General features: G+C 39.4%; 3 protein-coding genes, 1 long non-coding RNA gene and 1 pseudogene across 5 annotated transcripts; 3 read left to right on the top strand and 2 right to left on the bottom strand.

The window, feature by feature from the left end:
• Positions 1-22,050: 22,050 nt before the first annotated feature.
• On the bottom strand, positions 22,051-31,272 carry CNGC4 (cyclic nucleotide-gated cation channel 4). The gene is made up of 7 exons (XM_082884289.1): positions 30,654-31,272; positions 29,205-29,420; positions 27,689-28,002; positions 26,690-26,798; positions 24,050-24,286; positions 22,908-22,994; positions 22,051-22,661 (listed from the first exon to the last, which is right to left on the bottom strand). The coding sequence occupies exons 1-7, from the start codon at positions 31,182-31,184 to the stop codon at positions 22,146-22,148; spliced, it is 2,010 nt and encodes a 669-aa protein (XP_082740415.1). The 5' UTR covers positions 31,185-31,272; the 3' UTR covers positions 22,051-22,145.
• Positions 31,273-62,130: 30,858 nt separating this feature from the next.
• On the top strand, positions 62,131-66,919 carry LOC114317758 (uncharacterized). Its single transcript, XR_014338803.1, has 4 exons — positions 62,131-62,413; positions 62,666-62,786; positions 63,739-63,870; positions 63,987-66,919. It is a non-coding gene; the product is annotated as an uncharacterized LOC114317758 (long non-coding RNA).
• Positions 66,920-85,154: 18,235 nt separating this feature from the next.
• On the top strand, positions 85,155-106,775 carry LOC145798330 (uncharacterized). Its single transcript, XM_082885851.1, has 4 exons — positions 85,155-85,355; positions 105,770-105,805; positions 105,934-106,095; positions 106,188-106,775. The coding sequence occupies exons 1-4, from the start codon at positions 85,155-85,157 to the stop codon at positions 106,695-106,697; spliced, it is 909 nt and encodes a 302-aa protein (XP_082741977.1). The 3' UTR covers positions 106,698-106,775.
• A 24,744-nt stretch (positions 106,776-131,519) lies between these two features.
• On the top strand, positions 131,520-134,808 carry LOC145798329 (chlorophyll a-b binding protein 13, chloroplastic-like; annotated as a pseudogene). The gene is made up of 6 exons (XR_014339229.1): positions 131,520-131,528; positions 131,672-131,741; positions 131,869-131,885; positions 132,150-132,176; positions 132,741-132,906; positions 133,261-134,808. The product of XR_014339229.1 is annotated as a chlorophyll a-b binding protein 13, chloroplastic-like (transcript).
• Positions 134,331-139,931, bottom strand: LOC145789111 (uncharacterized). Its single transcript, XM_082884288.1, has 5 exons — positions 139,596-139,931; positions 138,946-139,075; positions 137,807-137,920; positions 137,616-137,725; positions 134,331-134,558 (listed from the first exon to the last, which is right to left on the bottom strand). The coding sequence occupies exons 1-5, from the start codon at positions 139,926-139,928 to the stop codon at positions 134,331-134,333; spliced, it is 915 nt and encodes a 304-aa protein (XP_082740414.1). The 5' UTR covers positions 139,929-139,931.
• Positions 139,932-144,179: the final 4,248 nt, after the last annotated feature.

Genomic DNA, 144,179 nt, shown 5'->3' with positions numbered 1-144,179 from the left:
TTGTTTCAGTGGTTTGGAATCACTTGGTATGTTATTTCAGACCTCATGATGTGCTTATATGCTTGCATTTTCCATCCCTTTCATGCTTTGAAGAGTTGATGGCTTATGCTCCATGTTTAGGCCCTTGTTGATGCATATTTGTGTGTGAGTTTTCATGCCTTTGTTGCATCATTTTGGCCACTAATTTTGGCATGCTTGAGAGCTGCTCATATTAGTTTAAGTTCATCCTTTATATGTCGTCACATGTTTACCTTGCATGCTTGAATGACCATGTTGCATCTTGTATGCATGACTAGGTTGCATTGCATTTGGAATACTTGTTACCTCAACATGCTCATGTTGCATTAGTCTTGCTTGCATGTTTGCATCCCATCCCTCTTGATCAAACATGATGGAGGTTGGGGCCCCTTTGTATCTTTTGTGTGTATTTCATTTTACATTGAAATTGCATACTTGGCCTTTTGGGCCACCATGCATCGAAATGCGCAATTGATGGCCCAAGGGTCGAGGGCCATGCTCCCTTGAGTCCATAACATGATTGGGAGAGTGGACATGCACACATTTGCTTGAAATGCATTGCCATGCTATGATTTGCCCTCTGCTGCTGTCAAAAATAGATTCTGCTAGAAGATTTGGCCGACCGGCCATCTGTAGTGCCGACTGGCCATCCATAAGTGGCTGATGGATTAATTTATGGTCGATGACCATTCCCCATAGCCGGTGACTATTCCTCACGGCCGGTGGTGCTCCACAGCACTTAGAGAAGCAACCCTAGGACTTGTGCAGTCTTCAGAGAAGCAGAACAGTCAAAGCAGAGGCAGCTTGTGCATGGCAGTGACTTCCGAGCGGAATCGAGCACGCATCGCATTGGACCCTCTTCCCGAGGCTGTTTATTGCTTAAATTAGATTAATTAATTTTCTTAATTAATTAGGTGGTCTGTAATATTTAATTAGCTTGTTAGTTAGTTAAATTGTATTATTCTTTCGGTCCCTCCGAGTGAGGGCTAACTTGTAATAAGTGTGGGTGCGTGTGTGCATGTCTTCCAATCCCCCACTTCTTTCTCCCTTTTACTTACCTACTTTTGATGGTTAGTATTAGGGCATATTTAAATTAGCATACCTTATGCTATGCATGCGTGCATCCATACATTTGTTCTACATGCACCGGGCTCGGTACATCATACTAACTGCACTTGTATTTCAATTCCAAGTTGAATACCTGTTAGTTGCAGCATTTCACATGCCATCATTAGGATAGCCGAGCCTATTGTAGTTGCATCTTGCATGTGTTGCATTAGCCATCTCAACATGAACTAGGATCATGCACATGATTACTAACTAGCTTCTGTTCTGGCTTGGAGTATTCGGTAAGCATTTATGCTTTAGCATACCGCATACGTGTGAGTGTTGCCATAATAGCATAATTACCATGAGGCTAGCTGCTTATGTGATATAACTGCTTGAATGCCTGTGGATGGAGGTTGAATTAACTAAATTGGGATAACGCATTAAAACTGTGAGTTTCAAGCCCACTTGAGGGTGGCGAAATCTATACTTTTAGCCTACTTGCGAGTAGCAAACCATTTTCAAAACAAGCATGAAATGTTTTGTTCCAATTTAGGCGATTTGGTCTATACTTGTTTGTTGTGCGCATAACATAGTAATTCTAGGCTAATAACCGGAATAAGAACACATAACGTTTTCAAAAACAGATATCACGGTTAGTAAAGGCCGATCTTCGGATCGGGCGAGAGGGGGTGCTCGTAGCTGACCTTCTCCAATCGTACCCAACCTCCCGAGCCAAGGTAACTTTGGTGATGACGGACATGTGGCCTTTGGCACCGAGTCAGGGTTTCCTAAATTCCCCCATAAAAAATATTTAGGTGGCGACTCTGTATCTAGCAAAGCAGTCCATGTTTGGCACTTCTTTTCTAAAAATCTGTTTTCGCAAAACGATTTGCCGGATTTGGACTCTTTGGTTCAAGATTAAAAACCGTGACACAAATCGAGTACGAACTGTGGGGTGAGGCCCTCACGCGGGGCGCGTCCACACCAAGGTTCCCTGACATTGTAATATTGAGCATGATTGAGCATAAGGGGCTCCTTACGGTAGTAAAACTGCACATTTGGGATCCAAAATGGTAACTTCAACTGAAAAGCATGGCTATGATGTCCACAGTTGTAGACACCCCATTTTTGACCGTCCTCAAGACTTGGACGTCACCGTTTGAACACTAGGTGATCATCCATGTTCGTGTTCGTCTTGAGTTCTTAGAGGTTTCGGTTGCACGCCTTGCCTCAAGACCTCTCGACTTGTTTGTTTTGTGCTTGGTTGTACACCAAACACTTGTGTTTTTGCTTCTAAGGAAAGGAAATGGCTTGTTGGCCATCCCCACACCTCACCGGCCTTGGCTTGAGGCCACCGGCCCTCTTTTCTTGCTACCGACCAAATATTTTGGTCGGTCAGCATTGTTTTTGGTCGGCCAGCCATTTTTGTTGGTCAATCGACCGTATTTTCCAGCCGACCCCTTTCCATCTCCATTTGGCAGATATTTTATGCCAGCTGTCACAGCTGGCATCCACTTTACACCCCCTCCATACACATGTATGGAGGGATTTGCCTCTTGTTTAGCTTCTCTTGGAAGCTTCAGGATTTGAACCTCTATAAAGAGGGAGCTTCTCCTCCCTCCTCCAGGTTCAGAGAATTAGGGTTAGAAGTTTTATATCTATCTATCTATCTCTATATCTCCCTCTCTTTTGATTTGTGTGTGTATCTTGCGCTCAAAAGGTGTTTTTGTTCTTAGTTTTGCACTAAGACACCTAGTGTTACACTATACCTTGGAACTGAGGTCCCTTGAGGCTGATTTTGGGGTTCTTGGTTTGATTTGAACTCAAAAACTTGCTGGGGTGGTGTTCTTGAAGAGGTTCTTCAAGGGTAAGAAACTTACCTCTTTATTCCCCATTTTTGCATAAGCTTTTGACCTATCTTGCTTATTGTTTTAGGCTTAGCTATAAACTAATAAAAGTTCTGATTTTGTGTGTTTTAGAACTTTGTTTAAGGTCACTTTGAGGTTTGGGGTTGTCTCCCCCCTCCAAGGCCTTGTTAGGCCTTGTTGTGGGCCATCCATTTTGGCCGTTGTTTTGGTCTTTGCATGACCTCTCTACCACAGAAATCCAAAGGATTTTCAGTGGTGGAGAGGTGATTTTGAGGTCCCAAATGGGAGAGGGTCATCCCCTCTCCATGTTGTCTTTGATGCTTGCATAAATGGCTTGTGTTGTAACATGTTTGCCTAGCTTGTTTTAGCTCTATTTCAGTATGTAGTAGGTGTTATTTTGCCATAATATAACACTGTTTTAAGTTGGTTTAGACATGCCATGTATGCTCCATACACTTGTCTTGTAATCCCATGTTTTGGCCTAACATCCATCTTATTGTAACATGTCTTTCTAGCATGATTTTGGCTTAGCTTCAAGAAGTTTTTATCCATGTTTTGGTATGCTTGAGGTCTGATTTTGGTTGTCTTGGTCATCCATAACTTGCTTTGTATAGATACCATGCAATCTAGCTTGTAGGCTTTGAGTTTTGAACCCCCTAGCATGCATTACTTGGCTCATTTTAGTGATTTGGAGTCACTTACCATGTCATTTCAGTCCATATGGCATGCTCACTTACTTACATTTGATGCTCCTTTGATGCCTTAAAGAGTTGTTATTTTATGCTCCATATTTGGACCATCGTGTATGTCATCATGTGTAGGCCATTTAGATGCCATCTAAGTGGGTTTTGGGGCTTATTCTGGCATGATATGATTCTGTTTTGCATTGAATAATCCATGCCATGTTTGGTTGTGATAGGTGTAGAGCAATGCTCCCTTTTATAGCTTTGAATACCCTTTGTTTTGGGCCTGTTTCTTAGCATGTTTTGGCCTTGTTCCATGCATGCTCTAACCTTGTTTTGGTCTACCTTGGGACTGTTTTAAGTCCTCTTGGCCCTTTGGGGCTTGGTTGATATGGTCATGGCTTGAACCCCTCGGCTAGCCTCAAGTTTTGGGACTCCCTTGCATGCTCTACTTGGGTAGTTTGATTGGTTTGGCACCACTCTTCATATGATTTCAGAGCTTAGCATGCTTGTTATTTGTCCATATTAGTCTCTTTTAAATGTGTTTAAGAGTTGCCTCTTTTATGCCTTAGATGATAGGCCTTTGTGCATGCATGTTTGCATATCTATTCCATGTTTTTGTTGCATCATATTGGCCACTGATTTTGGCATGCTTGAAAGCTACCCATGTTAGTGTAAGTCTATCTCACCATGTTGTTGCATGCTTGTTTCATTTTGCATGTTGTTGCATGCTATACATGTCCACATGTTTAGGTTGTATGCCTATTGCATATTACATGTTAACATGCTCATGTTGCATTAGATTTGTTGCGCACTTAAGTTATTTTCCTGCTTGCTTGCTTGCCTAGGTTGCATTGCATTGTGTGTGCATCCCTTGCCTCTTGATCAATCATGATAGAGGTTGGGGCCCTTTATGTGTTTTGTGCATTTCATTTGATATTGAGTTGCACACTTGGCACCTTGGGCCATCATGCATTGAAATGCGTAATTGGTGGCCCGAGGGTCGAGAACCATACTCCTTTGAGTCTCAAACATGATGAGGAGGGTGGTGGTGCAAACATTGCTTTGAAATGCATTGCCATGTCTTGTCTGTCCTCTGTTGCAGCAAACCAGTATTCTGCAAGAAGGAATGGCCGGTCGGCAACTTTCAGTGCTAGCCGACTATCAATACCCAGCCGGTGATACAATTTTTGGTCGATGACCATAATTCCATGGCCGGTGGTGCTCCCTCTTGGTCGGTGGCCTCCCACAACTCTCAGGGAGTATTTCAGAAGCAATTTGGAAACTTGTGCAGTCTTCAGAAGAGGAAAACAGTGCAAACAGAGGCAGCATGAGCATGGCGATGGATTTTAGGGCGGAGCCGAGCATGTGTGCATTTATCGCTCTTCCCGAGGCTGCTTCAACGCTTTATTAGCTTAGTTAATTTGCTTAACTAGTTAAGTGGTCTATATTAATTAATTAGCTAGAGTAGTTAATTATTTATTTGGTTTGTACTATTCTTTCGGTCCCTCAAAAGGGCGCAACTGTGTAATAAGCGTGCGTGTGTGTGATGCATGTCTCCCAACCTCCACTTCTTTCTCCCTTTCACTTAACCGCTTACAATGGTTAGTTCTAGGGCACGTTTCAATTAGCATCCTTATGCTATGCATGTTTGCATCATTCATCTGTATTGCATGCACTGGGCTCAACGCATCATACTAACTACATTGTATTTAAATTCCAACTTGAATACACGTATCGAATTGTCGCATCTCACATGCCACTTTAGATTAGCCGAGCCTATTCTAGTTGCATTTTGCCTGCGATGCATTAGCCATTTTTAACACAGACTTGGATCATACATTTGATTACTAACATGTTCATTGTTTTGGCTCGGAGTACAGTGTAAGTATTTGTGCTTTAGCATCTTGCATGTATGTGAGTGTTGACACGACAGCATGCTTACCATGAGGCTATTTGTTTATGTGATATAACTGTCTGAATGCCTGTGGGTGAAGGTTGGGTTGCTTGACTTGGAATAATTCGTTGAAACACGTGTTTTAGCCTACTTGCGAGTAGCAAATTTCAAACCATTTTCCAAAACAAGACGGATATGCGATGCTTTGTTCTAAATTAGGCAATCTAGTCTATACTTGCGTGTTGTGCACATCATATAGTAAATTCTAGCTAATTAACTGGAATAAGAGCACACAATGTTTTCAAAACTCGATATCATGGTTAGTAGAGGCCGATCTTTGATCGGGCGAGCGGGGGTGCTCATGAAATGACCTTCCCCATTCGTACCCAAGTTTCCGAGCTGAGGCAACTTTGGTGATGACGGACATGTGGCCTTAGGCACGAGTCAGGGTTTCCTAAATTCCCCCAAAACAAAATATTTAGGTGGCGACTTTGTATCTGGCAAAGCAGTCCATGTTTGGCACTTTTTTCTAAAATCAGTTTTTCAAAACGATTTGTCGGATTTGGACTCTTCGGTGATTCATCGGTCTTGTATTGCACACTCCGCGAGATTAGATACAGGACCGTGACATTGAGTCCGAATTGTAGTAAGCCCAAATGAACAAAACGGGATTCCCTCCGGGGACGTTCGGGGACATCTACAACAGTCCACACCCATACCACTGTCCAAGGGAAACATATACATTAGAGAGGCAATCTTGCACCAATGAAGTTCATTGTTATGCGAGTCAAGAACCAAAGGTTGCAATGAAGTTGTAAGTGCACTCTGGTGTAGATTCTTAACAGTTGCTGAAATTTGAGACACAGCATTGTAGACACCGCATTTTTGACCGTCCTCAAGACTTGGACGTCACCGCTTGAACACTCGGTAATCATCCATGTTTGTGTTCGTCTTGAGTTCCCGGAGGTCTCGGCTACGCACCTTGCCTCAGGACCTCTCGACTCGACTGTTTTGAGTCTGGTTTTGCACCAAACACTTGTGCTTTGCCTTGGAGGGGCAGGGAATGGCTTGTGGGCCATCCCCACACATCACCGGCCAGGGCTTGAGGCCACCGGCTGTGTTTTGCTTCCACCGGCCAAATGTTTGGCCGGCCGGCACTATAGATGGCCGGCCGGCTATCTTTTTTGGTCAATTGTATTTTTGGCCGGCCGATTACTGTGCATCTGCTTTTGCAGATATTTTTGTGCAGCTGGCATACACTTTCACCCCCTCCATACACGTGTATGGAGGGATTGCCCTCTTGTTAGCTTCCTTTGGAAGCTTTACAAGACCATTTTGTCTACAAAAGAGAGGCTCTTCTCTCTTGTTGAGGGGTTAGACAAAATTAGACAAGTTAGGCATTATTTTTCAGAGCTTTGAGTTCTAGGGTTAGGGTTTGTATATATTCTATCTCTATATCTCTCTTTCTTGGTGTATTTGTGTGTGTTTTAGGCCTTAGCATTGCACACAAACACCTACTACTACACCTTTCTCTTGGAACTGAGGTTCTAGAGGGTTGTTTTTGAAGTTTTGAAGCTGGTTCGGACCTAAGGAGACTGCTGGTCCACCATTTGTGAAGAGGGTCTACAAGGATAAGACTTTTATCCCTTTTTACCCCTTTTTTGCAAAGCTTTTTAGCCTATCTTGAAACTGTTTTTGAGCTTTGTGTATAACATAAAAAAGTTCTATTTTTAGGCCCTCTAAATAGTTGTTTAAGGTTGCTTTAGGCTTTGGGGTTTTTTGACCCCTCTTAAGCCTTGTAAGGCTCCATTTTGTGCCATTTTGGGTGAGCTCCGAGACCTTGGTGTTTGGCCCTCCTCACCACTGAAATCTTGAGGGATTTCAGAGGTGAGGATGGTGCCTTGAGGTCCCAAGAAGGAGCGGGCCACCCCCTCTCCTTGTTGTCCTTGAAAATGATCATTTTTTGCCTCTTGAGGGAGCACCTAGCTTAGGCTCATGTTGACCATGCCTTGGCAGTTTTTTATGCTTATTATGCCATGATATAGCATTGTTTTAAGTTGGTACACACCATGCTTCCTTAGCATACATGCCTTGTAATGCCCTTTTGTTGTCTTAACATGCCTTAGGTTGTAAACCATTGTTCTAGCATGCTTTAGGCTTGGCTTTGTGAAGCTTTCATGTTTATTTTTCCATGTTTAAGGTCTATCCTTAGTTTTTTGGGTTGACTTTAGCATGCATTGCATAGCCCCTTTGCATTTTAGCTTGTAGGCTTCAAGTATGTGAGTGCATAGCATGCATTACTGGCTTTGATTTAGTGAGTTGGGACTATTTTCCATGTCATTTCAGTCCACTTAGCATGCTTGTATACTTGCATTTCATGGCTCTTTGATGTTTCAAGAGTTTGTGTTTCATGCTCCTTGAAAGTGCATTTGTGCATGCTTCCATGTGTAAGTCATTTAGATGTCATCTAAGTGATGTTAGGGGTTCATTTTGACATGCTGAAACCCTGATTTTAGTTGCTTAAATCATGCCATGTTTGGTCTTGATAAGTGTAGTCCAATGCCTCTTTGGTGAGCCTTAGCGTTGGGCTTGGTTGCATGATATGCTTGCTTTGTTTAGTTGGTTTGGCACCTCCTATAGCATGATTTTCAGAGATTCATTTGCATGTTAATTGTCCATGCTATGCCTCTTTTAAAGTGCGCTTAAAAGTTGCCTTTATGTGCTTAAATGTTGGTCCATGTTGTCATGTATGCTTGCATGTGCATTTGGCCTCATTTCCTTGGTTGATGGCCACTGTTTTAGGCTTCCTTAAGGGCTGCCCAAACGAGCTTAAGTCCATCCTTTGCTTGTTTGCATGCTTACCTTGCATGTTTGCTTGCATACTTGTATAAATGCATTGTATGCCCATGTTGCATGCTAGTTCACATGCCTAGGTTGCACTCCATCTAGCATGCATGCCTTGTTCCTTGATTTAGTGATGGGAGTTGGGCCTTTGTTTGTTGGTTTGCATTGCATTTGAAATCAACATGCATAACTTGGTCTCTTGGGCCATCATGCATTGAAATGCGCGATTGATGGTCCGAGAACCAAGGACCATGTCCCTTTGAGTCATAAACATGATAAGGGATATGGTTGGTGCATACATTGCTTGAATTGCATTGCCATGCAAAGCTCTGTCCTCTGCTGCTGTCAAACGAATTCTGCAGGAACTTTTTGCCGATCGACTGCACAGAGTGCCGACCGGCAATCCATCGGTGGCCGATGGATTCATTTTTGGCCGATCGACACCAAATCACAGCCGGTGATGATTCCCTCCAGCCGGTGGCATTCCCCAACATCCAGTGAGCACATCCTGAGACTTTGGCAGCCTTCAGAGGAGCAGAGCAGGGAAAACAGAGGCAGCTTGTGCATGGCAGTGGACTTCCGAGCAAGACCCGAGCACGCGTGCATTGGACCCTCTTCCTGAGGCCCCCTTTTATTGCTTTTCTTAGCTTAGTTAATTTGTTAATTAATTAGATGATTTGTAATAATTAATTAGCTTGCGAGTTAGTTAATTTATATTATTCTTTCGGTCCCTCCGAGCGAGGGCGAATTTGTAATAAGTGTGGGTGCGTGTGTGTGCATGTCTTCCAATCCCCCACTTATTTCTCCCTTTTACTTACCTGCTTTTGATGGTTAGTATTAGGTCATGTTTAATTTAGCATACCTTATGCTATGCATGCATGCATCATTCACCAGTATTGCATGCACCGAGCTTGGCGCATCATGCTAACTGCATCGTATTTCAAATCTGACTTGAATACATGCTACTTGCCGCACTTTACATGCCATTTTAGGATTAGCCAAGCCTATCCTAATTGCATTCTGTATGCGTTGCATTAGCCATTCTAACATGAACTAGGATCACGCATGTTTGCTAACTAGTTTATTGTTTTGGCACGGAGTACATTGTAAGTATTTATGCTTTAGCATACCGCATGCGTGTGAGTGTTGCCATAACAGCATGATTACCATGAGGCTAGCTGCTTATGTGATATAACTGCTTGAATGCCTGTGGATGGAGGTTGAATTGCCTAAATTGGAATAATGCATTAAAACTGTGAGTTTTAAGCCCACTAGATAGTGGCAAAACCATCTTTTCTAAAGCCCACTGGAGGGTGGCAAAACCTGCATTTTAGCCTACTTGAGAGTAGCAAACCATCTTCAAAACGAACATGCAATGTTTTGTTCCAATTTAGGCGATTTGGTCTATACTTGTTTGCTGTGCGCATAACATAGTAATTCTAGGCTAATAATCGGAATAAGAACACATAACGTTTTCAAAAACGGATATCACGGTTAGTAGAGGCCGATCTTCGGATCGAGCGAGAGGGGGTGCTCATAGCTGACCTTCCCCAATCGTACCCTAGCTCCCGAGCCGAAGCAACTTTGGTGATGACGGACACGTGGCCTTTGGCACCGAGTCAGGGTTTCCTAAATTCCCCCTTAAAAATTATTTATCTGGCAAAGCAGTCCATGTTTGGCACTTCTTTTCTAAAATCTGTTTTCTCAAACGATTTGCCGAATTTGGACTCTTTGGTTCAGATTAAGAACCGTGACACAAATTGAGTCCGAACTGTAGCACGAAGGCCTCACGTGGGCGCGTCTACAAGCATATTATGCAGTCGATTCTATCAAGAACTGAAGCGAGTTTGTCATTATCTCTTCAATCATAAAACCTGGTATTGGCTTCAAAGTTTCTGCCTCTTGTAGTAATAATTTTAATTTTCCAGATGGACATGTTGCTAAGTCAAGAAGCACCTCTTTCATTATTGAGAGTTTCAAGCAAACCAGTTGTGCTTCATCACCAAGCTTTTGTAATTCTACCCTTTCGAACTCCAAATCAGATCTATCTGTGATTACTAAAATTTTCAAGTTATAAGTGATTGAATGAACCTCTGGAATGCATTAAATAAGCAACATGACCATCATTGGTGATAGCCTATGAAGTTAACAAATCCAGCCATATTAAAACAACATGACATTCCAAAGAATTTTACTGAATATCATTCTATTTTTATTTTATTTTTTTGGAAACATTCTAGACTAAGATAAGTGAAAGTTAACAATAATCTATGCTATATTTAAAACAACAAGGAAGAGTAGCTTTCATATTTGTCTATGTTTGTTTCAATGTGTTCTTTGTCTGCCCTTGCTATGTTGGGCTCGTACGAAAGAGATATTTGGTGATTAAATGAATTATATTCTTACTGAGAGAGAGAGAGAGAGAGAGAGAGAGAGAGAGAGAGGGGGAGCAAGTCTACTGTTGAATTCAAAAAAAATATTTGGTTCTTATTCACTCTTGAAAAATCTAACCCAAGAAGAAGATCTGGAAACCGCACCCTAGAAACAGACTGAATCATAGCTTTATAGCAAACAGAACCACGATCTCCGCTCGAGCACAGGAATGGCTGGTTGAGTAGCCTGACTAAAATGCGTGTTTCAGAACAAGGATCTACGCACGAGCGCAGAAAAGGCCGCTCGAGCGTAAAAATACAACTCCCAGTACATCACAAACTCCTCTGCTCTGCATAGGCACAATTCGGGTTGGATTCACATCTAAAAATTCATAGCCTCCCTGAAATAAAAGAACGAATAAAATGACAACTGAAAGGAGTTTTGTCAAATAAGATTTCCAATAACAAAAACCTAACAAATATGATGTACAAGGAACATGATAAACATACAGATACATTTCACTCTTTCCTTATATATGTATTTTAATGTTCTACAATTATTTTTTATTTTTTATAATGCAATTATTACGTAAATAATATCTTGATATTTATGTTATGAGATATGACTTTTTAATTTTAATTAGTGTTAATTTTTTTAATTACCTTTGAATAAATAATTCTCATATTAATTGAAATAAAATAAAGGATAAATTACGCTTTTCATTCTAAAAGTTTTATTTGAATTTTATTTTGATCTCTCATCTTCTAATTGTAACAACTAAATCATCATACTTCAACCCATTTTTTTAAGTGATCATGACTCATGACGTCACTTATCGTTACAAATTTGAATGGAAAAAGTACTCATGGGGGCTATGTGAGTTCATTTTAGGAATATTAAAGGAAAAAATTGACATGAAGAATTGCACTTCACCCTCAAACTTTAGTCAAATTCTACTTTGGCCTTTTAAGTTTTAATTTTTACTCAAATTTTAAACGATGGGCCAATAGGAGATCCACAATAAAAAAATGGGTTGAAATTTAAGCACTTAATTGTTATAATTAGAAGATAAGAGATCAAAGTAAAATTTAAATAAAATTCAAAAGTGAAAGATAAATTAATAAAATCTAAATTTTAAAAATGTCTCAACGATATTGTGTCTTTCATATTTTTTTTTTGAAAATTATGGTGAGAACGGGCCTATTGTGCTACTTAGCATCTTTTGAAAAGACAAAAAAACAAAAACAAAAAAAAAAAAACAAAAAACTAATTTATTAGCTTATTAACTTATTTATATTACATCACCACTCTTCTTTTTACACGTTTTTTTCATAATAAGTCAATAAATTTTTAAAAAGTCATTTATCAAAATAGGCCTTAATTAATACGTTAAAATTGCTTTTCTCTACTATTACATCAACAAATATAATTTTAACTTTCCCCTACTTCTATTACATCAACAATATAAATTATTAACCCAACGTCAAAATATAAACTGGCATATATGTATAATGGTTTAACCACTCACACACACACACACACACACACTCTCTCTCTCTCTCTCTCTCTCTCTCTCTCTCTCTCTCTCTCTCTCTCTCTCTCTCTCTCTCTCTCTCTCTCTCTCTCTCTCTCTCTCTCTCCATATTGAAAAACTTTTCCTTTTTCTCCCTTAAATTGTTTCTCTATTTAATTACCCTCCATTTATCATTAATTATTTATTTACTTATATTTTAGGGTAAACTACCTATAAGTTCTAATAGTTAGACTTAATTCCCATCAAATCCTATCGAAAATAAGTCTTGGTAAAATTGTCGCTAAAAATAATTTTTTGTGACAATTTTTTATATACATCGCTAAAAATTGACAATTAGTGACTTTTTTTGTCATGATTTTTATAAATTGTTGCTAAAACTTACAATTAGTAACTTTTTTTATGACAAATATTTCTCATAGGACCTATTAAACAATAAGTTCACTTATTAGGACCTACATGTAAGTATCCCTATATTTTATTACCTTCCAACAATGTATGTATTTTATCTAAAAAGTTCTCTCTTTATTTTAATATTTGTTAGAGAAAATAAAATTAATTAAACACAATATAGGTATGGGTGAATTTTGAAAATTTCAAAATAAACCTCATGTGAATTACCTTAGTCTTCGAATTCGTTAATAACATATAATTAACACGTAAAATCTTATTCCATCAGTGTAGAAAAATGAATTGAAAAAATTTCATTAAAAATAGTTACATTTAGCTATGAGAGAGAGAGACAAGTGGAAGTAGACAACGGCTTATTTTGGGAAGTGGGTTAAAAGTTACTTCCTAGCTTTTAACCCACTTCCCTCTCTCACAAAAAAATTGAAAAAAATCAAAAAAACATATTTTAAACATCTTCTCAAAACACCCAACGAGTTAGTAGTGGTGGTATCCGATAAAGTACATTTCGGAGACAAGGGCGGTTGATGCTAGTAGAGAGACATAAAAGGGACGATGGGCCTGCAGGGATTGATATTAGTGTAGACCGCCCGAACTTCACTCTGCACGCGAGGGCGTAAATCGTAGTTCTAGTTACTACAGTTCGGACTCCTGTCACGGTTCTGAATCTAATCTCACAAAGTGCAGTGTAAGACTGATAAATCACCAAAGAATTCAAATCCGGCAAATCATTTTGGAAAATCGATTTTAATTAAAAAGGGCCAAACATGGACTGCTTTGCCAAATTTCAGAGTCGCCACCTAAATATTTTGTTTTGAGAAATTTAGCAAACCCTGACTCGTACCTAAGGCCACGTGTCCGTCATCACCAAAGTTGCATCGGCTCGAGAACTTAGGTACAAGAGGGGAAGGTCCTGAAATGAGCACCCCCGCTTGCCCGATCAAAGATCGGCCTCTACTAACATGATATGTTGTTTTTGAAAACACGTGTTCCTATTCCGGTTTATTAACTAGCTTTACTATGTGATGCGCACAGCATACAAGTATAGACTAGATTGCCTGAATTGGAACAAAACAATTCGATGTTTGTTTTTGAAAATAGTTTGAAGTTACTACTCGCAAGTAGGCTAAGTCGCGGATTTGCCACCCTCAAGTGGGCTTAGAACATGATTTTGCCACTCCACAGAGTGGGCTTAAAATGCACAAATAGCTAACTAGCCAATCAAAGCAGTTAAAAGGAACCTCGGGACGAGAAGTGCATGCATGCTCGATCGCCTCGTTTGGAAATCCATTACTATGCCCCAACTTGCCTCTGTTTGCATTTGATCTCAAAACACTGCACAAGCTTCCAGATAGCTTCTACTCCAACATGGAAACCTCCAGGAGGGCTGCTGACCACTTAATGGTGTTATAGACCACCTGTAAACCACCTAAACATGTTGCAGACTTGAAAAAGTGGTCAGCCAGCTACTTTTTCTGGTCTGCCGACCAGAAATTTTTGCCAAGCTCCAGTTTGCTGCAACAGAGAACAAGAAGGGGCACGGCAATGTATTTGCAAGATATGTGTGCAAAACCACCCTCCCTATCATTTCTTAAGCTCAAGAGAGTGTAGTTCTCGACTCTCGGGCCACCAACCGAGCATCTCAATGCACGATGGCCGAGAAGCCAAGTTTGCACATTTCAATGTCAATGAATGCACAAACAACACATAAGGGCCTTAACCTCTATCATGCATGATCAAGAAGGTCGGCGACTGAGAAATGAGGCATGTTTCATCACTTCAAGTATGAAACGTCTCTCGTTTCTCGTGTTTGGATTAACACCCCATCCAAACACAATGCAATGCAACATGATAAATTTATCAATGCTAATGGCATGCAAACAACATGCAATGTAACAACAGGCAAACAACATGCTATTCTACCAATGCTAGGATGGCATGCACAAAATTCTATCATGTAAACAATGCATGCATGGCAAGCTTAGAAGCTAAGGCATCAAAGCTAGTAAAGGGCACCTCACAAGGGGCATGCAAAACAATGCTCAATGGACTTAAACCGAATATGGACAGACCTAAATCATGCCAAAACAGTGGTCAAAATACTCCGAAATGCTAGCATTAAAAGCAAGAAAATGCATGCTCATGCATTGGCCCATCAACTAAGCATAAGAGCACAACTCTCAAACATGATCAAAAAGTGACAAACATGGAAGTGTGACAACACTATATGCACTAAAATATCATGTGAAATGATGTCATGGCAAGCAAACATCTCAAGTATGTCATACTATGGTGCTCAAAACTCAAGGCTAGCAAGGTCAATTGCACTACAGCTATGCAATACATGAACCACATGGCCAAGACAACTCAAAACAGTCCTAGAGTATGTCAAATCAAGGCTAAAACATGCACAGAGTGTAGCCAAAACAAGATAGCATAAAGGGCATGAAGCATGGAGTATGCAAGGCCAATAAGGAGGATTACACTACACCTACCAAAACCAAGCATGAGATGACTTCACCAACAAAAATCAGAGTTGTATTATGGAAAAATAGGACCAAATGCACACTGAAATGGTGGCCCAAAAAGCTAGGCAAGATGGCATACATATTGGCTTATACTTAAGGCATAAAGCACCAACCCTCCAAAGCATTGAAAGAATGACACATGTGAGTGTATAACAATGAAACATGCTCTGAAATCATGTAGCAAATGATGCTAAATCATGTGAATAGCCCAAGCAATGCATGCTAGTGGACTCAAAACACAAAGCTAGTAAGCAAAATTGCACTATGGCTATACAAAGCAAGGCATGCATGACCAAAACAACTTAAAACAGAGCTTAAGCATGGAAAATCATGAGTAAAATCTTGCTGGAGTAGAGCCAAAATCATGCTAGAATGATGGTCCAAAGCATGATGCATGTCAGGCTAGATTGCAAGATTACACTACAAGTGTAAAATGCATGCATGAGGTAACCAAACCAAGCCAAAACAGAGGTATGCCATGCTAAAATAAGGCCTACGACATGCTAAGATAGAGCCAAAACAAGCTTAACAAGCATTCTACTTTGATGAGCCAACAAGGCAAGCAACCAAGACACAAGGAGAGGGGATGACCCCCTCCTATTTGAGACCTCAAAACAAACTTTCCACCCCTAAAATTCCTCTGAGTTTCAATGGTGAGAAGGCCAAAAAGAGGTGGTCCCAATAGCTTAAAATGATAGCACAAAACAAAGCCAAACAAGGCACAAGAGGGGGTAGACCACCCCCAACACCAAAGAAGCCTAAACAAACATTTCAAACACTTGAAAATGAAGATTTTTGTAGTTGAAAGTTAAGCCTAAAACATCATGCAAATAGGGCCAAAGACTTAATCAAAAACAAAGCTTTAAGGGGCTAGAAACTCACCATTGAAGAACAACTTCAAAGCAACAACTCCAAAAGCTTTTCTGAGCTAAAACCAATCCAAAAACACCAAAAGCAGCTTCAAGGTGCCTCAGCTCCAAAGCAAAGGTATTTGAGTAGGGGTTTGTGCGCAAAAATGTGAAGAAACTACACTTTTAAGCACAAATATGGAACAAAAGAGAAATATAGAGATAGAGATATATCTATAGCTCTAAGCAAAATTTCTGAACCTGAGACAAGAGGGAGAAGGTTCCCTTTTATAGAAAATCAAGCTCCGAGCTTGTTTGACAAGCTAGAGGCTCCAAGCAATCCCTCCATATTGGCACAGCTGGCATGGAAAATATCTGCAGAAAGTGCAGGAAAGCTGCCGACCAGTTGAAGTGGTCGGCTAGCTACTTGCACTGGTCGGCCAACCAGAAAAAGTGGTTTACAGGAAAAGAAAGTGGTTGGCAAGGGGGAGGAGTGGTCTGCACAAAGAAAAGAAGGTTATGGCATGGCTATCGACCACTTTAGGTGGTCCCAAGACCGCCAAGACCAGCTGGCCGACCAGAAAACTGGCTGACAAGAAGGAAAAGTGGTCTTCAGGGAGAGAAATTGGTCTACACCCCTTATTCCACCCTCCAAGCAAGAAAAACAAGGTTTGGTTCAAAACCAAACCAAAAAGGAAGCAAGACAAAAGTCCGCGGGACAAGGCGCGTAGCCGGAAACCCTGAAAACTAGTCTACGGGCATAAAAAGTGGTCTACGAGAGGGAAAGGTGGTCTACGACCACAAAAAGTGGTCTACAAACCTCTATTTCCTTCTAGACCAAGGCAACAAGGTATGGTCCAAAAACCAAGCCAAGAGGAAAACGTTAAGAGGTCCCGAGACAAGGCGCTCAGCCGAAGGCTCTGGAAACCGGAAACTAGCCTACAAGAGGAAAAAGTAGTCTACGACCACAAAAAGTGGTCTACAGACCTCTCTCTCTCTCTCTCTCCAAGCAAGGGAAACAAGGCATAGTCTACAAACCAAGCCAAAACACAAAGAGTTCAGAGGCCCGGAGGCAAGGCACTCAGCTGAAAACTCTAGAAACTCAAAACGAGCACAAACATACGCAATCATTGAGCGCTCAATCAATGACGTCTGAGTCTTAAGGTCAGTCAAAAATGGGGTGTCTACAATTAGCATCAGAGATCAAATCTCCAAAAAGCCCGTCTGTTGGAGAATCCAACGACGAAAACCAATCGAAGAACTTCGACATTAAATCTTCTTCTTCACCTAACATCTTCAGTGGTTAAACACAAACCAGCATAGAGAGAGTCGACAACAAACAAAAAACACCCATTAATTCCAAAACTTAACTTTGCTATTAAAACTTTCTCACTGTTAACTTCAAATTTTGGTTTTCCTTTCCTCCTCTCTTATAATTCGACGACTGATTAAACCCCAATTGTAGGGCCACACTTATGTGAAATATTTAGTAAAAAATTTCATAACATTTTTGAGATCTCTAATATTACTTAATTGAAAAACAAGAAAAAAAAGATATTATGTGATGTTGTCACTGCATCCATGGACCTTGATTTCGAAGTAGTTGGTTATCAGTCAAATTTAATCAAACCCATAGCAAGAGACTCACCATCGAAGTACTAATGAAGCTCAGCCATATGCCACAGAAGAGCCTAACGTTGAACGGAGTATAGTGCGATGTCTCAAAGAGAGCCAGCTAAAAAATCAGTTATTTTTCGCACCTCCTATGATTCAAATCTAGGTCATCCCTGTGGACAGAACTGCATTCTCTACTAGACTACCACCCTCGGTGGTGTATTGAAAAATGTTTGATAGCACTAATTGGATACTCCCAATTCACCTCTAATGATATAAAATAGATTATGTAAAGGGATGGACCCACACTCCTCTTCCTTTCTCTCTCTATTTGTCTCTATTTTGCCCCTCCAACTTGACATTCATCAACATTTTTTGTTAGTATTTTAAAAATGTTTTGATAAATGTCAAGTAATAAATAGTATAAAATATACCAAATACTCACTCTGGTTTTGCTCAACAAACATGAGTGCAAAAGAAGTAAAAGGATTTTTTTTTATTAAGTAAATTACACTTTTCATTTAGTGTGACCTAAATTTTATTTTGGTTATTATTTTAATTTAAATAATTTGATACATACACTTTAAATTTAATTTTAATTTGATTCTTTCATCAAAATTTTCTTAAATTTTTTTTTTTCTATGTGTACAACTTAAGAGATTAACAAGTGTTCCAAAAAAAAAAAATTTAACCTACAACTTGAATTAAATAACTAAATTAAAATTGGAATTAAAATATAGGGGCCAAATTATTCAATTTGAAACAATAAAAATCAAAGTTAAATTTATATCAAACAACAATAATTAAAATATAATTTACCCTTATTTTTTCATCAAATTTGTGTAAACAATTGGTGGAAAACTTAATGTAAAATGTACCAATCCAATTTCTACTTTAATTATATATTTTTCATCAAATATTTTTAAAAAATTTAAGTTTATCTTAAAGAAAAACCATTTTAATCATTCATTTCCAATTTTTACTCATTTTAAAATTTTATCAAATTTAAGTAATAGTAGTTATAAATAATTAATTTTGAATTGGGAGCTTTTTTGATAAATCCACTTTCTAAGAGTTTTATTCCATCCAACCCATATTCTTTTTGGCTATTCCATTAGGTCCTATTTGAGATAAGAAGACCAAAATACCCTTTTCATCTACTTATGTTCTATTTAGTTCACATTATTTTCTTATGTTTCAATAAGTCCTATGGGTGACATAATTACCAAAATATCCTAATGTGAATGTTCATCTCGTCAATGTATAGGGGCCCGGTCCATGTCGATCCTCGTGGGTGCCCGAAAAAATTCGAGTTGGGCCGGCGTGAGCCCGGCCCGTTGACAATGTGAATATTCACATTGACATGTTAACATTCACATTAATAGGAGTGTAAAATTGGCCCGCGTCCCGTGGCAGCGCAAAACCCGCCCGCAGCCCATGGGCGGGCCTGGTACGGCTTGTTGACAATGTGAATATTCACATTGACATGTTAACATTCACATTGATAAGAGTACAAAATTCGCCCGTGGCCCATGAGCGACCAAATGCCCGCCCGCAGCCCGGCCCGCTGACAATGTGAATATTCACATTGACATGTTAACATTCACATTGATAGGAGTATAAAATTAGCTCGCGCCTCGTGGCTGCCCGAAATCCACCCACGACCCGTGGGCTGCCCGGGGCGGGCCTGGCCCGGCCTGTTGACAATGTGAATATTCACATTGACATGTTAACATTCACATTGATAAGAGTACAAAATTGGCAAGCGGCCCAAGACGGGCCCAGCCCGGCTCGTTGACAATGTGAATATTCACATTGACATGTTAACATTCACATTGATAAGTGTGTAAAATTGGCCCGCAGCTCGTGGGCGGCCCGAAGCCCGACCGCAGCCCGAGGCGAGCTTGGCCCGACCCGTGACAATGTGAATATTCACATTGACATATTAACATTAACATTGATAGGAGTGAAAAATTTGCCCGCTGGCCGAAGTTTGCCCGCGGCCCGGGGTAGGCCAGGCCCGGCCCGGCCCGTTGACAATGTGAATATTCACATTGACATGTTAACATGCACATTGATAGGAATGTAGAATTGGCTCGTGGCCCATGGGCTGCCCGAAGCCCGCCCACGGCCCAGGGCAGGCTCATTTGGGTCTGGGCCCGAGCATGTCTAAGACCCTAGGCTAGGGCCTAGGCCATCACTTTGAAGCCTGGCTCGGCCCATCAGCCCACTTAAGGCCCATTCAAGGCTCGGTCCAAGGCCCAGCTCGCTCGAGGCGCGATGTCTTTTTTTGTGGAAAATAATAAAATTTTGGTAGAAAAAATTAAAAAAAAATTTAAAAAATGACCAGGCTCGCCCAAGCCCGACCTAAGGTCGAGGCTAGGCCCAAGCCCACTGGCCCGACCCGAGGCTCGATCCATCAGCCCGTCTAAAGCCCGAATACCCTTGTGCCAGGGCTAGGGCCTGGGCCTAATTTTTTGGCCCATGGGCCGAGCCGAGCCGAGCCGAGCCGGATTTTTTCGAACACCCATGAGGCTCGATATGGGCCGGCTCAGGCCTCTACGCATTGATGATATGAACATTCACATTGACGATGTGAACATTCACATTATGCGTATTTTGGTAATTATGTCTTCCATAGGACTTATTGAAACATAAGAAAATAATGTGGACTAAATAGAATATAAGTAGATGAAAATAGTATTTTGGTCTGCTTACCTCAAATAAGACTTAATGGAATAGTCAAAAAGAACGTAGGCTGCCCGAAGCCCACTCGTGGCTCTAGAAAGGCTCGTTTGGGCCCGGGCTCGAGCCTAGTCCGAGACCCAAGGCTAGGGCCTGGGCCATCACTTTGAAGCTCGCCCCGGCCCATCAGCTCGATTAAGGCCCATTCAAGGCTCGGTCCGAGGCCTGGCCCACGCCGAGGCCTAGTGTCTTTTTTTGTGAAAAATAATAAAATTTTGGTAGAAAAAATTAAAAAGAATTAAAACAAAAAAGGCCAGGCCCACCCAAGCCTGAGGCTAGGCCTAGGCCCATCGACCCGACCCGAGGCTCAACCCACCGGCTCGAGCCCGGACCCAAACGAGCTTGCCCCGGCCCATAGGCAGGCTTCAAGCAGCCCACGGGCCGCGGGCCAATTCTACATTCCTCTCAATGTGCATGTTAACATGTCAACGTGAATATTCACATTGTCAACGGACCGGGCTGGACCTACCTCGGGCAGCGGGCAAATTTTACACTCCTATCAATGTTAATGTTAACATGTCAATGTAAATATTCACAATGTCACGGGTAGGGCTACGGTCGAGCTTCGGACCGCCCACGGGCTGCGGGCCAATTTTACACTCTTATAAATGTGAATGTTAACATGTCAATGTGAATATTCACATTGTCAACGGGTCGGGTTGGGCCCGCCCTAGGCCACTGGTCAATTTTATACTCTTAACAATGTGAATGTTAACATGTCAATGTGAATATTCACATTGTTAACAAGCTGGGCCGAGCCCGCCCCAGACCGCCCACGGGCCGTGGACAGGTTTCGGGCAGCCATGGGACGCGGGCTAATTTTACACTCCTATCAATGTGAATGTTAACATGTCAATGTGAACATTCACATTGTCAACGGGCCGGGCCAGGCTCACCCCAGCCGCGAGGGGGGGCTTTTGGCCGTCCATGGGCCGCGGGCCAATTTTATACTCTTATCAATGTGAATGTTAACATGTCAATGTGAATATTCACATTGTCAACGGGCCGGACCGAGCTCGCCCCGGGCCGCCCATGGGCCGCCGGCGGGTTTCGCGCTGCCACGGGACGCGGACCAATTTTACACTCCTATTAATGTGAATGTTAATATATCAATACGAATATTCACATTGTCAACGGGCCGGGCCCGTCCCGGCTCGCGGGCGGGTTTCGGGCCGCCCACGAGCCAATTTTACATTCCTACCGATTAATGTGAATGTTAATATATCAATATGAATATTCACATTGTCAACGGGCCGGGCCCGTCCCGGCTCGCGGGCGGGTTTCGGGCCGCCCACGAGCCAATTTTACATTCCTACCGATGTGAATTTTAAAATATGAATATTCACATCATAAAATTGCTAACCGTTCAAAAAATATTTATAAAGGTATCAAAATTAAATATAAGGGCATAAGTATCCAAGAAAATTGTGTAAATCAAGAAAAAAGGATTTTATGGAATAAAACTATACATACATGGGACTAAATGGGTTAAAAAATTCTTTCATAAATTTCTTGGATTAAAGCACTTCTAAATAGGATTTATCAATAAAAATTCCTTTTGAATTTTACGTGTCGCAAGGTTAGGAAATAAAATGGACTCCAAAATTTTGTTCAATGCAGGAATGGACAGGAAAAGAAAAATATAGAACATAATAAATTGCCTTTTTTGCTTGCAAGTGTAGTTTCGAAGACAGGGAGTTCCATAATTCACACACACACAGCTTTTAGCATAAATATTTCAGAAATCAAAATCATCTTGGTTTGGCTTGGGTGAAGTCAACAAAGCAGTATAAAGCCTAAGCCTGTCCTCCCCTAATGAAGAACACCTCGACAATGGTCTTCTGGGCCTAATAAACGATAAAGAAGTGAGTGTCAATCGATGTTTATACCTCCTCCATGCCAACTGAATTGCCACTGCTGCCCAAGTTCTCCATCCAGGCGAATAGTATCTCGCGCTCCTCTTCACTTTCTCGTTCACGAATGTGTATCGAAAATGTTGGGTCACATATTTCACGTCTTCGGCTTCTAATCCGAATGCCTCTGTGGTTTCGAAAGTGAGCAGTGTCGATGAAGACGGTGGAAGTCGTTCGACAAAGGGTCTTCGGAGACACCATGACAAAAGCTCGTCGCCGCTGAAGTTTCCAGGGCCTAACATGCAGCAGCTTTTCACACCGTCTCGGAGTACTTGGCTGCTTTGGAGATGACCCCTTACTACAAATAGCATTCTTTGAACTGGGTCACCTTCTCTGGTTATCTGCATTAAAAATGTCTATTATGAACACAAGTGTCCTAGTCAGGAATTCTCGAATGCACAGAATTTTGAAACACGTGAATTTCGATAGGGACCAAGAAAATGTTAGGACAGAGGTTTCCGTGCTTACAGAGTGCCCGCTATTCAAATTTCTTTAACAAATTTTCATAATTTTTGTACTAAAATAGCACTACTCTTTAATAAATTTGTAAAGAAATTGAAACTTAAAATTCAACAATTGAAACTTACTGTTTCCCCCTTTGTGAATATGAGGGACTTCACGCGGTCACAGATATTCTCTAAGACGAGATTATCCATATGTTGAAACAGAGGTACCTGAAAATAGAGTTGGAAGGTACTTACTAAAACTCACACATTTATGTCCACCAATGTTCCCAAATCTTTTATTCATCCATCTGAAAACTCTGAAGTTGTGTTTTGTTGGAAAATTTGAAAATAGAAAGGGAAAAAGTGTATGAAATTATATGAAATATAAATATATTTTATTCATATTTCACTTAAATTTTCTCTTTCTCTTTCCAAATTTCTTAACAAATTCCCCAATCAAATACAGCGTTACAATTATTGAATTATGTGAGAATTTAAAAAAATTAAAATCTCAAGATATAATTCAATAATTGTGAGTATTTGGAGATAAGAGAAGTGAAGAATTTAAAAACAGAGAATCTTGTGATCTAATTTCAAATCTTCTTGTTTTTGAGATGCCTATCGTCAAATATTATAAATTATGGTTAGGGAATTGGAGATTTTTCATAATCAATATTTTTGCTCTCTTATACTTAGCTTTCGTTTGGGAAGTGGGTTGACATTTTGACTTTTTGATTCTTTTAGTTTTTTTTGTGAGAGAATAGTATAATGATTATGGATTGAATATGATGTTTTGTTTTTTTGTGGCTAAAATAACTTATTTTGCCATCGTTTGGCAAGTTGGTTTATGGGTTTTTTTTGACTATTTTAGCCACAAAAGACAAAATAGGTTATTTTAACCATAACAAACAAAACATCGCATCCAAACCATAATCATTACACTCTTCTCTCACAAAAAAGTCAAAAAAGCCAAAAAGTCCTTCCCAAACCAAACTTTTTAGCCCAGGCTAAAATAACAAAAAAAGTCAAAAAGTCAAAAAGTCAACTCACTTTCCAAACGAAACTATCTTTTGTGGCTAAAATAGCTAAAAAAAAACCCCAAATCCATCTTCCCTATTTTGTTTTACTTTCAATCATATAATGTGTAATCGAGCAGCTTAAAATGCAAGCTATCTTTATATATATGATCCTACGTCATAAATTATTTATTCCAAAAATATATATGTATATTTTGTAAATTTGTGTTTTTTTTTTTTTTTTTTTTTTTTTTTTTTTTGTGTTACCTGTCTAACCAAGTCTAAGCAGAGATGGTATTTGATGTCCCTCCTCAGGCCTTCAGGGAGGTTGCGGATCATCTCGCATTCATCCACACCGCGCATTGCAGCCCAACGCTGCCTTTCGTAATTACGGACTCTCTGCTTGAAAAGAGGAGGCAAGCGTCTCCTCCTCATCCACCACTCTATATTCCTCATCTTCAATTGCATTGCCTGTTTCTTTGATGTTGTTGCATGCAAAAACACCTGTATATATGTATAATGTATATTGTATTTCCATATTCACATTTGAGGGGTTGTTTGACACGGTTTATTTTATGTATGAAAAAATCTAGGAATATAGGAAATAATCATAAAATCAGACATAATCTTCTCACATAATGTGTGTTCTATACCAATGTGAAATGATTGTATCTGAATCGATGATTGATTTTTGTATTCACAAAATATTGCTACACATACATAATTTCTATACAAAGGAGAGGATAAATTAGATTTTTTGTCACTACAGTTTGACTCTAATTTAATTTTGGTTCCTATTGATAAGACATTTTTTAATTCATTCATCTTATTTTGGTTCCTATTAATATAACATTTTTTAATTCATTCATTTTAAGCTAAAACATTTATTATTATGACTAATTATAAAAATATATATATATATTAGTCTCATTATTCTAAATAAAAAAAATATTTGTGAATTATTTTTTTCATTCACAAAACACAGGGGCCTCCAAATGCCATACAAAACAAAAATATGGGCCTCGAGGTCCATTCACTATGCTTGGTTTCACTTTTCAAAAAATACTTTTTGAAAAATTTACTTTTCTTATTTTTCGTGTTTTTTTGTTTTTATTGATTTTTTTTTAATATTTTAAGTAATTTTTAAAATTTTTAGACATACCTAACTTAGATGTATCTAAAAAGTAAAAAAATTGTGAAGAAAACCTTTTAAAAATTCACTAAATACCCAAAATATAAAAAAAAAAAAATACGAGAATTTAGTATATTTTTTGTACTTTTATGTATTTATTAATTTTTTAAAATATTTTTTCACAAATTTTTTACTTTTTAAATACATTTAAGTAAGGTGCATCTAAAAAGTCAAAAAAAAATGTTTAAAATTTAAAAATATTCACTAAAAACAAAAAAATACGAAAATCAAAAAGCTTAATTTTCAAAAAATTTAATTCAAAAAATCCAAATCAAAGACATTAATTATTATGTGATGATGCAGTGTACAAGAAGAGGACCAAAACATGAACCTCTCTTGGACTATTATTGTCCGGTGCCATTATTATCTGAACACGCTGTACAAGAGGACTTTTTTTTGTTTTTTATTTTGTACTAAAAATATGACAGTAGCTGAAATAGTGGTCCATTTACATAGTGGCTTAACTTCCATAAGGATACTAAAAATAAAAATAAAAATTTGTCAACACAAACTTTTGAAACAGTAATAGACAAGAGTAAATATTCCAAGGACAAGTCTTTAATGTGTTCAAAGTTGCACACAATATAATTATATCTCCACCAAGTCAATGGGATCTCAATCACTTATAATGTAAAAGACATGTTGAATGGTAAAAAATGATATCCACGTAATAAGGTGTGAATCATGTGCACCGTTTTGGAATGTACATTCATTTTATGTTTCATATCACGCACAATTATTTGGGATTGACATCATAGAATTTTCCAATTAGTCTTGATTCCAATCATTATTTACAAAAATGGAGTGGCTGCTGTGCGGGACACAACAGTCACTACTGTACAGTCATATGAACTCAAAATTGTGCAGTCATATGAACTCATTTTGAGACTCGTTTTTATGATCTAAATCGTTCATATTTTAGTATATATCAATTATAATATATCTGTCAAAAATTAAGTTAATCAGATATCATTAACCCTTTTATCTACTCACATTTATATTCATTTTTATACTTTAAATTACAATTATCATTTATTTTTCTAGATACAAATACAATTTGATAAAATGGTTAACGATGCCCAATTAACTTCATTTTTTACACCTATATTATACTCAATGTACTGCAAAATATGAACAATTTGAATTATTGAAAAATTTCTTGAAATGAGCCCAAATAGCTGTACAACAGTGGCGGATAGAGTTATGATAATGTCCCAACTATATCATTGCTCTTGACTTCCCATGGCCTTTGAATTATCTTCAGAGAAGTCATTTTTAGGTACAATATTCTCTACTTTTGTGAGCATAAGTAAAATATATTCTGTGGTTGGTTAAAACAGTATAATCTTCAATTTTAAATGAGGTCGGTCACATTTTAAATTGGATAAATTACTCTTTTAAAATATGTAGTTTGACTCCTTTCTTTATTTTTAAATTCGCTGTATAGTTATTAATTTTTATTTTTAACTTAAAAGGATGGCACTGAATTAAAATTAGACTTAAAATATAGAAATTAAATTATTCAATTTAAAATAATAAAAACCAAAATAAAATTTAAATCAAATTACATAAGTTAAATGTATAATTTACTTTTTAACAGGATACATCAGGCAATTTCAATGAATGACAAAAGTGTGTTTGTGAAAAAAACAGTTTTCAAAGGTGATGGAAACTATGATTATTCAAAAGAGAGAATTAAAAAGTGAAGATTATACCTTGATGTTTCCAATCAACATGGTGACCAAAAGGAGCCCAGTCGTGAGAACTATAATAATGAAGACAACTTCTAACCAATCCGTTGTGCTCTCCAAGTTGCCAAAAGTACTGTTTCATATATCAATTTCTATCAGATTTACGTTAGGTTTGTATTATAAATTTTTTTTAAAAATAGTGATAATTTTTATTTATATTTAACTCATCTTCTTCTTTTTTTCTTTGCCTAAATTTATAATCTAAACACAATTCTATAGATCATACAAAATATAAATTTTCAATAATTTTATAAAAAAAAAAATCCCTAAAAATTTAAAAATAAATATCAGATAAATGAGAATAGATAAAATTAATTAAAAATTAGTGGAATGCAATTGAGATATATCTGGCATCCACTTAATATTATTAATTTATAATTGTTTTTTTATACTTCCACCAATACGATATTCCCCTAAAATAGTATATAGTAAAAGCATTTTTCAAACAAAGTTAGAATAGGCAAATGCATAAGCAACCGAATTGTCTCCCATCTACTACATGGGGTGCAGCTTCGACATATCTAGTTTGGGTTCACTATAAGTTCTACTTTAATGATCTATTTAGTTTATTTTGTAAATCTTTATATCTAAATCATTCACTAAAAATTAAATTAATTTAAATTATGTAATTATAATTATTAAATTAATTTAATTTTTTCATTAATAAGCTACCCTCTTAGAATCTAGCAGGGGGGGGGGAATCAAATTATTGGAGTGAGAAGCCTAGTAGGCTTGGCATTGATTATTATTGAATTTCGTGTAAAAAGAAGTGTTTCAAAGTTTTGAAAATCAAAGAAAATGACATCTCAAGAAAAAGAAAATCAATGAAAATGTTTCAATTTTCTTTTTTGAAACCAACGAAAAGTATTTTAAAAGTTAAAAAAAAGTATATTACATTATTCACGTGTTAGCAAGGTCCAAAAAACAATATATAGCATTACCCAAAGAAAAATATATATATACCTTAGAGTCATGAGGCCCCAAAAGATAGGAAAGAGAATCTTCTCCAAACGGCTTTCATTGGCAACAAGTTGAACAGTCCATTTATAAGCTCCAAAATCAAAATTATCTTCATTGTCTAGGCATGCAATTCTGGCTTGCTTGTTATCCCCCCAAACCAGTCTTGCTCTATCTCTCACCAAGCTTGTTGTTCCATAATAAATGGGCTCTTCACAAGCCAATATTCTCAGTCCACACCCCTTTGTTTCTCTACATTGCTCTCTCAAACACTTTGCTGCCCTCTGGATTCCTAACAAGTACCAACATGCTCCCACTGCCTGCACATTGTACACAAGGTTTAAAGTTTATCGTCAAATAGTCTGTTTGGCTGTGTTTTTTATTTTTTCATTTTATTTTTTAAAACAAACGATAAAAAATTTTAAAATACTCATCGATTCAAAAACAACTTCCTCACTTTCTCTTAAAACAATTTTCCTTGTGAAGACTCCGGATCATCTGTGACTAAATTATAAAGTTAATTCTAAAGTATTATTTATATGAGAAAATTACAATTTACCACCTTAACTAAATATATATATACATCTTTCTGCCCTATTTCATAGTAAATAAAATGTTAACAGAAGGTGAAAGTTGAGATTGAAACAAATTAATGAGCAAAATGTAGCAATTTTTCAATTGAAGAGATAAAGTTGGTAGAGTTTTGGACAATGGGACAGGGAATGGGGAGGGATTTCACCCCATTTTCAACACGTTAATCACAGTTAAAAGAGATGTTGTCGTTTTCACCCATAGGCAAATTTTTACTCCACTTCTTATCAATGTATTATTCCTTTTGTGGACGATGTAAGTGAAAAAGATCACAAGCATGTTAATATTGATTTGAAACAAAGTTTTAACTTTCAACTTTAAATAACAAGACAAACTCAAAAGGGATTTTTGATATATATATTCTCTCTCTTGTATAAAAAAGTATGCGATTATTAGGATTTTGTATTTACCAAAACATGAGCACACGTTTATATTTTATTTTTGGAGATTTGGAAAGAGAGTTGGATTAAAATAATTTACTAAAAAAAAATCTAAAATAGTTAATAAGATTAAATGTCACGTCTAATTCATAATCATTTCATTTTTTATCTTACAACTATCAAATCAACTACAAAATGACAACTAATTTCCCAAACATAACTATTTTAGACCAGGAAAATGTCTCGTATCTCAAATTTTGTGGCTCAAAAGCGGCTCAAATGGCTAAAACGACGTCGTTTTGGCCATTTTTATCTTGTTCTGTATTCAAAATGATGTCGTTTTGATCATTTGAGCCACTTTTGAGCCACAAAATTTGAGCTACGTAGCATTGTCGTTTAGACAAATTAAAATAATTAAAAAATTAAATAACTAACTAAAAAAACCAACTTCCTAAACAAGACCTTTAAACCCGGAAGTCTAGTTAAATCAAAATAATGCATAATCTTTAAAGAAGCGGAAAAAAAAGAGAGACGGACATAAGTAAGCTTACATGCGATGCGACAAAATATGCAATCATGTTGAGGGCGATCCCCCACCAAACAGTGCCGAATATGTAACCAGACAAGTTTTGCATGCGACGCAAGAGGCAAACCGAGTGGTAAATTTTGGGGAGATATTGGAAGAGAAACATGATTAAGAATATCGTCATCACAACAGTTGTTGATCCCCTTTCCAACAAGGCCGGAATAGCTACCCATAGTACTACCTGCATTGTGTTCATATTGCTTTAGCATTATTCATTATCAAGTAAATCACGTTATCACATGACATATGTGGAGACAAGAATAAAATTTCATATAACCCTACCCAAAAACAAAAAGAAGTGGTTTTTAATGTTCGGACAAAGAAATTATCTTTTGAAACATATCCCGAGGTTTTGATTATTGTTCTAGATATTTTGCATGATAAAAAAAATTAATAAAAATGAAACTTAGACAGGGGTTGATATTGTTGCTGTTTTTTTTTTTTTTTTTTTTTTTTTTTTTGAAACATAGGCAAAAATATGAACCAGTCTACTATCTTAAAATGAAAAAGAATTTATACCACAATCGGTAGCAAGAACCTCCTAACCTGTGTGTAAAATTTATTAAGTAAATGTTTTTAAATTGTGTTGTTTTCAAAATTTTGCCCAAATAATTAGTCAAGAAATTTTTTTGGGGTGTAATTTGAAAAATAAAAATAGTAACCAAAAAAGAAATATAATGCCAAATAGACCATTATTCTTTCTTGTAATCATTTAATTGCACCAGACAGCCATTGGGAAAAGATTATCGACGTGAGAAAGAAAGTACAAACTCTCTTACTATTACAACTCGCATTACAGAACCAAGAGTGCTAGTGTCACTACTTTGTGAAAACTACAATGTATAGGTTATCTATTTTCAGTATACAAACCAAAGACGTCCATCAATTTTTTCTTTCTTTCTTTCACAAGAGAGGATACATTCTTTTCTTTGGAGCTCCTTCCAAACCAATTCAATCCAAAAAACAAAAATAATAGATTAAATTTACCCATTATACCCCTTCTAAGGTTGAAGAAAAGACACAGTTTCATCACATGCTCACAGTGCAACGTATGCATATGCATACAATAACTGCAGTGCTGACTGCATTTGTCATCTCCTCAAACACTAGTGTACAAACCTCAAAGCAACTTCACTCAATCTGCGGAAATGTATCGAAACTTTGAACTTTCAACAGTGATATATCAATTGGTACTATCTAATATATATGGTATCACCGATATGAAAATTTTGAACTGATAATGATGATGATATCGTTGATCATGAACTTGATGTATAATTGCAATCATTAATGACTGATATTAAAATTCTCACCAAAAATATTAGGAATACAGAAATTAAATACAGAATGAATCACAAACGCTCACATCATTCTGTGTTTAATTTCTGTGTTAGTAGCAGTGCTTAATTCTGACCTGCGGAATAGGGAGGATGACAAAGAGATCAAAAATGAAACCCTTTTTTGCCTTCAAATATCTAAGAGCCACCGTCCGAGCGCTCCCATTGTGTACTCGGCTTCCTTCTCCACCACCACTGCCCACCTCGTAGGACCGCTTGGTCATCTTGAGCTGCAGCCACATGTTCCACACGTGCAAGGCGTCCGTCATGCACCGGAGAACGGTGACAGTGACGGCAAACCAGCCGTCAACAAAGAGGCACATGCACGTGTCGCTTATTGAGAGGGCGTAGAAGAAGAGAGGGTCCACGAAGAGCCCCGTGGCGCATACGAGGAGGAACACCCGATTCCATTCTCGGATCCAGGTGGCTCTCGGGTCCAAAACTCTACCAAGAGACCATCTTGTTCCGAGCCGAGGACCGCACCTGCCGGACATGGTTTTGCACTCTTGGGAATTCTCTTCCTCTCCATCTTCTACTACTTCATCTTCTTCTTCGTCGTCATCGCTGCTGTGATGGAAAGCTTGGGAAATTTCTTGCTCAGTTGCCATGGATACTCTTTGTGTATGATGATGTGTGTGGGAGAGAGAGAAGTTGGTACGAGAGGGGTTTGGGTTATTGTGAGGTAAAGGAATATTAAGCACGGATTTTTAGGGGATGAATTGGAACTGTCTTGAAAAAAACAAAAGGATACGCAATAATTTTTTTTTTTTTTTTTGAAACACATAAGGACACACAATAATTGTAGAGGTGGAACTAGGGTGGTATAACAGATAAATTGTCCGATTTTACCTGATTGCCCCTGCTGTTCAGATTTTGGAGAGGAGGGGTTATTTCGTCCGTGAGATTTAGGTCTCGTTTGGGAACAGACTAATTTAGTAATTTTTTTAGTATTTAGTTAAAATATGAGTTAAAAAAATTACTATGTTTAGAATGATTTTTTAACTTTTTACGAAAAGATGTACAAAAAGTAGAGAGAAAATAGAATCTTTGACTTTTTTGTATGGATTGTTGGCTTTTTGATTTTTTTTAATAAATTTTTAACTTTTTGGTTAGAAAAGTCACTTGCAAAACGAGGCCTTAGTGGTTGAGAGGGAGATTTATGATCTGGAATTGGGCCGAGGTAACGGCCGAGCAGATTGAGAGCCCAATGCTGCATGGGGCCGATATGACCGACGATCCGCCCGGGGATGGGCTGCCGGAACTTGGGCCAGGCAGAAGATGGGCCAAGTATGTGCCGCCCCAGACCGTATAGAAGCTGCTCGGCAAGGTGGTGCTCGGTTGGACCGAGCATTGCCTGATCAGGCAGTGGTGGAGCCAGTCAAGCTGAACGACCGGCGTCCAGAAAGGCGTGGTCAGCCGAGGTAATCGTTTGATAGGCAGGAAGGCCGACCACAGGATGTGCCCCGGGCTAGGCTTTGCCAAGATGCCGCCTAGCCCGGTCCTCGTTGGGCTTAGCCAGTAAAGTGCTTGGGTATGAAGCACAGCACGGCCGTGGATAGAAAAGCTCGGCTGCCGAGCTCCAACTGAGAAGGCAGGCAGTTGAGATTAGGTGATGTTCAGCAAGGTTTATGCTGACAGATGGGATAGCAGAGCCACGTGTCAGGAGATGACTGGGAGTGGATATGGGGCACAGAGGGTATATAAGCATGTCTGCGCCCCCCATACGCGGGACGAACACTCTTGTAAGGAATTCTTACACTCAAACACTCCTCTCTCTCTCTCTCTCTCTCTATCCTAAGGTGTATGCTGACTTGATCGTCGAAGGGTTTTTCCGGCCACACACCGCCGGGTAGCTCACCGTTATTTGCTCGCAGGTGATCGGACATAAACGGAGCTTGGAAGAAAGGAGTACGGGCTTGCCGGAATATTTGCTCCCCGTACAGTGGTGTTTTGAAAAGTTGGTAAAAAGTTAATTTTTTGACTTTTTGATTTTTTTGATGGCTTTTTTAACAAGAGAAAAGTTTGGGATCATGAAATTTTTTTCATGAAAATCATCATGAAAGATTTATGATCCTTGGATTACCTAAATTTGTGTGTGGTGTTTTATTCTAAGTGTAATCCAAGGGTCACAAAACTTTCATGATTATTTTCGTAAAAGGTTTTTTATGATACCTAACGTTGCTGTTTTAACAAAAAGCTAGGTTGTTTTAGGTAAAAAAAACTAACTTTTTTGACTAAAAAAAGTTAAAAAGCCAAAAAATTAGCTTTTTTGGTGGGTTTCCAAAAGAGCCAAAGATTCCAATCATTTATTTTATTGAATATTTTATATATTTATTCATACAAAAAATTAACTCAATATATTAATGGTAACTTATTTAACTTATCCCCTTTTTCATCAAAAAAATTTGTATTTTTAAAAATAAACCATATATTTTTTGATTAAAAACTCGATGATCGAATAAGTTACAGTTATCAGATCGATCTAATTTTTTTGTGTGTATAAAATACATGAAATGTTCGACAAAATAAACGATTCGAATTATCGAAACGGGATTCGTGGTGAGCCCTAAGAATCCAAACAAAGCACTTTAATTCAAAATCTGAACTTGTCCTTTTGTAATTATTAATACTTACCATCATTTTATATTTGGATGAATTTCATTTTTATTTTCTAAGTTATTATTATTTTTTGTCATTTCATATCAAAATTATTAATTTCATTTATTTAATTTTTAGAATTTTTTATTCCAACTCAGGTAATCTCATTGAAAATTATTGTCCGGGTCAGCATCTCTTGAAGGTGAAAAATCATTCAATTATTTAAAAAACTTAAGGGGAGCATGGAAAGGAGGACAATGAGGTGAGGGGTGAAGAAAAAATAGATTCGTTTATAGGGTATATGATATTGAGGTTCTTTTGGGAACACCAGTAAAATGTCAATTTTTTTATTCAAAATAACACAATTTTTTGTCAAAAAATTCATTAAAAAGTTAAAAAGTTAACTTTTTATCAACTTTTCAAAACACCACTTAATATAGAGGTGATTAAGAAGATGAGTGTTTAATTATATTATTTAAATTGTAAAAATAATTTTGTCTATTAGATTAATATTTTACCGTTATTGATTAGGATAAATGTCAATATGCATCAATTAGTATACTAATTAGTGTACTAACAGATAATGTGATATAATTTTAAAGGTTTTAAATATTTGTAATTTATATAATGGGTGGGGTTAATAATAATGTTATAATACTAGTTGATACAGTAGTTAATATACTAATTGGTATATGCAGTACCACCAATAATTATATTATATGAATTGAATGAGAAATTCAATCACTTAAATTGACGATACATAATTATGATTCACTCTATTTCAAAGTATCATTCTAGATTGAAAACTTGGTGGCTTTTGCAATTCATTTGGGGTTTGGGATTTGTTTATTTAGTATTTTTTGTAGGCTTATTTTTATCATTAGTGAACTCTTTTTAAAAAATTTCAAAAAACTTTAGGCTTATAGATCAACTTGACGAGATAAATCAAAAAATTAAAAAGCCTAAACAAGTTTAAAAAAGACAAAAAAAAAAAAAAAAAAAAGAGAGAAGTAAAAAATAGTGGAATTTTTTGCCTTTTCAAAGTTTTTTTTTTCAAATTTTGATTTTGATTTTGATTTTGATTTTTTTTTTACTTTTTAGATTCGTCTACATAAATGTAAAAAATTATAACATAATTTTGAAAAAAAAAATACTAAAAACAAAAAAAAAAATCAAAAAATATATATATATATATATATAACTTTTTTAGCCAATAAACCAACTTCTCAAACACCCAAGTGTTTTTAAGTTCAAAAGAACCTAATCACATGCTATTTAAGCTGTCGTGACTGTAATGGAAGAGCAAGTTCGAAAATTTTATAATAATAAAAAAAGGATGTTGAGAATCATGCAGCAAATGTTGGTGTGGCATAAAAATGGGTGGCTATAACACTTTATTGTTTGAAAAATAGAATCTCAAACATGATTTTAAGTTTCAAATATTGTTTTGTGTTTTGAAAACAAAACTTAAAACCATCTCGAATTTAAAAATTAAATTTTATATAACTTGTATTTTAAAAATAAATTTGATAATAATTCAATTTAAAAACTTGTCCTTCCTTGCTATACCATTTCTGCTCCGGGAGCATCTCAGATTTTCATTGCTAAATAAAATGGTAGTTTGTCTCAAATAAAAAAAGACAAGCAATCTGACAAAGAACACACATTTGAGAATGATTCTCTCATAATTTTATTCAATCGTTGATGTACAATATATATAGTGTAATCTACACATGGTATATTGGATATGGATCTAATCTCCTAGTTATGGTATATCTCCTAATTATGGGGCAACTGATAACAATATCTTCCAAGAATCATGGCATATCTTTGACTTAATTTCCAATACTCCCCCTCAAGTTGGAGCATGTATATTACACATGCCTAACTTGCTTAACGAGTCATCAAAGGCATTGTTGGCTAAGGCATTGCTGACTAAGGCCTTGGTTAAGACATCGGCTAATTGATCTTCAGATTTTACGAATGGAAACGTAATGATTCCAGCATCAAGTTTCTCCTTAATGAAATGCCTGTCAACTTCCACATGTTTCGTTCGATCATGTTGAATTGGATTGTGAGCAATTGCTATGGCTGAAGTATTATCACAATATAATTTCATCGTTTCTTGGGGCTTGATACCTAAATCTCGTAGGATATTCCTCAACCATAACAGTTCACATACTCCAAGAGCCATGCCTCTATATTCGGCTTCTGCACTCGACCTTGCTACCACTGGCTGCTTCTTACTTTTCCAAGTCACTAGATTTCCGTCAACAAAGGTAAAGTATCCAGAAGTAGACCTTCGGTCATCTGCTGAACCAGCCCAATCTGCATCAGTGTAGCCTTATACTTTCAATCTGTCATTTTTGGTGAAAAGTAATCCTATACCCAGAGCAGACTTTAGGTATCGCAATATACGTTCCACAGCGTCCATGTGGGGTTTACGGGGATCATGCATGAACTGACTAGTTACACCCATTGCATATGCAATATCGAGTCTGGTATGGGACAAGTAGATCAATTTTCCCACAAGTCTCTGGTACCTTGCTTGATTCGTAGGGGCTGCATCCGAGCATCGAAACAAGTTATGGTTTTGTTCAATAGGAGTACTTGCGGGTTTACATCCAAGCATCCCTGTTTCTATTAATATATCAAGGATGTATTTCCTTTGGGATAAGAAAATACCATTCTTTGATCGGGCTACTTCAATACCAAGGAAGTATTTTAAGTCACCAAGTTGTTTCATCTCAAACTTCAAGGCTAAGTGTCGTTGTAGATTCTCCATTTCTTCTTGATCATCCCCTGTCATCACCATATCATCAACATAGATAATTAAAGCTGTGATTTTACCTTTTCTATGTTTTAGAAACAAAGTATGATCTAAATTGCTCTGTTTGTAGCCAAACTTTTTCATAGACTTGGTGAATCTCCCAAACTAGGCTCGGGGAGATTGCTTTAATCCGTACAACGCCTTCTTGAGTTTACAAACCATACTCTCATTTGCATATTCCTCTATACCCGGTGGAGGGTCCATAAACACTTCTTCTTTGAGGTCTCCATGCAAGAATGCATTTTTAACATCAAATTGAAAAAGTTTCCAATCCCAATTAACCGCCAAAGATAACAGTACTCTAACTGTGTTAAGCTTGGCCACTGGTGCAAAAGTATTTAAGTAGTCAATCCCATACGATTGAGTATATCCTTTCACAACTAACCGAGCTTTGTATCTTTCAATGGTTCCATCTGCCTTGTGTTTGACTGTAAATACCCATCGACACGCTACAGTCTTCTTCCCCTTCGGTAGAGGAACGAGTTCCCAAGTCCCATTTTTCTTAAGTGCTGCCATTTCTTCTTCCATGGCTTGAGCCCACCTGACATCTGCTACTGCTTCCTGCAATTTACTAGGAATAGAGACAAATGATAGTTGTAGTACATAAGAAGCATATAACTCAGACAATCTTTTAGATGACACGTGATACCGATGGGATATTTAATTTTGGACTTAGGATCTGGTTCATACTTGACAGGAGGTACGCCACGATTAGAACAGGCTGGAAGATGATATTGAGACACTTGAGAATCAAGGTTTATGATAAAAGTAGGATTAGTAGTTACCTCTAAAGATGTCTCGGGAGAGGATTGATCTAGTGGTTGTATAGGACTATCTGGAGGTTTTGTACTATACTGGGTGATGTCTTGATCATCTTCTTCGTCAATCGGATCTCGAGCCATCTCATCAGAAATGACAGAAACTTCTTCAGCAAATTCGGGATCATTTTCCGCAAATTCGGGATCATCAGCTGAGGATCGAGGAATCAAAATGGCTTGGGGTGTTGCATTTTCCTTTTCTCCAGTCATCATTGGCCTGTCAGGAAGAAGGAAAGCTTGTACATCTGCAGGATTTGGCACTTCTTCATAATTCTCCCCCTGAAGTGATAAATCAGCAGTAGTGGATGTATAGAAAAATTATGTTTCATGGATAACAATATCCATGGAAGTATATATTTTGCGAGAAGACGGGTCATAACACCGATAGCCCTTTTGATGAGTTCCATAGCCCACAAACACACTTTTGCACGGGGTTCAAGCTTAGTCCGTTGGCGAGGATGGAGATGAACATACGCCACACAACCAAAGATGCGAGGAGCTAAGAGAACGACGGGAGGAAGAGGGCAGTGATCTGAAAGTGCATCCAAGGGTCGTCGAAATGAGAGAACACTTGATGGGGTACGGTTGATTAGATAGACTGCGGAATTCAGAGCTTCACCCCATAAGTGAATAGGTACATGTCCATCAATTAAAAGAGACTGAGTGACTGCCAATAAGTGTCCATTTTTCCGCTCGGCGACCTCATTCTGTTGGGGGGTGTCAATGCAAGAAGTTTGGTAAAGAATTCCTACGGAGGCCATGAAGTCTTGGAGATCCCGTTTTACATATTATGTCCCATTATCGGTACGGAGGACTTTGATTTGGATGTCGTATTGAGTAGATACCATTTGATAAAACTGTTGAAAAACGGAAGAGACATCACTCTTGTATTTCAATTGATGGACCTAAACCATGCGTGTGCAATCATCAACAAACATGACGAACCACCGTATTCCATTCAAAGTAGGAAGTGGGGCAGGCCCCCATACATCAGAATGAACTAATGCAAATGGAAAATTGGCTTTATTATTACTTAATGGGAAAAAAGTACGGTGGCTTTTGACCAATACACAAGTTTCGCATAGAAAATCAGAAGCCTTACAGCCACTAAACAATGAGGGAAATAATCGCTGAAGATAGTAAAAAGAAGGATGTCCTAATCGTCGATGCCATAGCCAAATCTTCGTTTTGTGTTTATTCACCAAATCCAAGTTGACAACATGAGCTTTTCCAGCCTTGTTGGAAGATAAAAAACCATTGTCCAGATAGTACAATCCTCTGTCTTGTTTACCACTGCCAATCCTCTCCTTGGTATGGATGTTCTGAAACAGACAGTGAGTAGGGGAAAATAGAACATCACAATGATGAGATTTGGTTAGTTGAGCAACAGAGAGAAGATGACAATTTAATGATGGCACAAATAAGACATTCGATATGGATAAGGTAGGGGATAGTTGAACTGTACCAACCCCCAAAACTTGAGATGATACCCCATTAGCATTAATAATGGTAGATTTAGGACATTTGGAGGAAACTGACTAAACCGATAGGGATCACAGGCCATATGTTCTGTTGCACCAGAGTCAATTATCCAATCACTATTACTAGTAAATGTCATACTTGACCAAGCAGTAAATGCCGAAGTAGTAGTGAGATTTTCCTTCGTCTGAGATGCTTTCTTACTTCTAGGATGCCAATCTGGATAGCCATGGAGTTTGAAACATGAGTCCACGGCATGCCCTGTACTGTTGCAGTGAGTGCACCACAGATCTTTCTTGGAAGTAAGAGTTTTGTGAGCCACCATGACAGTTGCTTCTCCTGACTTGTCCTCAATCTTTTCTCCAAGCATAGCTCCTTGACGATTAGCCTCTGCACACACAGTCGCATAAACTGTATGTATGATTGGAAGTGGTTTGGTAGCAAGAATACGGCCTCGGACCCCATCTAATTGAGGATCAAGTCCAGCCAAGAAAATATACACACGCTGAGAATTAATTTTCGTGGTATATTTCAAAATATTAGCGGAGCAGTCCATAGAGCATCCCTCAATAGCATCAAGTTCTTGCCATAATTTCTGTAACTTGCCAAAATAAGAGATAATTGACCCTCCATTTTGCTGGACAAAAGATACCTCGCAATGTAATTGGTAAGCCTTAGAAGCATCTTGTTCAACCGCATATGTACTTTGGACAGCCTCCCATATTTTCTTGGCCGTGGGTAGCCGCAAAAATAAAGATCGGATTTCCTTCGTCGTTGCATCAAGAAGCCAAGACTTGACCAAGTTATTTTCATCGTCCCATGCTTCATATTCTTCGGACTTAGTATTCCCTGGTGCAGCCTTAACACCCGAGATATAACCCCATCATTTTCGCCCTCGGATCTTCATCTCAGCATTCAAATACCACTCCAAATAATTAGTGCCATCGAGCCGTTCTAGAGCAATGGGACTAGTATAGGTAGATTCCTGTATATGGAATCTGGTATGCACAGAGGAGGATTCACTTGATTTAAGAGGATCCTTACCACTCTCAATCAACTCAGTCATGGTGATAACAACACTTGATCTGCAGCAGAAACCGAAGAGAACAACCAAACGTGAGTACAGATTGACCTTTAATTCCTAGTGGAAAACCTAAGAGATTGAACTTGGCTCTGATACCATGACAAAGAACACACGTTTGAGAATGATTTTCTCATAATTTTATTCAATTGTTGATGTACAATATATACACTGTGTAATCTACACATGGTATATTGGATATGGATCTAATCTCCTAGTTATGGTATATCTCCTAATTATGGAGTAAGTGATAACAACATCTTCCAAGAATCATGGCATATCTTTGACTTAATTTCCAATATAATCCAGTTAGCCAACTCCTAAAAAATCAAATGAATAAATAAACTTTGCCAAAGCTACATCTCAACGTTCACAATAAATATTAATAATTTGGAAAAGACTTAAAAGTTATTGAAATTTTAATGATCAACTAGGGCAGTAAGAAAAGTGATGCTAAAAGGAGTGATTATTTTATGATTATTCAACAAGATTCAACTTTGTGAAAAAGTATTCATGCCCTAAAATTAGCCCTTTTTTTCTCCCCTCTTTATATTTTTTTCCCCTTTTTTTTTTAAGGGAAGTTATCAAAAGATTCTAATACTTTGACTTAATTCTCATCAAGTTCTATGGAAAATAGATTCTAATAAAATCATCGCTAAAAATAATTTTTATAATGATAAATTGCATGTTACTGAAAATTGATAATTAGTGACTTTTTTGTAACAGCTTTTTTATAAATTGTCGCTAAAACTTATACTTAGTGACATATTTCTGTGAACAATTTTTTAAACTATCACTAAATATTAAAAAATAGTAACCTTTTTTGTAATATTTTTTTAAATTGTCGCTAAAACTTATAATTAGTGACATTTTTTGTAACAATATTTTCAAGGTATCTCTAAAAAGTAACAATTATTGACCTCTTCTTAATAGTATTTAATGAAAAATGTCATTAATTATCATATGACAGATTAGACAATAAATTTACCTATATAAGTCCCTCTTCTCTTTTTTTTTATGCTTTTACCTACCTTTTTAGTCAAATAGTTAAAAAGTTACTAAATTAGTCTGTTCCCAAACGAGGCTTTAGTCAATACTACAGCAAAGGCCTTTTATGAATGGATAAAATTAAAATGTCATAACTTACTAAAAATAAAATAAACAAAAATGTTTGAGACCTCTAAAGTTTGAGACTCATAATTTTTAAAATGATGTAAATTAATCATGTATTTTTTTTTTTTTTTGGTGGATCAATCACGATTAAATAGAGATTATAAAAATTGAATTTTTTGAAAATATGTAACATTGTTGTAAATTAAAATATATGACTTCAATAATGGACTCGTGTGGGGGTCTTGATTTAATCACATATTTCATATCAAGGGATCCACCAAAAGGTAATGTACAAATCCTATTTGCAGTCACATGGACCCCTTTTTAGTTTCCCAAAACAAGCAGAACGAATTAACCGAACTTACTAGCCAAACATTAAGGCAATAACATGGATCTAGTCATATCATAAATAAAGAAGTAACCACATATCAAATTGAAATCAACAATTCTCAAGTGTGAATCCAACAGCATTCCCATGGCTCGCAATGAATGCTGGCAACATGCTTTAACACAGGCTAGTCAAATGAAAATGTTGATTATAATGACAGATTTATGAATAACGTGACACTATAAATACTGTATATTAAGTAAGAGGAATTTTTAACACCAAATTTTGTGGGAAGTTTAATCTCTCAATCTAAATTTTTTAATTTTTTGATTTAAAAAAAAAAATCTTAACATTTATTAACTTCTCACAATTTTCAAGTCTTACCTTCATAATAACACTTTAATACATTAAAACAAGCATAAAAAAAAAATTGAAAAGTCCAACACATATGATTACTATCAAAATATTAAATTTTAATATAATATAATTAAAAAAAAGACATTTAATTCTTTAAAAAGTCCAACACATATGATTATTATCAAAATATTAAACTTTAATATAATATAAAAAAAATATTTAAAAAAAATATATTTAAGAATTATAATTTACATATATAAATAATTTTAAACACAATCCGTATACTTAATACTAGTTAGTACGATAGTATAATAGAAGGTACATTTCACTAGTTTTTTTAAATTTCAGTCTTGAGATTGTACTCCACAAACGAAGTGTTTCGCACATTAATATATTGGGTCCAACTTTCGATAGTAAAAAATTTTCAAATTATTTAAATCATTTGTCTCATAATTATAAACAAAAATGCACCAAAGACTTTTACACAAATATCTCAAATGGAAAAGTTCAAAAACACTCACAAATTACACCAAACAAAATAATTGCCACACATCACATATATAATATTTACAATAAATCTACACTCACTACTATCTTTTGAAATTATATCATTATCATCTCATGTATCACATCCATATGAGCTCTATTAATATTCAACATCTATAAATATATTACATCAAATAATGAACCATACAGGTATAAAAATATGATAATTAATAAAAATATTGTAAAAATTAAAAGATTATTTAGAATGATCTAAATAAGTATACTTTGATTTTTTATATATAAAAAAAAATACGTAGAAAAATATAGAGGTAATGTGATTCAAAAAAAATTAAAGATATGCTAATATAAAGTACCCCAAACAAGCTCTAAGTAGATATGTGACGAAAAAGGGTAATTTGGGAATATAAGAAAGAGGGTAGAAAGAAAAAAAAGAAAGAAGCAAATTAGGGCAAGAAGATGAGTATGAGAGTGGGGTAGGGTAGAGGAAAGGGAAGGTTGCGAAAGGGGAGGGGTCTCATTCTCTCTTAGGCAAATAAGTTCTAGCTACCGAGGTTCTATGCAGCTTCGTCTCTTTTGTTTGTTTGTTAATCAATCATCCTCCTTTTCGTTGTATATGTATTATATATCTCAGACACTCACATCAAATCCCCTTCTAAAAAAAGCGACAATTGAATCGCCTTTATATATCCCCCACTTGAAACACTTCACTCTCCCACATTACAATCTCCTTTCTCACTACTACATTGGTTACAAACATCAACATCCCAACAAACAATTTCATTAATGAATGTAGGTACATACAGGATTTTTTATAAAATAAATATATATAATAATATAATTTTTTAAAATTTTCTTAATGTGTACTTTTTTGTGTTCTTTTATTTATTTATTTTAAATTAAAACAAGCATTAAAAGTGACTTATTATTTTAAAGGTGTCATTGCCACAATATTATAATGGATTTTTTGTATGAAGTTTTTTATTTATAAATAATTTTTTATTAAAAAAATATTTATAGCTAATACTATTATAATAAATAAATAAATAATTTAAAATTTTGGGCCGGTTATCCAAGTGGCACCCCTTGGTCCGTCCCTATTGTACTTGACAACACGTCAACAAGAATTAACTATCTACCATGCCAGGAGAAAAAAATAAATAAATAATTTGTTAAGTTAAGAGTGAAAAGAAATAAAGTGAACATACAAGACAGATAAATAATTTTAGTATCATAAAAAGTAAATAGTCACCTAATTTTTTCTTTCTCTAAATCGATCTATTTTTGAAGAAATTCAAAACGTAAATTTTTAAGTAAAATTAATTTTATCTCCTTTGGCTATTTATTTCCTCTCTTTTATAAATCAAATAATAAGTAAGTTGGGATGAGTCAGTAGTGCTACGATGTAATTTTTCGCTCTACCTTATCCTTGATGTATTTTTTTGTTCATTAATAAAAAATTCTTTTCACTGATTAAAAATAAAATAAAATAAAACATAGCTAGTAATATTTGAGAAAAGGACCGAAAGTGTTGACTTTAAAAAAAAAAAAAAAAAAAAAGTCTAGCCACAAAGGGATAATCTACCAGGCTAGACTTTAAGGAGTTGAGATTCCTTTAGGTGATTCTACATAGTAGAGTCACTCAATCATGTAGTGATAAGTGGAGGACTTGCACATAAATAAAGATTCGAATCCATATTCCTGACATTGGATACAGTTGACTTAGACCTGAAAAATTTGTCGTATCAATCGTATGTGCTATCACATGAATGATTGACTCCAAAAAAAAAAAAATTTTTTGAGATCTCAAAATTTATATTTCAAAATCTGTTGAGTTAGAAAGTGTACACTTAGGTGTGTTATGAAAAATTAGTTAAAAATTCATTTTTTTTAAATAATATAACTTAAAATAAATTAGAAGTTAAAAATTTATTTTTAACCAACTCTCTAAAGTGGAAACTTTTTGCACTATGTTTGGGCAATTGGGATTAGACATACGCTGACACATTGATGTATACTTTTCATCTGCCAATTGTTTTGCGGAAGCTCCACTCAACCACATGACACTTCTAGCCTCTGCTCCTCCTCATCTGTGAATTTTACATACTACAGTTTATTTGTTTTTGTCACGTCCACGTTTCACAGTATTTCTGTTAGTTACTGGAACTAAACTTGATCCGTTCTAATAATATTTCTAACTCACTCTAATTAATTTAGAAATTATTTAAAAAATTTATTTTGTAATTTAGATTTGACCTCTTATTATATAAATTTAATTTCTATCATACAATCATCCACTTAAAAAATTCTAAGAGAATAAATCTACTTAAAAAATTCTAAGAGAATAAATCTAGGTCCCTAGAGTTTTCCTGAATCTATTCTTCTTGGCTTTTTAGCTTTCGAAGGTTATTTTTATAATTGCGAGCGTGCCAGCAAGATTCAATCAGTCCTTACAGAAAATTAATTGTCAACCAATTATCAGACGATTGTGTTTTAGTTCTTTCAGTCTCAATGAAGAGAACTTTTATTGGTGGCTTGATTTAGGAGAATTAAACAAGATAATAATTAAATGAAGAACAATTTGAAGCATTTCATTAAAATAAAAAATTTATAATGATCCAAACTCAGTCTCGTAGAGGTTTACAGTAACAATCTACTACTTGAAACTACTCCTATGAACGAAGTGCAGTGCAGGAATTTAAAGTACAGGAAAGTAAAGAACAGAAAATGTAAGACTAGAAATATAAAACTGAAAAGGAACATAAGTAGAATATGACTGATTTTTTGGATCTGAGTCTGGGACTTTTTCTGGAGCCTTCTCTGCTATTTATACTTCTCGAGGATAACCATCGAACTGTATTTCCAACCGTCGAACTGCTCCTCCATGATCGCTGATCATGTTGCCTTATAATTAGCTCCACTGTGCCATCACTTGCAGTTAGGCTTCCCTCCTAAATTTGAATTTAAATGTGAGTAACCATTGAAGCCACATCACCTTGCATCTCTTTGCTAATTCACTGCTACTCAGATCTCGTAATAACCAATACTAACTGCCACGTGTACGATCAGGATCAAAGACTTGAATAGTCTTCCTGTATTACCCTTATTCTGCCACGCGTCAAATTGTAATTGGTTTGTACAAAATATGTAGCCAACATTACCCCCCGCACTAATATACCAAATGCTTGGTGATATTAGTGGATCAAGGTCTTTTATCCACGTCTTCGAACGTGCATGGGCTTTGCATTCTCCCAGAAATGTAACTGTCATTCATCACTTGCATTAAACTCTCCTTCAATCTTTTGAACACTCCCACCACCTTAGTATTCGAACAGACTGATACACTTCCTATGGCCAAATCAACTTTCTCCTCCATTGATCGAGCACATGAAGAGTCATCTGATGATGCTGTTCCTCCTCGAAAGAACCTCCATGCACTAATTAGCCACCTTTACCCACCTTTCTATATTCAGGTCATGGATGCCTTTGCAAATTATCAACCCTTGGACTACGAACACATTGCCCTTAATCCTTTGATTCAAAAACTTACAAATATGGACATGGGAAGTTCTTCTTCTGATTCACCCTTAGACTACGAACAAACTACTCTCAATCCTTTGATTTAGAAAATCGCCAATATGGACATGGAAAGTTCTTCTTCACAACCCTTTGCATGGGATAAGGCTGCAGCTTCTTCTTCCTCTGGGGCTTCTGACTAGACAAGCTGGTCAAAACCCGAGGTCTACGATTTAAGGGAGCGAATCCACCATCATTTTGTCGAGTTTACTGACCCATTAGAATTTCCTTCTTATGCGCGAAGCTCGGTGGTCTATCCTTACATGCCTATCGACTGTCGACGCAGTTTGGAGGAGAATCTACTTGTAGCATGGTACACATCCTCCATGCCTACAAAGATAGTACACACTGCCCGACGCTCCGTAGAGGCACAAGGGTACAATCCGTCGTTCTTAGCCCAGAAGGCGAAGCTTTGCTCTTCTGACTGGCTCGATTATATTAATGCCCTCGTTCTTTCTGCCCTTGCTCCTCCTCCTGAAGTGAAGACTTCCATACCTTCTCCTCCGCCAACTCCTTGCTGGACAGAAAGACTTAGGCTTGCCCTCTCTGAGGATAAGGTCTTTCCTCTCTATAAGCCTCCACTTTCTCCTACTCCAGCTGAACGGAAGCAAGCCCAACTTCTGCTTGCAACCTTCTCTTACTTGCCTTTTAATGTCCTTGAGGATGACATTCCTCTCAAGAACCTTCGATGGGCTTGTGACATTCTAACTCGAGGTCATGTCCTCAACCCTCTTGCCCAAGCAGAGCTTCGCATGTTTTTGGTTCAACTTCCATTGCTCCTCCACTGGCATCGAACCTCTGTGGCCACTACTCAATCTTTGGACCAGCTCTCATCCTTTTGAGTTCATGCCCAGTACAAAGCAGAGAACTTCATTAAAGAATTTGAAAGCTTCAAGAATAAAGATTCTGCGTACTGGGATGACTTGGATATAGACGAGTTGGAACAAGGATTGAGAGAAACGGCATTCGAAATAAAGGCTGAAGTGCTCTTTTATGAAGTGAGAGCACATCAACTTATGCAGCCAATCCTAGAAGAAATAGAGGATAGAATAAAGAAAGAACAGAAATTCATTGATCATAGTTGGACCAAATTTAATGATCTTATTATTTATTCTATTCCCTACTTTTATGCTTGAATTTGTACCCAAAGAGGGCCATTCAATATAATTGCTTTTGCTTTAATACAACTAAGACTTTTCTTTGTTCGGCATTGTTTCATCTTGTCTCCATTTGCTTTTAAAAGCAAATTTAGGGCTTCGAACTGGACAATCTTATCCTTCGAATCTGGACTTAATCGTTTTAAACGAAACACTTACAAAAACCAACATGAACTTTTCCAATTTATGGAATAAAGTTGACAATTTTTGCTGATTTTATTTGAAGTCAATGCTTCGAATTTTAACAATCTTACCCCTTAACGCTTGTTTTCATCATAACCAACATATGGCCATGGTTAGTATGATCAATCAACTTTAAATTGTCCTTCTTTCCTTCGAACAATAGTCCATATTTTCAAAATTATGGAAGCTCCTTTTAAGGGCTGCACTGTTTTAGTTCGAAAAGACAATTTCTTTTTGTATATATATATTAACCAACTAATGGTTTTGATGTTTCGAATACCAATTCCCATTCTTAAGGAGTCTCAAGTTTTGCTCCGAAGGACATCACTCTCATTTAAGAAACCTAAAACAGGTCTTTAATCCCTTTGAAATAAACAAATACTTGAGCATTCTTACATCCTTAGATATGGAACGTGTTTCGAAGTTGGCTTCTCTGCTTTGAAGCCATTATTATTTGACTTTTGGCGCCAAAATCTAGCTTCGAAGCCAATATTTTACTTCGAAGTTGGTATTAACATCTGGGATGTGTTTTTCCCTCCAAAAGTATCAATATTGAAGGAAACTCTTCGTATCTATACTTTCAATACTTAACGAATTATGCGATACATTTCCCAGACACAAAGGTTTTTAAAACTCTTTTACTTCGTGTTTTGAAATCACTTGCTCGTTTAACACACAAACCCTTTTCTCTACTGACTCTCTGCTCCCTTTCCCAACTTCGTCCTCTAAGAAAGCTTTTAATTAATGGCTTCTTCTTTAGTGAAAGTACCAGTTGTAGAGCGCACGAGCCCGTCTGTAACCCTAAAAGGGATCATTGAGGCAGAATGTGAAAAGTACAAGGCCGGTGAGAAAAGCGCCATTGATGGACGCGTTTTCATCCCTCGACGTCATGAGCAATAGGACTATGTGCTTGGGCCCATCTTCAAGGAGAGTCTTACTGAGCTTCCAGCGTTATATCCACGTCTAGAAGACCACTGTCTCCTTTATGAAGGTGGTCTTGACTGGGAAACCTGGAGGATGAACCGTCCCTACCGATGCTGGCCCACGGTGAGACCGGAGTGGCAAGAATGGTACGATTGGGTTGTCCCTGCTAGGACTTTGGACCTTCAAGAGCTCTGCCTTCTCGATGCCCTTCGACTATCCAGGTTTACCATCTCAGAGGACGCTTTCCTAATTCCTGCTGCCCTTTGTTTCTGGAATTCTATTTTTAATTTTTTTCAATTCAGATACGGGATGATGGCCCCTACTGTTCTTGATATTTACCATCTACTAGGATTGTCTCCTATTCGCACCCCCATTGGACCAGATTATCCTGACTCACCAATCCCTTTCCCTCTCCTCTCTTAACTCATCCTACAGTGACTTTGTCAAGGCTGAGAATAGAAGGAAAGGCCCTGTAACTGATAGGGAATTCTTTTCTTTCATATTATATTGGCTTTGCAAATTCCTTTTTTGCACTTCTTCTCAAAGGATTATGCCTGAATTTGCCCCTCTTGCCAAAGCTCTTGTCTTACAGAAAAAGGTGGCCTTAGCCCCATATGTTCTAGGTCATGTATATAGAGCTTGTTCTCTTTTCTGTGAGAAACCCTTAGATGCCAATCAAGGAGGTCCATTTTGGATACTTCAACTTTGGCTTTTTGCTTATTTTGCTAAGCTACAGCCTAAGTGCCTTAAATTTTTTGAGCCAAACCCTCTTACTCATGGCATGAGGCTAGCCAATGCTTCACTTTATCCTTCTACCTTTGCTTTTTACTTCTCTTTCTTCCACCAACTTCCAGCTTCCCTTCCTTCTTACAGCTTTCGCCCCTTCGAACCCATTACTATTGGCCCATCTTGGTTGAAGAATTTTCTAAGTGATAGGCTATGTGTTTCACCTCCTCACAAAGATATATGGGCTTCTATTCTGATCCCCAGATAGCTATTTATTGGGACTATGAACCCCAGAGCCTACAAATGCATTGCTGAGCCTTATTGTCCTGCTCAATTTGCTAGACAACTTGGCTTCTCACAAGGGGTCCCAATAGTTCTCTGCAGTAACACCAATCTGAGTCTTACTAGCAGGGATTTAAAGGTTCGAAGGTCCAAACTAGAAGAGGCAACTTCTAAGTTTATACAGGACTTAATCGATTTTGAATATATCTCTTTCATTCCTCAAGGTAACCCATTGAAGAGGTACCAAAGTTGGTGGGTGACCAACATGGAAGTATACTTGGCCATTGTTCCTCAAGACATATTGATGGTGCTGGATGTGCCCCAATCTAAGCCCAAAGGAGCTGGAGCTGCCACTTCTTCCACTGTTCTTACCACTTCAGTTCTTGTACCTACCACCACACAGTCTACTTCTGCTACTTCCACTCCTCCTAGAGTTACTCGGGCTGCTTCTAAGAAAGGTATATACCCTTGTTTCTTCTCATTTTTTCCTTTTTTTTTTTATAATGCTTCTTAGCCTTACCTTTAGTTCTTCTTTTGTAAAGGTGGTGCGGGTGCTTCACAGAAAGATTCTTCTCAGAAGACTCAAGCTTTACAGCTCCTCAAGAGCAAACAGCAAAAGAAGAAAAGGAAACTCGTGCCTGATCATGAGAAGGAAGCACCTGAAGTTCAATCAGCAGAAGAAAAAGAAGAAGAAGAAGATCAAGAGCAAGAGACACTCTTACAAAGAAGAAAGAGAACAACTATCACTTCTTCTGATTTGGCTCAAAATCCCACTCATGAGACAACTACCAGAGTAGTAGCAGAGGAACTCACTGCTAAGGAATCTGAAACCCAGATTAAAGATAGAGAAATTGAGAAGGAGCAGGCAATGCCAATACAGAGGAAAAAAAGAAGGAAGATGACTGTCTCCCCTTTTTGATTTGGTTGAAGACCCTATTCATGAGGCAGCTGCCAATGCAGTGGAGTAGGAACATTCCAAGGCCATAATTGTTTTTGAGAGAACTGAGAAGAGACAGTATCAGCAATTCTTAAGAGATGAAGCTGCTGCTGCTGATGCAATCCAAAAGGAAACTGTAAGAATGCAACATATTGCTGAGCACTATTCCCTTCGTAGCTCTCCTATTGTTGCTATCACTTCTGAAACAAGTAACTTCTTTCAAGTCTCTACTGTTTTTCCTTGTCAGCTTTTAGGTACTGAGACTTGACATTACTTTGCACTTCTAATTTTGCAGCAACAACTACTGAGCATGTTCTTCCAATAAGGACTACCTTAGTTTCAGTTGAAGTGGAACCAACTCAAGATCTGGAGAACATTCAAATAATTCTGCCACTTCCAGGCCCTATATTTTCTATACCCTTCCTAAGGCCAAGTATTCCTGCATCACTTTCTTTTGACTTAACTCCATATATTCCTTACTTGTCTTTTGACCTATCTCAATTTAATTCTCTTTCGAGCCTTGCTCTTCTTTCTCCTCCTAAGGAAGCTCCATCTATTACCTTCTCTTCGATGGCAGCTGATTCCCCTATGGAGGGTGCTGGCAGCTCTCCAATTCGTAGTTTATTACCTTTGCCTAGTTCCAGCCCTTTTTCTCTTGATTTATTGGTGGCTAGAGCCATAGAGACTGTTAAAGATGCTCCACCTATTTCTCCCATCCCAATGCAGTCCTTTGTGCCTTCCACCAAAGCCCTTTTTGCCCCCTTCATGTCCACAGATGAGATAGACATTTTTGAAGCAAGACTAGCTAGTCTCTTCAACCTGCCTTCTACCTCTCCAATGGCTAGTGATGAGACTGAGCCATTAGTTTTGGCTGATTCCTTACTAGAAATTTTTGAGAGCTCTTCTTCCAGTAGTAAGCCTTCTTTACCTCTGATAGACTTGTACAATTGCCTGGAGCTATTGACATCTTTTTTAAGGATTCCCTTCGAGGCTTTAGAGAGACCTATACTAAGAAATGGTTTCCTTCAGTGCTGCAAAATTGTTGAGCAATCTGGCATGACTGTCTCAAGCCATTTATCCCAAGCTGCAGCCACTATTGACTTCTATATCAACATTTGCCATACTGCCAAGGCTGCAGATGAGAAATTGGTTGAAGATCAGAACTTTGTTTCCACAGTGCACACTGAAGTATCAGAACTAAAGGAACAACATTCTTCTGTTTCCCACTTTCGAACTCAACTACTGGAGAAGAAAGCTCGACTTGAAGAAGAGTTATCTGCAGTAAACCAGGCCATAATCCGAACTGACACCAAACTGCAGATCACTAACCAAGGACTGGCTGACCGAAAGGAGGAAATGACCACAGCCATCCAGTTGTTCTCATCATTTAAGAATAGAACATCCATTGTAAAAGAGCAGCTGAGACATTGTAATGATTTCTGGGCCTATTTATAGCAGAATGTATTCAATTCTTTATGAAGAACAAATTCTTATTTATCATTTGAGTATTCTCGTGTTCTTGTACATGTTTATTTTATTCCTTATGTTTCCCAAATGGTTGGAAAATAAGGCTTCAAATATCTGCCATTAATCTTCTTGGGATGTATGTATCCACTCAAATTTCTCAAATGGTATGCTCCAAAAGGCAGGACTCTATGAATTTGATATAGTCCTTTCCAATTAGGTGACCATTTGCCAAACTTACGGCTTTTAATCCTATTGGGAGTATTATCTTCCATACCAAATCACCTTCATCAAAGCCAATGTATTTGACTTTTTTGTTATAATTTTTAGTTACTTTCTTCGTTTGAAGAAGAATACTATTTAATGCCAGAATTCTAACTTCATCTATGCTTTCTAATTCCGAGCACAAACTCTGATGGTATTGCTCAGGGTCTAACTGGTCTTGGCATCTTACCCTCAAGGACTTGACATTAATTTCCACAGGTAACACTGCATCATGCCCATATACTAAGGCATAAGGAGTGACTCCTGTGCTTAACCTTGGGGAAGTCCTATAAGCCCACAATACATCCAACAATACGTTATGTCAATCCCTAGGATTGTCTTCCACAACCTTTTGTATTCTTTTTTTCAGGGATTTATTGGATGATTTAGCTTGACCATTGGCTTGTGCATAATAGGGGGTGGAATCAACAAGGCTAATTCCAAATTCTGTCACAAAAGACTTCACCATTTTCCCATCGAATACCGTCCCATTATCAACAGTTATAGTCTGTGGGGTACCAAATCTATGGATTAAATCCTTAATGAATCCAATGACCTCAGTTTGGTCTACAGTTTTGTATGGCTTAGCTTCAACTCACTTAGTGAAGTAGTCAGTGGCCACCAAAATGAAACAATGATGCTTCGAAGAAGGTGGGTGTATTTTCCCCATCATGTCCATGGCCCATCCTCTAAATGGCCAAGGCTTCACTACTGCATGCAGGTTAGTTATGGGCACATGCCTTATTGTGCCATGCTTTTGACATGTTTGGCAACCTTTTGCATATTCTATGCAGTCTTTAAGGATAGTTGGCCAATAGTAGGAATGCCTTCGAAGCAACCATCTTATTTTCACCCTAGGCTGATAAGCACCACAGATGCCTTCATGAACCTCAGCCATAGCTGTTAATGCTTCTTTTGGGCCTAAACATTCCAGCAATAAACCATCTCCCCCTCTTTTGTAGATAGCATTACCATACATCACGTATTGCATAGATTGCAATTTAATTTTTCTACTGGCCTTCGAAGATGGGCCAGCCAAGTACTGCATTATTGGATGCCTCCAATCTTGTTCTTGTAAGTCATTCTAGTTGACCAGGACCACATTCTTTTTACCTAAGGGTGGTATTAATTTCTGATATGTTGTTTGGCTTATGTCCCTTTGAGCATTATCCATTCTCTTGAAATTCGAAGCTTTCTGAGCCATATCATTAGCTCTATTATTCAAGAATCTTAGGACATGAGTTACATTTGCTATTTGAAATTGAGAAAGCAGATGTAATGCAACAACATAGTTTGGCAACATACTTATACTTTGACATTTGAAAGTTCCTTTTACTTGGTTAACCACCAATTGAGAATCTCCAAATATGTCGACTGTATGAACTTGTAATCCAATAAGAATCTCAAATCCCACTATTAAGGCTTCATACTCAGCTTGATTATTAAAACAAGTAACTTTATCTACTCTGAAACCATATGTGGTTTCTACTCCTTGTGGTGACTTAATCACTATACCAATTCCAGTTAGGCCATTGGCTTTTGATCCATCGAACCACATTTGCCATGGCTCAACACTAGCCATACCAAGTTCCATTATCTCTTGGCTTTCTGTTTGAGATGGATGGTCTGCCAAAAAATTAGCTAAAACTTGTCCTTTTACTGCCTTTTGGGGAACATATTCTAAATGAATTTCTAATAAGGCTAGTATCCATTTGCCAATTCTTCCCCTCAACATAGGTCTAGATAACATATACTTAATCAAATTTGTGGTTGCAATTACCAAGACAGTTGTAGGTAAAAGATAGTATCTTAATTTCATTGCAGCAAAATACAATGAAAGGCACAGCTTTTCTACAGCTGAGTATTTACATTCACAAGAATTTAAGAACCTACTAAGGTAATAAATAGCTTGCTCCTTGCCTTCTTCATTGTCTTGGGCTAAAAAAGCTCCCAATGAATCCTCTGATGCAGCTATGTATAACTTCAAGGGCTTCTCACCCTTTAGTGGCATTAGCACTGGAGGGTTGGCCAGGTAGGCTTTGATTCCTTCGAAAGCAATTTGATGCTCTGCTGTCCACACAAATTCGTCTTCATCTTTTAACCTTAACAAGGAAGAAAATACTTTAGTTTTCCCTGCAGTGTTAGAAATGAATCTTCAAAGAAAATTAACCTGTCCAAGGAACTTTTGTAATTCCTTCTTACTTGATGGAGGTCTAGTTTCAATGATGGCTTTGGCTTTATTCTGGTCAATATGTATTCCTTTCTTGTGTACTACATAGCCCAAGAAATTTCCAGATGATACGCCAAAAGCACACTTAAGAAGATTGAGTTTCAACTTGAACTTTCTCATTCTTTCGAAAGCTGCTTCTAAGTGAAACAGATACTCCTCCATAGATTGGGATTTAACTACAATATCATCAATATAACACTCTAAATATCCTCCAATGAGGTCATGAAAGATAGTGCTCATAGCCCTCTGATATGTAGCCCCAGCATTCTTCAGACCAAATGGCATTTTAACCCATTCGAAGATGCCAATATTCCTAGGACATCTGAATGCTGTTTTGTGAACATCCTCCTCTGTAATGCAGATTTGGTTATAACCAGAGTGCCCATCTATCATTGATAAAATTTGATGCCCTGCTGAACTGTCTACCAACAAATCTACTATAGACATACGATACTCATCTTTTGGAGTTGCTAGATTTAAGTTTCTGAAATCAATGCATACCCTCATTTTACCATTCTTCTTAACTACAGGCACAATATTAGATAGCCATTCAACATACCTGGCTGTCCTAATAATGCCTGCCTTGAGTAGTCTAAGAATTTCCTTCTTGACTTTCTGAATCACTTCTGGACTCATTCTTCTTGGTTTTTGCTTGTATGGCTTGAAATTAGGCTTTATAGGGAGCCTATGTTCCACTAATGACCTATCTAATCCTGGTAGTTCATTATAAGACTATGCAAAACAATCTTTATATCTCCTCAGAATAACCAACAATTGGTTCCTGTCAAGAGCATTCAACAAAGCACTTATATAAATGGGTTGTTGTACCGAACCTTCCCCTAAATTTATTTCTTCTGAGGGGTCTTGTATCTGAGAACTTACTGAAGCTCCTTCTTTGATTCCTTCTGGCTTCGAAGCAATCTCCTTGATGTATTCTACTCCCAGGTTCTTTGAGTCAGCATCTTTACCCTCCTCCTCATAGACAAAGTCTGTCCACAAGGCTTCTTCTTCCTGTATCTCCTGGACTTTTGTTTCAATGTCCAATGCAAAGTATTTATCAAGGGCTAAAACTCTGGCCTGTTGTTGTTTCTGCTTGCAGCCACTTATCATGGCTTCTTTCTCTTGCTCCTGCACTTTCTGGACAATTAATTTTACATCCAATATTGAAAACTTAATTAGAGCCAAAGACTTGGCTTCTGGTGCTTCATCTCTTTGCCCACAACCAGGCATCATTGTCATTCTTAACGACAACCTCTTCATCAACACTTTCCTGGACTAAGTGCTTCAGGTGTGTCACCTCCTCATCAGCCGTCACTTCGGCTGAGCCATCAGGTTTCCTCAGTATACTGAGTGGGGTCACTCCCTCAATATACAATTTGGCCTCTACGAAGTCTGCACAGGCTATGAAGAGTTGAGGATCTGCATCAATTTCCTCTGTCTCTCCATTGCCCAAGGCCATCATTATTTTCTGATGCAAAGAGGAAGGCACACATTTGTTGGTGTGGATCCAATCTTTGCCAAATAAAGCATTGTACTTAGCATTACTATCGATCACGAAGAATGTCGTCATGCAGTCCCTGGTTCCCACACTCAGGTTGATGGGCAAAATTCCCTGAGGCATCTGTCTGTCGCAGTGAAACCAGAAATGGTTGTGCTGGTTGGGATTAACCTGGGATTCCTTTTCCCTAGTTTCTTCAAAGAAGATTTCGGTAGTAAGTTCACCGCTGCCCCATTATCCACCAAGACTCGGTTCAATTGTATCCCATCGAAAAAGGCCTTGATATACAAAGGCTTGACATGTTGTGTCATAAAGTTCGAGGGATACTCAAAAGGATATGAGAGGTTGATACTCACCTCTTCTTCACTCTCATATTCAATTTCCATTGGAGTAGCCATTCCGAAATTATCTTGCACCATACTCACTTGTCAGTCTTCACTAGAGACTGGAATTGGGTCAATTTCTTGCCCCTCTTGGTTCTCATCTCTAGCTTGGAATTCATGCGGTAGTATGTGTACCATATTCACTAACACTGAACCAAATTGGATGGCTAGCTGTGACTATTTCTCCTCTTGACCACCTTGTTCAGTTACTCTAGAAGCATCCTCCATGCTGCATTCTGGCACTTCATTACTAACAAACCCCTTTGAATGGTCTTTTACGACCGGCTTTTCAGCCAAAAATATTTGTTCAGCCATGAAGGCTTCGAACATTTCTTCCTCAACCATTTCTTTCTTTTGGCCTAAGCCAACTTCTTTCTCTGACTCGCTATCACTCTTCATCAATGCCTTCTCCAAACCTGCTAAACTAGACCTCTCTGTGGCTTTTAGTTCATAGTGAACTTTGGCCAACTGTTCTCTGCTGCAAACTGTTTTTCCTTGTAGAGTTGGTTTTGGAGTATGGTCTGACTTTGGATTCTTCTTTCCTTCTATCTGGACCAATGAAGAACTCTCTCCACTTTCTTTCAAGTCCTTCCGGTACTGAGTGTACCTACGTTGAATCTTCCTCCTTTGTGATCTAGAAATCACGGGGACCATATATGGTTCCTTTGTTTTTGGGTGTTTAAGTAATACCCAATTGTTTGGAGCCACCAAAGGAGGTTTGACCATCCTACCTTGGTTTCCAACAACATTTCTCTGGGTAGACACTTCCATAGGTTTGTTCTGCATCACAAGCCAATCTGGAACTCCAGGTACTCATGAATCTACTGACTCAGCTGCTGAACTGCTTCTTTCTTCTTTTGAATCCATCTTCGAAGGTGGCTGTGAAGGTCACTGCTTGGTCCTAACTTCATGTTTTGGGCCTAACTCAGGCCTTTGATGAAGGTGTCCATTTTCTGTCCTGCGTGAGGTTAGTCTAGAGGGCCAATCTCTGGCTTTGATCCCATAAACTGAACCTCTCTCCAGTCTCCTCTCAGAATGACTGCTCTTCATTTTATGATAATTAGGTAGCCTGGACTCATATAAAGGCCTCTTGCCTTTGGAATGCATTCTATCGGCTGCTAGTTCAACCATCAATGGCTGCTGCCTAACACCAGATGGATATGGTCTTTTATTGAAAGCATTGGTTGGTTTAGGACACCTCTGTACATCCTTGTAATATTGTTTCCCGTAAATTGAAAGCCCTTTCAACCATTTGTAGCTCAATCTGCACCTGGGACACATCCTTTGCATTACAGTTGCCTCTAAAGAATCATCATCCAGTGCTTCTTCATCAGAGTCTTCCCTTTGGTGTGAGAAACCTTGTCCAATAGCTAGTAGATTTCCAGTGTCCTTCCTGATAGTTGTCTGGTTGGCAACATGCATCTGCACATTGACTTCTCCCAATTCTTTCAAGGACAAGCTTCGAAAGTTTGGCATTATGACATTGGCTGCCACCTCTCCAATTTCTGGAAATTAATTACTGTCGATCCCTATGGCCTTTTCTGCTTTGGCTAAGAATTTCAAACTTTCTTTCCGAATTTGTTCTTGGATCCTGTCTCGAAAAACAATACAGTTTTTAGTCGAGTGAGACCAAGAATTATGCCACTTACAATATACTTTTCCTTTAAGTTCATCTGAAGATGGAATTTTAACTCTTTTTGGTAACTTAAGGAAGTTAGCCGCAAGCAAATGATCAAAAATGTCATCTGCCTTAGTTAAATCAAAAGAACATTTCCTGTGGAGGTCTTTCTTTTTAAACTGCTGGTCAATTGTTTTATACTTATGAATTAATGCTTCACAGATCACAGGTTCTTTCCCCATAATCTCTGCTGCATCAATCTCATAATTAGGATCTTTATAATATGTCTTGTACATTGTATTATTTCGATCTTGTTCCTCCTCTAGTAATGCTTCGTACCTAGACACCTTATAAGTCAGTTCCACTAAGTCTCTGAACTCAGTTGAGTCAAACTTCTTTCGAAGCCTAAACTCTAAACCATTTTGAGCCAATCTCACGAATTCTGGCTCTGGTAGGATGACCCTACATTTGTTTCGAGCCCTTTTAAATCTGGCAATAAACTGGGTAGCCTTCTCATCAGGCCTTTGACTCAATCTTGCCAAGTCTGCCATGGAAACCTCTGGCTTCGATTGGAAGAATTGGGCATAAAATGCCTCTTCCATTTGTTGTCACGTTTGGATAGAGCCAGGTGTAAGGTTAATATACCACACAAATGCTCCCCCAGTCAAGGAATTTGGGAATAACCTCAATTTCATATAGTCATTATTAGCAAATTCACCGCATTGAGCAGCAAACCTAGCAATATGCTCCACTATTGATTGGTTTCCATTCCCATAAAAAAGGGTAAAATTTGGTATCCTAAAACCTCTTGGGTATTCATGTACCCTATCTATCCATTCTGGGTGTGGTTTTCTGTATATAGGAGTCTGGACCCCCCGAGCCATCGGTCCACACATCTCTCTAACAACGTCAGCAATTTGGTCCCTAGGGACCATATTTTGTGCCTGCTGAACCACTATTGGAGGGACAAACACAAGATTTTGTGGACAACCTTGTGCCTGTAGTCCTCTTGGTCCATAAGGTGGTATATTTGGGACTGGTTGTCCCTGTGGTACAGGTTGCTGTTAGGGGTGTGGGTAACCCCTTTGAGCCTGTCCTGCGAAAGGTGCTGGAACAGGTGTTGTGTCCCTTCCATTTGTAGGAAAACCTTCCAATCCCCCGGGTATAAATTCGAATAAGGGATTAGTGAACCCCCTCGTGCCAGGTATGGCTTCGAACATGGGATTTGGAATCATTCTTATACCATTTTCTTGTACTGGGCCAGATCCACCAATTTGCATGGCTTCACTGTTAAGTACTGAGGCATTTTGACCTGCCATAGGCCTCGAAATAGGTTCGTACCAAGACTGAGGTGATGGTCTTTCATAGTTCTGATTACTAGTTTGACCATTAGAATGTCCATTAACTTGTATAGGCTGTTTATCTCTAACCAATCTTTGTTGAGGGACGGTTAAAACTTCCTCCATGTGTCTTGCGTTTGTTAGTTGGTGGTTATTCATTCGATCCAAAAAGGATCTTGCCCACCTTTCCATCGTGTTCATTAACTACTGTCCCATGGCGCCTACTAGGCCACCCCATGGATTTATTGGCTGAGTAAATGGAACAGTGGATGATCCAATTCTTTGGTTTCGTCCAGTATTATGAACATATGGTACTTGTTTTGAAGTGCTGGTCTGTTCGACCATAGGTTCTGATAAAATGGGAGTTTCCACAGGATGTGTTATCATATTATCCTCTGGATTAGGTATCTCTACCTCTCCTTCTACGCCTTCCTCCAAGCGTTCAATTTCTCCTTGTCTCCTACGTCTAGCCATTTCAATTTGTCTCACCGGGCGTGCCAAAAATATATGTTGGCTTTTTGGCTTTCGAAGGTTATTTTTGTAATTACGAGCGTGCCAGCAAGGATCAATCAGTCCTTACGGAAAATTAATTGCCAACCAATTATCAGACGATTGTGTTTTAGTTCTTTCAGCCTCAATGAAGAGGACTTTTACTAGGGGCTTGATTTAGAAGAATTAAACAAGATAACAATTAAATGAAGAACAATTTGAAGCATTTCATTAAAATGAAAAACTTACAATGATCCAAATTCAGCCTCGTAGAGGTTTACAGTAACAATCTACTACTTGAAACTACTCCTATGAACGAAGTGCAGTGCAAGAATTTAAAGTACAAGAATGTAAAGAACAGGAAATGTAAGACTAGAAATATAAAACTGAAAAGGAAAATAAGTAGAATAAGACTGGTTTTTTGGATCTGAGTCTGAGGCTTTTTCTGGGGCCTTCTCTGCTATTTACACTTCTCGAGGGTGACCATCGAACTGTATTTCCAACCATCGAACGGCTCCTCCATGATCGCTAATCATGTTGCCTTATAATTAGCTCCATTGTGCCATCATTTGCGGTTTGGCTTCCCTCCTAAATTTGAATTTAAATGTGAGTAACCGTTGAAGCCACATCACCTTGCATCTCTTTACTAATCCACTGCTACTCAGATCTCGTGATAACCAATACTAACTGTCACATGTACGATCAGGATCAAAGACTTGAATAGTCTTCCTATATTACCCTTATTCTGCCACGCGTCGAATTGTAATTGGCTTGTACAAAATATGTAGCCAACAATTCTACTTCATTGTGTTAAGAGATTTATCTCACATCTTTTGTTTAAGTTATTCAAACACAGTCTATATAGTTTGGGAATAAATTATAAATATATTTGATGAAATTTACTTAAAATACGAATTGTGTTACATCATACTCTTCAAAATTTCAAATTTCATAATAAATAAAAGTAAATTAATCTTTTTAAACGATGTCAGAAATATATTTTAATTAATAATTTTTTTAATTAATTTTATTATATAAAAAATTATGATAATAAAGTATTTATAATTTTTTAAATCATAAAAGACAATTTGTATTTTAAATAAATTTTAAGGGTTATATTTGTAATTTATCCATATCTTAGAGACTTTTTCACTAAACAATATCAATTAATTTTGAATTAAATTTCTAAGAAATACATATATGTATAATTAAACGTGAATAATTAAATCTAAATATTGTTATTTCGCTTTGATTTTTTTTTTCCTTTTTTTAAACATTCATCTTGAACTAGAAAGGGTTTTTTTATTGAAAAATCTCATTTAGATGTATTCTAACCTAATAAATCCGCTAAGGAAAATTATAACCTAGTTAGTCCTATGTATTTATGTTTTTATTCCACGAGATCTTATTTTTCTTATTTGTATTGTTTGTTGGACTATTATACCCTTATGTCTATTGTTTATATGTATTACATAGAAAAAAGATATATATATATATATATATTTTTGCTATCTCTATTTTGGTAGTTATCATTATTCACATTTTTCTTTTTGATCAGTTTTATTTACATTTATGATATTGTTTCATTGTGCTAGGGTTTGAAACTCTCTATTTGATAGAGTTTATACTACAAGAAAAGTGCGCTTAAAAGACGGAATTTTTTGCGACGGCAAAATGTGCCTTTTTGAGATGGCACAACTTGCCGTCGCGAAAAATGAGAGTATTTGCGACGGCAGAAAATGCTGTTGCAAAAAATGAGAGTATTTGTGACGGCAGAAATTGTTGTCGCAAAAAAAAAAGAGTATTTGTGACGGCAGAGATTGCTGTCGCAAAAAAAATAGAGTTTTTGTGACGGCACCAGCTGCAGTCGCAAAAAAAAAAGAGTTTTTTGCAACTGTAATAGGTACCGTTACAAAAAAAAAAAAAAAAGCAAAAACAAATACATATATATATATTGTGTCTTTGAGACGGCTTCATATATATATATATAGTCACAAAATTGTTTAAATAAATGCAACGGTATTTTTCTGTCACAAAAAATAAAAAATAAAAAAAATGACGTCATCTTACTCTTTTGATATAATATTTCTCTTTTCACCCATTTTTTCATCTTCATGTCTCTCTGTCTCTGTCTCCCTTCTCTTTCTTTCTCTCACTCATCACTCTTCTCTGTCTGTCTGTCTGTCTATCTGTCTCTTTCTTTTTCTCTATGTCTCTGTCTCTATCTCTGTCTCTCTTCTCTTTCTCTCTCTCACTCATCACTCTTCTTTGTCTATCTGTCTCTCTCTCTCTCTCTCTCTCTCTCTCTGTGTCTCTCGCTCATCTCCCTTCTCTCATCTCTCTTCTCTCTCTGTCTGTCTCGCTCATCTCTCTCTCTCTCTGTCTATCTCTCGCTCATCTTTTGTTTCTCTCTTTTTCGTCTCTTTCTCTCTCTCTCTCTCCCTCATTCATCACTCTTATATCTCTCTTTCTCTCTCTGTTTGTCTGTCTGTTTGTCTCTCTCCCCCACTGTGTTCGCCACGCTCACTTTCTTCCTCCCCTCTTCTCTATTTACCGAGCTCCCCCTCGATTTATCAATCCACTACAAGAAAATGCACTTTTAACGACCACTTTGTCTCTATCTCACTCATCACTTTGTCTCTGTCTCTGTCTCTCTCTCTCTCTCTCTCTTCTATCTCTCTCTCACTCATCTCTCTCTCTCTCTCTCTCACCACCCATCTCCTCTACCACCTTCACCACTACTGCAAGTGTCATTCCACTACCACCACTGCTATCACTGTTGCCACTTCACCTCTACAACTACATTACTATCACCATCGCCACCACTCCACTACCACCACTATCACCACTATTGCCACTACTACTACTATTACCTCTCCTTCACCACCGCCACTCCATCTCCTCTACCACTACCACATCTTCACCACTAATCTCCTTCGCCGCCACCACCACCACCACCACCATCACTTCTTATTCACCACCTTCACCACTACTGCTGCTCTATCTCCTCTACCACAAAAAATTAGTTCCTGATTTATAGTAACCAAAAAAAATGGGCCGCAAAAAAATATTTTTCATTGACCACAAAAAATTAACTTTATTTTAATAGAAAATATTTTTCATTAAAATATTACCCTTTCTTCTACCAAATAAAAAATAATATCATTTTTTTTCATTAAAATAAAAATGAAACAAATAAATTTTTAATGAAAAATCAAAAATAAAAAAAAAATTCATTAACTAAAAAAATGAAAAATAAAAAAAATAAATTCATTAACTACCCAAAATATATATATTTTTTAACAAAAAAAAAATGAAATTCTTTTCATTTTCCTGCAATTTCTATCTAAATTCCCCCATTCATTCCCCCATTTTGTTTCTCACGATCTGAAATCCCTAATCCCTAACCTAACACTCCCTCGTCGTCGAGACTGGTTCCCAAGCCCGATCTCTCCCAAATCTTCTTCTTCCTCTCCTCTCGCGATTCCTGGATTCACGTCCTCGAACAGATTGCCAAGGGCGATCTCAAATACCCTCTCAAATTCGATTTCATCAAACTCGTCTTCACCTTCGACAAACTCCAAACCTCCGATTTTTACTTCTCCAAAATCAGTCTCACCAATCCCAATCTATTAACTCTCCTCTGCTTGAGGTCGAGGTAATATCGATTTCTCGCTCTATATATGCATATATGTGTGTGTATGTGCGCGCGCACGCATGAGAGGATTGAGATTTATGGTGTTTGGTTTGTGAGCAAACTCAAATTTCTAATTTCAACAGTTGTTCTTCTATTTAATTCAACGAATAAGCTCTACACTTCGAGAGTCGAAGACACTCTGAGAGCAAAACTTCGAGAACGAAATTCTAGGATTTTTTCCTTACATTTTTGTTCAATTTCGAAATGCATAAGTTGGTAGGGTTATCAAGCATGAGGAGCTTGGATCAATTCAAGTCGTTGTCAGGATCTGTTTCAGGAGCAGCCAAAACCTGCTCGATTTCTTCATGGCCATCCTCAGATTCGGTTTCGTACGGTAAGTGTTCTTGTTCTTGTTCTTCATCTGAGAGATAGAGACAGTAATTGTTGTTCCAAAATGCATTCGAATCACTTGCTTCTCGAAGAACCTTTACGGATGGCTTCAATCCTCGAGCCTTCCAAGCCTGTATGTTACACAAATCCTACTGATCTCACTTATATTCTCCTTACTACTCTAACCTACATGTTTCTTTGCGTTTATACTCCTTTTTTATGATCAATTTGAATTTGAATTTTTTAGATATTTTCATGCAGTTTTGCTACTTTTATTTTTTTTAAAATATTAAATTTGCTAATTTAAAATGAACTAGGTCCTAAAAATCTCCAAGAGTCTATGTTTGTTTGTGTATTTTCTCTAAATTCGTAAATGTACATACACACACACAAACACATAATTTATTTATTTATTATTTATTATCTGCCCAAGGAAGTTGTTTTTGAGAGTCTTCTTTGAGATAGCATAGCTTCTATGTGTGCTTTGACCAACTATCTGCACAACTGATGTGATTAATTTTAATGATCATATGGTTTTTAGGGGCACTTTTTCTGGATACAATATGAATATCAAGAAAATAGTGGTATTAATGTCCTTGAATTGCCCTTATTGTTCACCTTTTTTACTGTGCTACAATATCTCCTAGATAGATATATAATGGTTGTACCTGTATGAATATGTATTCACGGCAATAGCATGAAAAGATGACACTGTATTGTTTGATCATGTTTTGGTTTTCTGCCCTTGTGTGGATATGCCTGGATATAGCAATAATATGATCAAACAAAACTCAAAATTATTCGGAGTTCAAATTATTGTAGGTTATTTACTCAGCAATTCGTGGATATGCTTTTCAAGTAGGAAGTTGTGCGTTACTGTGCTCTTAATAGTGAATTTATCGGACTATGCCATCCAGTTACCTGTAAATGTTTCTTTCCTTCCTGGGATGATATAGATGCTGAAGAAATTGAATAAACAACTGAGTGGTGAGGATTGGACATGGAACAACTTAAACACATTATGTTGGGCAATAGGATCTATATCTGGGTCCATGATGGGCACAACCTTACTTTCATCAATAGCTCATGTGAGTTGTCCTTTATTTACTTAATTTAAGTCCTTGCAGCTCTGGACTTAATCATAGTCAAAAGTATGTATAAATTTTATCTCATGGAAGTGTTTTTTTTTTTTTTAAATGCACAGGCATTGTTTTATGGCCTGGCATGGGCTTCTTGGGTATGTACTCTTATATAATAAATGTGTAGTTAACATCAATTTTGAAACTACATTCTGGGTAATTACATATTCCACCGTTAAACTTCCTCCTAAAATTTCAATTTAGTCTCTCATTTTTAGTTGAGACGACCTACATCATTATTGTAATTTAGGTTCTAATTCCTTGTAAAAAATACAAGAAAATTTATTTTCTCACGAAAGTTGTTATATGTTATAACTTTCTCTCAAAAAAATTATCTTAACCAAACACATACTAAAAAAATAAATTTTCATTTAAGGTGTTGACTCCCCAAAATCACCAAACGGTATCGGAGTAGCACGAAACTTGGCACACACCACTGCCTAGGCACGAGAGACTTGTGGGAGAAGACAGGACTCAAATCGAGTTCTCGGTTTGGGAGTTAGGCCGGATTTCACTCTAGGCAAACTAGTTTCTTAAGAAACTTAGAATTCGAGGGGTTAATACTCCAAAATCACCAACCGATGTCGGAGTAGCACAAAACTTGGCACACACGACCGCCTAGGCACGAGAGACTTGTGGGAGAAGATGAGACTCGAATCGGATTCCCGATTTGGGAGTTAAAGTCGGATTTCACTCTATGTGTGACAACCCTCACCACTGTTTACTGATAATACTACTGATTACTGCTAAACTGTGACTAAATATGATTAAGTAACTGATTGACTGAAATTCTGAACTGATTGATTGAGTGTATTAGTTTAAATGCAAATCTATCTATTTGACTGTTAATTGATCTGTTCATGTTTTATGTTTTAAACTGCAAATTGAAGGCCTTATCGGCGACCGAATCTGAAACTGACTAGTGTTTTATGCTAATTAGAATTAATGTGATTTTATGATAAATTTAGTTGAAATTTGATTTGGTATGATTAAATTAGATTAAAAAGTTGTATTACATCAATTTGAGTTATTTACCAAATTGCCATTAGTGGACAATGGTAAACCATCTATTAGTCTTGATTTACCTAGGCTTGGCATCACATTTCTTCAGCCCATTTCTTGAGCCAAACCGACTAGAGGGAGAGAGAGAGTTAGGAGAGCTTTGGTTTCAACAAAATTTGCTTGAGACATAGAAGATTTGAAGAGTAGATTGCATAATTGAGCTTCTAGACTTGAAATTGAGGACATAAGGTAGGATATTCATCTTCTCCATTATGAATTTGAGTTACTTCTTGCATGGTTCTTGGTGAATTAGAGTTTAGAGTCAAGATTTGGTTTAAAATGTTGAACTGAAGCTTAAATCATGCATGCATGTATACATTGTTGAATTTTGAGGTTGTTTTCTTAGAATCCTCACACGCATGTCCATATTTGGGTTATAGTTCATGAATTCATCATGTTTTGGAGTGAATTGACTCATTTGATCATGTATTGGAAGCTTTGATCTCAATTGAACACTTGCATGTTTTATGTTCATCATGATCATGAAGTTTTGTTTGAAAATGGTGTTCAATTGACTCACCATTAGGCTTTGATCTTACAAATTGATCTTCAAAACATGTTATATTATGGGTTTAAAGTGTTTTTCCAGAAAATGGGCTCAAGAAGTTGAGTTTTGATGTGTTGAATGTTGAGTTTCATGCTTGGAGACAAATCTGGAAATTCCAGATTTTGGATCCACGCTCGAGCAAGGAACTTCACGCTCGAGCGTACACTCTGAGTTCATGCAGTCCGCTCGAGCGAGTAAAGTAATGCTCGAGTGTGAAATGCGTGTATCTAGTACTTTGCATGTGTTTACAGTCCGCTCGAGCGAGGGAATGCACGCTCGAGCGAGGACTTGTGTCTCACACTCGAGCGGGGGTCGAGCGCCCGTCGAGCGTGAATTTCATGCATCCAGTACTTTTGCAGTCCGCTCGAGCGAGGAAAGTCAAGCTCGAGCGGAGCTCCTTTGTCTGTATGTCCGCTCGAGCGTAGAAAGCCACGCTCGAGCGAGACCCCTGTTTTCTGAAAATTCTGAAAAGTGTTTTAAAGTGCATCTTTGCATCCTTATTTCATCCTAGGCATTCCTAGGCCTAGTTTAAGGCATCTTAGTGAGGATATTGATGTAGAACCACACTGAGTCAAGATAGGGACTATGTCATTGATTCCCAAGTGTGTAACTTAGTGTGTGTTCGTTCTGTGACTGTGTAGGGTTGGCATCCGAGGACGCTCACTAGCCTATTTGTAACCCATAACTCTGTGAGTAACAATGTTGGAAAGATATATTCAATCATGAATATTTTCTGAATGATCAACTGTACTGCTTTCTGAAATGATATTTCTTACTGAATGAATGCTTGTCCTATTTGCGAATTGTATTCGTGGCATCCATAGCAATTTACTGTTACTGTACTGTACTGCTACTGTCACAGAGATCTCTGTCGGTTCTCATGTTTGGAACCACTACTGTTTACTGATATGATGGCCATCAACTGACTGTTCAGTCTGTTAAGACCTACTGTACTGTTTTGCTATGGGATGTACCACATATGACTGCTATGACTGAATGACTGATATACTGTTATAACTGACTATTTTAAATACTGAAAGGACATTCATTCTTAACCTCTTTACGCATATGTTATTTACTGGGCTTTAGTTTACTGTTTATATATATATGTAGGTGTCCAGGTACAGGATCGGAGCTAGAGCGTTGGGTTAAACGCCTTTTTTGTCAAGCCAACCAACGTGCCTCACTACGAGGTTCCAAGTGTGTTCAAGCTTAGGCTTTTTGGGGTGTCTTAGTTTACCCTCCTGTCTCTGTTTTGTAATACTGTATAGACCGATGTACCTGTACTGTACTGTTATTGTAGGGATTTGGTCCATAACCTGAATGGTTGTATATGTATGTACATACTGCTTTTGTTCTGAATGTGAATGTGTTATAAAAGTCTTTTTGTATACAGACTGTCACAGCTCATTAGACATCTTTTATTACTGTTTTGGCTTCCGCCAGCCCCTGTACTCTGTATTACTGTCTTTACTGTTAAGCAGGCCTTCGGTAATCACGAATTACTGGCCGGTTACGGTGCTAAACCCATGGGGGCGGGTTGGGGTCGTGACACTAAGCAAACTAGTTCCTTAAGAAACTTGAATTCAAGGTGTTGACGCTCCCAAAATCACCAAACAGCGTCAGTTTAGCACAAAACTTGGCACACATGACCGCCTAGCCACGAGAGACTTGTGGAAAAAAACGGGACTCCAATCGGGTTCCCAGTTTGGGAGTTAGAGCCGAATTTCTGTCTAGCCAAAATTATTTACTTAATTATCTTTGTAATTATATAGTAATTAATTTTTTATATTTTTTTGTAATTAAGATATTAACACATAATTATATTGTCATTAATTATTTTTATTTTTTGTTTTCAGATATTTCTCGAGTAGCAGTTTGCTTCTTGTGGAATGCAGGCGTGTGAAGATTGCGACTAACTTTTGTTTTTGTTATCCACAGAAGAATCATGAGGAAAACTTTTGTTTTTTATTTACGTTATTTTGAATTATGAACAACATTATGTATTTAAACATTGTATATGTATTATGCAACATTATGTAGTGGGATAATTTTACTGATGTGTTGTTATGAATGGAAGAATATTTTTATTATGGATGAATTGCTATTTTTATACTGAAATTTTTATATTATTTTCTAATTATTGGTTTCTTTTTCAGTTATTTTTCATTTAATACAGGAAATTTTGATATTTTTAATAATTTTATTGTAGTTTTTTTTTTAGACAGCACCACATCGTCTTAAAAAACATTAGAACCAGATTTTTTTGCGACGTAAGCAATGCCGTCACAAAAGATATTGGCAACAGTTGAACAAAAAACCTTTCGCGACGGTGTTCTTTCTTTTAGCGATGGCACGTTGTGCTGTCTTAAATAATCTTTTAGCGGCGGCAGGTTTTCCGTCGCAATAAAAACACTTTCGTGACGGCATTTTTGGCGTCGCAAATAACACTTTTAGCGACGACAACACAGTACCATCTCAAAAAATCTCAGATTTTTACATATTAAAGCCGACAGCAGAATTCCGTCGCAAAAAGGCAACTTTGCCATCACAAAAAAAAGGCGACGGTATTGTACCGTCGCTAAAACCTTTTAGCAACGCCCTTTGTTGTGACCCCCCACTTGCCATCGCTAAAAGTCAATTGCCGTCGCAAAAAAGTTTTTGAGGCGGCATTTTGAGTATTTGAGACAGCATTTTGCCATTGCAAAAAATCGAAATTTTTGTAGTGTTAGAAACTCTAGTTTACAAATGGTGGTAAAATAATATTATGTTCCTCCAATGTTGTTGTGAAATTTTGTATTCCTCCATTGTCACTTTGTGTTTGATGTTTTGTGTTCGTTCATTGTTGCTCTGTGTTTAAAATTCTATGTTTTTCCATTATTGTAAGTCGAAACTCTGTTTTTATCCAGTTAATTTTGTTACAAACATATTTTTCAAATGTGAATTTGGTTTGATTTGGATTTGTGGAATTGTGAAATTACATAGATTGTTAATGATAGTAATGATGATGAAGATGAGGATGTGGGTAATATTTTTTTTTTTTATGTTTAGAGTGATGATTTTTTTTTTGAATTTCTAATTTTATTGCCGCCATTGTTTCTATTGTTGTCAATCAATGTGAATGTATACATTTCACATTTTTTGAAAGTCTATTGGTTATTTGTTACTATACTTGTTATTTGAGCAATCATTTTTTATTACCATTAAAAATTGAAATAGTCATTTGTCTTTCAATTTTGTTTCATGTTGCAGTGTGAATGTTCACATTGGTATGAAATTAGTTTTTCTAAGGTTAGTTGTATGTTAATTGTAAATTATAAACGTTCACATTGCATTTTGGTATGTGTTTTTTTTTTTTTTAAGTTTTTTAAAAGTTAGTTCTATTTTGTTATTTTTTTTACTATATTGTTGGTTGAATAATTATTTTTATTACCGTTGAACAATCGAAATAGTCAATTTTTACTTTTTTCAATTTTATTTTATGTGTTCACATTGCAGTGTGAATGTTCACATTGGTATGAATTTTTTTTATAAAACAAAAAATTAGTTATATATTAATTGTAAATTGTGAATACTCACAATATTGTATTTTATATAAGTTTTTTTTTTTTCGAAAGTTAATTGTATGTTTGTTGTTTTTGTTACTATACTTGTTAGTTAAATAATGATTTTTATTACCATTAAACAATTGAAATAGTCGATTCTCACTTTTTTTCAATTTTATTTTATATTTTTACGTTGTAGTGTAAATGTTTACATTTATATGAATTATTTTTTTTAAGGCTATTTGTATGTTTATTATAAATTGTGAACAATCACATTATATTTTAATATGAATTTTATTTTTTTGAAGGTTAGTTGTATGTTTGTTATTTGTTGTGTACATTTACATTATACTTTAATATGTGTTTTTTTTTTCAAAAGTTAATTGTACGTTTATTGTTTACTGTGAACATTCACATTATATTTTAATTTTCATTCAACTTTTTTGTTGAGTTATTTTTAAAATTTTAAAATTATAAAAAAGTTCAAAATTCATAATTTGATATTTTCTCTATGGAATGTGGGAGAGAATTTCGGCTTAGAATCAGAGAGATTTTCTCTATAGAATAAAGAAAATATTCTCTCTTTAGAATGAGAGAAAGATTTTCTCTATAAATTAATGGACTATTGTTATGTATTAGTTTCAAAATAGAAACATATACAACAAAATTAAAAATGATAATTTAATCATATTATATAAAACAAGACTTAATGAAATACTAAAAAAAAAAATATATGAATTAAATGTAATAAAACACTTAAAAAAAAGAATTTATCAAAAAATCACCCAACTAGAAATTCAAAAACAGCTCGAAATTCAAAACAGAATTTTCATTTGTAGGGCCCACAAGCACCCTTTACAAATAAATTTTTACTATCACAATGTATTCTTGATAGCTACTGTTGGAGAATATTCACTCGCCCTTTCTTTTTGAGCACAGACTCCCCCTTTCGAGATACATATCGCCTCATAGGTTTTGAAAAAAAACAATTAGTGCGTTTGATTTGAATTTTTTAAATTATATTCTTTTTATTTTTTATAATTTTTTATTTTTAATAAATATTTTTTAAATTTTAAGTATTTTTTTATTTTTTTAAATATATCTTATTTAGATGTATTTAAAAAATAAAATATTTATTAAAATATATTTTAAAAAATAAAATATTTATTAAAATATATTTTAAAAAATTAATAAATACACAAAAATATACCAAAAAAATGTATTGAATTTTCATATTTTTTTATATTTTTGGTATTTAGTGAATTTTTTAAATATTTTTTCATAAAAATTATACTTTTTAAATGTATTTTTATTAGCTGTGTCTAAAAATTAAAAAAATTGCTTAAAATATTAAAGAAAGTAAAATTTTTTGAAAAGTGTTTTCAGAAAACTCAAACCAAGCAAAGTGATTTTTTTTGTGATTTCAATAATTGCAAAAATCTTCCTTCTTTTAACTGACATTATTAAGATTCTCTCAATCCATGACTGTCTTTACATGACCTAACAAAAAGTGTTGATATTACTCCATGTAAATTATGAAATGCCAAAAAGACCCTCACTGCCTTCTAATTCATCCATCTTCTACAGTCTCACTGCCTTCTAATTCACCTTCTACTCGTGTCATCACCAGTACCAACCCATTCACCATTGCCGCACCTTCCACAAAATCAGAAATATACATAAAGGTATATATATGTAAGATATTTATGTATACATATGTATATATATATCAAACATATATATATTAAATCAATTTTTTTTTTAATTCAATCAAGCATATATATATATATATATATATTACATAATGTAAGATGCAACTGACCAAACCCACCACAAACCACCCACCGCAAACCACATTCACACCTTAAACCCACAAATCTGTTAAACAACTCACCCCTAATGCCTCAACCCCACTAGATTTATTAAACCCACCACCGTTGCCTTAACCCATTTGTGTTTGATTTCAAAAATCAATTCTACAAAGAGAGATGAGGTTTACATCGAAGGTCAAAAAAATTGAGTAAAAAATCTTTTGTTGCAGTCATGAGAAATGAAAAAAAAAAAGAAAAAAAAAAGGAAAGGCAAAGAAAAGAAATAATGAAGAGTATAAAATTTAGAAAGATGGGATCTAATTTACAATGGGTTATGGGTCTTGAGAGAAGAAAGAGAAAAATATGTTGCAGTAGATGAATGATAAGAAACTAACTCTGCCCCATAACTCATTATAAAGAAAAACAATCAATTATGTTCCATTTGGTCACCCAAAAAATATTAGAAAATAAATAATAAATAAAAATTCAATCCAAACCAACACCCAACTGATACAAAGCAAAATTTTGAACATTCTTAAACCAAAATAGCAAAATACCAAACCTGATAACTTATTATTTTCTCTTTAAACATTTTCCCAACAATCCATATACATATATATATATATATATACAAATCAAAAATTAAATATTAAAGAGCACATTCTAGATATACACCCAATTGATCTAAAGCAAAATTTTCAACTTTCTTGCACTAAATTAGCAAAAAAAAATGACCCAAACACACATATATATATATATATATATAGAGAGAGAGAGAGAGAGAGAGAGAGAGAGATGGTTGGTGCCTTTGGATTTGGTGTTTCCATGATTCGAGGTAGGACTGGGTGGCCTGAACTTGATCATTAGTAGGTAGCTAAGGAACGAGAAAATCGTGCCCCTTTTCTTCTTTTCTTCCTCCTCCTCATTTTCTTCTTTTTCTTCTGATCGCAACCCATATACTGTCCCAAACCCAAATTGTGACCCAACTTTGTTTCCATCACCGCTCTCAAAACCATAGATCTAGGATTAGGGTTTTGAAATAATAAGAAGAAGAGGAGGGGAAGAGGAAAAGCAGGCGACAAATGGCAGAGGAGATGGAGTGGATAGAGAAGAATAGAAGGAGAAAGAGGAAAGACGGAGGTGGCAGACGAAAAACAACATACGACAGAAATAAAAAGAGAAAGAAGATGCCCTAATGGTGCCGGCGATGAGGAGCTTCTCTCTTTCGTTTTGATCTGCCAAACAAAAACAAAAAACAAATAAATAAATATATAAAAAAAAAAAACAAACAAACAAACAAAGTTGAACATGGTGAAGAGTGGGTTAACAATCAAAGGATATTTTCATCTTTTAGTACTCAAATAAAAGGGTAATATGGTCATTTTGTATAGGAAAATAACGTCATTTGTGCAAAATTGATAGATTGGGAAAATCTTAATATTGTCAATTAAAGTATGGGAGATTTCTGTAATTACTAAAACCACATGGGAGATCTCTATGTTTGTCAAAAACCTCTTGGGAGATAAGTGTAATTTATCCTATATTATTTGAGACTCGTGTCTACTAAAAAATAGAAAAAATTAGCATTGAATGAAATTTTCATAAAATAATTATATATTTATAAAAATATTTAAAATTTAAAAAATTTATTCATCTATTTATGGTATTTAGTGAATTTTTTAAATATTTTTTCACAAAAATTATACTTTTTAAGTGTGTTTATGTTAGGTGTGTCTAAAAATTAAAAAAAATATGTTTAAAATATTAAAAAAAATTTAGTAAAAACAAAAAAAAAATACGGAAAACAAAAAGTAAAATTTTCTAAAAAGTGTTTTCAGAAAACTCAAACCAAGCAAAGTGATTTTTTATGTAATTTCAATAATTACAAAAATCTTCCTTCCTTTAATTGACATTATTAAGATTCTCTCAATCCATGACTGTCGTTACAAGACCTAACAAAAAGTGCTGATGTCACTCAATATAAATTATGAAATGCCAAAAATACCCTCAGTGCCTTCTAATTGATCCATCTTCTACAGCCTCACTGCCTTCTAATTTACCTTCTACTCGTGTCATCACCAGTACCAACCCATTTACCATTGTCGCACCTCCCACAAAATTATAAATATACATAAAGGTATATATATGTAAGATATTTATGTATACATATGTATATATATCAAACATATATATATTAAATCAAATTGAGATCTATATATATATATATACATTGGGAGATGTGTCCCTAGTACCTAAATTGAATAAAAAAATAGCCCCATCACCCTTCCTAATGGCTGGCCACCCTACGAAGATGTGAGGAACCTATTTGCAAGAATTGTAATCATGGTCTTCTAGAAACCCTAACACCTAGTACCCCTAAACTTGGGGTTTTGTTTCCAATGCTAGTTTCATTTCAACTTAAGACCAACTAGATATTGTCTAATCCCATGATTAAGCTCCCTAATCACTCCTATTCCATTAGACTCCAAGTAAATCCTAATTTTTCCATCCAATTCCAACTAGTGGGCCTTTATGTCTTTTTACACCAAAATTTGCCTATAAATATCACCACTTCCTAGCATGGTAAACACAAGCAACACACTCACACACACATTCGGCCTAAAGGAGAGGTAGGAGAGCAAGAGAGAAGTCTTGAGAGGGAGAGGAAGGAAGAAGAGAGCCATCTTGTTCAAAGCTTAGCAAGTAAGCCACAACACAACCTTCTCTTTCATTTTTCCTTTTTCAAATACATGTTCTTAAAGGTTTTAAATAATGTTTTTAGATGTATTATTGATTAGTTACTTGTGTTAAAAATGATAAGAGTTGAGCCTTGATCCTACCTCTCTTGGATTTTCCCTCATTTCGGCACAAAACCACCTTTTTCATACCAATCTCTCAAACTTTCCAAAGGCACACTGTAGACGCGCCCTTGGGCCTCACTACAGTTCGGACTCAATTTGTCACGGTTCTTAATCTAAACCAAAGAGTTCAAATCCGGCAAATTGTTTTGAGAAAAATAGATTTTTAGAAAAGAAGTGCCAAACATGGACTACTTTGCCAGATACAGAGTCACCACCTAAATATTTTTTATAGGGGAATTTAGGAAACCCTGACTCGGTGCCAAAGGCCACGTGTCCGTCATCACCAAAGTTGCCTCGGCTCGGGAACTTGGGTATGATTGGGGAAGGTCAGCTATGAGCACCCCCTCTCGCCCGATCCGAAGATCGGCCTCTACTAACCGTGATATCCTATTTTGAAAACGTTATGCTTTCTTATTCCGGTTATTAGCCTAGATTTATTACGTTATGCGCACAGCAAACAAGTATAGACTAGATCGCCTAATTTGAAACAAAATATTGCATATCTGTTTGTTTGGAAAACGCTTTGGAATTTGTTACTCACAAGTAGGCTAAAGTACGGATTTCAACGAGTTATCCCAACTCAAACAATCCAACCTTCATCCGCAAGCATTCAAGCAGTTCATCAAATAAGCATCTAGCCTCATGGTAATCATGTTATTATGGCAACACTCACACGCATGCGGTATGCTAAAGCATAAATGCTTACCGAGTACTCCAAGCCAGAACAGAAGCTAGTTAGTAATCATGTTCATGATCCTAGTTCATGTTGAGATGGCTAATGCAACACATGCAAGATGTAACTACAATAGGCTCGGCTATCCTAATGATGGCATGTGAAATGCTGCAACTAACATGTATTCAACTTGAAATTGAAATACAAGTGCAGTTAGTATGATGTACCGAGCCCGGTGCATGTAGGACAAATATATGGATGCACGCATGCATAGCATAAGGTATGCTAATTTAAATATGCCCTAATACTAACCATCAAAAGCAGGTAAGTAAAAGGGAGAAAGAAGTGGGAGATTGGAAGACATGCACACACGCACCCATACTTATTACAAGTTAGCCCTCACTCGGAGGGACCGAAAGAATAATACAATTTAACTAACTAACAAGCTAATTAAATATTACAAACCACCTAATTAATTAAGCAAATAAATTAATCTAATTTAAGCAATAAACAGCCTCAGGAAGAGGGTCCAATGCGATGCGTGCTCGGCTCCGCTCTGAAAGTCACTGTCATGCACAAGTTGCCTCTACTTTGACTGTTCTGCTTCTCTGAAGACTGCACAAGTCCCAGGGTTGCTTCTCTGAGTGCTGTGGACCACCACCGGCCGTGAGGAATAGTCACCGGCCATGTAGAATGGTCATCGGCCATAAATCAATCCATCGGCCACTTATGGATGGCCGGTCGGCACTTAAGATGGCCAGCCGGCCAAATCTTCCTGCAAAAACTGGTTTGACAGCAGCAGAGGACAGAACTTGGCATGGCAATGCATTTCACGCAATGTATGCACCAACCACACTCCTTATCATATTTATGACTCAAAGGAGGATGGGCCTCGATTCTTGGGCCACCAATCACGCATTTCCATGCATGATGGCCCAAAGAATCAAGTATGCATGTTGATATGGAATGCAATGCACATAATCAAGCAAATTGAACTCAACCTCTATCACAAGCAATTCAAGAGGCGAAACATGCATGCCAATGCAATGCAATCCTAAGCATGTCGACTAGTATGCAACATGGACAATGCTAAGAAGCATACAAGGCATACAATGGTCATGCAAGGTATAGGGCATGAGACGATGCAACTAACAAGTATGCAAGGCACAATGTGGGTGTTCGAGCATGCAAGCAAGCATGTGACTTCATTCAATCATGCAACTCCAATCATGCAACAACACACAAATATGCAACAACATACAAGGTGGGCATACAACAACATGCAAAGGGGTGGGCTTAAACTAACATGGGTAGCTTGCAAGCTTGCCAAAATCAGTGGCCAATACTATGGAAGTGAGGTCCAACACACACACACACGTGCATGCAAATATGGTCCAACACTTAAGCATATGAAGACAACTTGTAAGTACAAAAACATGGACTAATGACATGTAACATAAGCTCTGAAAATCATGTTAAAATGGTGCCAAACCAAGCCAACAAGACAAGCATAAGCATGCAATTAGAGGTCCAAAACTCAAGGCAAGCTAAGGAGGTATTGAACTACCCTTAGCAAAACCAAACATGGCATGAATTAAATGACCAAAAATAGAGTTTTAGCATATTAAAACAAAGCCTAAAGACCACTTAGATGGCATCTAAATGACTTAAATTCAAGGGCATGCACAATGACCAAACATGGAGCATAAGGCACAACCTCATAAGGCATCAAAGAGGCATCAAAGGCAAGTATGCAAGCATGTCATGAGGTCTAAAATAACATACCAAGTGATTCCAAACCACTGAAACAAAGCAACGATGGCATGCTAGAGAGGCCAAAGCTTAAGGCATTCAAGAGGGATTGCATGGTAGCTATACAAAGCAAGACATGAATGACTCAAATGACCTAAAATAGTCCCTTAGCACATCAAAATATGCATGTAAGTTTCACAAAGCTTAGTCAAAACACATGAGCATGGTAGTCTAAATGCTATGCATGTATTGAGGCAAATCATGGCATTACAAGGCATGTATGCTAAGCAAGCATGGTGTACCAAAACCAACTAAAAACAGAGCTATATCATTACATAATAAGCATAAATATCAGTCAAGGCATGGCCAACATGAACCTAAACATGATACTCACTAAAGAGGCAAAAATGGCCCTTTTCAAGGACGACAAGGAGAGGGGGTGGCCCTCTCCTTCCTAGGATCTCAAGGCACCATCCTCACCTCTGAAATCCCTCAAGATTTCAGTGGTGAGGAGGCCCAAACACAATGGTCCCGGAGCTCACCCAAAATGGCACAAAACAAAGGCCAAACAAGCCTTAAGAGGGGTCAAACAACCCCAAAGCTTAAAACACCCTTAACAAACTATTTAGAACAGATAAAAACAAGACTTTTCTATGTTATATGTTAAGCTCAAAAACAGATGTAAGATAGGCTAAAAAGCTTTGCAAAAATGGGGTAAAAAGGGACAAAAGTCTTACCCTTGTAGACCCTCTTCACAAACAATGTTCCAGCAGCTCTTTTGGTTCCAAACCAGTCCAAAAGCTTCAAGGAAAGACCTCTGGTACCTCAGTAACTAAGAAAAGGTGTGATGGTGGGTGTTTGTGCACAAAAATGAGACTAAAACACACACTAAACACAATAGAGAGAGAGATACAGAGATAGAGGATATATGTAAACCCTAACCCTAAAGCTCAAGCTCTGAAAATGTTGTCTAAGTTGTCTAACCCTAGAACAAGAGAGAAGGGGTTCTCTTTTATAGACCATTAGTCTTGTAAAGCTTCCAAAGGAAGCTAACAAGAGGGCAATCCCTCCATACACGTATGGAGGGGGTGACAGTGTATGCCAGCTGCACAAAAATATCTGCAAAAGCAGATGCACAGTAGTCGGCCGGCCAAAAATGCAATTGACCAAAAAAAGATAGCCGGCCGGCCATCTATAGTGCCGGCCGGCCAAACATTTGGCCGGTGGAAGCAAAACACAGCCGGTGGCCTCAAGCCATGGCCGGTGATGTGTGGGGATGGCTCACAAGCCATTCCCTGCCCCTCCAAGGCAAAACACAAGTGTTTGGTGCAAAACCAGACATAAAACAGTCGAGTCGAGAGGTCCTGAGGCAAGGCGCGTAGCCGAGACCTCCGGGAACTCAAGACGAACACAAACAAGGATGATCACCGGGTGTTCAAGCGGTGACGTCCAAGTCTTGAGGACGGTCAAAAATGGGTGTCTACACACACTTTCAAGAAAATTTTCTGAGTTAAATATAAGTTAGTTTGCATGTTTTCATCACAAAAGAGAAGAAAATTTTCCCTTAGTGGATCCCTTTTCTCATAAAATTTCTTGTTTTGGGCATTGTACCTTAGAATCTGTTTTCGCAGCCCACTTTCAAAATTTCTAGAAAAATGTATAAAATTATTCTGGACCTCTATTTTATTTCAAAATCTTCCTTAAGGAGTTATCTTTCAAATAAAATTGGTTTCATTGAAAAATAGTGAGCGGTTTGCAAGAAAATCAAATTTTCGTAACGATCAACGAATCTGGACAGCGCTGGAGTGTTTTCTAAATAACTTAAAATCTAGAAAAGCTATCCCATTTTCGAAATATGTTCTGGAAACTATATTAAATTCTCTACAAACCATAGGAAGGCCGAGTCCGGTAAAAATTCTAAAATAGCCCTTTCATTCTAATCCTTATGTGATATTGAATTTGGAAATTCTATTCTGCATGGATGTTTTATACTCCTGTGTTCATGACAATGCTTATTAGCTTATGATCATATCTTGGCATGATATTATATGTGTTATGGTTATGTTCTTTATCTTCTTCATCTTAATGATGCATGCTTATGTGGATATTATTATATTGTTAAGTTGGTCTAACATTACATTTGACTCAACGGAAAACTTAATTGGGATGGTATTGAGTTTTCAATCACTTGAGTAATGAAATGATGATGATGTGTGATGTATAGATTGTTGGGATGCGTTCCCTATTTGGAACCTAAGTCTTGTGCAAGTGGTTTTCGGAACACTTGAACGGAGCGGTTGTATTCGGACCCTATGTGGTTTGGTGTGTGGAGGGATTTGGGCAAGGCTCATTGTTACCGTCTCTTTTGAGACCCTGCGGTTGGCGCTACGGGGTATATAACCGTTGGTAGGCATCCGAGGTTAGTTCTGCAACAAAGAAGCAAAAGAGGGGGCATACCGAATAATCCGCGTCTGATTCTTGTGGTTGGGAGGACGAAATCTCTTTGGGGGATTTCTAGTTTACTAACATCTCACTTATAACCCTTTATTTATTTAGTTGAGTATCATGCTTTACTACTTGATGTTATATTTGTGATTGTGTATTGGACTAGGAAAAAGGGACGAGGTGTGTGTGTGTTTACTGGGCATTCAAAGCTTACGGCGTATCATGCCAGGTGCCGAAGAGGAGCTTATAGCTGGAGACGACGAGCCTGAAACCTTCGAAGACTTTTGGCTATCTTAGAAAAGCAGATATTACCCTTTTGATATTTTGTAAGGTTCATATGAAGATTTAAACTTTCTTTTGGGATGTAATGTAATGGAACAAGCTTTTGAAATTAAGGGTATTCGTGGTTGTTATGTACTTATATTCTAATATTTATATGTATATACCTTATCGTTGCTTATGTGTCATGACCCAAACTCGCCCCCATGGGTTGAGGACATAACCGGCCGGTAATCATGAGATTACCTACGGCCTCAAACCAAACCAAACGTATTTTAACAGAGTTAAAGGGGGCCAAACAGAAGCAGTTCAAAACTTTGTCCGTAGAGTTGTGCTTACATGGCACATCCAAACAACCAAACACATATACATTAATAACTCACAACAGAAATACACTAGCATAAGTTCTGTACAAATAGGATCATCCAAAAACTAAGTCAACCCATGAAAACTATATACAGACATATGCAAAGTCCTCGCCAACATGACAAAAATAACATAGCATAGCAGAAAGGCGAAGACGAGTCTCGTGCGTGAGACACCGGGGCTGACTCTCCAAAACTCGGTTGTTCCACACAAACTTCATTGGGGCTGGGTCTGGAACTCTCTTAGCTCACCTACAAACACATGAATGAGCGTGAGCGATAGCCCAGTGAATAATATCAAATAAGAAGATACAAACGATATGTAGAACAACATACTCCGAACGGCCTTGGGCCCAATTCACATTTTTATTTAACATTTATATACACAATTTAAGTCAAGTGACTGTGGTTTCAAACATACTGGCCTTTGGCCCATTTATCTTTCATTCCTGTCAAAACGGCCTCTAGCCCACTCATTTATGTCCAAACAGCCTCTGGCCCATCCATTCATGTCAAAACGGCCTCTGGCCCATCCATTCATGTCAAAACGGCCTTCGGCCCATCCATTCATGTCATATCAAACATTTGTCCATAATTCAAACCGACAACTTATAAGGCTTATAAGAAATAAGCAATTAGACAAATGACGAGTTTCAAATATCGATATTACTCACAGTGATCAGCTTGTGGATTTGCCCTAGAGCTTGATCCTACACATCATATAGCAAATAAGGGTCACAACCGATTCAATCCGTTCTTTAATTCACATATTCCTCTTTAGGCTCCATTCTTATCTCTTTAACTTAATTACAATGTTTAATGCATGCCTAAGAGTGCTTGCAAGTGAAAGAGAACGGAAAACGAAACACAAAATACACTTTCAAAATTTCAAAAAGCAGGGTCCCCACTCGAGCGTAGACTTTCCCGCTCGAGCGGACCCATGAGGTCTGCAAAAGTACTGATTATGTCATTTTTACGCTCAAGCGTGGAACTTGGATGCTCGAGCGGAAGTCCATCCTACATAGCTCCCTGCTCGAGCGTGAACTTCCCCGCTCGAGCGAACATCATGGTCTGTAGAAAATACTGGGAGCACGAAATTCACGCTCAAGCAGCGGTTTCCTCGCTCGAGCGGACATCAAATTTTTGGGTTTTCCGGAATGTGTTCTTGAGCTCAAATTCGACATTTCAACCACATTTATTGCATATGATGGCTCAAATCTCACATATGCTTGTACTAACATGGTACCAACACCAAATTACAACACAATGGAGTTCAATTTCACGAATTGATCACATGCATGTCCCAAATTAACTCAAACTCATGCATTCAAGGTTCCCATTTTTAATAAACAACATTCATGCCCATTTTGACTTTCATTTTCACTTCTAATGATGCAATTAGTGCTCATTCCCATGAAACTCAACAAAAACATGCTTGCATGTGGGATTGCACTTCCAATCGTTCATAATTTACAATTTACATGCTAGATTTTGTGATTCCATAGGTATTCTTTACATGCATGCACATATCAAGCTTTCATTCCAACAAAACCAACTCAACTCATGCTCTTGGTTACAAACAAACCTTGAACACACAAGATTACACATTAAACTCATGAATTCAATAATCAATTGCTTACCTAGAAGCCCAATCTATGGTTAATTCTTGAACTAGACTTCAAATATCCAAGCTTGAGTCAAAATTGCACAAGTCTCTCCCTTCTATCTCTATGGCCGGCTCCCTCTCTCTCTCAAGGCACCAAAATCAGATTTTTGAGTTCAAAAGAGGCAATGAGAGTGTATATGGCCTCACACATAAGGCCCCACTAACTATTATTTAATAACATTAAATAATTGGGCACTAAATCATCAATTTAATCAATTTAATCCGACCCGAATAAATTTTCAATTAAATTTCACCGTAGGCTCCAAAGATTACACTAATCACAATGGCGCAATCAATTTCGGGTTCTGTGGCCGATAAGGCCCTCAATTTAATTTCCAAAGCAAATAATCAAACAGATATTCCTACAGTGAACAGATAGAAATTCAAAACTAGGGGTGAGCAACGGATATACCGATCCGCCAAAACCAACCGAACCGAGCCGATCCGCCACATTTTGGATGGATGCGTGATGACGAGCGGATGGTTGCGGATTGATTTTCTCCAATCCGCCAATCTGGGGGACGGATGGCGGATTTGAGATTCCTTTGGCCGCAATCGAACCGCCAAACCGTGAACACCCCTAATAATTTATAAAACTTTGTGTTTTTAGTTTGTTTAAATATTATGTTTGTTTTTTCAATTAAAAAAGAGTTTAAATATTCTGTTAAAAAAAGTTTTCAACTTGAATATCTTTTTTAAATTGAAAAAAATAAACGTATTATTTATCTATATTTTTTGATTTTTAAATCTATCTCTAAAAATAATAAATAAAAAAAATGATATATGCTGGTTTGTTTTTGTTTTCAAAAACAGATATAGATGTAACAATACAGAGATATACAATCTCTACTACTGCTCTATTTATAGTTTTGGTGGTTTGAATTGTTTTTATATTTTAAGAACCACAGATTGTAACACTTTATGTAGATGAGACATACTGTGATTGTAGTATGTGGATGAGGCATGCAGTGATTGTGATATTCTAAAGTTTCAAATTTTCTTGCTTTGGATGAGGCATGCAGTGATTGTAATATTTTTTTTAAGTCATTAACTATAATACTTTTATTTTTTTGAGGAAGAGCCCAAGTTGAATTATGTTGAAAATTTATAAAATTTTAAACTGTCAAACCGATTCGCATCCATCCGCCAAACCGCCAATCCGCTGGCGGTCGGATGCGGATTGATTTTCTCCAATCCGCCAATCTGGCGGACGGATGGCGGATTGGAGGTTCCGTGGCTGCAACCGACCCGCACCCACCCCTATTCAAAACCACATATTTCATACAATGGCACATGAAATCATATTAAACACATAATCATACTCAAATTAAGAACCAATTAGCATACTACGGAACAGGGGCATCACATTATAAGACCTTGTATTAATACTTTTTAAGATCTGTCAAAAGGGTAGTGCGCTGCCTAAGAAAGCCGGACTTAGAAGAGAGGCTAATTTGACTCCTCCAGCGATCTGAGATCTTACTTGGTTATTGACCATAGGACTCATTAGTGACTCTCCCTTGACTACAACCAATAGTGTAGATTCGGGGCATCATAATTTGGTATCAGAGCCAAGGTTCAACCCTTACCCACGCGTTTCGACCTGCGGTTAGAGATTACCTTGCCTCGACTATGTTATATTATTATAACACTATATATTCTATCATCTAAAAGACATCAAAAAAATAGAAATTTTCTTTACTTACCTTAGGGCGTTTCTTCGAAGTCCGGGCATAGCAATATCAATTCATGAGGACGTATTTCGGGATCGGGAGGTGGTTTTAACTCTGGACAATGCCTCACATCGCACAGTAGGGGTATTATTAGTTTTATGCGTCTTTTATCAATCGTCATACCCTCATCTTGTATTCGTAACCTTTATTCGATGTCATCATTTTCCAAGATTAAGTCCTGTCCACCTAGTCCTATTTTATATACTACTATTTGTAAAATTGACCTCTATGACCCTGATCACATTGAAGTTTGAAACCATAGTATAATACCATTCATTCGTATTTCAGTTGATTCTTATGTTAATTGATGCCATAACCGCTTCATATCCTTTCATTCCTTCTGTTAGTCCAGTCTAAAACTCTTGTAGTTATTATTTTGCCTATATATATATGAAGTTGTACTATGTGAACCCCCTGGGATAATTAAACTCTAACTTAAGATTAGTTGATTACCCATAAGGAATTGTCTATGTAGTTAGAACTCGACTTATGCCTTACCCCATTCAAGGAACGACAAATGGTGGACCACACTCCGAGACAAGTAATAACACGAGCTCGCAAGCAACGATAAGAATGCGGTACCGGGAAATTGAAACCTTAAGAATGGACTAGTAACCGTGACCAAAAATCCCGAACCTTATTAAGAATCAAATTCTAGGGGAGTCTTGCCATCTTTGTGGAAATAGTTGGCACAACATTGACTTAAGAATGAAAGGAAGTAGAATCCAAGAAGATTTGGAGCTAGCGGGAAGTAAACCAACTTTATGAGGGACCAAAAGGAGCAACCGGAGGGATACAACACCATACTCCAAGATAGAATGGGGAAGGAATTATACAGAAAGACGTCAAGGATGACTATTTAAGAGGAAAGGGACCAAAGGACACTAGGAACCAGACCACATTAGCACCCTATGTCAGGCATAAACAATAATGGATGGATATGATTAATGACTAACTTAGGGAAGATGTTATTAGGAAATGTTCGACTAATTTTCAAATCCTGAGTCATGAAGATACCTTACTCTGATCTCATCTTAGAAATAGAATTATTACTCGTACATTAGCTATTATCAATAGTTATCCATAGAAGGAGATGACTTACCCATCCAACGGAATGATTTTATTATTTAAGGGGGATAGACAAGACTCCATGACTTCAATGAAATGTAGGACGCAATGGCACGATTTACTTACGGGTAAGATAGCAAGTCTGATTTTAAATGAGAAAAGCCAAGAAAAATTAGAACTTCCACGCGTTATATGCGAGTATTTCCTACGGAATTACCGGGATTGCCACCAACCCGAGAGGTAGACTTTAGTGTTGAGCTACAACCTAGAACTACCCCAATATCCATGGCCCCGTATCGCATGGCACCAGCAGAACTACGAGAATTAAAGACACAACTACAGGAGTTGTTTGAGAGAGGATTCATTAGGCCAAGTACTTCGCCTTGGGGAGCAGCCATGTTGTTTGCTAAAAAGAAAGATCGGTCGTTGAGGCTATGCATCGATTACCGTCAACTCAATCAATCACGATTAAGAACCGATACCCACTTTCAAGGATTGATGACCTTTTTGACCAACTTAGAGGCTCAAGGTGCTATTCAAAGATCGATCTCAGGTTAGGTTACCATCAACTACGAGTCAAGGAGAAGGATATACGAAAAACTGTCTTTCGTACTAGATATGGCCACTATGAGCTTGTAGTAATCCCTTCGGACTAACCAATGTACCGGTAGTATTCATGAGCCTAATGAATAAGATCTTTAGACCATATCTTGACCAGTTTGTAGTAGTGTTCATTGATGACATCTTGGTATATTCAAGGTCTGAAGAAGAGCATGGGCAACATTTAAGGATTGTCCTTCAAGTTCTTAGGGATAATCGGTTATATGCCAAGGCAAGTAAATGTGAGTTTTGGTTGAATGAAGTGAAATTCTTAGGGCATGTGGTATCAGAGAATGGGATTACGGTGGACCCAACCAAGGTGGAGGCAGTGTTAGATTGGAGACAACCGAAAACCGTGTCAGAAATCCGCAGTTTCTTAGGATTGGCCAGTTATTACCGGAGGTTCATCCAAGATTTCTCCAAACTAGCTAAACCAATGACTCGTTTGACGCAAAAAGGAGTAAAGTATGAGTGGGAGGAAACTTGCAAAAAATCCTTCTAGGAGCTAAAGAAAAGGTTAACTAGTGCGCCAATTTTGACCATCCCAGAACGAGAAGTGGGGTACACTGTGTATTGCGATGCGTCTAAGGAAGGATTAGGTTGTGTGCTCATGCAAAATGGAAAGGTAATCGCGTATGGATCCAGGCAGTTACAACCACACGAGCGCAACTACCCCACACATGACTTGGAGCTAGCGGCCGTAGTTTTTTCCCTAAAGCAATGGCGACATTACCTGTATGGGGAACAATTTGAGATTTTCACAGACCACAAGAGTTTGAAGTACCTGTTTACTCAGAAGGACCTTAACTTGAGACAGAGACGATGGATGGAGTATCTTGAGAATTTCCAGTTCACTTTCTCATATCATCCCGGTAAAGCCAATGCAGTAGTAGATGCTCAAAGTCGCAAGAGAAGAGGGATGATGGCTAAGATCTCCATCAAGGAATGGGATATGGTTAAGACTCTCAAAGAATTTAGGATCCAAGTAGAATCTCAAGATACAAAAGCATATCTTAGTGCACAGAAGGTGATACCTGTAGACGTCCCCGAACGTCCCGAGAGGAAATCCCCCCCGTTTTGTTCATATGGGCTCACTACAGTTTAGGACTCAATGTCACGGTCCTGTATCTAATCTCGCAGAGTGCAATGCAAGACCAATGAATCATCAAAGAGTCCAAATCCGGCAAATCATTTTTTTAAAACAGATTTTTTGAAAGAAGTGCCAAACATGGACTGCTTTGCCAGATACAGAGTCGCCACCTAAATATTTTATTTTGGGAAATTTAGGAAACACTGACTCGTTGCCTAAGGCCACGTGTCCGTCATCACCAAAGTTGCCTCAGCTCGGGAACTTGGGTACGATTGGGGAAGGTCACTTCGTGAGCACCCCCGCTCGCCCGATCAAAGATCGGCCTCTTCTAACCATGATATCTAGTTTTGAAAATATTATGCGTTCTTATTCTGGTTATTAGCCTAGATTTACTATGTGGATCGCCTGAATCGGTACGAAACATCTCATGTTTGTTTTTTAAAGCGGTTTGCTACTCGCAAGTAGGCTAAAATGTGGATTTGCCACCCTCAGGTGGGCTTAGAAAACAAGATGATTTGCCACTATCTAGTGGGCTTAAAACTCACAATTGATGAATTGTTCCAATCCAAATAACCCAACCTTCACCCACAGGCATTCAGGCAGTTATATCACATAAGCAATTAGCCTCATGGTAAGCATGCTATCATGGCAGTGACTCACACACATGCAAGGATGCTAAAGCATAAAACTTACCGAGTACTCCAAGCCAAAACAGAAACTAGTTAGAAATCAATGCATGATCCTAACTATACAGAAATGCCTAATGCAACACATGCAAAAATACAACTACAATAGGCTCGGCTATTCTAAGATGGCATATGAAATGCTACAGCTAACACGTATTCAATTTGGAATTGAAATACAAATGCAGTTAGTATGATGCGCCGAGCCCGGTGCATGCAAGACAGATGAATGATGCAAACATGCTATCATGCTGTATGTTAATTGAAACATGCCCTAATCTAACCATCATAAGCTGGTAAATAAAAGGGAGAAAGACGTGGGGTTGGAAGACATACATCACACGCACGCACACTTATTACAATTGTGCCCTCACTCGGAGGGTCCGAATAAATAATACAGTCCGAAATGAACAATTAAATATTACAAAACCCTAATTAATTAACAAATTAATCTAGGAAAACGAGTAAATTAGCATGGAAGCCTATGGACTGCCTCAGCTCTGTTCCGAATGATGGGATATGCATGCTTGAGTTGCCTGGCGCGGAAATCCATTGCGATGCCCCGATTCGCCTCTGTTTGCAATCAATGCCGGAATGTTGTGCAAGGCTTTAGAAAGCTGTTGATTTCTGATTTGCTGCAACAGAGAGCAAGAAAGGGGCATGGCAAAGTATTTTCACATATGTCTGCATGACTACTCTTCAAGGAGTGTAGTGCTCGATCCTCGTACCACCAATCACACATCTCGATGCATGATGGCCGAGAAGTCGAATCGCACGACTCGATGTGAAATGAATGCACATATGAACATAACAAGACCTAAACTCCATCATGGGTAATCCGGAGTATCGACGACCTGGAATTGAGACACGTTCCGTCACTCGGAGTACGAAACGTCCCTCGTTTCCCGTGCTTGGGCTACCTCCTATCCCAAACACAATGCAAATGAGATGGCATACACAATGCGACTAACATACAACCTAGCATACGCAATACTATGAGATGGCATACATAATGCTCAATGTAACATGGCATACACAAAGCTGTAACACGCAACTTAGCATACATAATGCTATGAATTGAAAGGCATACACAATGCATAATGGACTTACACCAATCATGAGTGGACCTTAGCCACACTCACATTAGTAGCCATAAGATGAAAATGAGATGATCGAAATGCGTGCACACATGCACGCAAACCGAGGACTGAACCTAAGGCATTAAATGCCACTCTACCAAAACATGGCAAGGATGAAGCATGGAATTCAAACATGTAATTTTCAGCACTGAAACATAATGCTAAATGGTCCCGAAACATGGAAATATGGCACCCGATGCATGGAATAAGCCCCGAAACTTAAAACTAGTCCAATGCATTGAACCACAAGTATACAAAGCAAGCATTATTTGATCATGAAGTCTAAAGACAAAGCCAAGGCAGTCCCAAAACATGCACATTTCTAGTTTAGAGCATGGCCAAAAGGTGCTAACATGATGGACTAAAATAGCATGCAACATTGGCTAGCAAGCATGGTTTACATGGCATGTATATAAAGAAAATGAGAACTCATCAAACCAGCCAAAAACAGTGAATAAAACATGACAAAATATGCCCAAATAATCACTGAAATGTAGCCAATACATGCAAAAATGAGGGGCTTCTTTGGAGGGCCATGCAAGGGGTTGTTAAGCACATACAAGATAGACACTTAGCATGGCAAAACCAACTCTGGAAATCAAATATGACAGCCCTAAAACTCACCAAATTGGCTCTAAAATGGGTCTAGGAAACATGCAAAGAAAGGCTCCTTAGAAAGGCTCCTTTGAAAGGCCTTGGATGGGATTGTTCTACACATGCATTGCAGACATAAAACATGGCTAAAAGGGCCTTGGATAGAGCCAAGGCAGACCCTAAAACTCACAAAATGAGGCCTGAAACAAGACTTCGATGCATGAAAAATAGGGTCCTTTTGGAAGGCCCAAAAGACCCCCAAACAAGACAAGGAGAGAGGGGGTCACCCCCCTCTGATTTTGGCCCTCAAAAATGAATCTAAGCCACTGAAAATCCACTGGATTTCAGTGGCTAAGAGGCCAAACCATGGCCAAAGCAAGTGCTCTAATGCATAGCCTTAATCATGAAGAGATGAAGCATGCATAGGGGGAAGATGACCCCAAACAGAAATGGGACCTTAACAAAACTTGAAGAGGATTTCAAAAAAAGACTTTTTCCAGTTTATATCAAATCTCAAAAATGCTCACAAGTAAGGCTAAAATAGGATGCAAAAATAGCCCTAAAAGAGATATAGAGGATAAGGGGAAGTAAATGACCTCAAACAGAAAAGTGCCCTTAAACAAAGTTGAAGAGGGGATCAAAATAAGACACTTTACAGTTTGGGTTGAAGCCCAGAAATGCTTGAAAATAAAGCTAACCAATTATGCAAAAAAATGCAAGTTTAAGGGAAATGGACACTTACCCTTGAAGAGCCGACCTCCAGCAGCTTTTGGACCAAGTTGGTGAGCTTTCAACCTCTACAAATGACTTCCAAGGTGCTGGAATAGATGATGGGGGTGTGGTGCTAAGGGTTGTAGTGCAAATGGACCAAGAAAGTTAGGGTTTTGGAGCTTTGAGTAGTGACAATGGAGAAGGGAGGTGATTTGCCTTAAGCAATTTTGTTCAACCCTTAGATATGAAGAGGAGGGCCTCTCTTATAGAGAATAGAGGTCAAAGCTTATCTTGGAAGCTTCAAAGATCCTCCAAATGCCCCCCAGCTGGCACAGCTGTAAAGTATTCAGAGAGGGCAAAAAGCAAGAAGCAGGCCGGCCAGTTCAAGTGGCCGGCTGGCCACTCCCCCTCGTCGGCCGACCAGGGGTCAAAAGGTTCAAGCCCTAAAGCTGGTCTTATATGAATCCCTTGAATTTAGCTTTCCAGTGCCGCAAACCTTGCATTAAAATCCCTCCTGTGCAAAACGTTATGCCAGTTTTGGTGAAGCCTCGCAGATTCGGTCCAAACGGACTTCAACCAACCATATCTCCCCCACCCGGACTTCTCCTTAGGAGATTCTTGAGTGAAAAATGAATCCTCGGAAGTAATCTTTCCAACGGTGGTAGCCTCATATCTTAATTCCTCCTGTACAAAGAGTTATGCCCGTTTCGGTGAAGCCGCGCAGATGTTTTCTCTCTTTCCCAGATTCATGCTGAACCACTTTTGACCAAAAACGCTGGTCAGGTATCTGATTTTCTGGTTTTCCATATGGCTTCATTGAAGCCCCAGAAGTTATCTTTCCAATGGCGCAAACCTCGCATTAAAATTCCTCCTATGCAAAGAGTTATGTCCGTTTCGGTGAAGCCGCGCAGATTTGGTCCTATCCGGATTCATGCCGAACTTCTCCCAAACTAGTTTTGCTTTCTCTTCTTCTCTTTTCTTCAACTCCAAACCCCTAGACAAGGTGTTTTGAAAGATTTTTCAAAGATTCCATCTCTCTTTCATTCATTTCCACTTTGTCCTTGCTCGATTTACCGAAAAGCGCAACGTTTGACAAAATGCGAGTCTCGAAAATCGTAAAAACTTTATTTCAAAAACATTTTGAAAAAGAGGGTTTTAAAGTCTAAAATCTTTTGATCAAGATTGTTTTGGTCCAAAAATGGGTACGAAGTTGAGATTTGACTCTCCTCTTGCCGAAGAAATCGACCCTTTGCACTGCACAACTTCGAAAACCATCAGTCGCGTCCAAGTCTTAAAGGCGGTCAAAAATGGGGTGTCTACAGTTGCCCCTCTTTGACAGAACTCGGAAGTCAAGAAGTGACGGGAGTGAGTGTCAAAGCCCAGAGACGACCCATTTTTGACAAGGCCGAAGACTTGAACAAACAAACAAAATATAGATAAATAAATGGTTGTGCCCGCAGGCTGCCTACGTATCCCTTTGCAGGGAATCAAACCAGCGTAGTTCAGGGGCAGGATGCAAAATGATATGCAGAAAGATTTTGATAATTGGACTTATACGCTACGCGAAGCCGGTTTGAAAATTGGACTTATACGCTACGCGAAGCCGGTTTGAAAATTGGACTTATACGCTACGCGAAGCCGGTTTGAAAATTCAGGATTTATGCGATGCACTGTAATGACTAAAATGCAATGTGATAGCTAGGAAAAGGGAGGTACCTTACAAGGGCAATTGGCAATGACTTACCTCGGCAATGTCCTACCTCATGCTGATGTGGGAATCTTCTTCTTCTTCTCAGTTGAACTACAGGTACTACCCTGACTATGGTCGCAGCTTTCCCTATTCTCCAACAGGGCGACAGACTAGGTTGATTTGGTATCCAGAATTGAGGCGCATACATATGCTATCTTAATCTATGGGGCTGCCATACAGATTTCAAGCTGAGGATATACCCTTGGGTATTTAAACCAAACTTTAGTCTCGGAAATCCCGAACCTTTGCATTCTAGGCAAGAGCCATTCGAACTCTAGTTTCCACCGTCTCAGTTGGTCTCCTAGGAACTCACCGCAAACACAGGCAGGTGGCTATACCAGACCATCGGAAGTCGTTCGAGCACGACAAACACCAAAAGAATTGCACCTTTAGAGGATTTAAGGTCTCCTAGACCAGGGAGTGCACAAGACAGTGCGAATGATACAAAAAAAAAAACAATGTGCACAAGACAGTGCGATGCAAAGTGAATGCACAAAACAGTGCTAAGAAGATGCACGAAATAGTGCGATGCTAAAGGTGTACAAAACAGTACGAGCATGGTGAATGCACAAAACAGTGCGATACAGATAAGGTGCGCAAGATAGCGCGATGCAATGCACTAACAAGTGCAGGTAAGGTGCGCAAGATAGCGCGATGCAATGCACTAACAAGTGCAGGTATGGTGCGCAAGGTAGCGCGATGCAATACACTAACAAGTGTAGGTAAGGTGAGCAAGATAGCGCGATGCGATATGCAAAGCATAAGACAGTGCGATTGAGGTACGTAAAATAGTGCGAATGTAAAATGCACAAAACAGTGCGATACACAAAATAGCGTGAATGATAAACTGCACAAAACAGTGCGATACGCAAAATAGCGCGAATGTAAACTGCAAAAAACAGTGCGATGCGCAAAATAGCGTGAATGATAAACTGCACAAAACAGTGCGATACGCAAAATAACGCGAATGTAAACTGCACAAAACAGTGCGATTAAGGTGCGCAAAATAGCGCAAATAATAAACTGCACAAAATAGTGCGATTGAGGTGCGCAAAATAGTGCAAATGTAAACTGCACAAAACAGTGCGATTGAGGTGCGCAAAATAGCGCAAATGATAAACTGCACAAAATAGTGCGATGCGCAAAATAGCGCAAATGTAAACTGCACAAAACAGTGCGATGCGCAAAATAGCGTGAATGATAAACTGTACAAAACAATGCGATACGCTAAACAGCGCGATTGATTTGAAATGTACAAAACAGTGCGATACGCTAAATAGCGCGATTGATTTGAAATGCACAAAACAGTGCGATACGCTAAACAGCGCGATTGATATGCAATGCACAAAAGAGTGCGAGTGAGATACAACCACAAGATGCACAAGACAGTGCTAGTGAGATACAAAGTGTAAGTGCACAAGACAGTGCGAGTGAGATAAAATGCACAAGAAAGTGCGATAAAATGCATCTTCTATGCAATATTGAAAGCATATTCTATGTATGAGACAAGCAAAGCATATTCTATGCGGAAACGAAAGCAAGCATATTCTATGCATGAATCATAACGATGCGCGGCACACATGCAACAACAGTGTATATGAAAGTTCACATTCAATGCAATAGAGGAGCATCAAATATGTACTCTGGTGCCTCTGATTTACCTCTTAGAGGACTTTGCAACACACTCAGCTCAAAAAGGGCACACCCTGTTCATATTGGCGAGAGATAACATCTGCATGTGAAACCCTCGAGTGCTGCTTGGACTGCCATTCTGACTTGAAGCAGGCTTACACTTAGGGTTGAGATACACTCATACTCCAGAGAAACGGCGAGGCCTGAGAAAGTGCACCTGGAATGTAGTCTCGGATTTTGCTAAAGTTGAAACATGCTAAGATGCTCCAAATTTTCCCTCTTTTCTTTTGCTTTGCAGTCCGGAACCTAAATAGCTTTAGATAGGTCCTTGCTTTACTATTTACACATGACCTGGGTTGAACCCTGCGGCTTTATGAAAGAACCAATCCTATTTTGCACAAATGTGGAGAACGACACGGCACTCTGAGCACATAACGATTTTTGAAATTGAAATGAGAAAAAGGTTCTCAACTGGGTATTGAGCCTACAACTGACCACAGCCAAAACGACTCAACAATGGAAAACAAAGGTAGAACAACCTAAACATAACTCAACAAAGGAAAAACAAGGTAAAATGACCTAAACACATCTGTTGACACTCAAACGACTCAAAACAAGAATCGAGACAAACACAAACGTACAAACACAACACTCAGCTGTGTTACAAAGGTAAGAGACCTCTCGATGCACGAGGAGCCAGTTTCTCCAGGTATAGTTTCCCATCCTTTCTTATTTGTGATTCTCATATCACTCGGCCCTTAGGCTCGGCTTTTCTCACAAAATCTTTTTCCTCACTTTTTCTTTCAGCGCACATCTCTCTATTCTTTAATCTTTCATTTTTTTTCATCCCTCCCCTGGGTGGTTGATGGATAAACAAGAAGTTGCGAGCTCTTACCTCTAGCATTCTGTTAGATTCTCTTTCTTCTGCGCACAGCTAGTGAATTCCTCCCACAGAGGAATTGCGCTACAACTGGGTGTGTAGCAAATCTGCAGCTGACATCGGTTGACGATGCTCTGCTGGGAAATTTGGGCGTGATCAGATCTGTCCAAATGAGGGAGTGGAATATCTTACCCCATTCCAGTTCGTGCTTCGAACTTGGCTTGATACCTCGTTGCTTGGAGGATGTGAGAGCTTTCTGCCCTTTTGCGGTCAGCTTCCGCTGTGCCCTTTCTGGCGAATACAGTGCCCTTTCCGGCAAGTAGAGTGCCCTTTCTGGCAAGTATGTTGACAATAGAGGAAAAGACAGAACACCTGACTCAACTGTGCCCCTAGTTCATCATTTTGACCATTTTTTGTTTTTGGCTTCTGCTAAAACAATTTTAACCAAAATGAAGGTTAGATTAACATGCTTGTTCGATTTTTGATTTGAAATCATGCAAGTCAGGTTATGAGCACTGAAAATTTTTCTTTTTTGGATCCAAGAAAAAGGTCAAGTTTTAGAAAAAGATGGAATAATTTTCGAGAAAATTAGTCAACCTCAGTAAAAATTTTCAAAACCTGTTTTTGCAAATGGTCACTGCTCAACAAGCACGGAACCTACTCTTGAGATGCACAACCTTAGATCCATAACAATGGCAAACTGCTCCTCATCTGAAGGACACTGCATGGCAACGGAAAGTTGCCCCTTGTTTGAATAGCACCGCAGCACATTGTATGGCAACAGAAAGTTGCCCCTTGTTTGAACGGCACCGCAGCGCATTGTAGTCAGTCCTCAGAGCGACGAACACAACCAGACTCTCGGATACAGAAGATGATCAGAACCATCACATGGACATAGTCGAATTTGAAGTGTTTTGCGGCTGGACTTTAGAATAAAGTTGCCTACGTATCCCAAAGATGGGAATCAAGCCTTACGTAGTTCGGGCTTAAGGTACACTCGGGTATTAACCTCTCCTTTTGCGCTCTAACTTTTGCCAAGGCCGCCCTTCCAGGTTTTCAACCTTGCGAGCTTTGTTTTTCTTTTCTTTCCAATTTTTTTATTTCTTTTCTTTCTTTCTTTTTTTTTTGTTCTTTTCTTTTTTTTGTTCTTTTTCTTCTTTTTTTCTTGCTCTAACTTTTGCCTGGGTCGCCCTTCCGGGTTTTCGGCCCAGCGAGCCTCTCAAGGGTAAAAGTGTAGCTTTGTCCATGTCAAATGGTTTTGGGATCCTGAAATCATCTGAATCCAGGAGAATGACTGCCGTTCGCTGACGATGTTGGAGTCCATCCAATGGGGGCTGAATTTGCCCCTAGTGTTGTGGATAGGAACTTAGTTGTCCTTCAACAGTATTTTCTTCTTTCCTCCCTTCTGGGATTTGGCATTCTTGCCGATCTTCATTGATTTGCAGAATGATCCATCTTCGGCTCTTCAAGCACAATCGGACATTTTTCTGCCTCTAGGTCGAGGCCACACAGGCCTCATATTGCGGTTGACCATTGAACATTTTGAGTCCAAGTTCAAGTTTTGAAATCAAGAGGGGTGGAGTCTCGAGGCTGAGAGCGATCCTAGGCTGCACAATCTCAAGAGAGATTCCATAAAGGTCTTCGCAGGACTGTGCAAAACATTTTTTTCTAAAATCTTTTAAAAAAGCGACCAGTCGCTTGCGCTGAAGACAGTGTAGAACCAATCTGGATCAAGCCAGGATCCTTCCTAGTACTCACACTAACAAGCATGATTTCATTCATTAAGGGCTTAGCATGCGTCTCTTTCTCTCAATTGATCAAATTTTTGCAAAACCCGAGGAATTCCTTCCTCTTCGTTTTCACCGCAGTCTTCAAAAAAAGTTTTGGAAAACTTAGGTCAATGCAATAATTTCAAGGCACAAGAAAGCAGGTGGAATGCACTGCCGTTTCATTCAAATCCCGGCATAACTAGCACACAGCAGAAGCAAACACAAGAGTGCGAAAATCACTGCTATTTCAATCAGAATCTGTTGGCACAACTGGCTCCAAGGCAGAAACAGACTCAAAAGAAAACGAAAAGACAAACACAAAACAAGCAAGTGATGTCCGAGGTAACACCCCCGAAATCACCCGACTCCAACAAAACAGGACTGACTCAATACAACAAGACAGACCCAAAACAAAAGGACTGACTCTATACAAAACAACAAGACTGACTCAATACCCAAGTTAGAAAGCACAAAAACTGGTGTTTGCATATTGCTCAGAACAGTGCGTGCTATTCCCACGTCTGGAGTTAATCGAGCGCCGCCCGCAGGTGGTTCATCCCCTGATCACATACTCACATTATCCCCTAAGTTCACCAATCCAGTGCCGATAGACTTTGCAGAGCTTGGCGGGAGGATAACCCCGTTGTCAAACAGATCCTGTACTTCGTGGCGAAGACGAAAGCAGTTATCGGTAGTATGGCCAGTTTGCTGATGGTACGCGTAGTACTGGGTAGCATCATGTGTAGCCGGAAGAGGGTTCGGGAGAGGCCGAGGCTCAAGGGGTTTGAGATGGCCTTGTCCAACAAGGATTTGGAGAGCTTTGGACAAAGGCATATAGAGGGCATGGAAGACCCTCCGACCTCGGAGTTGGTACTTCAAGGTTTCTAAATTTTTGCTGGGCGCACCAGAAAAGAGATTGGCAGGTGCTGGCCTGGTTTGCTAATCTCTTCCGAGTGGAGGATTAGAGCTAACAGGATCGTCTCTGGTATGACGGCCCTTCTCTCGGTTTTCCCTTTGATTCAGATTGCCCCCAACTTGAGTAGCGAAAATGTCATCCACAGCCTTTGCAACAACTACAATCACTTGCTGTTTGTTCAGTCCTTCGACTTTCAAAGCCTCAACAGCCCACATGAGGTGTTCATGGGGATCAATGTCTACCCCTACCTTGTTCTTACCATTGGCCTCCACTTTATCAAAGGATCGGGTCGCCATATCCGAGCGGAGCCCAGTTGTTGTCGACACGCCAACACCCAGATCTGAGATGGCTTCAGGTTGGCCCTTTTCAGTTGCAGCTTGCTCTAAGATTAAGGAGCCTTTTGGATTGAAACTTCTAGCCTGTGATGTGGTCGATGATGGAGCCAAAATTCCAAAGGCTAAGTCTGCCACAATTCTCTGAAGATCTTCGATCATTCTCATCAACTCAGAAGTGGTGGGCTCACAGGTTTGAGATGATTGGGGTTCAGATGCACCCATCATGCATAAGTCCATGCTTTCTGGGATAAACACCTCAGGCTTGGGTAGATGGACTGGGGTGATGTATATGCTGGGGTCGTAAGGGACAGCTAGTGTATGGATTAGATTGAGATGTGGATAAGGTACTTGGTCATTGGGGTCTAAAGGTGGAGCTATTATCCGGTTGTCGATGAGATTTTGGACCTCGTAACGAAGGCGGTAGCAACGGTCGGTGCCATGACTGCGCTGCTGATGGTACACACAGTACTTGGAGGGGTTATGTCTGGCTGGGAGTGGGTCAGGCAAAGGTTGAGGATCGAGGGGTTTGAGATACCCTCTTTCCATCAAAACTTTTAGTGCACTAGTCAGGCTCATATAGAGAGAAGTGAAAGTTCTGCCCTGAGCTCAGGCTGGGCCGGCGGTTTGCAAGCTTGGATTGGAAAAAGGGTTGGTTGTGGCGACTATATTGATTTCTGTGGGTTTGGGAATAGTGCTACTACCAGCATTGGCACTCCCTGAAATCACCCTCCTTGTCGCTTCACTTGTTCTGGGAATGATCCCACTGTTGAACGCATTCTCGATCTGAACCCCCAGTTCATGCAAACTTTTGAAAGTGAATAGCAGAGCGACTATCAACTTTTGCAACATATCATGCTACCATCATCTGCAATTGATCCCTCTCAAAAGGGCGATGATCTGTCATTTGTGCTACCTTTGCTCTCCACCTCGCAACGAATTCCACAAAAGGCTCTGTTGGGTTCTGGCGAGTTGCTTCAAGCTCTTGGATGGTCATTTCAACTTGGGTATTGTAGGAATACTGATCGACAAAGGCCTCAGACAGTTCTTCTCAGTTTTGCTTCACTATATCCTCCAATTTGGCATACCAAGTGGCTGCTACACCCAACAGGGTTCTTCCATACAGAGAGAGTTTCTGTGGCTTAGTCAGACCCATCGGCTTCAGGATATCCAAGAAAAGCTGGATATGTACCATAGGATCTCCAGACCCATCGAAACGGTCAATATGTGGCATCTTGAATCTGTCTGGGAGCCGTACGACAACCTCGGTGTACCCATCCTCAATGTCGGGAATGGAGTTAAGGCCATGTACTTTTTTGAATTGCTTCTCAAGGTTTGCAATTTTCACTGCGGTCAGATTGAGCTCATTAACATCAAGGGGATAAAGCCTCTCATTAGGCTGCACCGGGGGTCGGAAAAATCGGGCTTGAGCCAACCCTTCTCGAGGATCTGGACCCTGCAAATCTTCAGCGGGCGGAAGTGGATCAAAGTTCGGCTGGGGTCCCAAAGCTGGATGTGAGGCAGATGCCCCAGATGGGCCCTGCATTTCAATACTGGTCTCGGCCTGCTGTAGACAAGCCCGCGGGGGACCTCGCTACAGCTCGGACTCGACTTTCGTTAGTCACGGTTCTAAGTCTGAACCAAAGAGTCCAAATCCGGCAAATCGTTTTGAGAAAACTGATTTTTGAAAGAAGTGCCAAACATGGACTGCTTTGCCAGATACAGAGTCGCCACCTAAATATTTTATTTTGGGAAATTTAGGAAACCTTGACTCGGTGCCAAAAGGCCACGTGTCCGTCATCACCAAAGTTGCCTCGGCTCGGGAACTTGGGTACGATTGGGGAAGGTCACTTCGTGAGCACCCCCGCTCGCCCGGTCATAGACCGGCCTCTACTAACCATGATATCAATTTTTGAAAACATTGTGAGTTCTTATTCCGGTTATTAGCCTAGGTTACTATGTGATGAGCACAGCATACAAGTATAGACTGGGTCGCCTGAATTGGAACAAAACATTTCATGTTCGTTTTTTGAAAATGGTTTGCTACCCGCAGGTAGGCTTGAAACATTTGATGATTTACTCCAATTCAGATAACCCAGCCTCCACCCACAGGCATTCAGGCAGTTATATCACATAAGCAATTAGCCTCATGGTAAGCATCCTATCATGGCAGTCACTCACACGTATGCAAGGATGCTAAAGCATAAAACTCACCGGGTACTCCAAGCCAAAACAGAATTTACATTAGAAATCATGCATGATCCTAAGTATACAGAAATGCTTAATGCAACACATGCAAAATGCAACTATGGCAGGCTCGGCTATTCTAAACATGGCATATGGAATGCGACAACTAACATGTATTCAATTTGGAATTGAAAGTACAATGCAGTTAGTATGATGCGCCGAGCCCGGTGCATGCAATACAGATGAATGAATGCAAACATGCTATCATACTGTATGCTAATTGAAATATGCCCTAATCTAACCATCATAAGCGGATAAATAAAAGGGAGAAAGACGTGGGGTTGGAAGACATACAACACACACACGCACACTTATTACAGTTGTGCCCTCACGCAGAGGGTCCGAATAAATAGTACAGTCCCGAATAAAAGAATATTACAGTCCCGAATAATACAGTCCAAATAATATACAAATTTCTAATTAATTAAGAAATTAACTAAGAAAGCGGTAAAACTGGCATGCAAGCCAGGGACTGCCTTGCTTCTGATGGATGATGCATGTCCGGGTTGTCTTGCGCGGAAATCCACCGGGATGCCCCAATTAGCCTCTGTTTAGCAGTTGTTCTTGGAAAGCGTGCCAGACTCCGAAAAGTTGCTGATTCTTCATTTTGCTGCAACAGAGAGCAGGAAGGGGGCATAGCAATGTATTTTCACAAATATATGCATGCCTCGATCCTCGTGCCACCAATCACGCATACCGAGGCATGATGGCCGAGGAGTCGAATTGCACAACTCAATATAGAATGAATGCACATGAAAACACAGCTAAAACCTAACTCCATCATGGATAATCCGGAGTGTCGGTGACTGGGAATTGAGACACATTCCGTCACTCGGAGTACGAAATGTACCTCGTTTCCCGTGCCCGGGTTAACTCCTATCCCGAACACGATGCAATATGCATGACATGCAACTAAGATGCAATCCTAACATACACCATACTATGAAAATGAGATGCCTCGAAGTGCGTGCACCCGGGCACGCAAACCGAGAAAATGACAGAATGCAATCTAAGATACAACCTAGTATGCACTATGCTATGAAAATGAGATGCCTCGAAATGCGCGCACACGGGCACGCAAACCGAGAAAATGACAGAATGCAATCTAAGATACGACCTAGTATGCACTATGCTATGAAAATGAGATGCCTCGAAATGCGTGCACACGGGCACGCAAACCGAGAAAATAACATGCAAACATGATATGGGCTTATACCAACATGAGTGAGCCTCAGCCACACTCACATAGGATGCCGATGGATGAAAATGAAGTGCCTCGAAATGCGTGCACACGGGCACGCAAACCGAGGCAATGACATACGCAATGCAAATGACATGGAAACAAGATATGGGGTTATACCAACATGAGAGAGCCTCAGCCACACTCACATAGGATGCCGATGGATGAAAATGAAGTGCCTCGAAATGCATGCACACGGGCACGCAAATCGAGGCGATGACATACGCAATGCAAATGACATGGAAACAAGATATGGGCTTATACCAACATGAGAGAGCCTCAGCCACACTCACATAGGATGTCGATGGATGAAAAATGACGTGCCTCGAAATGAATGCACACGGGCACGCAAACCGAGGCAATGACAGAATGCGATGCGATGACATAGAAATGGAAAGCAATCATTCTAATAGAATTTCAGCACTAAAATACGGGGGAAAACAGTCCCAAAATGAGGCGAAATGACACTAAATGCATGGAATTGTCCCGAAATGCGAATTTAGGCACCTGAAATGGCCTATAGCTATGCCAAACATGCACAATATGGACATGTAATGCAAAGACAGAAGCTAGGCAGTCCCAAAAAAGGCACTTTCACAGTTATAAACATGGCCAAACAGCAAACATAGGTAGGGCAAAAATGGCATGCAAGAATAGGGGCCAAGAGAGGGGTAATGAAGCAAGTGATATAAGAAAAATCCAAACTGAAAAATTCCCTTCTACAACACTGAAGAGGGACCAAAAATATGCACATTTACAGTTTATGGCAGTCCCAAAATCAGTATAAAAACATGATAGAAATGCGATGCAAAATGAGGCTCAAAAATGGCTATAACATGAGGTATGCAAAATATTCACCAAACAACCAAAGACCCTTAATAAAACATGTATAATGGGCCAAAATAAGCACTTTTTCAGAACTGTAAAATGGCCAAAAACAAAATCATGGTAGGCTAACTAAACATGCAAGAATGGGGAATAAAAGAGAGATATAACATGAAGTGGCATATGGAGGCCCCAAACCATGAAAGGACCTAAATGAAATATGAAGAATGGACCAAAATAATCACTTTTTCAGAACTGTAAAATGGCCAAAAACAAAAGCATGGTAGGCTGCCATTACATGCAAGAATGGGGAAGAAAAGAGGAGTATAAAGGTAGGTACAACATGGGAGTCCCAAATGGTGTTGAGCCCTTCTTCAATGTTAAAGAGGGGCTCAAAATAAGCCTAATATAAGTTTACAACATGCTCAAAAACAGATTACTCATGGGCCAAAAATAGCATGCAAGATTATGACATATAAGAGGATCAATGAAGCAAGTGCATCATGGAGGGCTCAAACAGGGTTGAGCCCTTAATGAAAAGTGAAGATGAGCTCAAAAGAGGGCCCTTTTCAGTTAGGGCCGGAGCTTGAAACAAAAAGCATGTGGGGCTTACAAATAGATCAAGAAAAATGGTCAAAGAGGAGAAGTGTTACTCACCCTTGAAGACTAAGACTTTTGTTGCTTCTTGGACCAATTTGCAGCTCCTTTGGCCTTTGAGAAGTCTTCCTTGTTGCTGGAAATGAGGTGGTGATGGTAGAGCTTGGTGGTGTAGAAGAAATGGTGCTTAAGGACTTAGGAATTTTCAAGGAAATGAGAGGTATAGAGATGGAGTTGTGTATGGAAGCTTGAAGAAGAATTTTTCTAACCCCAACATGTGATATAGCTTGCTTGTTATAAGGGCAAAAAAGGGGGTGTAAAGGTGGGGGAAAAGGAGAGCAACTTTCCCCCACAAAATATCCCCCGGATAAAGATCTTTTCTGGGGGATAAAGCCCCACAGCTGTAAAGGGAACAGTGCAAGGAGCTCGGCCGGCCTGGTACTTTTGCTGCAGGTGGCCGGCCGGCCACACCCCCTAGCCGGCCGGCTAGGGGTCAAAAGGGTCAAAAGGGGTTCAACATTAGCCCGGAAAGAGGGGTTCAAAAGGGTCAAGTGGAATTATTGGCCGGCCACCAACTTTTAGGGTCCTCCCATGTGTGTACATCACAAATATGTGGTTCAAAGTTCAAGAAAATGGGCCCAAGGTGTTCAACATTAGCCTGGAAGGAGGGGGTCAAAAGGGTCAAGTAGCATTAATGGCCGGCCACCATTTTTTAGGGTCCTCCCATGTGTGTACATCACAAATATGTGGTTCAAAGTTAAAGAAAATGGGTCCAAGGTGTTCAACATTAGCCCGGAAGTGCGAAAAAACGGGTGCTGGAGGGCGTCGGATGATGTATAACTGGTTGCTGCAAAAATTGCTGGCCTCCCACCCTTCAGTGACCTCCCCGGTGATAAAACAGAGGTACCTGCCAAAAATGAACGAAAACCGTTGCAAAACGAATGTTCGGGGGCCAAAACGCGCAGTTCAGGGTCCCGAAAATGGGTTGTTAAGCACCGAAAGTGGCATTCGGCCACGAAGTGGGTTTCTCAGACCCCAGTGTCCCTCAAAAGGGATTAAATAAGATGTATGCCAAAAATCAGAACAAACGGAGGTGGTTAGGCGGTCCCGAACCGAGGCACACGGCCAACAATCCCGAAAAATCGGAAACCGGACTCCGAAATGGGCAAAATGGCCTACGACCACAAAATGTAGCCTACGGCCACTGAGAGATGGTCTACGGGACCTCTCCCTCCCCTCAGGAAAAGAAACAAAGAAAACTGAGCCTGGTTCGCAAACCGAGGCAAAGTACAAAAGAGGGTTCGGAAGTCCGGAGGCAGGGCTCACAGCCGCAACTCTGAAACTTCTGAACGAGCACATTATGCAACATCAGCAAGTGCTCAATCGGTGACGTCTGAGTCTTAAGGTCGGTCAAAAATGGGGTGTCTACAGTTGCCCCTCTTTGACAGAACTTGGAAGTCACAAGTGACGGGAGTGAATGTCAAAGCCCAGAGACGACCCATTTTTGACAAGGCCGAAGACTTAGACAAACGTACAAGATAAACAGAGATGTGCACGCAGGCATGCCCGCAGGCAGGGGGCAAAATGCAAATGATATGCAAGAAGCCGAACATAACTCAATGATCATGCAAATGCAGCAAGCTGTAATGAAGCAAGTATTCGCAAATAGATGCAACAGTTTTAAGCAAGAATGCAAAGCAACAACTACATTTCATGCAGTTAAGAATGCGGAGGATTATTCAATTCCCGCCACGTCTCACACGGAGAAGATACGATACCTGCGCGATTCGTTTGGTCGCACCAGCTTCAATTGAACCGTACATACAATATCGTGCCTGCAAAAGAGAGAAATCGCAACAAGTACAACATGCTACCAACATATATTTAATGTGATTCCGAAAGTTCGACACACGCAGTGCCGGTGAGTGTATGCATCGCGATGCGAGAAAGGAACGTGCGTGACAACGCATGCTCAAACATGGAGGTATGCCAATATCAAGAAATGTGCATGTTAATGCAGGTATGCTCATGAGAATGCAAGATAATGTGACACGAGCATGAATCAGGGTGCCCGTTTGTTATGAAACAACGAGTACGAAAACGCGTGTTTCGGCGAAGGTAACTCGATCACGGCCTCCGATCCGCTTCCCGGAAAGGCTACAACTCATTCAAAAAGGATATACTTCGATTTCGATGAATGATGATGAGACATATGTCAGAACTTGAAGCTGAAGTCCCGGCGGAGCAATTTCGCGACCGGAAGTGTACTTTTCTTGAACTTTTTCAGGTCCCGGGAACTCCGATCTTCCTCAAAATTTGCAGGGAGCTAGGTGAGCATGTGGGGGACATGGCCGGCCGGTTATATGGGAGAGGGGAGGTGGCCAACCGGTTTTCCATAAAGTAGATAGCTGGCCGGCCAGTTTTCCAAAAAGGAAATGGCTGGCCGGCTAGAAAAGGGGGCCGGCCGGCCATATGCCCAGATCCGAGGGCAGTTTGGTCTTTTTCACCTCCTTTTTGACGCTCCTTCAACCAAGACCTTGAGCCTATAAAAGGCAGCCGAGGCCCCTTCCTTTCTTGCCTCCTACAACACTTTTCTTCTCCAGATCTGAGTTTCCTACGCGTTTTCCAACGCCCCGTGCAAATTGTTTTCGCAAAAAAATTCAGTTTCAAGCACTTTGAAGCGATTAAATTTCGGTTTCGGAGCTTCTTTTCGCATTTTCGCCACTTGAAGTAAGTTTGCCTCAATATTTGGAAGATTTTCTCGGGAGTTGACTTTCGTTGACTTTTCATTTCCCGAGAGTTGACTTTTGTTGACTTTTTCCAATTTCGGCTTATTTTGCTCATTTTTGCTCCCTTTGCAGATCTTTTGAAAATGGCGGGCAATTCTCCCCACGGCGGAGGTTTTCCAGGTGCCGGAGATGATTTCGATCCCATGACTCTACCCCCGAGGACCCGACCTTTTATTCCCGGGAGGTACCGTCCGCCAGCACATGTCCTCCCTCGTGCTGTCTTCCGTCACTTTACTAGCTTTGACGAGCGAGCACCCGGGGATCTGCTTCTCCGAGAGCCGGAGCATCACCTCTCTCATGAGGCCCGAGAGGTATTTTCCTCATTTTCTGTATTTTTTGTACATTTTCGCACCTTTGCCATGCTTGAACATGCAGTTTAGCTTATGACATAGTACTTTGCTTCCATCCTGAACATGTAGTTTCAACACTCGAATTTCTGAACACTCGGCTCATTAATTAATTGCGAACGCACAGTACACATTAGTTAAGAGGCGAACACATGGCTCAAACACTGATTTGTCGAACACACAGCCCGAATTCGAAAGTGAACACACAGCCCACACTAGTTGAAATTTGAACACGCAACCCAAACTTTAAATTCTCTAAACACGCAGCCCAGATTAGAGTAGTGAACATGCAGCTAGTTGAAATTTGAACACGCAGCCCAAACTTTAAATTCTCTGAACACGCAGCCCAGATTAGAGTAGTGAACACGCAGCCCACACTGATAGAAAGTTGAACACGCAGCCCAAACTTTAAATTCTCTGAACACGCAGCCCAGATTAAATAGTGAACACGCAGCCCACACTGATAGAAAGTTGAACACGCAGCCCAAACTTCAAATTTTCTGAACACGCAGCCCAGATTAAATAGTGAACACGCAGCCCACACTGATAGAAAGTTGAACACGCAGCCCAAACTTCAAATTTTCTGAACACGCAGCCCAGATTAAATAGTGAACACGCAGCCCACACTGATAGAAAGTTGAACACGCAGCCCAAACTTCAAATTTTCTGAACACGCAGCCCAGATTAAATAGTGAACACGCAGCCCACACTGATAGAAAGTTGAACACGCAGCCCAAACTTCAAATTTTCTGAACACGCAGCCCAGTTAATTAGTGAACACGCAGCCCACACTGATAGAAAGTTGAACACGCAGCCCATACTTCAAATTTTCTGAACACGCAGCCCAGATTAAATAGTGAACACGCAGCCCACACTGATAGAAAGTTGAACACGCAGCCCAGTTAATTAGTGAACACGCAGCCCACACTGATAGAAAGTTGAACACGCAGCCCAAACTTCAAATTTTCTGAACACGCAGCCCAGATTAAATAGTGAACACGCAGCCCACACTGATAGAAAGTTGAACACGCAGCCCAAACTTCAAATTTTCTGAACACGCAGCCCAGATTAAATAGTGAACACGCAGCCCACACTGGAATTTGCATGTAGCTTATTTCACTTCATCGGCATACAGCCCATTTCATCTCATTGGCACACAGCCCATTTCATCTCATTGGCACACAGCCCATTCATTTCATTGGCACACAGCCCATTTCATCTCATTGGCACACGGCCCATTTCATTCCATTATTGACACATGTATTCATTCTGAATGCAGGTTTGTTCCCGCAGTGTGCGGGGGTATGGTTCCACCATCGCGCGGGACTGGTATGCTGAGCTCCCGGAGGGTGTCCGAGACTTGGTAGACTTGGCAGGGTTCGGGCCCTTCTGCGTCGGGTTGTCACGTTGTCCTTCCAGGAGGACACTGATGGCAGCCTTGGTAGAGAGATGGTGGGACACCACCAACTCCTTTCATTTCTCTGCTACCGGGGACATGACCATGACGCCCCTAGACTTCGCTGTGTTGACTGGCTTAGACATCGGAGGTTGGTCCGTCCCCTATGATGAGGATATGGGCGAGTGGGAGGCCGCTTGGATGTATCTATTGGGGGCTCGCCCGCCTGTTGACAGGGTTTCTGGGAGAGTCCGATACACTTGGTTCTCTTCCCACTTCCGGCGGGCGGAGATGATGCCCGAGACTCCCGAGGAGACAGAGCAGTATGCCCGTGGTTTCCTTATGTTCCTCTTTGGGACTACCCTGTTCGCCGACAGAGGGAACACAGTCGGGTTATACCTGCTGAGCGCTCTGGTTGACATATCACAGGTCCATCGATATGACTGGGGTGGCGCCGGCCTGGCTACCCTTTACTTTTATATGAGCGCGACCTCCCGCGGGCAGGGCGATTTACTTGGCGGCTACTGGAGAGCCTGGGAGGTACTTTTCTGTCCCCTTGATTTACATTTCTACTTCTCATTACTTGTACATTGCACTCACAGTGCACTTTTACAGTCTGTATTTTGCTCTCAGCATTTCGTACTTACATTCTGCACTGCTTTTCTCAGCTATGGGTCTATGTATACTTCCCATCATTAGCCCCAGAGCTGGAGGTGGCAGGGATTCCCATGACCCCATATTCATTGGTGTTCGAGGGCCCGCACCGGCCGAGACCTCGAGAGACCCTCCTTTACCTGCGACAGTACTTTGACACTGTGCGACATTCAGAGGTACCTCTGAGTTTCAGTTCCTTTCATTTTCATCTTTGATTTGCTCTGTATATTCTCGATTTCTGATTGGTTTATGCATTTATCATCCGCAGATCACATGGCAGCCTTGGGCGCCCCTGGGTGATGGTCTCCGACTTCAGTATACCGGAGGGTCAGACATCTCCCAGTATAAGGTCCTGCTTGAAGGGCCGGTTGGCAGGGTATGGTTCCTGGGGGAACGCTTTCTGCGCCAGGTATGGGGGTATCTTTCTCAGGATCCTCCCGCAGTACCCCCAGCCAGTATGCGGACCGCTGACAGGCTCTCTTACTCGGAGGTAGTCGGCGCCATGCTGGGTAGTGATGCTTTACTACATATTGAGGAGGGGGACTACGCCACTTACCGTCACATATATTTGATGCCTCCATTGACGGGAGCTCGTATCCCGATGATGAGGCCTGCCGGTATGTCATCCTCGGGCCAGGCTCGGGCTCGGGCTGCAGATGCCCCTTCTACTAGCAGGGCTGGTACATCTAGAGGTGGGAGTAGACCGGTTCCTCCGGTTCCGTCGACTTATCCTCATCCTGGATGGCCAGATATGCCGACTGAGTTGATGGCGTGGTAGTATGGGGCTATCTCTCCGACCCCGATCCCGCTAGAGCCTCCGATGCCCAATGATTGATACGCCATTGATCCTGACTCACCGCTGGTATGCTCCACTGTTTTTCATTCATCATTCAGATGTTTAGACATTTTTTGTTCACTGATGATTATGAGCTCATTTTTGCAGCCACCGCGAGGGTACATGGAGGAGGTGGTTGGACTGGTGGCCACACTCGAGGGCATGGTCCTGCGTAGGGAGGCACAGTTGTCTGTCGCGGGCATTCAGGTACCCTTCAGTTTTCTGGCATTTATCATACTTCTGATGACATGCTGATTTCTACTGCATTGATAGACTACTTGTGTAGAGTACATCTGACACACACCCCACTTGGACACTGCATTTACATGCAGCCACTTCACGTAGCCTTTGCTTGTATCTGCGTCTGATGTATATATTTGGACTGATGTATTTGAATCGAACTTTTTGTTTTCAGATGCCTTCATGGTCCGGTCAGCCTCAGGCCAGGCCACCTGGGCCTCCTTGGGGAGCTGGGCCATCTGGGCCTTTTCAGGGAGTTGGGTCACCCGGGCCTTTTCAGGGGGCGGGGTCATCTCGGCCTTCCCGAGGAGCTGGGCCATCTAGGCCTTTCCGAGGAGCTCGAGGAGGGCCTGTCCGCAGACGCAGGGCTCACGTTGTGGAGGTGGATCCTGATGAGGAGGAGGAGGATGCTGAAGAGGAGGAGGAGGCTACCGATTGTCAGTCAGAGACATCTACTGAGGAGGGGGGCTCCGGTTTTGGCTCGGGGAATAGAGGCGAGGCTGAGGGGGATCCTGAGGATGACAGCTCCGACTCAGATGATGATGATGGTGCGGAGATTGTCCCGCAGAAGAGGATGAGGAGTGCTTCTCGTTCCTGCTCCCGAGGACATTGATGTTGCTATTTCCTGCTTTATTTTTCTTTTTGCTAGTAGTTTGTAGCACTTTGCACATTGTTAGGCAGTTTTATTTTTTGTAAAACTTGTACCTTTGTTTGTTGTAAAGCATGATGGAATGAAATAGCTTTTGAAAAGGTGTTTGTATTTTAAACTTTTAGCATTGTATCGCATCAATTTATTTTGCACAAGAATGAAATTGAATGGGAATGTGCATTGTGTAATCACCAAGTCAGGTAGTGAACCGACGCAACAAACTAAACAACTCAACTTACTAAGATATAACAGGACCTTAGGAAGTTTACAACTTGATAAGCAAAATGCAACAATGTTGACAACGCAAATAAACAAGACTTTAAACGAAGACTGTTTAAACAGAGAACAATGGCTCAAAAACACAAAACACGTCCGCTCGACAAACAACTCGATAAGCAAAACAACAACTCGATAATCAAAACAACAACTCAATAAACAGAACTCAGCAACAACAGAGTGTACTTCTGACGATCTGGGCACCGGAACGCATCCGAAATGAAAAAAAAGATGTGTGGGCTTACGGCGCATGACGCTCGATCTCTGATCTGCAGTGGGGAACTGGACGTCCTCGGTTTGATCCATCGTTTTTCCGACGCCGGTGACCGCAGCAACCATTATTGGCAGGGTTTCCGGCAACACGCCATCTGCTTATGTTTGTTGTCTCACTTTCTGCTTTCCTCGGGCTTCGGCGGAGCTAGCATTCGCCTGATTAAAGTCGCCCAGGGTTTGAGAGAAGGGAAGAGCTGTATTGCCATGACCTTGGCCGAGACACTGATGGGCTTAGATTCTGTCTATCACCGGGAGGCGACTAGGTTTGCTGGGAGTCCACTGCTGCTGCAGGTAATGTTTCCCACCCGACCTTACATATATATTTGCTCACATCACTCGACCCTCAGGCTCGTTTTTTTCTCACAAAACCCTTGTCTTACTTTTCTCTCATCGTACATCTCTCTGTTCTTTATTCTCTCATTTTCCATCCCTCCCCTAGGTATGGTTAATGGACAAGTTGCAGGTTGTGGATTCTTGCCCGGCCTATTCAACTCGAGGCTACTTCTTTCGACAGCGCCTAGTCAATGCTCTTGACGAAAGGTGGTGGTTCGATTGGATGTGCAACTTGTCCGCAGACGGCATTGCTTGGCGTTGTCCTTGGCTCAACCTCCCGGCAATGAGCTATAGTATGTCTCGGCTGATTGGGATCCAATTGATTGGTCTAACCCACTGCGTATTCTATTTTCCGTTCCGGTTTCTGCGTCAGTTTGGTCATGATCAGACCTGCCCACCGGAGGGGATTGAGTACCCAGCCGCTTTCCCGATCCGGGGTGTACAGCTTGCCCGATATGCCACGGCATGGAGGACTAGAGAGCTCTTGGCCCCTGCTTCAACTTTTAGTTGCACTTTGTCCGACGAGTGCTTGGATTGGCTCAATGAGGAGGCACAGGTTGGGCCTAGCTTGGCATCAGATGCTTCGTCCAGCTCTGGGAGGGGACGCAGAGATACTTGATTCAACTATGCCCCAAATTTATTGCTTATTTAGCGTTTTCAAGTTTTCGTTATGAATGTACTAAAAAGCAACCTCGATTGTAATGCAAGAGCAGGAGAACTCAGTTTTGAAATCAATGAAATTGAAAGTTGTGGTACTGAAAATTTTCCGCTTTTGGTCCAAAAATGGTCTTAGTCGTAAAAAGATTGATTTGAACAAAGTCAACTTTTATTAAAACTTTTCAAAACTATTTTCGATGTGGATCAGAACTGGACACGCCGGAGATCTGTCACTGAAATGCACAACCCCAGATCCCCGCAACTGGAAAGGTGCCCCCATGTTTGAAGAACAAAGCGGCACTGTATAGCAACAGAAAGTTGCCCCTAGTTTGAACAGCACTGTACCGGAGATCGCGATAAATGCTGATGGATAAAGATGACTGAGATGATCGAAATGGACAAAGTTGATCGGGGAAAAGTTTATGGCTGAACTTCAAGGTGAAGTTGCCTACGTATCCCAAAGATGGGAATCAAGCCTTACGTAGTTCAGGCTCAGGTTCACTCGAGTATTTTAACTCTCCTTTTGCGCTCTAACTTTTGCCAAGGCCGCCCTTTGCGGGTTTTCAACCTTGCGAGCTCAGTTTTTATATTTTCTAATTTTTTGTGCTCTGACTTTTGCCTAGGTCGCCCTTTCGGGTTTTCGGCCTAGCGAGCCTCTCAAGGATAGTATTTCTTCAACTTGTCCATATTGATCGGTTGTGAGAACTCCAAGCCATCTAGATCCATCAGAACCACAGCTCCACCTGACCAGATAGCTTTGATGATGTAAGGACCAGTCCAATTGGGTTTGAACTTGCCCCTTGGGTCGTGGATGGGAGCTCGGTTGTCTTTGAGCACCAAATCTCCTTCTTTCAGATTCCTGGACTTAACCTTCTTGTTGAAAGCCCGGGCAATTCTGCGTTGATAGCCTTGGATGTGGTACAGTGCTTTCAGTCTTCTTTCATCAAAGAGCATGAGTTCTTCGAATCTGCTTTGCTGCCAATCTGCTTCGGCTATCTGGCATTCAGCCAACACTCGTAACGACGGAACCTCAATCTCGATGGGTAGAACAGCCTCCATTCCATAGACCAATGAATATGGAGTTGCTCCAGTAGAAGTTCTGATTGAAGTCCTGTAGCCCCACAGAGCAAATGGCAGCTTGTCTGGCCAATCCCGATAGGTTCCCACCATCTTCTGCAGTATATGCTTGATATTCTTGTTGGCGGCCTCAACCGCTCCGTTGGTCTGCGGCCGGTATGTAGATGACTTATGGAAAACCACATTGTATTTCTCCAACAAGTCTATCACTTCTTTCTTGAAGTGGGAACCATTATCTGAAATTATCTCGTTTGGCACCCCGTAGCGGCAGATGATGTTGTTCCTGATGAACTTTGCGACATGCGACGCCTTCAACACCGCGTATGATTGGGCCTCAACCCACTTTGTAAAATAATCTATCGCTACTAGGATAAACTCATGCCCGTTTGACCCCTTCGGGGTAACAGCTCCGATCACATCAATTCCCCAGACTGAAAAAGGCCATGGCGAAGTCATGTTGTACAGTTTTGACGGCGGGATGTTCATGCGATTTGCATGGATTTGACACTTGTGGCATCGCCGAACAAAACTAATACAATCCTCCTCCATGGTTGACCAGTAGTAGCCCTGTCTGAGGATCTTTCTGGCCAGCATTACTCCATTCATGTGTGCACCGCACTCCCCCCCATGGATGGCTTCCATCAGGCGTTTTGACTCTTCAGCTTCTACACAGAGCTTATGCATTCCCAGATGACCCCTTTTGTACAGCTTTCCCCCGCAGATAATGAACTGAGCAGCCATTCTTCTGATAGCCCTCTTATCTTTGGCATTTGCCCCTAGTGGATATGTCTCCTTTTCCAAGAAGTTCCAGATGTCGTAATACCAGGGGTTGCCGTCTTGAACCTCATCTATGGCGGAAATCGACTCGTATGCTGGCGCAAACTTTTGATCAATAATGACTGGACGCATCCGGACTCCGGACGGGATGTCTATCATAGAAGATAGAGTTGCTAATGAATCTGCAAACCTGTTGTTCTCTCTTACGAGGTGGGTGAAATTTAGCTTCTCAAATCGAGGAATTAACAAGTCCAAGGTTTGGTGGTAAATTATCATCCTTTCCTCCTTGACTTTCCAATCTCCTTTTGCTTGAGACACAACAAGGTTCGAGTCCCCAATGACGTCCAACCGTCTTGCCCCTAGTTCCAGGGCTGCTTTCAGGCCAGCAATACATGCCTCATACTCTGCTTCATTGTTGGAGACTTTGAACCGAAGCTTGAATGCTAAAGGGATACGGGAATCGTCAGGCACTATCAGCAACACCCCTATCCCATACCCATACTAGTTTGACGCTCCGTCAAAGTACATCGTCCAAGTTTCATCTTCGACGTGCAGAATGGCTTTATCTGGGAATAGATACTCAACCGCTTCATCCCCCTCAACCGGGTGGTCGGCAAGGAACTCCGCTACCGCTCTCCCTTTTACTGACTTTCACGTTACATACTTCAAATCAAATCCGGAGAGCAACAGCAGCCAGCGAGCCAGCCTACCCGTAAGTGCTGGTTTCTCAAAAAGATATTTGATGGGATCCAAACGCGAAACCAACATTACAGAGTGGGCTAACAGGTAGTGCCGCAGCTTCCTGGTTGCCCATACCAAAGGCCAAACAAGCCTTCTCCAGCGGTGTATAGCGGGTCTCGTAATCCAGCATCTTTTTGCTCAGATAGTATATGGCCCTTTCCACTTTGTCTTCTGACTCCTGCGCGAGCATGCAGCCCATGGTAGTCTCAGTTACCGAAAGGTACAATATCAACGGTCTCCCCGGCTCCAGTGGTGACAACACGAGTGGGTTCTGTAGATACTCTTTGATCTGCTCAAAAGTTGCTTGACATCGGCCGTCCCATTGGAATTTCTTTCCTTTCTTCAAGAGACCAAAAAGTGGTTCACAAGTCAAGGTTAATTTAGAAATAAATCGTCTTATGAATTGCACTTTACCCAGAAAGCCTCGCACCTCCTTTTCAGTCCTTGGTGGTGGCATTTCTAAGATGGCCTTGATTTTGGAAGGGTCGACCTCGATGCCCCTTTGTGTAATCAGAAACCCTAGCATCTTCCCTGCTGTAACACCAAACGTGCATTTCTGGGGATTCAGTCGCAGCCGAAACTCTTTGATCCTTTGAAAGAATTTTTGTAAGGTGGTGTAGTGGCCCTCTCTATCTTTGGACTTGACAATCATGTCGTCCACATACACCTCGACCTCTTTATGGATCATATCATGCAATATTGTAGTTGCTGCCCGTTGATACGTAGCTCCAGCATTTTTCAACCCGAATGGCATCACTCTATAACAATATGTACCCCACGGGGTAGTGAACGCAGTCTTCTCCCGGTCTTCGGGTGCCATTACTATCTGATTATAGCCTGAGAAACCATCCATAAACGAAAGCAAGGCGTGTCCTTCCGTGAAATCCACCAATTCATCGATGTGCGGCAAGGGGAAGTCGTCCTTCGGACTGGCCCTGTTCAAATCTCTAAAGTCTACATAGACCCGAATTCTGCCGTCCTTCTTTGGCACCGGAACAATGTTGGCCAACCAAGTTGGGTATTCAGATACCAGCAAGAACCCTGCGTCAATTTGCTTGGTGACCTCTTCCTTAATTTTGAGAGCCCAGTCCGGGCGAATCCTTCTGAGTTTCTGTTTGACAGGTCGGGCCTCGGGGTCAAGAGGGATCCGGTGCTGTACAATCTCAGGATCGATTCCAGGCATGTCTTCGTAGGACCACGCGAAAACAGCTTTGAAATCTTTTAATAAAGCGACTAAGCGCTCGCGCTCCTCCGAAGACAACGTGGACCCGATCTGGACCAGCCGCGGGTCCTTCTCAGTACCAACATTCACAGTAGTGATTTCATCCATTAAAGGTTTAACAAATCTTTCCTGCTCTTGATCAATTAATCGTTGCAAAACTGGGGGAATTTCTCCCTCGCTGTTTTCATCAAAATTTTGAAAATCCTGATTTAAGCAATAAATCAAAGGCACAGAAAAATACTCAGAAACCACATCCACATCATTCTCATTAAATATTTCCAAGCCGTCAGATTCCTCTGTTACAACAGACTCAAAAGAAAATGAAAATGACGACCTAGACAGGACTGTGGCATCCGGGTTATCACCCCCAGGAATACCGGACTCAGACTCAGTCGAGCTGGAATCTGATTCCGACGCATAAGATTCGGTAGAATCAGATTCCGGCTCACTACCTGACCCGGAGCTGCTAGATAAAAAGCCTTCTTCATATTGCCAGATAAGAGAATGTGCGATAGATGCATCCAAGATCGGTGCTGGAAAGCCCGCAGCTATTTCATCTCCAATCACAGAAACCGAAGAGTTATCCCCCAAGCACTCTTGGCCGATCGGAGGATCTGATAGTAGACTCGCCAGTGCTACCCCCATTTCAAGCTCTGTGCCCTCAGGATCCACTGCTTCACATTGCTCAACCTCAGTTGGTGGGTCTGTCTGCGCTTCGGCAACGTCATCCCCAGATAATTGTATGTCGAAGAAGATTTCAAAACCAGGCACGCGCTTCCCCTCCGCGTTTTGCCATGGCTCCGGGAAGCCGCAGAATGGAAAATCTTCCCCCTCCCGGACGAAGCGTCCGTTTAGGGTACCCCAGATGGGCCTGTGCATTAACTCAAATGGCTTCCCGGCCTTCTTTGCCCTGGCCCTTCCGGCCATTTCTTTTCCTTTCCTCACCCAATCCTCCTTGGTGGGCAGATAACCCAGTCCAAAGGCGTGAGGGTTGTGTGGCATTTCGGCCAACACTGAGACGCCCTTCCGGCCACTTCTCCCTAATCCCATCCCGGGGGTATGTTTTAGCTTGTTCATAAGGTAGATAGATTGTGCACTAACGTACATGCCCTCATTCACTGCCATGACATTCTGCACCACTTGAGCCTCGGCCAAAGTGAACCCCGAAAAAAACACATCCTCCGTGCCGTGCTCAATCTCCAAAACAGGTGTGGACACTTCCGGCGGCGGATGGATTGATGAATTCCCGAAAACGATCGCTACCCCTTTCCCGTGGGGGTACTTTAGCATCTGATGTAGAGTGGAAGAGACTGCTTTGACCTGGTGCAACCACGGTCGCCCCAAAAGTAGGTTAAAGGTTGCAGGAACGTCCAAGATATGAAATTCAATGCTGTGTTGTCCTGGACCAACCTTGGTTTGAATTTTAACAGTCCCCATCACTTCTCTGCTGGTATTGTCGTATGCTCTGATCACTTGGGTGGTTGGGACGAAGTCCACGGGTTTTAACCCGATTGCATATGCCGTTCTGGTTGGGCAGACATTAATTGCAGACCCGGTATCAACAAGTACCACCGGTATCCACTTATCTCTACATTCCACAGAAATATAGAGAGGTTTGTTATGACTTGTGCCCTCAGGCGGTAGCTCCTTGTCCGAAAAGGTTAATGCCAGGGAACCTCCTCCCGGAAAAACCAGCCCAACCAACTGTTCAGGCGTGGTGTCTATGGAGAGTTTGGACTTGTCCATAGCAGATAAGACAGCTTCTCTATGTACTCGTGATGCCATTAGCAATCCCCAGATGGAGATGTCTGCTTGTATCTTTTTTAACTGTTTCAGCACAGCTTCATCTTCAATCTGCTTCTCTATCCTTCCCGGATGCCTCGGGTTGGTCCAGGTGTGGGGGTTTGAAATACCGCCCACTTCTTGTCATATGGTCAACCTCATCGAGGTACCAAGTGTCATCCGGTTGATTATTTCCCCAGTCTTCATCCGTGTGGGCAAGACATAAGTCATCGTCTTCCCACCACATTCCATCGGCAGCCAACAGACACCTGTCTGGCTCCAGTTTAGTTGTACTCGCAGTATTCCCTTTCCACATGCTCGCAGCATTCTCTATCTTTGTGCACACAGCACTTTCAGTCCCCTCAGGGCCTTTAGCTTTCCTAATTCTCTCAGCCTCCTCAAACTTTTCTCGTTCCAGCTGCATCAGTACAGCTGTTTGTTCAATAATTCCCGTATCCGTAATGCCCATGTCTCGAGCGGAATTCTTAGCACCGGCGCTCTCCGGCGATACAACTTGACTTTCGGCCATTCCGGCCACAACTGATACTTCCGCCCCTGCCGGGCTCTGTTCTGGTTGGGCTTCCCCCACTGCATCTCGTTGATCCTCGAGCCATCCAGTGGCCTCCGCTGATCCCTCATAATCGTACCAATTGATTGACGCATCCCCCAGTTCCTGGTCATCGAAAAATTGCAAGTTGGCAAAGTCCTCCTCTACGGCTGTCAGATCATCTGCCTATAGCCCAGATCCATCCCCCCGGATCATGCATAGCTCTCCTGTCTCTGGCAATTCTATACCTAGCCCAATTCGGCTCGTTGATAGGATGTACTTGCTTGGATCATAGGCTCCCCCAGCAAAATTCTGTCCAGTCCCAGATTCAACAATCTCATTCTCTCCCAAAATCTGCCCTGCCCTATCTTCGACGGTCACCACCATCGGTTCTGGTTGGGTTTTAGAGATGTCCACCATGCACAAGAAGTCAGTGCAATCGGGAAGGAGCACCTCCGGCTTGGGTAGGTGGGTGGGCGTAATATAGATGCTAGGATCGTAAGATGCGACCCCAGTCTGGATAAAATTAATTCTTTTGGGAGGGGGAGGTTGGTTATGTGGTGGGAGAGGGTTGGTTGTGACATTGGGTTTATCAGGAGGCGCGATCACCTGTTTGTCAATAAGATCTTGGATCTCATGACGCAATCTGTAACAACGGTCGGTGTCGTGACTGTGTTGTTGGTGATATGCGCAGTACTTTGACGGGTCATAAGAGGGGGGGAGTGGATTCGGTAATGGCTTTGGCTCCAGGGGTTTTAAATGATTTTTCCTGATCAATATTCCCAGAACCTTGGTCAGGGGCATATATAGTGGGGTAAAGGTTCTTTGGCCTCACGGTTGGAATCTGTTGGTTTGTGTGTTGCTTCCGGACGCGCCGGAGAAGGGTGTGGCAGTCATGGGCCTTGGAGGGGGAGGGGGAGTGGTGGTGACCATACTAACTTCCGAGGCTCTCGTATTTGCAGCGCCACTCGAGCCCGCATTGTTGTTACGGTTGAACGTCCTCCTCGGTTGTTCTCTGTCATGGTCAAACAGACCTTGTTTCATTGCGTCTTCGATTTGCACCCCCATCTCATGTAAATCTGCGAAAGTAGGGAAGGGGACTACAATCATTCTCTGCATCAACTTCGGGTGGAGATTGCGCACAATCATCCGGATTTGATCTTTGTCAGTGGGCCTTAAGGTCATCATGCCTTCGCCCTCCATCGGATCACAAAGTCTGAGAAAGTTTCCTTGGGCTCTTGCCTTGTCGTTTCAAGATCACGAGTTGTGATCTCGATCTGAGTGTTGTATGAATATTTCGCGACAAAGGCCTCAGCCATCTCATCCCAATTCTTCTTCACTTCATCTTGTAACTTTGCGTACCAATGGGAGGCCACACCCGACAGGGTTCGGCCGAATAATGAAAGCTTCTGTGGTCGTGTTAGGCCCATTGGCCGCAAGATGCCTGCAAACAGTCGGATATGGACCATGGGGTCACCGGACCCATCAAAGCGGTCGATTTGTGGCATTTTGAACCTATCGGGGAGTGTTACGGCCTCCTCGGTATATCCATCTTCGATATCCGGCATAGCCTTGACCCCTTGGGATTTCTTGAAGAGCTTCTCCAGTTTGCTCAATTTCAGAGCTGTATGATCAACCTCGACCTCGAAGGGAGAGTCCGGGTGATTGGATGTATGGACCTTGGACAGTTGTGGTGGAAGCGGGGGCGGAGCTGGCTCCGTTGGAAGATTTGTGTCCTCTTGCAAGTTTTGGATAGTCGGCACAGTATTCTGGGTGTTTGGAGGAGCGTTCTGAACAACAGGTGTCTGCTCAGGTAATGGAGCCCCTGCCGGAGGAGGAATTTGGTGTGAAGCAGATGCTGTATTCTGTTGTTGCAGCCTGGTAATCAGCTCAACCTGCTGGGTCATAATCTCAGCTTGCTGCTTAGCGAGTTCATCTCGGCAAACGGCATCCTGTTGCATGGCCCGCATGGTTTCTTGCATTTGGCGCATCATCTCCTCAACTCCTGTTGGTGCCGTCATATTGTTTTGATTTGTCTGAACTACCGGCAGATCTGTCTCAATGGGGATCTCAATCTGACTGTCCATTGATGGGGGAAACCACTATTCTGGTGCTCTCTGTTCAGATACACTGCGCTTTTTCTGCTTCCTTCTGGTAGCAGGGGGTAGAGAATGGAACACTGGCTGTCCGTCGATTAGATCCTCAGATCGATGGAGTCGACGACCTCGTGTCCAAAGTGCTTGGGGAATGCCTGTCGGGTTGGAAGCAATTGTGCTAAAACTGACCTAGCAAAAGATAAATAAAGCGAAAAGGAAATAAATAAACAGATAAACGGACAGCATAACAGCTTAAAATAAAATGTATGACACACAGTCGGGCATAAAAACACACAGTCAATAAGCTGAATAACACACTGTCCTCAAACACTGATTATTATCCCTGTATCACCGTCCCCTAAAATAGAATCTGATACCCGCAGATAGCTGATTCTCAAATACTGGCTGATGCCCGCAGGCCTGATACCCATAATACTGAACTGATGCCCGCAGGCCTGATGCTGACAATACCGAACTGATGCCCGCAGGCTTGATACTCAAACTCATATACTAATCTGATGCCCGCAGGCCTAATACTGACAATACTGAACTGATGCCCGCAGGCCTGATACCCAAACTCATATACTGATACATGCATTCCTGTAGAGACGCACTCTAAAGCACATAACAGATAAGTGAGAGCCAAAACACCCCTATGTTGGGGGAGGGTTTCCCTGTCCTATTTTGTCAGGAGCTAGGGTTTCACTACGCATGCAGCGGTTTCAAACAACCTATAAACGGGTAAGCAACCTGTCCTAATTTGGAATGGTCACTATGGATCCGAATATGCACTAGGTCGAATGGTCAAAGAGGGTGCCCCGGTAAAACCGGGGTTTGTGTTCCCATACTGGCAGAGCCCACAACCGGTCAGCCTTATGGTCATGCCTTGACAAGACAAGCCTCCGGCAAACCGTTCAGGAATAGCAGATGGCAAACACGGTGTCCTAGGCGCACCAATGCAAATGCAATGCAAAGAAACACACAAGTGTAGTCAAAAACAGATATCACGAGTTCGAGTCAAGTTCTCTAAATCCCCAGCGGAGTCGCCAGAAACTGTAGACAAGCCCGCGGGGGACCTCGCTACAGCTCGGACTCGACTTTCGTTAGTCACGGTTCTAAGTCTGAACCAAAGAGTCCAAATCCGGCAAATCATTTTGAGAAAACTGATTTTTGAAAGAAGTGCCAAACATGGACTGCTTTGCCAGATACAGAGTCGCCACCTAAATATTTTATTTTGGGAAATTTAGGAAACCCTGACTCGGTGCCAAAAGGCCACGTGTCCGTCATCACCAAAGTTGCCTCGGCTCGGGAACTTGGGTACGATTGGGGAAGGTCACTTCGTGAGCACCCCCGCTCGCCCGGTCATAGACCGGCCTCTACTAACCATGATATCAATTTTTGAAAACATTGTGAGTTCTTATTCCGGTTATTAGCCTAGGTTACTATGTGATGCGCACAGCATACAAGTATAGACTGGGTCGCCTGAATTGGAACAAAACATTTCATGTTCGTTTTTTGAAAATGGTTTGCTACCCGCAGGTAGGCTTGAAACATTTGATGATTTACTCCAATTCAGATAACCCAGCCTCCACCCACAGGCATTCAGGCAGTTATATCACATAAGCAATTAGCCTCATGGTAAGCATCCTATCATGGCAGTCACTCACACGTATGCAAGGATGCTAAAGCATAAAACTCACCGGGTACTCCAAGCCAAAACAGAATTTACATTAGAAATCATGCATGATCCTAAGTATACAGAAATGCTTAATGCAACACATGCAAAATGCAACTATGGCAGGCTCGGCTATTCTAAACATGGCATATGGAATGCGACAACTAACATGTATTCAATTTGGAATTGAAAGTACAATGCAGTTAGTATGATGCGCCGAGCCCGGTGCATGCAATACAGATGAATGAATGCAAACATGCTATCATACTGTATGCTAATTGAAATATGCCCTAATCTAACCATCATAAGCGGATAAATAAAAGGGAGAAAGACGTGGGGTTGGAAGACATACAACACACACACGCACACTTATTACAGTTGTGCCCTCACGCAGAGGGTCCGAATAAATAGTACAGTCCCGAATAAAAGAATATTACAGTCCCGAATAATACAGTCCAAATAATATACAAATTTCTAATTAATTAAGAAATTAACTAAGAAAGCGGTAAAACTGGCATGCAAGCCAGGGACTGCCTTGCTTCTGATGGATGATGCATGTCCGGGTTGTCTTGCGCGGAAATCCACCGGGATGCCCCAATTAGCCTCTGTTTAGCAGTTGTTCTTGGAAAGCGTGCCAGACTCCGAAAAGTTGCTGATTCTTCATTTTGCTGCAACAGAGAGCAGGAAGGGGGCATAGCAATGTATTTTCACAAATATATGCATGCCTCGATCCTCGTGCCACCAATCACGCATACCGAGGCATGATGGCCGAGGAGTCGAATTGCACAACTCAATATAGAATGAATGCACATGAAAACACAGCTAAAACCTAACTCCATCATGGATAATCCGGAGTGTCGGTGACTGGGAATTGAGACACATTCCGTCACTCGGAGTACGAAATGTACCTCGTTTCCCGTGCCCGGGTTAACTCCTATCCCGAACACGATGCAATATGCATGACATGCAACTAAGATGCAATCCTAACATACACCATACTATGAAAACGAGATGCCTCGAAGTGCGTGCACCCGGGCATGCAAACCGAGAAAATGACAGAATGCAATCTAAGATACAACCTAGTATGCACTATGCTATGAAAATGAGATGCCTCGAAATGCGCGCACACGGGCACGCAAACCGAGAAAATGACAGAATGCAATCTAAGATACGACCTAGTATGCACTATGCTATGAAAATGAGATGCCTCGAAATGCGTGCACACGGGCACGCAAACCGAGAAAATAACATGCAAACATGATATGGGCTTATACCAACATGAGTGAGCCTCAGCCACACTCACATAGGATGCCGATGGATGAAAATGAAGTGCCTCGAAATGCGTGCACACGGGCACGCAAACCGAGGCGATGACATACGCAATGCAAATGACATGGAAACAAGATATGGGGTTATACCAACATGAGAGAGCCTCAGCCACACTCACATAGGATGCCGATGGATGAAAATGAAGTGCCTCGAAATGCGTGCACACGGGCACGCAAACTGAGGCGATGACATACGCAATGCAAATGACATGGAAACAAGATATGGGCTTATACCAACATGAGAGAGCCTCAGCCACACTCACATAGGATGCCGATGGATGAAAAATGATGTGCCTCGAAATGCATGCACACGGGCACGCAAACCGAGGCAATGACAGAATGCGATGCGATGACATAGAAATGGAAAGCAATCATTCTAATAGAATTTCAGTACTAAAATACGGAGGAAAACAGTCCCAAAATGAGGCGAAATGACACTAAATGCATGGAATTGTCCCGAAATGCGAATTTAGGCACCCGAAATGGCCTATAGCTATGCCAAACATGCACAATATGGACATGTAATGCAAAGACAGAAGCTAGAAAGTCCCAAAAAAGGCACTTTCACAGTTATAAACATGGCCAAACAGCAAACATAGGTAGGGCAAAAATGGCATGCAAGAATAGGGGCCAAGAGAGGGGTAATGAAGCAAGTGATATAAGAAAAATCCAAACTGAAAAATTCCCTTCTACAACACTGAAGAGGGACCAAAAATATGCACATTTACAGTTTATGGCAGTCCCAAAATCAGTATAAAAACATGATAGAAATGCGATGCAAAATGAGGCTCAAAAATGGCTATAACATGAGGTATGCAAAATATTCACCAAACAACCAAAGACCCTTAATAAAACATGTATAATGGGCCAAAATAAGCACTTTTTCAGAACTGTAAAATGGCCAAAAACAAAATCATGGTAGGCTAACTAAACATGCAAGAATGGGGAATAAAAGAGAGATATAACATGAAGTGGCATATGGAGGCCCCAAACCATGAAAGGACCTAAATGAAATATGAATAATGGACCAAAATAATCACTTTTTCAGAACTGTAAAATGGCCAAAAACAAAAGCATGGTAGGCTGCCATTACATGCAAGAATGGGGAAGAAAAGAGGAGTATAAAGGTAGGTACAACATGGGAGTCCCAAATGGTGTTGAGCCCTTCTTCAATGTTAAAGAGGGGCTCAAAATAAGCCTAATATAAGTTTACAACATGCTCAAAAACAGATTACTCATGGGCCAAAAATAGCATGCAAGATTATGACATATAAGAGGATCAATGAAGCAAGTGCATCATGGAGGGCTCAAACAGGGTTGAGCCCTTAATGAAAAGTGAAGATGAGCTCAAAAGAGGGCCCTTTTCAGTTAGGGCCGGAGCTTGAAACAAAAAGCATGTGGGGCTTACAAATAGATCAAGAAAAATGGTCAAAGAGGAGAAGTGTTACTCACCCTTGAAGACTAAGACTTTTGTTGCTTCTTGGACCAATTTGCAGCTCCTTTGGCCTTTGAGAAGTCTTCCTTGTTGCTGGAAATGAGGTGGTGATGGTAGAGCTTGGTGGTGTAGAAGAAATGGTGCTTAAGGACTTAGGAATTTTCAAGGAAATGAGAGGTATAGAGATGGAGTTGTGTATGGAAGCTTGAAGAAGAATTTTTCTAACCCCAACATGTGATATAGCTTGCTTGTTATAAGGGCAAAAAAGGGGGTGTAAAGGTGGGGGAAAAGGAGAGCAACTTTCCCCCACAAAATATCCCCCGGATAAAGATCTTTTCTGGGGGATAAAGCCCCACAGCTGTAAAGGGAACAGTGCAAGGAGCTCGGCCGGCCTGGTACTTTTGCTGCAGGTGGCCGGCCGGCCACACCCCCTAGCCGGCCGGCTAGGGGTCAAAAGGGTCAATAAGATTTTCTGGCCGGCCACCAATTGATGGTGTCCTCCTATGTGTGTACAACACAACCCTGTGGTTAAAAGTCCAAGAAAGTGGGTCCAAGGGGTTCAACATTAGCCCGGAAAGAGGGGTTTAAAAGGGTCAAGTGGAATTATTGGCCGGTCACCAACTTTTAGGGTCCTCCCATGTGTGTACATCACAAATATGTGGTTCAAAGTTCAAGAAAATGGGCCCAAGGTGTTCAACATTAGCCCGGAAGGAGGGGGTCAAAAGGGTCAAGTAGCATTAATGGCCGGCCACCATTTTTTAGGGTCCTCCCATGTGTGTACATCACAAATATGTGGTTCAAAGTTCAAGAAAATGGGTCCAAGGTGTTCAACATTAGCTCGGAAGTGCGAAAAAACGGGCGCCGGAGGGCGTCGGAGGATGTATAACTGGTTGCTGCAACAATTACTGGCCTCCCACCCTTCAGTGACCTCCCCGGTGATAAAACAGAGGTACCTGCCAAAAATGAACGAAAACCGTTGCAAAACGAATGTTCGAGGGCCAAAACGCGCAGTTCGGGGTCCCGAAAATGGGCTGTTAAGCACCGAAAGTGGCATTCGGCCACGAAGTGGGTTTCTCAGACCCCAGTGTCCCTCAAAAGGGATTAAATAAGATGTATGCCAAAAATCAGAACAAACGGAGGTGGTTAGGCGGTCCCAAACCGAGGCACACGGCCAACAATCCCGAAAAACCGGAAACCGGACTCCGAAATGGGCAAAATGGCCTACGACCACAAAATGTAGCCTACGGCCACTGAGAGATGGTCTACGGGACCTCTCCCTCCCCTCAGGAAAAGAAACAAAGAAAATCGAGCCTGGTTCGCAAACCGAGGCAAAGTACAAAAGAGGGTTCGGAAGTCCGGAGGCAGGGCTCACGGCCGCAACTCTGAAACTTCTGAACGAGCACATTATGCAACATCACCAAGTGCTCAATCTGTGACGTCTGAGTCTTAAGGTCGGTCAAAAATGGGGTGTCTACACCTGCATGGCAGTTCCCTGATTTAACGCTGCTATCACGGCCACAAATTCTTCCGAACCCTGTGCCATCACGGTCTGCTGATGATATGACTGGTGACTGAAGGATCAGATGAACCGGTGAGCCTTGACTGGCCCTTCTCTGCCTTGCCTCAGCGAAGGAAAACACTGGTTTCTCTGAACTGAGTCTCTGATTAGACAAAGTCTATCAGCACTAGTCCAATGTACCCGAGGGATATTGGAACCTTCTGAAGCTATAATTCCAGGACTACCTAGCAAAAGAGAAAACATGCAGCATCTCAGCCCATTTTTGCCAAAACAGATATGAGCGTAGCTGAATGACCGTGCTCTCTACCAAATTCTGCCCAAAAGTCCGCCTGGAAACTGATACCCTCAAGTAAAACTGATTCCCAGATACTGATGCCCGCAGGCCTAATACCCAGACTTGCAAACTGTTACATGCATTCCTGTAGGGACACACCCTAAAAGCACATAGCAAGCAAGTGAGAGCCAAAATACCCCTATGTTGGGGTAGGGTTTCCCTGTCCTATTTTGTCAAGAGCTAGGGTTTCACTACGCACGCAGCGGTTTTAAACAACCTATGATCGGGTAAGCAACCCGTCCTAATTTGGAATGGTCACTATGGATTCCGATATGCACTAGGTCGAATGGTCAAAAAGGGTGCCCCGGTAAAATCGGGGTTTGTGTTCCTGTCGTGGCAGAGCTCGCAACCGGTCAGCCTTATGGCACGCTTCGCAAAGCGAGCCTCCGGCAAATCGTTCAGGAATAGCATACGGCAAACACAGTGTCTTAGGCGCACCAATGCAAATGCAATGCAAAGAAACACATAAGTGTAATCAAAACAAGATATCATGAGTTCGAGTCAAGTTCTCTAAATCCCCAGCAGAGTCGCCAGAAACTGTAGACGTCCCCGAACGTCCGGGGAGGAAATCCCCCCCGTTTTGTTCATATGGGCTCACTACAGTTCAGGACTCAATGTCACGATCCTGTATCTAATCTCGCAGAGTGCAATGCAAGACCGATGAATCATCAAAGAGTCCAAATCTGGCAAATCGTTTTTTTAAAACAGATTTTTTGAAAGAAGTGCCAAACATGGACTGCTTTGCCAGATACAGAGTCGCCAGCTAAACATTTTATTTTGGAAAATTTAGGAAACCCTGACTCGTTGCCTAAGGCCACATGTCCGTCATCACCAAAGTTGCCTCGGCTCGGGAACTTGGGTACGATTGGGGAAGGTCACTTCGTGAGCACCCCCGCTCGCTCGATCAAAGATCGGCCTCTACTAACCATGATATCTAGTTTTGAAAATATTATGCGTTCTTATTCTGGTTATTAGCCTAGATTTACTATGTGATGCGCACAGCATACAAGTATAGACTGGATCGCCTGAATCGGAGCGAAACATCTCATGTTTGATTTTTAAAGCGGTTTGCTACTCGCAAGTAGGCTAAAATGTGGATTTGCCACCCTCAGGTGGGCTTAAAAAACAAGATGATTTGCCACTATCTAGTGGGCTTAAAATTCACAATTGATGAATTATTCCAATCCAAATAACCCAACCTTCACCCACAGGCATTCAGGCAGTTATATCACATAAGCAATTAGCCTCATGGTAAGCATGCTATCATGGCAGTGACTCACACACATGCAAGGATGCTAAAGCATAAAACTTACCGAGTACTCCAAGCCAAAACAGAAACTAGTTAGAAATCAATGCATGATCCTAACTATACAGAAATGCCTAATGCAACACATGCAAAAATGCAACTACAATAGGCTCGACTATTCTAAGATGGCATATGAAATGCTACAGCTAACACATATTCAATTTGGAATTGAAATACAAATGTAGTTAGTATGATGCGCCGAGCCCGGTGCATGCAAGACAGATGAATGATGCAAACATGCTATCATGCTGTATGTTAATTGAAACATGCCCTAATCTAACCATCATAAGCTGGTAAATAAAACGGAGAAAGACGTGGGGTTGGAAGACATACATCACACGCACGCACACTTATTACAATTATGCCCTCGCTCGAAGGGTCCGAATAAATAATACAGTCCGAAATGAACAATTAAATATTACAAAACCCTAATTAATTAACAAATTAATCTAGGAAAACGAGTAAATTAGCATGCAAGCCTATGGACTGCCTCAGCTCTGTTCCGAATGATGGGATATGCATGCTTGAGTTGCCTGGCGCGAAAATCCATTGCGATGCCCCGATTCGCCTCTGTATGCAATTAATGCCGGAATGCTATGCAAGGCTTTAGAAAGCTGTTGATTTCTAATTTGCTGCAACAGAGAGCAAGAAAGGGGCATGGCAAAGTATTTTCACATATGTATGCATGACTACTCTTCAGGGAGTGTAGTCCTCGATCCTCGTATCACCAATCACGCATCTCGATGCATGATGGCCGAGGAGTCGAATCACATGACTCGATGTGAAATGAATGCACATATGAACACAACAAGACCTAAACTCCATCATGGGTAATCCGGAGTGCCGGTGACCTGGAATTGAGACACGTTCCGTCACTCGGAGTACGAAACGTCCCTCATTTCTCGTGCTTGGGCTAACTCCTATCCCAAACACAATGCAAATGAGATGGCATACACAATGCGACTAACATACAACCTAGCATATGCAATGCTATAAGATGGAATACACAATGCTTGATGTAACATGGCATACACAAAGCTGTAACACGCAACTTAACATACGTAATGCTATGAATTGAAAGGCATACACAATGCATAATGGACTTACACCAATCATGAGTGGACCTCAGCCACACTCACATCAGTGGCCATAAGATGAAAATGAGATAACCAAAATGCGTGCACACATGCACGCAAATCGAGGACCGAACCTAAGGCATTAAATGCCACTCTACCAAAACATGGCAAGGATGAAGCATGGCATTCAAACATGTAATTTTCAGCACTGAAACATAATGCTAAATGGTCCCGAAACATGAAAATATGGCACCCGATGCATGGAATAAGCCCCGAAACTTAAAACTAGTCCAATGCATTGAACCACAAGTATACAAAGCAAGCATTATTTGATTATGAAGTCTAAAGACAGAGCCAAGGCAGTCCCAAAACATGCACATTTCTAGTTTAGAGCATGGCCAAAAGGTGCTAACATGATGGACTAAAATAGCATGCAACATTGGCTAGCAAGCATGGTTTACATGGCATGTATATGAAGAAAATGAGAACTCATCAAACCAGCCAAAAACAGTGAATAAAACATGCCAAAATATGCCCAAATAATCACTGAAATATAGCCAATGCATGCAAAAATGAGGGGCTTCTTTGGAGGGCCTTGCAAGGGGTTGTTAAGCACATACAAGATAGACACTTAGCATGGAAAAACCAACTCTGGAAATCAAATATGACAGCCCTAAAACTCACCAAATTGGCTCTGCAATAGGTCTAGGAAACATGCAAAGAAAGGCTCATTTGAAAGGCCTTGGATGGGATTGTTCTACACATGCATTGTAGACATAAAACATGGCTAAAAAGGCCTTGGACAGAGCCAAGGCAGACCCTAAAACTCACAGAATGAGGCCTGAAACAAGACTTCGATGCATGAAAAATAGGATCCCTTTGGAAGGCCCAAAAGACCCCCAAACAAGACAAGGAGAGAGGGGTCACCCCCCTCTAATTTTGGCCCTCAAAAATAAATCTAAGCCACTGAAAATCTACTGGATTTCAGTGGCTAAGAGGCCAAACCATGGCCAATGCAAGTGCTCTAATGCATAGCCGTAATCATGCAGAGATGAAGCATTCATAGGGGGAAGATGACCCCAAACAGAAATAGGACCTTAACAAAACTTAAAGAGGATGTCAAAACAAGCCTTTTTACAGTTTATAGAAAATCTCGAAAATGCTCACAAGTAAGGCTAAATAAGGATGCAAAAATAGCCCTAAAAGAGAGATAGAGGATAAGGGGAAGTAAATGACCTCAAACAGCAAAGTACCCTTAAACAAAGTTGAAGAGGGGATCAAAATAAGACACTTTACAATTTGGGTCGAAGCCCAAAAATTCTTGCAAATAAGGCTAACCAATCATGCAAAAAAATGCAAGTTTAAGGGAAATGGACACTTACCCTTGAAGAGCCGACCTCCAGCAGCTTTTGGACCAAGTTGGTGAGCTTTCAACCTCTGCAAATGACTTCCAAGGTGCTGGAATGGATGATGGGGGTGTGGTGCTAAGGGTTGTAGTGCAAATGGACCAAGAAAGTTAGGGTTTTGGAACTTTGAGTAGTGACAATAGAGGAGGGAGGTAGGGGTGCTCAACGGATGCACCGACCCGCCTAACCCGTCCAACCCGACCCGACCCGACACCATATGGATGGATGCGTGACACATGGCGAGCGGGTGCGGGTGCATTATTTCACTTTTCACGGGTTCGAGTCGGGTTGCGGTTGACCCGCATCTTTACCCAATATACCCGACCCGCCCACTTTTGTTATTATTATTATTTTTTATTATTATTTTCCCCCCTTTTCTGATCTCATCTCACCACAGCAGCACACTTAACCTAATATTTCAGTCCTCTTCTTCGATACACTCTCTCTCTCTCTCCCCCCCACCAGAACCCTACTCTACCCATACCGACGGCGACGACGTTCGAGAGGCGATCTACACTGAAAAATCCATCGGCGATCGACGATCGTGGTGTGGTGGTGGTGAGTTATTGTCTTCTCTTCTTCTCTTATTCTCCTCTCTAATCTGTTCGTTCTGTATTTTTTTTTCCGACTTCGACTTCCTCTAAAGTTCTTATTTTCTGCAATCTGTTTGTAAATCTGTTCGTTCTATAATTTTTTTTTTTGTTCTGTAAATCTGTTCGTTTCGTTCTTATTTTCCTTTTTTTTTTTTGGTTCTAGTTTGTTGTAGTTCTAAAGTGAAACCAGTGGAAGAGAGGTTCTACAGTGTGAAGAAGGTTACAAAGAGGGAAAAAAATGTAAGTTTCCTATTTTCTTTCCCTCTCTATATTATGCATTGAATCTGTTTTCCAATGTTAAAAAGCTCACAGATCAGAGACAGAAAAATGATGTAGCTCCTGAAGGCTGAAAAATGATGTAGCTCCTGATGCATTGAATCTGTTATTTGACTTTTTTTTTTTTTTACAATGTGATTCGAATGAAAAATGGAAAATTACTTACTTAGAGGTTCATTACTTAGAAAATGACAAATCTGTTTTTACATAATAATGCAGTAAATTCAATATCCAAATTTGTGAATGAAAAATGGAATGAAAAATTTGTGAATGAAAATGGAAAATGACAAATCTGTTTTTATTTGTGAATGAAAATGGAAAATGGCAAAAAAAAAAAAAATTGTATTTAGAAAATGGCAAATTTGTGAATGAAAAATGGAAAATGACAAATCTGTTTTTATTTATGGTTTTAATTATAATTATAGTTTTTGCTTAGCTTGAAATTCATTACTTAGAGGTTCTAAACAGTGTGAAGAAGCTCATAATTAAGTGGTGTTGAGATTGATTAGCTTGATAAGCATTGTTGAATTTGTTTTTTAACACTTAAATTCTTTAGAGAATTGGTCAGTGGAGAATGAATGAATCTGAAGTTTGAATGAAAATCTGTTTTTGAAAGAAAATCTGAATAGTTATCTTTCTATTTTATATTTTTTATTTGAACTGAAAATCTGAATCTTTAGAGAATTATTTAACCTGTTTTCTAGTTATCTTTCTATTTTATATTGTCTAACTATTCAAATTGGAACTGAAAATCTGAATCTTTAGAGAATTATTTAACCTGTTTTTGAAAGAAAATCTGGTCAGTGCTCACATACTTCTTATTTAACCTAGTTTATCTTATTTCTCAATCTTGTCAATTCACCTAATTCTGCTACCAATCTTGTCAATGCATGCATGATCAATGTAACAGATTCAGTTACTACTTACTAGATATAGAAGTCTGAATGAACTTTCATTGTATGAGTTAACATTGTAATATTGAGTTACATTGTATGAGTTGCTAAGTAACACTAATTCTGCTACTACCAATCTTGTCAATTCACCTAATTCTGCTACCAATCCTATTTGGTTTTTGGCAGTTTATTTGATAATCTTTTACTCATGGATCCTCCAAGTGAAGAAACATTGTTTGTTAATCCTAATGTTGAGCCTGAATCATCTTCTATTGACCCCTCTACCCAACCTATTGCTCGCCCTCCTAGACCACCCTTGGCCAAAAGTAGTAGTGGTGGGAGAACACAATCAAAGGCTTGGGATCATTTTGAAAAGATTAAGGGTATTGATGGGAAAGATAGGGCTATGTGCAAGTATTGTAAGAAAGAATATATGGCTGGCTCTAAGAGTCATGGAACAAGTAATTTATTAACTCATTTGAAAATTTGTACAAAGTACCCATATAGGGATACTCAAGGGCAACAAACATTAGGATTTAAACCAAGACAAGTTGATGGGGAGGGTGGTGTTGATGTTGTGGCTACATCATTTTTTGTAGAAGTTGGTAGGAGGTATCTTGCCGAGATGATAGTAATTGATGAATTGCCTTTTAAATTGGTGGATGGGGTTGGTTTTAAAAGGTTTTGTAATGTCATGCAACCCAAGTTCAAGATTCCATCTCGACATACCGTAGCTAGGGACATTCTAGACATATACACTAAGGAAAAATAGAGGTTGAAGAAACTTGTGAAGGGGCGTAGGATTTGCTTTACCACAGACACATGGACTTCCATACAAAATTTGTGTTACATGTGTCTAACAGCACATTTCATTGATGATGATTGGAAGTTACAAAAGAGGATCATTAATTTTTGTCAAGTTGAAGACTACAAAGGAGAAACTCTTGGGAAAAAAATTGAGGCACTCTTAAAAGAGTGGGACATTGATGGGCTTTTTACCTTAACTGTTGACAATGCGAGTTCTAATAATCTAACCATTAGATTCTTGAAACGAACTACAAAACTATGGAAGGGAACTGTTTTGGGTCATGAGTTTTTACATATGCGTTGTTGTGCGCATATTCTAAATCTCATTGTTAGTGATGGGTTGAAGGATCTTGAGTCTTGTATAGCGAATGTGAGGCATGCAGTGAGATATGTGAGGTCTTCTCCAAACCGTCTTGACACTTTTAAAAAGTATGTGGAAAGTTTGAAAATTGAGAGTAAGAGTCTCTTGTGCTTAGATGTGCCAACATGGTAGAATTCCACATATCTTATGTTGGAGACAACGGAAAAATTTGAGAGTGTATTTCAAAGAATGGGTAAGGAGGACTACAATTATAAACATTATTTTTTGGATAATAAAGGGGGTGAGAGGAGAGAGATGCCTACAGCCGAGGATTGGGATAATTGCAGGGTGTTTTTGAAATTTCTTAAAATGTTCTACAATGCAACAAAGAGATTTTCTGGGTCTTTATTTGTTACTTCAAATACATTCTACACGGAAATTTTTGTCATTGAAAACATGATTGGACAATTAATCAAAGACAACGATCTTATTTTGTCTTCAATGGCAAAGAAAATGAAAGAGAAGTTTGACAAGTATTGGGGAAATGGGGATAAAATCAATCTCCTTTTGTATGTTGCGATTGTGCTTGATCCTGGAAGGAAAATGACATACTTGCAATTTTGTTTCTCAACAATTTTTGGTGGGGATGTGGTGAAAGTCAAAGAAATGTTAGACAAGGTGAAACATTGTTTGACTCAATTGTATGATCATTATGCCACCCTTGATTCAACAAATGTCTATGTCTCCAATGTAAATGAAACAATAGACATGGTGATAGATGAAAATGATCCACATTCTATTGTGAACTCTCAATTTAACTCATTCTTGGAGGGGCAATTTTGTAGAAGTGAGAGCATATCGGAATTGGACAAGTATTTGGGTGATATTGAGAAATGTGGGGAAAATGCCCAATTTGATATCTTGGAGTGGTGGAAGGTTAATGCAACAAAGTATAGAGTATTATCACTTATAGCAAGAGATGTGTTGGCAAGGCCTATCTCCACTGTTGCTTCTGAGTCGGCTTTTAGTACAGGAGGTCGTATACTTGATCCATTTCGTAGTTCTCTTGCTCCCAAGATGGTGGAGGTTCTTGTTTGTACACAAAATTGGCTTCGAAGTAACATTCCAATATGCCTTCGATAAGCAATGGATAATGTTGAAGAATTTGAACAACAATATGATTCAGATAATATATATATACAATGATTTATTTTGTTTTAAATTTTATTTATTTTGTATTATTCAAAATTCATTATCTTCACTTCACATATTTTTGTTGTATTATGTTTTATGTGTAGTTGTTTCGGAATCAAGTTCATGTTCAAGTCCAAGTCTTGAGAGTAGTTATATTGAAGTTTAATATCATTGGTAAATCACTTCTCCTTTGCTATATTATGTTTACTTCATATGTTTTTGTTGTATTATGTTTACTTATTTTAAGCTTAAGACTTTTTAGTGTTTTCCTTGTTAAATAATTTCATTTTTTTTTATGCAGGTTTGGCTCATGGCTTGGTTTGGCTCAAAGAAATCAATGGCTTAAGACATTTTAAATTTTTTGGATGATTGTATTAACTATTAAGACATTTCGGCTTTTTTGGATGATTGTATAACTGTTAAGACATTTTAAATTTTTTGGATGATTGTAATATTTTATTTTGGATGATTTGTAATACTTTATTTTGGATGATTGTATGTTAAAAATTTGTGCTGCGTTGTTGCGTCCACTGTCCAAGTTGTTTGTCTAAACTTGAGTAGGTTGTTTTTGTATATGAGCAGGTTGTTCCATGTTCCATGACTCTTGAGGTTAGAGCAGGTTGTATATGAGCAGGTTGTTCCATGTTCCATGTTCCATGTCCAAGTTATTTTGGATGGGGGTTGTGGAATTTTTCACGTGGCCCAGTGCATATTAAATTCTAGATGATAGACAAATAAACAATTGATTACTCTTGATCCTTTTAATTTGAATTGCAACAAACATGAAGGGAAATCGTACTGGCAGGTTTGTAACCATAAGTTATAGTGCATCCACCTTTAAGTTAGTGGTACTGTATCAAACAATAAAAGAAAGCAATTTTGAGTGTTTAGTAGTTAATTTTGAACTCACCTACTGCTACAATTGCTAGTTTATTAGAGAATGCTAATGTAGTACTATTCTCATCGAAGAGCTTAACATCTTGCTAGAAAGGGTTGTGTGTGCGCTTTGAAGATTACGAGTTGGAAAAAATCATCTTAAAAATAGTCTAGCGAAAATTTTAAACCGCCAAACCGATTCGCATCCATCCGCCAATCCGCCAATTTGCTCAATCCGCATCCGCCGGATTGGCGGACGGATGCGGATGAATTTTCTCAAATCCGCCAATCCAGCAGACGGATGGTGGATTAGAGGTTCCGTGGCCGCAACCGACCCGCGACCACCCCTACTTTTCAGCTCAGACTCCGCCGTATCTGACTGAAGAATTTCCCGGCGATTATGGATGGGACACTGCTGGTTTGTGTGCTGATTCTGAAGCTTTTGCCAGGAACAGGGCTCTTGAGGTAAATCTGCTGATATAGTTGTTAATTTCTCCATTGAACTTGAAAGTTTGGTTTTGAAATGAATCAACTAGGCAATGGAAAGTGCATTGGCATTCTCTATCTTATTTACCAAAAATATAAACAAATAACTACTATAATCCCATTTGGTGCAACTTTAAGCTAATAATCTAAACTAGGAAGTTAAAAACATCCCCTCTCCTATATCTCAATAATCTAAACATGTAACTTTTTTTCAATAGGAGGGAAAAAATAAACGAAATATAAGATTTTTTTTTTTTTTTTAACAAAATCCCTTCTCTTTTCTATTTCCTAAGAGCCAAACAGACCATAACATAATTGTTACTTAACTTTCAAGTCATCCACGGAAGATGGGCCATGTTGGGAGCCCTAGGTTGCATCACCCCAGAAGTCCTTGAAAAATGGGTCAAAGTGGACTTCAAAGAGCCTGTTTGGTTCAAAGCTGGAGCCCAAATCTTCTCCGAAGGTGGCCTAGACTACTTGGGCAATCCAAATCTTGTCCATGCCCAAAGCATCCTGGCAGTTTTGGGTTTCCAAGTGATTCTTATGGGCCTTGTTGAGGGCTTCCGCATTAACGGCCTTCCTGGAGTCGAAAAGGGAAACAACTTGTACCCCAGTGGACAGTACTTTGACCCACTGGGCCTTGCCGATGACCCGGTCACCTTTGCCGAGCTCAAGGTGAAGGAAATCAAGAATGGCTGGCTAGCCATGTTCTCAATGTTTGGTTTCTTTGTCCAAGCAATTGTCACTAATAAAGGCCCACTTGAGAACCTGTTGGACCACCTTGACAATCCTGTGGCAAACAATGCTTGGGTCTATCATCTATGCCACCAAGTTTGTACCCGGGTCATAAATTCATGATAATCATTGATCTTGTGTTGTGTTAATGTATGAAATTTGTTTTTTTTTTTTTTCTAGGTACATTTTATAGTTACCACTTTGTTGGATTAAAATGTTCAGACGGCTTACCTTGTGCAATTATGTAATTTAAAAATTTACAATCTATTTATTTCGATAAAAAATATTTTTCCAAAATACTTGTTGCATTTTATTGCATTTGAGTAAATTAACTAAAAATATTTTCCACCACAGAAAATAAGCTAATTCTGACAGAAAAAAGTTGTCCACCTTTAATAAGCAAAAAAATATTTTAGGAATCGAACAAGACAAACTAGCATCTTACTACTGCAACCACACCACTACCACAAACACTTGCACAGCAAAGAGAAATTAAACATGTAGCTCCGAAATGATCTCCCGAACCAAAGATCAATTTCATGATGAAGTTAAATGAGACTTGTACTCTTTCTTTCACGTCTCAAACCTAAGTTTCAGCTTCCGAAGCTCGTAAATAGGATGCCCTGATTTGACCACAGCAATGGCTTTGGCCTCTTCATCAAAATCCTACTTCCGTTGCTCAAACTCCTTCACTAGATGACCGACTCGTCCAGCACCGACATCTCTACCAATATGTGAAACCTTGATGGGCATGTTTCCACCGGTAGTTTGTGCTCCCATGGACATGGTTTCCTCGGAATCATAATAGTGGGGCGAAGCGAAACCATCTACCCTCCCAGGTTGAATTGCAGTGTTGTCAGTAGCAAGACTCCTCTTAACCGCATCCAGATTCACCTGAAGTAAATATTACAACAATTTATATTTAGGCACATCAGAAATTCAGTTGTGCGGCACGGAATTCCCAAGTATTTGGCTACAACTGGTCTGAGGGAGTTCATACAAAAGCTTTTTTTTTTTTCTTTTTGATGCCCCCAGATTAGATCAGCAACTTGTACAAAATAGAATAGATAAAACAACTGTGTATTTATGCCGTCTCCAGTTAATGGAATTTTATCAACTTTAGAATTCTTTTCCCTTCTCAAAACTTAATCAGAATTCAATCTGCCATCAAGAAGTGGTCATAACCCAAGAAATTTATTTGTTTCTACAAATGGAAAAGTCTAATGACCATTAAATTTACATCAAATAATAGTCCAGTAAGGAATTAGAGGCACATCATGCCAATACTAAAGAGAATTTAGAGCCTATCCGGTAGCTATAGATCAGCTAAAACCAGGTCAATGTTACAGAAAAACCTCAATATCACTCACTGATTAGTAAGTCCTAGTCCGTCTTTCTTCGTAAGATCTTGGTTCGAGTATAGCTTCTTTTTTCTTCTTTTTCTTTATATATATATATATATATAACTAATAAATCCTAGTATAGTTCTCAGTGCTTTCTTTGCATCCTTACAAATTTAAATAAAGGAAGGAGTTTTCAGTTATCCCATGACACAGTCGACAGATGCAATGTCAGCCTCAGATAATGATCAAGATCCACCAATGATAGTTTATGTGCAACAGATCCATTGACTAATTGAACTGAATGAGCCAAGGCAATCCAATTTGCACTTTTTCCCAATTATTACTTTGTCCCAGCAAATTTTTTTTGTATTTATTTGGCTGACCATAATAATATATGTATAAATCTGTTATCAAAATCTTACGATTCGCGATTCGATTCATAATTTTTGCAAAATCGATACGAATCTATAGGTGAATCTCTCTGTTATCAAAATCTTACGATTCGCGATTCGATTCACGATTCGATTCGAATTTTTTGCAAAATCAATACGAATCTATGGATGAATCCATTTTGGAAGTAAATCTCTAATGAATCGCACGATTTCACAATCGATTCACGATTCAATTCACTTTTTATGATTCATTTAATTTTTTAAATTATTGTGTCCGACATATTTTCAACTATTTCTTTCTCCATATTTTTAGTGAAAATGACATAATACAACGTCTAATAGCGTTTAATACCAAAATAACCAACATACATACGTAATTTGTTATTATTTTAGTGATCATGAAGTTTTCAATAAAATCCAATCAGATTCAGTCAAACCCAACATATTTTTAACATTTCTTCTCATTTTTTTCCCCTTTAAAAAATCATAATATATCTTCTAAAGATATTTAAGATTAAAGTTACACTATGAATTATCTATTGCTATTTTATTAAATTGAATATAATTGAATATTACATATGTGAAGTCAGTTATACCTTTGAAAATGTTTTAGGCTTTACAATAAAATATTCTAAATAATTCTTTCTTATTATTTGTTCACTATTACTTAGAAAAGTATGTATGCTTATTGTCCAAATATCAATATCGTTGTTAATTATTGTTATTTTGGAAATTGATAATTTATTTATTTGGTTATTATCTTTATTAAGAATGGTTGATAAGAAATATCTAAAAAGAAAAAAAGTATGATAGTGATCTTACATAAGAATTTTGTTAACTTCTTACCTATTAAAATACGTGATTATCATTCAAAATAACATTTTCATTGATTTAAGTCTAAATATTTCATATTCAAAAGATATGTTTAACATTTAAATGTATAAATATATATTTTTAAGTAATTTTAAAAAAGTGACCGAATCTTTACGATTCACGATTCGATTCGATTCGATTCACGATTCGGTACAAGGTCATTTCGATTCACGATACGAATCTCGATTTGACAACTATGGCTCTAGGGCAAAAGGAACAGGAAAATGCAGCATTGAGGGAGCAACTAGAGCAAGTCAAGGCAAGATGGTCAGAATATGAGACAAAGATGAAATCCGTGGAGGCCATGTGGCAGAAGGAGATGGTGTCTTTGCAAGTAAGTTTGCATGTTTATGAATGCATGTGGATTTCATCTTTGTCTCATATTCTGACCATCTTGCCTTGACTTGCTCTAGTTGCTCCCTCAATGCTGCATTTTCCTGTTCCTTTTGCCCTAGAGTGGCTTCTGCCATTGCAACACGCCTCTGAAGCTCTTGTAAAACTGAAGGCAGAACAAGTGCTTGCGATACCTCCTGCTCAATGTCCAAAAAATTTAAAAAGGAAACATTACTTGATTTTCCATCATGACTATGTTCTCAGACTTTCTATACTCAGAAGAAGGCATCCGTGTGCATTTATCTAACATTTCCAGAGTACTGATAGTGTTCCTTACAACTTTCTTTCAACTTGTAAGACTACTCATTAGGCTCGGCTGTGCAGTTAACAAGTATTACATTAACAGAACAATATTAACACGTGCAAGTTCATAGTTTTAATAATGATAATATAAGCTTAAGCTAAGATGTGGCTGGCAATCTAGAGACAGAATACTCATTTATTTACTTATTGTAGACAGTAAACAATACCGGTAATTTTGTGAAATTTTATGACAACAAATGCATTTTAGTGCCACTTTCACAAAAGTCATAAAGGGATATATAGGATGAGCTAACCAAAAGAAGGCATGCTGCACATAAGGACAAACTCCTAATCATATGATCTCCATAGCATTAATATGGCAATAAACCACAGCCCCATCAAAAGTACACAGACCTGCACACACACACACCATGGAGAGAGAAAGCGAGGGGAGGAGCCTCATATGAAGATGAGTTGGCAAAACTCAAAAGTCCCCATAGTCTGATATTTCAAGCTCTCTTAAAAGTAAAAAAATTTTGTTAACTACACCAAATATAGAAAGTAACAGTGCTAGGAAATGGAGACTAGAACAGGTGTTGTGGTCCAACTTGTTATGCATAGGAGAAGTACTGACACCGGTTGTCCAGAATTAACAGCCATCAGTAACAGAAAAGGGGGGGTTGTGAACTTTCACAGTATAAGAGTACCTTGACTTCAGAAATTTTCCTCCCATGCTTTTGTTTTGTATTATCAGGAATAGAATTTTTCAATTTCTGCAGGTAATTAGAATGCCTTCTTGCCAACCAACCACGAATTACTGCAGAAAGAGACCACAAGAATAGGAAAATTTTTAACAATGAAATAGCCAGTGACATGTCCAATGAATATTATAAATTACCAGATTGTAAACAGATGATTGCCCTCAGCTGCTCTTCTAGTGTCTTGCGAGCAGCCAGCATTCTCAACTTTATCAATAAATAATACTCCCTCCTAGCTTTCTCACCACGGATAACTGCAAGATTAAATTACCTTTTATTACATAATTGAAACCCCTGTGATAGTAAACAGGTTTCTCTGAATCCAATCTAATTAAGATATCATTGAAAGTGTAGACTTCAATCTAGGACTTGTATTTGGAACTTCAAAGCCTAAACATGTTTTAAGACAAAAGTTTAGTAAGGTTTCAAAGAGCTGCTATCTGTTCTATCGCCACCTGTTCTATCAACCTAAAATGGAACACAGGTTCATGTAAACTTTTAGGTTACCAATTGTCCAAAAGCTTAAGTTGTTGGGAAATGAGCCCAACAATTATATTAAGCAATCTAATACTTCCCCTAGTGTGCAACCTTGTCTCACACATGGAGGGGCAAATACTCTACAAGCACACACATAGGGGGTGTTTGGGAAGCTGAGTTTGAGGCTAAAATAGCCTCAAATAAAAAAAAAAAGCCAAAAAGCTCCTAAACAAATACTTCATATTAATATATATATATATAGCTCGGCAGTGGCCTGTCACAATGACAGTATAGGCACAGCCTACCACAGTCACATTGACAAGTTGTTCCATTATTGGTAAATGATGATTTTGCCCCTTTATATTAATTTTGAAAAATGTGAGGTTAGGGATAAATTTGTTATTTTAACTTCAAACATCATTTCAACACATTTTTCAATACAACAACTCAAATAAAAATCCATCTCATCTTCCCAAACACAAAAACTAAAATAGCCTACTAAAATAGTCAAAAAGCCAAAAAGTCTCTAAACTAGCCACTTCCCAAACACCCACATAATATAGTGCACAATTAACAAACATAATGGGAGAACAAACACGTTACAAGAGTAACAAGACTTGAACCTAGGGCCTCCTTGAACCAGAGTTCTGATACCACATTAAGCCATAGATTGTCCAAAAAGTTTAATGAGCTAACAGACATCATGAAAATAATGAGACTACAAAACCACTAAAATACCTCTTCTGCGTGGAAAAAACAAAATCCTTAAAAAATATAAATAAATAAACTATACATATCTTACATGATTGCAGTGTTGTTACTCCTTTCTTGAGTTCGTGGAAGTCACGACGAGCCCGATGACCACGAAATCGTTTCTGCACCTCAAGTGTGCCTTGCAGAACTTGTTTTCTCGTATCCTCTAACGCAGCAATCTATGAAACAGCATGATACAACATCAGAGAAAACAATTTTCAGGGAAAATATTGCTTGAATTAGAAATAACTACATTTTATAGCTGCAAAAGCTCAGCAGGTTAACATAGAATTTTCTTTCAAGTTCTGAGTTCATGTAACTGAATACTCCTCCAGATAAAACATTTGATTAGGTGAATTTCTTAGTCAAACGTCAAGAATGATTTCTATTTCATTTTTTTCTTTTTTTCTTTTGTTTGATTTGACCATTTTTGTTCAAGTTTATGAAGATAACCCAAAACAAATAACAAAGATGAAATTAAATCCCCACAATTATCATGAAATTAAATCAACAAATTACAAAGATGAAATTGAAACTCATCAAAAAAAAGGGACTTTGAAAAAACAAAAAAGAAAGAATATTCTACCCAAGAACTTGATTTCAACTATGGGTTCTGCTGCAGCAGCTTGAATGAAGATCTTTGGGACAATAGAAAATAGATAATGTTACAAAAGAACACAATTTGATCAAAGTTTTAACCTTCTTAATAAAATAACCAACGTTATCATTCCACTCCGATTCCCGAAACCTCGGCGGTGAGGCGGAAGGCTCATCTGCAAGATTTGCAGTGTCTGTTTTCTCCCGTCTCTGCTCACATTCCTTCTCTTCTGGCACTGTAATAACATACGGCGATTCACCGGGAAACTCTTTGTCCTTTTTTCCCCCAAAACTACCAACTCTTGGTTGTTTAACCTCTCGTTTTTTGCTAGATTGATTCAACGACTTCGTTGGAGCAGCCATGGCGATCTCAACATTGAAGTTCGCCGGCAACGACTGCCTGGCGGCAGGGCCGGCCTGAGTTCGTCGGGGCATAAGGCGAATTTCGGAAATGGGAATATTTTTATATTGAAAAAAAAAATTATGAATAAAATGATAAGTTATCATTTTTTTATTGTAGCCATAAAAAAATTTACTTACACATATAATTATTAAAATTATAAATAAAATAATTTAATAAAACAAAATTAGAACAAAAAAATTAGGAAAAAATTATTCAATTAAAATTGATAAAGACTTAGGTAAAAAAATTTGAGCAAAATTATTTATTCCACTAAATTCTAATAGATAAAGAAGGTAAAAATGAAAAATAAAAAAAAAATAGGGCCCATATATTATATGTATTATTTTTCTTGAGCCCAAACACTTTTTTTTTAATATATATTTTCATTTTAATAAATATGGACCAAACTACACTTATAAATAAATATGGAGTAAATCATATATGGACCCAAAAAAATATTTTGGGCCCTTTAAATTGATCCTAAAACCAAAAAAAAAAAAAACATTGAGCCTATAATATTTTACCAAATTTAGGGGCCCTATTTTTGGGCCAAATTTAGGGGCCCTATGTTATATATGTTTATATGTTTTACTAAATTTAGGGGCCCTATTGTTTTTTACTTATTTATTTATATATTTTCATTTTAATAAATATGGGCCAAACATATTTATAAATAAATATGGGCTAAATTATACATGGGCCCAATAAAACATTTGAGGCCCTTTAAATTGATCTTAAAGTTAAAACCAAAAAAAAAAAAAGGTTGAACCTATAACAATTTTTTAAATTTGAAAGCCCTATTTTTGGACCAAAATATGGGGCCTAAGGCACAAGTCTTACCTGCCTTAGGACAGAGCCGGACCTGCCTGGCGGCGGGAAGCCGAGCCCTGGAAGTGGGCCGGGCGGGCAACGCCGGCGACAAGTCACGCGGCTTGTCATCCTCGTCCTTTCGCCAGAGAGACTCCAACATCTCCTCCAGCGAACTCCGAGTTAGAGACGTCGGAGACACAGACAACATCAAACCCCCAAATCAACGAACGACTTCGTTCCTTCTTATAGTCGTTCGAAATCTGGTTGATTTGGGGGTTTGAAAATTCTCCTAATACAATGATGTTGTCTGTGTCTCCGACGTCTCTAACTCAGAGTTCGCTGGATGAGATGTTGGAGTCTCTCCGGCGAAAGGACGAGGATGACAAGCCGCGTGACTTGTAGAAAGCAAACAATGAATATCTGTTGCGACAAAATATTTTCCGAAAACAGAATAAGATATTCATCGTTTGCTTTCTACAATTGCTCAGTCTTGACAGCTCATTCATACAAAGTTCCTAGTTTTGTTTCCCAAAATTTCGATTTCATGCAACGTTGAAACTACTTTATAGTCGTCAACACCACCAGCAAAAAGTAGGTTTTAATTTTCTCGGAACGAAACGGGTTTGCTTATTCACCCAAAAAAAAAAACGGGTTTGCTTCCTCACTGTCAGCACGAGTTACGAGGTGAAGACAGTAGAAGAAGGAACGAAGGTAAAGTTTAGAGAGAGAGAGAGAGAGAGAGAGAAAGGTGGGGAAAGAGGAAGGATTAATGGTAGAAACAGAAATTATTATCACATTAAAAAGTTGCTTTTAAAAAACTGTTGCGGCCGTTTTTGAAAACAAAACTTCTGTTTTCAGAAAAAATAAAAAATATTTATTGTCGAATCAATTATAAAAACTTTAATAAATGGAAGATTTTGTTTGTTGTTGTTTTAAGAAATTTTGAATTTTTAGGTGGGGTGTGGCGTTGGTGTGGGGCGTACGTTTCTTAATAGACCCGCTGTGATACTTGATAAGGAATCAAAATACTAGTAAGGCCAAGTTTGGCAACTTTCAAAAAAGTCAAAAAGTCAAAAAGTCACTATCTTATTTAAGTCACATCATCTTATTTAAGTCACATCACCTCTCTAATACATCACTTCAAACTCAACCCATATTTTATAAAAAGTCAAAAAGTATACTTATTTAGAACATCCCAAACAACCCCGAAGTATGTTTGATTTGAGTTTTTTAGATTAAATTTTTTAAAAATTGATTTTTTTAATTTTCGTGTTTTTTTATTTTTAGTGAATATTTTTTAAATTTTAAATATTTTTTTATTTTTTTAGATGCACCTTACTTAGATGTATCTAAAAAGTAAAAAATTTGTGAAAAAATATTTTTAAAAATTAATAAATACATAAAAATACAAAAAAAAATATACTGAATTCTTATATTTTTTTGTATTTTTAGTATTTAGTGAATTTTTAAAAGATTTTTTTTATAATTTTTTTTACTTTTTAGGTATATTTATGTTAGGTGTGTCTAAAAAATAAAAAAATTGCTTAAAATATTAAAAAAATTCAGTAAAAACAAAAAAATACGAAAAATAAGAAAGTAAAATTTGCTGAAAAGTATTTTTTGAAAAGTGAAAACAAGCAAATGTGAATAAATATGAATATATTATAATATATATATATATAAGAAAATGCTATTATAGCTAAATTTATTTGGATAAATTATATTTTTGTCTTTAAAGTCTTATCTCGTTTTTCACTTTCCTTAATTAAATTATTTGGCTTTTTTTAGATAAATTATGTTTTATTTTTAAAATTTTCTCTCTTTTTTCACTTTCCTAATTAAATTATTTGGCTTTTCTCTAATTAGTTTAACAGTTGACATTAGGACGAGCTTGGTCAAGGTGAAAAAATGGAATTTGAGCTTATCTGTGAGCTTATTCAATAAAAAAAAATTCTCACAAATTTGTTGATTGATTTGTTGAGACATATTTTTCATAGAATCAAATTTCAAATCTTACATCCAAATATAAACGCATCATTATTCGGTTAGGTCAACTCACCTAGTATATAGGTTTGGATCGTACAAAAATTTATCGATCGTATTATTTAGGTTAAATAATGATCCATATTACTATACAATTATCAACATGTGTAAGGAGAAATTTTGATATTATCTAAAATAGTATCTATACTCAAGCATTAATAAATACTCTCATACCCAAATCTAAATCCAAACCCAAACCCTAAAAACTCTCCATCAAAGTTCCCATATTCTCCATTCATCCCTTCTCTTTTAATTTGCCACAAACCTCACTTTCTTTTTCCTCCATCTTCCATCCCCATTACAATTTTCTCTTCCCTGGAATTATCTCATACAATTGTTGCCAAACTATAGCCCTCAATCCCGTACTCTAACACCACCTTTACCCACCAATTTTCAATGTCTGCAATTATCCATCACGGCTCGAAGCTTCCCCTGAATTCCCCTAATTTAAAAACGACGTCGTTTTAATTTTTTTTTTTTTTTTTTTGCAGAAGAAAAAAGATCAGAAAAAGTAAGAAGAAGAAGGAGGAAGGAAGAAGGAGGAGGAGGAGGAAGAAGAAGGGACTGGAGGGGGCCAATAAATCGGGCTGGAGGCGGAGGCGGGGGGGCAGGGGTGGAGCTGGAGGCGACGGCGGTCGGAGGTGGGGCTACGACGAGCTGCTGCTGCTGCTACGATCGGAACTGCTCGACGATCGGCCGGTCGGCGGCAACAAGGAGGGGCCCTCTCCATTCCCTCTTCTCTTTCTCTCCTCTTTCTCTCTTTCGGGGGATTCGGGGGGAGGAAATTAGGGGAAAAAACATTTTTCTTTTTTTTTTTTACTTACTAGCGTTTGAATCACTTGATATAAGGGGTCCTGTCTTGAGAGTGTTCTGAATATCAAAAATAAAAATATATGAGATGATAAAATTTGGTCATCATTTGATATACTCCCTCCGTCCAAAAATAATGGTCCCTTTTGGAGAATCCAACTTTTTTTGATAGTACAATTATTGCATTTGAAAAAAGTTGATTTTTCAAAATTATCCTTTTGATAATACATTTTTTGGGAATATCAGTGTCATAATTGTACTTTTTATAGGCCATCGAATGCCAAAATCGTGCAACAGTCATGAGATGGCCTGGGGAACATCTCAAACATCTCGAGAGAGACCAATGTAAGTTGTGAAAACTTACGAAACTAGTACGGGATTTCTGGTTTGAAAACTAAGTCGAAAAAGACACTTTTTTTACACATAAGCTTGAAAATAGATTTTCGGGGGTCAAAATCGGGCAACAGCCACGAGACGGCTCAGAGAACACTTCAAACACCTCGGGAGGGACCAATGTGAGTTGTGGAAACTTACGGAACTAACACGGGGATTCCCGGTTTGAAAATTAAGTCTAAAAATACACTTTTTCACACTTAAACTTGAAAATAGGCCACTGGATG

Source organism: Camellia sinensis, chromosome 8 (assembly GCF_055761805.1).
Source record: "Camellia sinensis isolate YWXY chromosome 8, ASM5576180v1, whole genome shotgun sequence".
Taxonomy (NCBI): domain Eukaryota; kingdom Viridiplantae; phylum Streptophyta; class Magnoliopsida; order Ericales; family Theaceae; genus Camellia; species Camellia sinensis.
The sequence above is the reverse complement of the archived record's forward strand: the minus strand, read 5'-3'. Positions and strand labels throughout refer to the sequence as shown.

What these genes read in the sequence shown, in the direction of transcription:
- CNGC4 (XM_082884289.1), bottom strand. Translation starts at nt 31,184, where the DNA reads ATGGCAACTGAGCAAGAAATTTCCCAAGCTTTCCATCACAGCAGCGAT. An exon ending in TGTTGATTGGAAACATCAAG is followed by an intron (nt 24,287 to 26,689) that starts GTATAATCTTCA and finishes ACATATATACAG; the next exon opens with GTGTTTTTGCATGCAACAAC. An exon ending in TATTCACAAAGGGGGAAACA is followed by an intron (nt 22,662 to 22,907) that starts GTAAGTTTCAAT and finishes TTTTTAATGCAG; the next exon opens with ATAACCAGAGAAGGTGACCC.
- LOC145798330 (XM_082885851.1), top strand. Translation starts at nt 85,155, where the DNA reads ATGGAGTATCTTGAGAATTTCCAGTTCACTTTCTCATATCATCCCGGT. An exon ending in GCTACTGGAGAGCCTGGGAG is followed by an intron (nt 105,806 to 105,933) that starts GTACTTTTCTGT and finishes TGCTTTTCTCAG; the next exon opens with CTATGGGTCTATGTATACTT. An exon ending in ACACTGTGCGACATTCAGAG is followed by an intron (nt 106,096 to 106,187) that starts GTACCTCTGAGT and finishes TATCATCCGCAG; the next exon opens with ATCACATGGCAGCCTTGGGC.
- LOC145789111 (XM_082884288.1), bottom strand. Translation starts at nt 139,928, where the DNA reads ATGCCCCGACGAACTCAGGCCGGCCCTGCCGCCAGGCAGTCGTTGCCG. An exon ending in AATCATCTGTTTACAATCTG is followed by an intron (nt 137,726 to 137,806) that starts GTAATTTATAAT and finishes CTCTTTCTGCAG; the next exon opens with TAATTCGTGGTTGGTTGGCA. An exon ending in GGAAAATTTCTGAAGTCAAG is followed by an intron (nt 134,559 to 137,615) that starts GTACTCTTATAC and finishes TATTTACTTCAG; the next exon opens with GTGAATCTGGATGCGGTTAA.